Source organism: Hesperophylax consimilis, chromosome 15 (genome assembly GCF_061612785.1).
Source record: "Hesperophylax consimilis isolate HC1 chromosome 15, BYU_Hcon_1.0, whole genome shotgun sequence".
Lineage (NCBI taxonomy): Eukaryota > Metazoa > Arthropoda > Insecta > Trichoptera > Limnephilidae > Hesperophylax > Hesperophylax consimilis.
In genome coordinates, this window is record NC_142850.1 from 16,896,029 (window position 1) to 17,040,207 (window position 144,179).

General features: G+C 34.3%; 5 protein-coding genes across 6 annotated transcripts; 4 read left to right on the plus strand and 1 right to left on the minus strand.

Moving 5' to 3' along the window:
* Positions 1–3,866: 3,866 nt before the first annotated feature.
* shd (cytochrome P450 family 24 subfamily A member shade) lies at positions 3,867–85,616 on the plus strand. Of its 2 annotated transcripts, none has more exons than XM_089640274.1 (9): positions 3,867–4,123; positions 66,207–66,476; positions 75,843–76,041; positions 76,123–76,313; positions 82,285–82,474; positions 83,182–83,341; positions 84,042–84,287; positions 84,370–84,585; positions 85,323–85,616. In XM_089640274.1, exons 2-9 carry the CDS (start codon positions 66,242–66,244, stop codon positions 85,428–85,430), a joined length of 1,545 nt encoding a protein of 514 aa, XP_089496400.1. In that variant the 5' UTR covers positions 3,867–4,123; positions 66,207–66,241; the 3' UTR covers positions 85,431–85,616. The 2 variants fall into 2 exon arrangements, with proteins under 2 accessions (XP_089496400.1, XP_089496401.1); XM_089640275.1 differs by lacking the exon at positions 3,867–4,123 and adding an exon at positions 60,385–60,523.
* A 4,474-nt stretch (positions 85,617–90,090) lies between these two features.
* Positions 90,091–92,678, plus strand: Gip (hydroxypyruvate isomerase-like protein Gip). Its single transcript, XM_089640277.1, has 4 exons — positions 90,091–90,586; positions 91,310–91,597; positions 92,127–92,257; positions 92,337–92,678. Exons 1-4 carry the CDS (start codon positions 90,355–90,357, stop codon positions 92,514–92,516), a joined length of 831 nt encoding a protein of 276 aa, XP_089496403.1. The 5' UTR covers positions 90,091–90,354; the 3' UTR covers positions 92,517–92,678.
* A 278-nt stretch (positions 92,679–92,956) lies between these two features.
* aurB (aurora kinase B) lies at positions 92,957–98,533 on the minus strand. The gene is made up of 6 exons (XM_089640276.1): positions 98,328–98,533; positions 98,053–98,204; positions 96,366–96,557; positions 94,965–95,121; positions 94,504–94,872; positions 92,957–94,424 (listed from the first exon to the last, which is right to left on the minus strand). Exons 2-6 carry the CDS (start codon positions 98,175–98,177, stop codon positions 94,326–94,328), a joined length of 942 nt encoding a protein of 313 aa, XP_089496402.1. The 5' UTR covers positions 98,178–98,204; positions 98,328–98,533; the 3' UTR covers positions 92,957–94,325.
* A 577-nt stretch (positions 98,534–99,110) lies between these two features.
* LOC149417393 (RNA-binding protein pno1-like) lies at positions 99,111–104,657 on the plus strand. The gene is made up of 3 exons (XM_089640002.1): positions 99,111–99,495; positions 102,580–102,742; positions 104,298–104,657. Exons 1-3 carry the CDS (start codon positions 99,251–99,253, stop codon positions 104,640–104,642), a joined length of 753 nt encoding a protein of 250 aa, XP_089496128.1. The 5' UTR covers positions 99,111–99,250; the 3' UTR covers positions 104,643–104,657.
* A 12,043-nt stretch (positions 104,658–116,700) lies between these two features.
* On the plus strand, positions 116,701–123,828 carry LOC149417394 (uncharacterized). Its single transcript, XM_089640582.1, has 3 exons — positions 116,701–116,733; positions 120,450–120,496; positions 123,505–123,828. The coding sequence occupies exons 1-3, from the start codon at positions 116,718–116,720 to the stop codon at positions 123,826–123,828; spliced, it is 387 nt and encodes a 128-aa protein (XP_089496708.1). The 5' UTR covers positions 116,701–116,717.
* Positions 123,829–144,179: the final 20,351 nt, after the last annotated feature.

Genomic DNA, 144,179 nt, shown 5'->3' on the forward strand with positions numbered 1-144,179 from the left:
AGTCATTGGAGATCAATCATCTTTGGTACTAGTCATATTACAAAAAAAAATACATTGAAAACGTAAGTTAATTATAAAAATATGTTCTTGGTCTTCCATGGGACACATATGTGAAGGACATCTACTCAATTTCCGGTATCCTTCCAATCACAGTCCTTTCCAAACGTGAAATCACGAGCATCATCCTACATATTACCCAACAATCAACCCACACTAACATCAAGCTACTCTACAATCAAGACATTCACAACCACAATACTCGGAATAACAATAAAATCTGTATTCCTCTAACACACACTAAAAAATATGGGAAAAAAATATATTGCCTACACACTCTATAACTCTCTTCCAGATATGTATAAAAACAGCCAGCGTATAAAAAAATTCAAAATAATGATATTGTAATCTAATAATCAATGTATTAGTGGGTAAGTACCTTTAAGTAAGTAACCTGTAAGTAAGTACCTTTTTGTAAATTCCCACTTTGGCTTTGTGCTTATATGTATATTGTTTGTTCTACTTAACCTCCCTTTTTCTATTTTTGTACTGTTTCGTATTTGAAATTCTTAATTTTTATATCAAAATACCAATGTAAAATTGTACCTATTAACTTCCACCTATGTATTGTAAGTTCCTCCAGTCCTACAATAAGTTTTGTAACTCATCGGGATTGCTCTAGTAAGAAATAAAAATAATTAATAAATAAATAAACTTAAGAAGACTTTGGCAAATAAAAAAACTTGTGCACTGCAGTCAGCACCGGAAAACGCTATATCTGCTTCCACACTAGTTGATAGGCCTGTTAACAAGAACGTCTGTGCATATTGAAGGTATCTCCTTCTGATACCTTCGATCTCAAAAAGGGGAATCTTTTTCTTCAAACCAAAAACTTCAAAGTTTCCACACCATTTCAGCACGTTTTCGGTGTAAATTCAGTTTTTTTAATCCCGTAATCACGCAAATCAGCGGGTTCAAATATTGCTGAAATTGATTGATTGAAATTGAAATTGATTATTGCGGGATGCTGGATCGCAAACCCTACTAACAACGGTAAATTCCGCATCCTGAAAGAATGTCATTTTCCGTAAAAATGAATAATTTTTTTTCCGTATTGATAAATCTTTTACTACGAGTATCGATTTATAAATTTCTTACTTCATAAAAGTAACTTAACTGATCTGGTTTAAATAAACAGTTACCAATAATACGGGATTTTTTTTAAATACTCAATTTATCAATTCTCATTTATTTTAATGGGCCTTTCTAATCGTATCGGTAAATATTCTGTGTTTGACTTCAATATTTTTTCAGATGATAACTTTACTGATATAATTATTGTTTTTATAACACTCGCGACTCTACTATTATTATAGTACTCCCAATGAGCTTAGAAAGCTGACGACTAAAAGATTAATTTCATCAAAACTATTTTTTTAAATGCTAACATTTTTTAAAAGTAGACCAAAGATAAAATACCAGACTTGTATTATAACAGAACGACGAATAAATTGCCGTAAATACGTATTTTGTTATGTTTTGAGAACACTGCGCCAAGACTAATATTCCCGTGTTACGAGTAACCTGCCTATATGCTAATAAGTGGAACACTTATTTGTGTAGTGATGGAGGACTTAGCCAGTCGAAAAAACGAACTCACGATGCCTGGGTGGGACCTAGACGCAATGCCAACTCAGCCATTGACCAATCAATGGGAAAAAAAACTGCAAAAGTCATTAATACATTATCCAGTATTTCTTATGAATCCGCAAACTCGCGAATTAAGAACCAATTCATTGGACACATTAATAGGAAACTGCACGAACCGCTTTATACACGGTGTCCGGAAGCTGGAAACCAACTGGGAAACTGGTTAATCTACATCATATTAATAGTTGATTTCGTGGTAAGTATATCTTTTTGATTTAAACTTTCGTTTACGATTAAATCGATTCCGAATTTAAAATTTAAAAAAAAGAATCGGTTTCTAGGGGGTTGTTATTGGTGTTATCGGTTACTATCGTTTGTTTAATGTCTTTTATAAAGCGCCGACCTGTATCCAATTTTTCTTTAACCCTGTAGTTGCCGAAAAATTTGAAAAAAAAAAGTTTTAAAAAATTATCGAAATGCACAGATCGAAATTTTTTTTAATGTATTTTATAAGTCTTACTTACTTGTCCGAGTATTATTCAGTTTAAATAAATTAAACGAAAATCCCAGATTTAAGTCATACTTAAAACCAAGTATTTTCGTTTTATATATTTAAAATGTCAAGTCTCAATGTGTCTGCTTCTTTTGAAAAATTATTCAGTTTGTTTGTAAAAAAACTAGATAAGTTAGGGTAATAAAATCATCAATATGTAACTTTTCAACGCTAAGAAATATTTAGAGATTTACTTGCATTGTTAACTTATTCACCATATATTGAATGGATACATATACTCGTACCTAAGAAGACAGCTCAACGCTAAGAGTTTTAAAAACACAGCCTTGGAAAGGGCCATGCTATGAAGGAATCTCCTTGCGAGATAGAATAGGTGGATTTAGAGCAAGTCTAAGGATACGGACGTAAGGTACCATTACGGCTATTCTGAGCACGTACCAATACCAACAGATGACCGTCGAATCCAAATATCTTTATTTAATGACGTCCTTGGCCGGAAAAAAAGGCAGAGGTCACCCGTAGAAGAGACAAGTTGAAGACATAAAAAAAGCCGCCAATAATCGACAAAACTGGATTTATTTGAAGGCAGACTTCAGAAGACTTATGCAAAATATGTTTAGAAACGCCTTCAATACTTAATGGCAAGACTGAGGAATGGAATTCAAGAGATCTTGGTGAAATGATGCAGTATCAGTTTCCGATGGCAATATGCAGAAATTGACAGAAAAGTGAACAAATGTATAAGTATTTACTTCAATCAATGAAAACTTTGTAATGGAAGTAAAACAAATGTATAACTATTTACTTCAATTAATGAAAACTCTGTAATGGAAGTAAAACAAATGTAAAACTATTAACTTCAATTAATGAAAATTCGGGAGATGTTCTGTAAGAGAATCAAAATAAAATTTACGTGCGAAAATAAAAGAGATATATATTTTTTAAATCAGTATAACATTAAGCTATCGTTTTCGGACCCACAAAAATACAATCTATATAAATAAATCAATATCCTTGTGTTACAGACAACAGACTCAAAAGCTACTGGACAATTTTGCTGAAAATGTTCAAAGTTTGTTCCTATTAGTGCCAGGAGTGTTTAGAAAGTGGTTTGAATGATAGTATAAGTCGGTGACGACTTAAAGCATTATCTCTGCACTGAGATGAGAAACGGAGTCTAATTTAAAGTCGATATAATGAAGTTTTTTAACAGTAACAATGTGTATTTCTTGATACTACGTGAAGTGAATTGTAGAAAAAGTCAATGATGCCCGAGGAATATACGAATCAAAGAAATATTTGTGGTATAAAGAAGCGTATGTTATGAACGAAGCGGTGTAAGGAAATGTATGACATGGAAGTAAATGGCATAAGAAGTTGGGAACGCCTGAAGGAAGACATGGCATGATAAAAAAACTTTTTCAATTCTTCAAAATAATATAATAATCCCGAGCAACGCTGGGTTAGTGTAACGCCCATCAGTTAGTGATAAATAAAATAAAGCGACAGAAATTAAGCAAAAAAATATTAACACATTAAATTAATGTCATCTGTCTCATTTGGCTGGGAGTAGTGTAGAACGTGACTGCATCCTGCATCGCGTGCATATAGTGCAAAATGAGTGGCAGTATAAACAAATGTAGTAAAGTCCTTAGGATATTCATATTCAGAAAAGTTAACGTTTCATTCACCATCTGACCGGACAGATGAGCGGGTGTTCGTTCTGCACGCGGTCTCTCGTACTGATCTTTACTTGATCGGAATATATTTTGTTCCTTATCAAGTTATCATAATACGACATAATTCAAGTTCAATATTATTGTTAGATATAAAGTTGACTCTATTCTTTTGTTGTCATTGTAACATATTGCGAAGTGTTATATATTATAAGCTTTTGAGCTGATGTTTTGTGTATTTTGGACATCTTCTGGTGAATGTTTTTAAGTGCCGTTTTATACTCTGGTAAGTTATATATTTGTATTATTTAAAAAATTGAGATGCTCGTGTTATTTTTTTATAATGATAAGCTAATGTTTATAAGACAAGGTTTTTATATGCATAGAACAAACGATGACAAATTATTGTGAGCAATAATAAATAAAGTTGGTTGTTAACAGGTGAAAAATATAATAAGCAGTAATTGTCGATTGAAGTACTAGTACATATTGAATTATTTGGCGTGTTATAGCTCAGTGGTCCAGGTGCGGGTTCAATTCCCGTCCGCGGCATTTATTTTTACTCGGGAGATATTTTCAATTTGTTGCTTATAAAAATTTGGTCATTGCGCTGTTTTCCCTCAGGCAGATATGTTGGATCGCAACACATCTCTGTCTTCGCACACAATTCTTGCGTCATTCACATTCATGCATCATCTCAGACTCTTGACCTGACCCAAATGAATTACTTTTTTAATGCACTTGGTCATGCAATGTCATCTTCTGGCGTCCACGATTTCATCTACCGTAGTAAAAATATTTATTGACTGTAAATTTGTTTGTATATTCCGTTATCGGTTCAAGACGGTGGCCGTTTTAATGGCTTAGATTATTTAATAATAATAATACGATTTCACACTATAATTAGTGTGATATCGTATTGCTTATTCTCATTAACTTTCTAATTCGTGTTTTTAAATATTATGGTACCTACACCTACCTGCCTGAAGAATTTTGAAAAAATAATTGTTATTGAGATAGTGACGTTTCTTTGGACGTAAAAAGGCATTGTTTATAGAGAAGGTATTTAAATGCCTACTTACAAATATTATGATTTCAGATGTAATTTTGGTTTTGATTTATTTAATTTTTCAAATATGTTGGTCCAAAATAAAAATGTAAGCCATGTAAAATATATTATTGGATGTTAGTTTTTCGCTTGTCTGGAAATGAAGATTTATTTTAATACTGATTTTATAATTTTCTCATCACATGTGTTCCAATTTTGAAAAATTAAAAATTTTCTCATCACATATGTTCCAATTTAGAACAAGTAAAATATATTATTGGTTGTTAGTTTTTCGCTTGTCTGGAAATGAAGATTTATTTTAATACTAATTTTATAATTTTCTCATCACATATGTTCCAATTTTGAACAATTAAAAAAAGCAGGATCAAAGAAAGTACTTCGTGCCTGCCTACCAAATGAGTATTCCTTCATTACTTTTGCATTGGGGTAGTTTGTATCTGTCCCGTCAACATTTTATGTGTTAAGGGAGATAGGGAGATGAAGGTCAAAAGGGCAGGAGGGTGCCGGAGAGATAGGGGAAGAATTTGAAGGTTAAAAGTGCTTTTAGCGGGTGAAGTTTATATGACTCACATCTCACGTCGAATATTTTGAAATGCCCTTTACAATTATAATTGTATGCATCTTACAATTTTCTCTGTTTTTCGCACGTAATTCTTTGAAAACGCACGTAATTTTTTGTCTTAACGTTTCGATAACATTATTATTATTTAATTAAAAGAATTCATGGTTTGCTCTTTCACAGATGACGCCGATTTAATTATTTAAAATGATAAACACTTTATAATTTATCATTTTTTATTTTTATTGAATAAATAGTTAATACATATCAACAAACAAGTCCTGCTAAGCCAATTGAATTGGCTTGTCAACAGGTGCTTAAAGTTTAGTTACATATACATTTTTATAAGTTATTATTTACATCTTATATCTACAGAATCAACAATTTTTTATACAATTTTTCATACATATTAAAGTAAATTTTTTTTTTCCGATAGCCAATTTTTCACCATATATTTAACCTTATTCATAGACTTACATTGCTTTATAGTGTCAGGTAATAAATTAAATATCTTTGGTATGTTGTATTCAAACGTTCTCTGTCCGTATTTATTATTAAATTTCGGAACTATTAACCCGTCATTGCGCGTGAATCTAGTACTGTATTTATGTTCTAATTTTTCTTTATGCTGCGGGGTAAATATATACTGAATTATGATTTCTTGCCATAGAATAGCCTTAACAGGTAAAATTTTGGCACTTTGAGACAGCAACGGTGTATTATGTCTCTGTTAATATTAGGGACGACTAGTAATTTTACAATTGCGTTTTGTACAACTTGGACGAAGAAGATAATACTAATAAATCTAAACGAAACATGAAATAGAACAAGACACAGAAAAATTAAAAAAAAACGATAACGTTCACAACTAGGAATCGAACCCAGGATCTTTTGTCTTAACGGAACAGGCGTCTTAACCATCTTGACGATTAGGACCTGTTTATTAAACGTCATATTTGTCGATCTGATATTTCAAATTCAGAATTAACAATGTCATCTTGCAATTAATTTTTCCCAAATATAATACTAGTTACATATATAATACAGGGTTTTCCAATAAGAGGTGTTATTTTGAATAGCCCGCTATTTCGGTAGATGTTACTTTTGAAGCTGTCATTTTTTGATATTTGACAAGTAGAAACTACGCCATTAATAAAAATGGAACGATACACGCTTCAATAACGCATTGAAATTATTAAAATACAAATCGTCTTGAGTGATGAGGCTCATTTCCACCTCTTGGTGGCTTCGTCAACAAGCAAAATTGTCGCATCTGGGGCTCGGAAAACCCAAGAGTTATTGTTGAAAAGCCTCTCTATCCTCAACGTGTGACTGTTTAGTGCGGTTTATGGTCCGGCGGAGTCATTGGACCTTACTTTTTTGAAAACGAGGCTGGAGCAACAGTTACGGTGAATGGATTGCGCTATCGAGAGATGATTCATTATTTTTTATGGCCGGAATTGGATGGTATTGATCTGGACAACGTTTACATTCAACGAGACGGCGCTACGTGCCACAAAAGCAACGAAACCATTGATCTTTTACGATTGAATATCAAAATAGCACCTCTTATTGGAAAACCCTGTAGTTAATGTTGGTCTCTTCAAGAGTTGTCTGTAGTGTGTTGTACATTTTAGGGGCAATAAAATTAATATTCTTGTTTTGCAATGGGGTACTTCATATACACAAGTGCCATGTCTTTGGCTAGAAGGGTGAGATTTTTATGTGAAGTTGTTTGGACGCGTGTAAATACATTTTAGACATTGGATGATTTAGGGTTGTCTTAAGTCCATTATATCACTCTTTTGGAACAATTGTTAGGAGGGGTCAGTGAGTAAGTAACCGTGTCTTTTCCAATGCAGATAAGTATTAAACTAACCGCAACAAATATATTTGAGTAGCTATGAGGTAAGAATATAATATTCAAAGGCCATTAATAATTCGTTCTGTGTATTTTTTTGATAAATTGGTATCATATTAACTGTAGTAGGCAATGAAAATGTAGATTTATAAGGACATGAACCATCTCGATGGTCGGGGGTTCCCAAAGAAGTCTAAAGTCAGAAAAATATAGATTATGTAATCTATCCATTTTTCCTATTTGTAGGCATAGCGAATGGAGCGCCACACATCTCAGTCTTGTACACTCTGATTCAGTTACATTCATACATCATCTCATCTGCTATTCTAACTCTTGACTCGTTTCAAAATTCCCGAAGACCCTGCATTCTGAATTTCTGCCACACATTCCCTTGAACACTTGAAGTTTTTTAAGCTTTTAACAGATATATATGTTATTTTTTAAGATAATCTCCTCTACATTTGCGTGTAACCTAAAATCAATCACCATCTAATTCTGATACTCAACATTTTATCGTTATGAAAAAAGTGTTTCTTTATGCTACTGAATTCATTTGCCGAGATATTTTTCTCTATTTTAAATAAGTCATGCTTAAATACTTTCGCTTACGCCTATTAATTATAGCTAGATGATAAAAACCAACTACAGAGGTTTGAAAACTTCAACTGTTCTTTTAGAAAATAACAAAGGGCGCCAACAATCTAAAACTGTGCAGTCATTAAGATAATTATATCAGATAGTTTTTTATACTAGCGCGCTTCCTCTAACATTCGTATTTACATAAAACTCCCTTTAAAACATCTTCTTCTTCTTTTATTGTTCTTTGAGGTTCTTTTTGATATACTTTTATACGATGAACAAAAAAATTTGTATTGCAAAATATTTACATACCTATTTGCATTTCGTGATAAATATGTGCATAATAGTACATTAATAGTACATTGCATTTTCATAATAAATGAAAATGACAGGTAACCAAAATTCATTACGCAATAAACATGTAAATTGCATTCATGTGCTAAAATTCTTGTTTAATTGCATGTTTTTAATAAATTTTGTTTTAGAAATGATCGCACAAATTTTTGCAAATCCAACTTTTTTTTCCACGATAATTTCCCCGAGCTAATGGGACACTACAGCGTACATTCTATTCCGTGGCAGGGGGTAAAGTCCTCTAACTTCTGGATGTGATTTTACAAATATGATAGAAGTAAAACAATTAGATACATTTACGTAGAATTTATTTCTTTTTTATAAATTATTTTAACTACCTTAAAATGTTGGAATTTCTAAAAAAGTTTCTGAAGTTAGTACACTTTTTAGGGTATTTTTTTCCACGGACGTCTTTTTCACTCTGAAAAATTGAATAAAAAAAGAATATAATTCTGGGCGGCATATTTAATAATGGTAATCATGGTCGAGCAGGTTCTAATTAACCCATACAGTGCTGGTGGCTACATTTGCAGCCCAGTAAAATAATAACTACATTGAGGTGCACTGCACTGTGCAGTGTGTAGGTCTGAGCAAAGTTTTAGAATGATTGAACGTATAAAGTTATTCTGTTATTGTAGAAGTGCGTCCATTATTAGAAATAAATAAAAATTTCATTTTTTTATTTGGCTTTGACATACTTAATAAATTTTACCCGTTCTACAGGGGTTTTAAAGACGTTTACGGAGTTTTTTCTTCAACTTTCTTCATGTTTTGTTTTATAGTGACGACTCAGATTATACATTACATTGCTACGCCATTATATTCCCTTTTTTAAGAATATGCGAATAATCAATTATTGTCGTTCCACTGTTTTTTAATGTTCCGGTTTTGGATTTTCTCCTGAATTACCGCAAACTTATTTGATTCAATATTGGTCTTAAAATAAAGTTTTATGAATGCCAGCTGCATTCGTAGATTTGTGAAAGCGACCCTATTCGCGGAACCCACTTAGAGAACTGCTGATATAATGTATGGTCCAGGTGGGTCTGTTAGGGTACGTATACATTTGTGAACCGAAACGCGAACCGTATCACGAATTACGGGAAAGGAACGAATCAACTGCAAGCGCCATTTGGAGTTGCTTCGTTAGGTTCAGTTCGGCTCGCGGATGTATACGTAGCATTAATTTGCTGGTCAGGCAGAGCATAAACAAAAGAGGTCCAATTCGATACTCGAGTTCCTTTTCGCGCCCTTTCCTATTTTTAGACTCGCAGCCCATTCCTAATTCCCATTGAATCGCATTATATCAACAAGTCGTTCGCAAAAAACTAGTTTGCCGGACTCGCCATGTTTGTGTTATGCGGTGTTTTGGTTGTTTCATAATACTCGCGTGGTTTGTTATTATTTATTAGTATTATTACGTGCGATTATTGAATACGTAAAGATACAATCGTGTAATTTAGACGTACCTATGTGAGATGACTGCGTATATTAACTACAAGCTTCCAGGAAGTTTATTTATTATAACGTTTTTTGTTAGGTTACCCATCTCCATGCTCCGTAGAATACAGCAGAAAACTAGAAAAGCCTTCCATACAAATTTTAATAGAAACAAATGTTAATGGGGTAAATTATATTTACCCCATTAGCCAACTCTCCCTTAAACTCGCCTAACATTTTAGATCTCCATCCCATTTGATTTGTCTGAATACAGTTTTGTATTGGAAATTTAAGCCTCGATTACACACCCACAGGGCACTTCTAGTATTTATTATTTATTCTACGCGTGCGTCTAATTACAGCGGGGTATCAAGAAATCGAAATGAATTCAATAACATCGTATTTTATATGTAATTTATTTGACTGCTTGGAGTTACTATATCAGACCAGCTCAAGTATCGGGGATCCATAGAAGCCCGAGTAAATCAGGCCTCCAAAAAGTTGGGCGTCTTGTACAAGGCTAGGAGATTCTTCAACAGTGACCAGCTGCTGACCCTGTATAAGTCTCAAGTCCGCCCAACTATTGAATTTGGGAGCCACCTTTGGGCTGGTGCCCCAAAATACTTGATAAACCTGCTTGAATCTGTGCAAAGGAGAGCGATCCGTCTGATTGACAATCCGTTGTTAACAGACCGATTGCCTTCTCTAATGCATAGACGCAATGTAGGCATGCTGTGTCTGTTCTGCAGGTATTTCAATGGAGCCTGCTCCAAAGAGCTAGCAGCATTGATTCCTGATGCACCGGTGCACGTGCGCGAAACTCGACGGACACGAACTGAACACCCGTTCACGGTTGACGTTGGCTTCATGAGAACGGACCGTTTTTACGACTCGTTTTTGTGTAAGTCGTGTAAGTATGTGGAACGAGCTACCGGCATTTGTTTTTCCTCCCTCCTATAATCCGAGCCTCTTCAAGGCCCGCATTAACAAATCCCTTCCTACAGCTCCTACCTTATTCCGCCTCACAACGCCGCCCAACCGGGTGGTGACATAGTTCCCCTGTCTGTACACTGCACAGGCAGGGACACTCTTGTGAGGTGTCACATAAAAAAAAAATTACTTTGTTTTAAAAAATTATTACGTACTTGAGAGTGTAGGCCTCACTGAGCTTTACCCAGTTGAGGCCACCCACTCTTTGAACTGTTTTACAAACTTTTCGGACCTCGCAACTTCTGTAAATTCTTTTTAAATTTATTATAATATTTGTCATATATAATAGCGCATAAGATTCTCACCTTCCCAGTGGTATAATGGCACCCCCAATTAATGCTATGTATTTTGACGGCCTACGTGGTCAAGGATTAAGATTATCTACTAGCAACCCGAAGGTCGTGGGTTCAAATCGTGGCGTGCGCAAGAAAATTTTATTTGATGAATATTTGTTATTTCCCAATTTATTAATTTGAAATAATTTAAAAGTATAATTGCGGCACGTTCCAGAGTAGAAGATACTCTCAGTATCGCCCTGGTGTAAGACCACCATTCAGAATTGAAACGTTGCTTGAAACGGCATTAGCCGTGTTTGGTGACCAGATCTGAATAGCCAGGTACTCCCTCTCCCCCACTTTGATCTTCTCCATCTCCTTCTCCTACCCACTACCATCAGCCCCACAACATACACCAATTGGTGATGTTATAGTCTCACTGGCTCCACACGGTTGGGACTCTTGAGCGATATTACATAATAATTTATTTTTAAATAAATTTTGTGAGGCTGAAGGATGTGGGAACGGTAAAAGGTGTAAGGATAGAGGAAGGATGAGAATTGTTTAGCTAAATTTTGAGCACTGGCACTCCTAGCACTATACTAGAAGTCAGCTGCAGTGGTGCTAATAGAAACAAATATACACACAACAAAAGCGCGCGGATAAACTTCAGACCATCGATACACATAATATAAGTGGTCGATGCTTCAGACAGATAAATCATTGGCGTCTTTTTGCTCCTACCTCGCTCGACCAGAACTGAGAATATACAACTAACGTATGTCAGTGGCGTGCGGTGACCGAATTTAGATATTTTAAAGAAAAAATGTATTAAATCCACAAAATCAATTCGATATTAGTACTTTGTGGGCTGTGGGTCTAGCACGATCAAATATATAACTTAACGATATATAGACTTAACTTAACAATTTTATATCAATATCCCGAGCACGGTTGCGCCGTCGGTAACCGAACCGATATTGAATTTAAATGAAGTCTAATAGGAAATCGTTATACGATGGCAATATTGGCGCGTCTGCCTGTGAATTGATATTCCCGAATTCAGATAGCTACGTAAAAGTTAAAAATACTAATAAATTGTCAATGTCGAATTGAAATATTAATTTTAATATAGATTGGCAGTCCGTATGTATTTTTTTTAAACTAATGAGAGAGTTAATTACTTCATGAGGTCATAACCATAGCGAACAACTTTTAATTAACTATTATATATATTAACTTAAGGCGATGCACTACGTCGTGTAATATTTTAAATTGAGCCGCTATCAATAACAAACCTTACGTAGATGGCGATAAGGTTTAAATTCCCGCTTAACACCATCCGCCTGTTTTGATTTATGCAAGAAAAAAACATGGCCAAAAAGTGCCTTTTATTTTATTTTGTGGATGTTCAGGCATAAATATTTAAATTTTTTCCGATCATTTTATAAATAACTTACTTTTCCACACTATACAATAAAATTATAACTGAAAATGGGTTCGTCAGTAGGAGATTTTGAACTTTAAAGCAGTTTTCAAAGGCGTTATACGTTATTTTTTTCTGGACTTATAAAAAGACTTATCTAAACAATACTCGATTATTTCAAAGGCCAACATGTATTATAATCGCAGTATTTAATTAAAGCATCTGAAACATTTCTAGGCGACCAAATTTTCAAACCAAAAACACATGATTTTGCATTACTACGTATGGCATCGCCTTAAATGTAAACTTATTTGAGCACACACCGCTCTGTCCAGCTGATCAACGCTCATATATTAATCTTATTATTATTATTAATTCTCCAAGCTGGAAGGGAACCAATTGATCGCATCATGTATCGTGTATACATACGATTTCTTTCATTGTGAGATTCGTTAGTTCACATCCAGTCATTTATTTTCAAAAAGTTGTCCATATTGTCAGCTTATCTGACATCTTTTTTTCTAACGGATTTTTTTCTACCGTCATATTCTCACCGTGCTCGCAAATATTGTCAACTGACCATAGATGACGGATATCATCAATATCGTATTGATGATATTGTGTTTTATCGATCATATAACTGATGTAAGCAAAATTTCACTTACTTCGAAAGAAGAAATGTGAAAAAACATCTATTTCTTGAACAGATAATCAATTTCATTGTCAGTCCGAGTAAGAGGTTGAATGGTCTTACGTGAAATGATGACATCTGTTATATTATTTTTGAACGCATTGGACAGAAGAGATTGGGGCTCCTGGTTGGTGTGGTACAATAGTATTATTTTATATCTGCGAAAACCGGAAAAAGGTCACCTTCTTTCTGAAAGATTAAATTTCTGAACCGGGGTGATTCTATATGATTTTAGAATTAAAGATATATAATATATATATCTTTTTACGGAATTTCAATGTTTTAAGCAAATAGTTTGAGGTTAAAAAGTTGAATTGTTTGTACAGGAAAATAAACATTCTTCTAAGAAAAATATTTTTATTTTACAAACAATAATTATTCGCCTGAAACACTCATCCACATTGAAAAATCTCCTGATAAAAGATACATGACACCAACGGGACTCGAACCCGTGTCCCTTCGGTTTCCGGTCGACAGCTCTGACCACTGAGCTATGGCTTAAACAATAGTTTACCAAAAAAAATAATAAAAATATTTTTGTATGGGAAAAAAACTTATCGAATATGAATTTATGATACCCTGTATAAAAAAAACGTTCAGCCTTATTCTAAATACTAAAAGCAGGGATATAACGTGATGGCTGTAAAATTCCACACAAAATAACTAAAATTCACAGCACGCCAATGAATTATCCTACACCAGTCTAGAAACTAGAGCAGTCCATACACCTGTTGACCTGTCGTTCAACATAGTGTCAGTAGTGTGAAGGAGTATCGCTAAATTTGTGTTGACGTGATTATCCAGTAATTCAATAAGAACAATACGTACTTGATGTGTTTCAGAGAATAACGTGAATATACTTAACATATTTACGTTAGTCATAGAATAAAGAATAACACAAGAAGTGCCTCGTGGGTGTTTTTCGTGGTCCAAAAATAAGCCCAATTTAGGCGTACATTTCCATCCAAAACTGTGCTACACCATCATTACAAAATTCAAATGGGATGGCGATGTACAATTTCAGGTAAGTGCAAGAGAGATATAGTCTAGAACTAAAAAGTACTACTAAGTTATTGGCACATTTATTTTCATTCAAATTTATTTGGAAGGCACTTCTAGTTATCTTCTTTATTCTATGACGTTAGTCATGGTTTCGTGGCCAGTCGTCGCCATGGTCACCACGCCACTTCTTACCTTAATGGTCTTAACTCTCATTGAAAATTTAGTTTACTCATTTCTTCTTCTTATTTCTATTTTAGACAGCTGTCAATACATGTCGAATTATAAATATATTATATGAAATGATAAATTCAGCAGAATTTATTTTCACATCCTAATAGAATCTTTAACTCCCCGCCCAAAAGCCAGATGTAAAGACATCCACACTTTTACTCTTTTAAAAATGATTACCTACTGACTTAGAATTATGTCACAAAAATAATAACTAAGAATAATTCTGTAAACTGGGTCAAATTCAAATAATATAACCCATTTTGTATTACCGCCTTGTTGTTAAGCGCATTTGAGATGATTTTTCTCAAAATAATGCTAGATAAAAAGCTCATAGCTGCATAATTATTTTGATAAATATACCTTTTTGAACACAGACGATAATATCAATCGACTCCAATGTACGTACATATACATGGAATGATTATTAGTTTACCAGTGTTCTAGGTGTATGGTTAGTTTTACTATGGCGCACATGTGCGGAACATCTTCCTATCTATTGTAAAAAATTAACCCATTACGGTGAGTTGGTGCAGAAGGGCGACTAGAATTTTACAATAAAAAATCTTTGATGTTTCTAGTTCCCACTGCAGTTGATTTTAACACTTTCAAAGTCACGGAAAATTTTTCATCGAGTATAAGATAATTTTTCAGAACTTCAATCAATAGGATCATTAGACCAACAATATTAAATACTGCATGAACATACCTTGAAAAATATGGATAGCGGGTTACAATTATTTCTTCGTCTGTAGTATCACGGGTTATTGTTAAGATAATTAAAACGTCTCAATTGCCCTTCCATCCACAAGGAAATGCTTTTAATGGAAGAGTAGTATAAATAGAAAACAGAAGCTACGTAAAACATGAATTGTAATATAATGTTCAAAGGTTTAATTAATAAAAAAAAAATAAATAAAAAAATAAAAAAAAATAAAAAAAATTAAATAAAGTACTAATCAAGGTGAAAAGGAAGCAACAATTCTTATACATGTATGTTTGCATGCCCCACTCGAAAACAACCGATATTATTTTATTTATTTTTGTACTGGAAAATATTACTAAAAATGAGATTGGTGCAAATAAGTAATTCATTCTTTTTCTTTTTTTTCTTTTTTTTAAAAAGAAAGACAAACATTCCCGGGCTACGAATAACCCAACAATGTTTGAAAATCTCCTACTACCACCACAGAAAGCCGAAAATGTTGTGTTGTGATGGAGGACTTAGCCAGCCGAGGAATCGAACACGCGACGCTCGGGTGAGACCCAAGCGCTATGCCCACTCAACCACTGACCACTAACCACTGAATACAATAATCAATTAACTGCATTAACAAAAGTAGTTATTTTTCGTTTATGAGGGTGTTAGTGATCGGTATCTGAAACGCGCATCCTGCAATATAGGTAGGTATTCCTGGCTCACTACGTTTTTCACACACTCCGTATGTGAGCGTTTTAAATTTAGAAGTTTGTCGAGCACGCTTTCAACACATTCATTCATATTATGGATGTTAAAGTTGATGTTTGTAGCAAAAAGGTCAAAAGATTGCACGAAATGATTTGTGATTCTGATAAAATATTAGTTTTGATTTTTTTATAAGAGAGTATGTTATATTTTATTATGAATAAAATTCGTAGTCCAGCTTTTTTTATTTTTATAGTGAATACCTCACAAGAGTCCCAACTGCTCCCGTCTGGAGCCAGTGAGACTATGGCATCCCCAATTGGGAGATGTTGTGAGGCTGAAGGTAAGTGGGGAAGGGAAATAGGAAGGTGAGGAAGTACCTGGCTATTCAGATCTAGTCACTAAACACGGCTAAAGCCATTTGGAGCAACATTTCAATTCTGAATCGTGGTCTTACACCAGGGCGATACTGATAGTATCTTCCACTCTGGAACGTGCCGCAAATATACTATATATTATTTTAATTAATTAATTGTGAAATAACACAAATCAATCAAATAAAATTTATTTGCGCACGCCGGGTTCGAACCCGCGACCTTCGGAAGCTATGTACCTAGTCAGATATCTTAAGCTGCGTTTACACCAAAGCCTTCCACTAAGTTTTCCACAAGTTTGTTGCTTTTTCTACAAAATACAGCAACTTTTTCTGTCTTCCACTGCTTTCCTGTAGTTTGTGTCACGTTTCTTGATTTTATATCCGATCATTGAAATCAAATACTCAAAGTCACTACTGGTCATTCTCAGAAAGTTTTTGACACTCCCGTCGCACCTCAGCTCACCACTCAACGGATCGACGTCACCTTCTCGGAGATCAGCTACACTACTGCCTAATTCTTGACACTACTGCCTTTCGCGCCAATTCTTTGACAACAAGTTTTCCATTTGTTGTTTTAAATGTGAGAAGAGCAACTTTTAGTTTTCAACAAAAAGTTGAAAACAATGTTTTGTCAACTTTGGTGTAAACGCGGCTATACGGTACGTATACATTTGCGAACCTAAACGCGAACCGAGCCATGAATTACGGGACAGGAACGAAACAACTGCAAGCGGCGTTTCGCGCCATTTGAGGTTGCTTTGTTATACTTAGCATCAGATATTGCACGTGCAGTCAGCGGTTTGAACTCAAGAAATGGATAATAATAATAATTTTGTACAACACAGTTTCGTGTTAAAACAGTGACGCATGCGCTTGGTAGTTATGATATTTTTCACAAATATTTGCTAGGTACTTTGCTAGGTACTATGGCAGAGGTGTTGGTCATCCAATAAATAGGTCCCGGGGCGGCGGTACCCAAAAAAGCACACCCCAATTGGGGAAACCGTAGTCTCACTGGCTCCAGACGGCTCGGGCAGTTGGGACTCTCTAACTAACTAACCAACCGTCAGTTTCCCCGCAGTGGCAGGCATAGATGACAGATTATAATATATCATTAATCCATGATAATTATCACTCGACTTTGTTGCGGGACACGCATCTTGCTTTATTCACATTCATACATCTTATGTCGTTAGTTTAGTTTGGTTCAGGAGTCCATCTGTTATGTGCCTTACTTTTATTCCTATTGTTACATGGTTATTATTTTGTACTCCTTTGTTGTAACTTTTGATGGTTTCAATATAATTTCTATTAAGAATTTACTCGTATTATTTCTGATCACCCAACTTACTTGACAGGAAATTAATCCCACAATCATGAGATTGAGGTCTTTGCTCTACCGTTTTTGTATACATTGGAATGTACCTACATTACATTTTACACCCCAACAAACTCTACTGTTACATTTGGCTCTCATATGTCCGACTTTTGACGTGACCCGATTCAAATATTTGATTCACTTGATCGTGCCATATCTTCTTGGGGCGTCTGCGACTTTCTACCCTTCAGTGTCAATAATATTAATGTTACTTGCAAACGTATACCTACATGATTTATTTATATTTATTCCGTATAAGGGTCCGTATAAACAGGACAAAATTTCGGTGAACGGCGTTTCGCGTTATTTGCGGTTGCTTCCTTTCTTTCCTTTCCTGTGATGGTTCTATTCAAGTTATGTTATCATTTCAGCTATGTGAAATAAATGACAGAATATCAGAATTGGCTATCAGAAAAAAATATTTACTTTAATATGTGTGAAAAATTGTATGAAAAAATTGTTGATTCTGTAGATATAAGATGTAAATTATAACTTATAAAAATGTATATGTAACTAAACTTTAAGCACCTGTTGACAAGCCAATTCAATTGGCTTAGCAGGACTTGTTTGTTGATGTGTATTAACTATTTATTCAATAAAAAAATAAAATAAAACTTGAATGGAATCTTTACAGATATTTAGGACGGGTTGTTTCGGAGAACTTGAACAATTCTTCAAATTTCATTGTTAATTTTCAAGTTCTGTGAAAGATATTTTTAAGTTCTGTTTTTATTTCAGTTCTGTCAAGCAACTAGCCTATAATGATATAATAACAGAATTTGAATAGGACTTTCACAGAACCCGTAAATGAACGTTGAAATTTGATGAATTGTTCAAATTTGATGAATTGTTCAAATTTGATGAATTGTTCAAATTTGATGAATTGTTCAAATTTGATGAATTGTTCAAATTCTCCAAAACAACCCGTCCTAACTATTGAAATATGATGAACTGTTCAAATTCTGAGGAACATTCCGTTTAAACAATTCATCAAATTTCAAGGTTAATATACAAGTAACGTTATTATTTCACTATGGGCAACGCGGTACTTAAATATGAAAGAACTGAATAGGACTTTCACAAAACTTGAATATAAACTATTAAATTTGATGGATTGTTCAAATTCTGTGATACATCACGTCCTAATAGTATCTTCCACTATATAGTTAACAAAGTACAAATAAAACAAAATTAAAATTAATATAGAACAATAAATGTACTCAATGCCAAGAAGGATTCGAACCCCCGACCTTACTCCCATCTCTTATCTAACAACTCTACCAAGAGGTCCAAATATCTTATTATATTAATCTCTACTTTAAATTGAATAATCCCATTTCTGTATTGTATAATTTTTTCTCTTGACGTCCATGAAATAAAATAATTAACCATATACAAATCTCAAATAACCAAAACATAAAGCACAATACTCGGTTATATCATAACATAACCAGTATACCAATTAATGGACGTAGCAAATTTATAATGCTAATCTTATAATCTCACAAAAAACCAACCAGCCCAACCATCAATATCAATCAATTTAACTGAGATTTAGATGCTTACATTGATGTTAGTAGCTTCAAGGCCAAATTAAAAAAAAACTCCATAAAGGAATCCCTGTTTTTTTGCTAACGTAATATCTCGTTCTGGACATTCGAAAAGATTAACGACATCTGATGTTATCCTTGAAGTGAAAAAATGCCTAGTTGTTTAATATTTATTGTGTGATTTTAATTAAAGAATTATTTGTACCCGCGTAACGTAATTGCATTACCTATATTTAGATTTTTTTCGTGGTAATTTTTTAAAGCCTATACATGTATGGCTTTGTAGATATAATATTGTGATAATAATTATGTTACTTATTGGCCTGACTATCAACTAGTGAAGAATGAAATCGAGAAATATTTTGAAAAGTTGAACTCACGGAATTTTGTTTAAATTTTTCGTTGTCGGAGAGATTTCAAAAGCTGACGGCCTATAAAATTACCGTCGGGGGGTAAGGCCTCTCGACTAAGGTCGTGGGTTCAAATCCCGGCGGACGCAAATAAATTTTATTTAAGGTGATGCCATACGTAGTAATGCAAAATCATGTGTTTTTGGTTTGAAAATTTGGTCGCCTAGAAATGTTTCACATGCTTTAATTAAATACTGCGAGTAGAATACATCTCGGCCTTTGAAATAATCGAGAATTTTTTAGATAAGTCTTTTTATAAGCCCAGAAAAAAATAATGTATAAGGCCTATGAAAACTGGTTTAAAGTTCAAAATCTCCTACTTACGAACCCATTTTCGGTTATGATGTTATTGTATAATGTGGAAAATTCAGTTATTTATAAAATGATCGAAAAAAAATTAAATATTTATGCCTGAACATCCCCAAAATAAAATAAAAAGCACTTTTTGGCCAGGTTTTTTTCTTGCATAAATCAAATCAGGCGGATGGTGTTAAGCGGGAATTTTAAGCCTTATGGCCATCTACGTAAGGGTTGTTATTGATAGCGGCTCAATTTAAAATATTACACGACGTAGTGCATCGCCTTAATTTATTTGGATAGCGTAGCGTGTAACAAGTGTGTTTCAGATGCATCCATTTTCATAGAAAATGTATGGATTGTAAGTTGTCCAGGAGGCCTAGCACGGAAGATCGATAAAGCCATATTTCAATACAATATTGACCAAATTTTTCAACTGTGGTTAGTTAGCGATATTTGCGAGCACGGTCAACGATTGATAAGAAATGTTCCGACGGCCGATAGACAAATTTTAGCGCGCAGAAATCGGAATAAAATCATCGGTAGTCGATAATATCAGCCGTCTGTCGATTCGATATTGTAGAGTTATTGATTTCACAGGGCTACACTCCCAGATGTATCCATCAATGCGTTGTGTTCGTGGGCCCAGTGTGTTCTTACCTTTATTCTCACGTCACATAAAAAATTATCTATCCATAGCATGAATTAATCAAATAATTAAGTTCATTAACCTGAAACACCAAGCATTTTTAAAATTTAAATATATCAAACAATTGAGAGATAAAACTTATTTTTAGGTGTGGGTAGATAGGTACCTACTTCAGCAAAACATACAATCTCTGTCTTACATAACTTAATTCAACTAGCCTGGCTAATGTCGACATTGCCGATGAAAACAGTGTTTATAAATATAATAAATATTGTAAGAATATACCGGGTTAGGTAAAGAATTTATTTAAACGCTACCTTGGCAATTGGGAATACAGGTTGGTTTGATGGCGGAAATCAGTTAATTACGAACATGTTATAAGAAAGTCCGAACACGCGTTCTTCAAAATAATAATATTGTCGCATATCTTCCATTATATTTATTCAGACAAGGACACCTGCGTAAACACGTGTGCAGATATATTCGATTCCATCGAAAACAGCTAGCGATTTTTCGTAGTGGACATTATGGAAACAGGGTTTTTATGCAATGATATACACGGTGTCCGAAAACGCGATTTTTAAATTTATGTTTACATTAACTCCACACAGGAGGAAATTAATTTCTCTCAGGGCCTATGTAATCTTTGGAGATACTTTGTGGAGTATGGAGAGTCTTTTTGAGGAGAGGAAGAAGTGAACACGGGTCTCTTAGAGACGTTGTTGTAGAGGGAGGAAACACATTTGTTTCACAGTCGAGCTGTTGAACTCAAGAACAAGTCGTAAAAACGAGCCGTTCTCATCCGACAAATGTCGAAAATCCGGCGCGCTTTTGGCATGTTGTTCGGGGCTTCTAGAACAAGCGGAAACTGGTGAATCTACATCTCATTTGGACTTGATTTTGTGATTTAACTCCTGATTCTGATAAATTTATCGTTTGCTGAGTAAATGGAGTCTGAATTCGTTTTTTTTTTAATACAAATTTGAAAATAATCGGTCGCTAGTGGTTAATATCGGGTGCTTAATTAATATCTCTTAAAATGTGTCGATGTGTAGTCTGGCTACAAATGTTTTAATTAATTTCTTTTAAAATGTCTATACCGGATCCAAAAGTTTAAACCTTTTAGTTTCCAAAAAAAACCGAAGAAGATAAAAAAAATATCGAAATGCTCAGATCGAAAAAATAAGTTTTTTTGTGTTCTCAATACGACTTTTTCAATACGACAGTTTCCCGCTTTTACTACGAGTTTCCGGACAACATATACATCGGTAACGCGAGAGATTCCAAGTTTGAGTTTTGATCAATGATCGCTCGCAAATCTTTGTCTTTTCTAATTCATATTGTTTCAATAATAAATTAAAATTAATTTACCATACAACACATTTTTAACACTTATATGTCTTGTTGACCCTTTCAACGCAATGCATCAAATTCTGAAATCTACAAGGCAAGCACAATTTTTTCTTTGTATTATAATATGTTAATTCATTATATACATAGACTAACATCAATGATTCTACTGTAATACTATATAATCGTAATTTTCTTTAATTTATAAATACATTTCAGAAGAAACTAATAATTTGTTATCTCATAACACACATAATATGAAACATTTACACAGAAATCTTGATTTAGAACACGTGATATTACCTTTTTACAGAAATAAAATTATCCACGCGATTTCTTTGATTGTAATTATTATAGACAATTTATTTAATATTTTGGGGTAGCAATATGGATATATTTTTGTGTACAGACATAACAAGGTGAAAAGATCATATAAGTAGGTGAGTAAACAACATAGATGGCGTTTCGTTCACATGTCACCACTCATCCGTATAACCGCCCACCCCCCGCCCTACACCTACCGTACATATCCAATTCTGTGTTTGTACGAATCATGGGAAAGGAGAGAATCAATTTTATCACCATCTTGGATTTCGAAACCACAATCTCGGAGTCCGAAGTCAAGACAGTTATCATAGTTATACCTATCTTTCTTTTTTATATTGAACCCATTTGTTTATCTGAATGTATGATCTGGCACACAATCACAAGAAGATAAGAGTTGAGAAAATTCATTCAAGGTTTTATTACGAAGACAAGAATTTGCACTTTATATTATATTCTAGGATCTTATCATAGATTCATTTATAGTAAAGGAGAAATTACTAATTCAGTCGACGAATCCAGTAAATTTGTGAATATCTTGGAATTTATAACGTTCCATTTTACGCTATTAAATTTGAATTTTTATCCCATCAAAACCGTAGTTTCAACAACTCCCCCATTTTTCCAAAAAATAAATTCCCTTACTTAATCGATAGAGAATTGGAATTGTTGAATGTTTAGAATTAACTCCTTACAATACATTGCGCAGAAGCAATATAACGCATGACCTAGTAATCTAAAACTTCCGGCAAAGAACAAAAAAACATTTGCAAAAGCTCTTAAAAGCTATTTCCTCAGCAGTTTTATTAATGACTGAAACATTCTTTCTTTAGAACTCCAAAATAACTTCTGCGTTTATTTATTTTAATGAATATTAGAAGAGTTGTCTGAATGTGGAATCTAGGAATTTGTAACGTTCCATTTTTCGTTATTAAATTTGAATTTTTATCCCATCAAAACCGTAGTTTCAACAATTCCCCTATTTTTACAAAAAATAAATTCCCTCACCTAATCAATAGAGAATTGGAATTGTTGAATTAAATTCGAATTGTTACGTACATTCTAACCTTTTTAAAATTCAACTGCTTTACTCTCCAGATTGTACTTTCTTTGGTGTAGAAGTCGAAATCTTAGATCACATATTTTTTGGCTGTCCCTCTCTAAACAATGATCTTCTCTTTTATCAAGCCTTATCTAAAATGAGCTCCCTTCCGTTCAACATCTCAACTCTTTTAAGTCTGAACTCAACTCCAATCTTTTAAATAATTAAATTAAATTAATTTATAAATTCACCTTCCTTCTACATAATTTTAAATGATGGCCGAGAACACCCTTGAAGAGTGAAAGCCAGAACACTTTGAAAGAAAATTTAATTTGTAATTTAAATAAGGTAAAAAAGTATAAATATAAAAAAAGGCGAATACACGAACGCACTCTGAAATGATCCCACGAATTAATGAATCTAGGTTTGTGTGTCAATATAATCATAGGTAAACAGCGATACAAATTGTTTAAATATTGGATTGGCACAAGGACTTTTTGAGGCATAAAGGAAAGGGATTATATATTATTATGTATACCTATACGTATTACATTACTTACATAGTATGTATTATGTCAGTGGCGTAGCGATTGCCCGGACGGCCTTGGTACCTTCCCGGAGCCCCGATCCAGGAAGGCTTCTTTACCAGGAAATTAAATTAAAAATTATGAAAACATACGAAAAACTTCCATTTACCAGGAAAAGTAAACCTAAAATAGTGACGCATTTTTGCACAAGTGTGAGAAAACCTGTTAAGCCCAAGCTCAAAAACAACGAATGTTTCCCCGTATTATATATTTTTTGTGATGTAATAAAGAGTATTTCATTTAAATGGATCTTTTGTATTTCCTTGATAACGTACCTATAGCGATCATTGAAGAATAGCGTATACATATGTGAGCCGAACTGCCGAGCTGAACCTCAACTTATGGGGAAGGAATAAATCAATCGCAAATGGCGCGAAACGCCGCTTACAGTTGCTTCGTTCCTTACCCGCAATTCGTGGCTCGGCTCTCAAATATATACATACCATTACATAACGACGAATAAAGAAAGGCTAAAAGTAAACAAATTTACTAATTAAATTTATGTCCTCTATTTCATTGTTCATTTTATTTAACACTAACTTTAAAGAATCCTTACAAGATTAACAATAAAAAACGACTAGTTTCGGGGTATGGGTATAATCATAGACCCACAAATTGATAGGTTTGACCTAACATTGAAACCTGTGTCCATATTTTATGCACCAGGGGGGTTATAGAATGCTTTGAATGAACTACGACATCAGTCTACATTAACCGCCGAAGAGTGCACATTGAACTAACCAGACCCTGCGCAGAAAAGTAAAGTTCCCTAAAGTAACGCAAAGGTTTGCAGAGCAGCACATTGTGGATTTTTTCAACGCAGGATCTGAATGTTCGTTTTTCAACAAACCGCCTGGCGTAGCGACACTAAAAATGAATGACATGGGTAAATTACTAACACATTTGTAAAAATGTCTAACTAAATATTATAACAGAAAGATTCAATTTTAGAATCAAGCCCAACCTTTTGTTTACCCGATTTGGGATTTGTAGTTACATTTTTTACGCAGACAGTAATCTGCGCGTCATTGTAAAAAGAACCAGTAATTGGTAAGCAGTATTTATTTTCAAGGGCTAAAAGTGATATTAAAATGCGAGTTGCCTGTATAATGTCAGATTCATTTATTAAAAAATCACAGAAAGGGAGTTGGTTTGTCCCCTTTCCCTGATTGGGTGTTTTATCAATTTGTATGTCTACGGGTATAATATTTTTATAAACATTTTAAATAACTTTCGTTTTTTTTCGGAAATTCGGTTTCTAATCTATTTTTGGTGGCTCACTACAAATAATACAGACATCAAATATTCCTAGATAAAAGTGCGTACAGTTTGTTTCTACGCCACTACTGCGTGCTATGATTAGAATAAGTAAACACGCAACTTATCAGTATCACAGATAACTGCGGCAACAACAAACTTAGACCTTACAAAACCGCGTTATTAAACACACCGGATTTTTTTTTAAACTTACAAATGTTTCCCGGGTTACGAATAACCTGACAATATTTGAAAATCTCCTACTATAACCACTGTACGCGGAAAATGTTGCTTATGTCGAGTAGGAGGACTTATCCAGCCGAGGAATTAAACTCATGACGCCTGGGTGGGATCCAAACGGGATGCCAACTCAGCCACTGGCCGGTCGTTATATTGATTGAAGTACCCGGCGTTACCCGAGCTTTACACAGACTTAAGATAGTGACCTTGCTCTTGTTTTGAAGGTCAAGTGTGTAATATTTCCTCAATCTCAAATCATACAAACGCTGCTCGTTCAGATATTATTCTTTATATGAATAGGTTGACTAGCTGAAATCCCCGTTGCCCGGGATTTACACAGCTAGTCTACCTATTCTTTATATGAATAGGTTGACTAGCTGAAATCCCCGTTGCCCGGGATTTACACAGCTAGTCTACCTATTCTTTATATGAATAGGTTGACTAGCTGAAATCCCCGTTGCCCGGGATTTACACAGCTAGTCTACCTATTCTTTATATGAATAGGTTGACTAGCTGAAATCCCCGTTGCCCGGGATTTACACAGCTAGTCTACCTATTCTTTATATGAATAGGTTGACTAGCTGAAATCCCCGTTGCCCGGGATTTACACAGCTAGTCTACCTATTCTTTATATGAATAGGTTGACTAGCTGAAATCCCCGTTGCCCGGGATTTACACAGCTAGTCTACCTATTCTTTATATGAATCGGTTGACTAGCTGAAATCCCCGTTGCCCGGGATTTACACAGCTAGTCTACCTATTCTTTATATGAATAGGTAGAATAGCTGAAATCTCCGTTGCCCGGGATTTACACAGCTAGTCTACCAATTCTTTAAATGAATAGGTAGACTAGCTGAAATCCCTGTTGCCCGGGATTTACACAGCTAGTCTACCAATTCTTTATATGAATAGGTAGACTAGTTGAAATCCCCGTTGCCCGGGATTTACACAGAGTTTTTAGAAGTCTTCTTCTGCCTTTAAAGGCCAAGTGTGCAAAATGACATCAATTTCGGAATAAAACTTGTTAAAAAGATTTGTACAAAAATCAAATCAACGCCGCCAGCCCGGTGTCCATGGACATTCTTCTTTATATAAATAGAAAGATAGATGATACCGCACACCGGTTTCGGAGCCCGTGCGGGATTATATGGCATACTAGTTTTTAGAATTCAGCTAGGTTGAAGAAGGTGTGGTATTTATAATTTCTAGTAAGTTTTTAGATATAAAAATAAATACATATCTATTTCGTAGTTTAGTAGAAATATATTTTTTTAAACTATTTAATTTACAGTTGAATTCGGGTTTAGGGCTTAAACACTTGAGTTGGGTCATGTCAGAATATTAGAAGAGTTCTCTGAATGTGGAGGAAGCAAAGAGTGTGCTTGGAATAAAAAAAACAGTTTATTTTGAACTTCGTGCGAAGCCGGGAACGGACCGATAAATAAATTCCATAATTCAATATACAATGCAGTATTCATTACATTTTCGAATCGTTAAATAAGTTTTATGGAGAAAACTTACTGATATTAAATATTTGCTACAGATTTCCTAGTGAAATATCAGTAAAACGATTTCGGAACACATGTTAATAAAAATTCAAATATTTTCACATTTCGTCATTACATAATAACAAGATAAACGCAGCTGTATGAACACGTATTCCGATATACTATGAAAGTACCTACAATTCACGGTAACAGGATTTTGATAAATCAGCAATACTATTTTTTCTCCGGTTAAAGAGAACTTACGCGAAAACATTCTTATAAAAGGCCAATAGCAATAGTGTAAAACGTGAAACGTCTTTTTAACCGGCTTATTTTCGGTAGTGGCAATTTTATAATTGTACAATATTTATTGTACTGAAGGTACATCAGCACTATCACAAGTAAAATTCCTTCACCAAAAGTAAGTGAAGTCGTAAATATTGTATGCGAATTAATTTACGGTTTTATTGTGGATTGAACAGAACTATTGGGGTAGTTGTGGTGAACAGTTAGAATTCGAAAGGGGTTCTGACTTGCCTTTGGTTTTTGGTATACGTCTTGTTCTAAATCGATAGTATGGCCTTGAGGGACACTTCGGATGATCACTTCACAACATTCCGTAATAAGCACAATTTAAGGCACTGAGAAAAATGCATACTTATTGTTTCAGTGCAACCATACATTTATCAGGGCGAACAATCTCAGGTGCTATTTTAAATATGCCATTCTTTTAAAAGCGTTATAATTAAAGTTATTTTTTAAATATTTGGGTAGGTACTTTTTTATCAAATATTATTGTTATATTATTGGACATTTTTTTACTAAAAAATTTTACGCCAAGAACGCTAAAAAAGTTTTTGATTAATTTTCCGGTTTTTTATCGTACAGTTTATTTAATTTACCACAAACACCAAATCTTTTCAAAATGTTAGTGATCTGTGTTTTTTTATATTGTAAAAGAGAAGATAATTCTTTTGGCAATAGTGGCAGTTAACATTCTCGTACCAGCAACCAGCAATATCATCTTATAGGAAGTTTTTAGAAGACGGTACTGAGAAGTGAGGGTACTGAGAAGTGACGGTACTGAGAAGTGACGGTACTGAGAAGTGACGGAACTGAGAAGTAACGGTACTTAGAAGTGACGGTACTGAGAAGTGACGGTACTGAGAAGTGACGGTCCTAAGAAATGAGGGAACTTGTACACGGTACATACGAGTAGTACGCGGGATCGTGTTTGGGAAGTGAGCCACCCTAGGTAAAAAAAGGTATATACTCGCATATATATATATATGTATATATCCGACCCACCCACCCTAAAAGGCAATGAAGGAATCACGATCACGATGTCGAAACAAGTGTTCATAAAAACCCTAATATTTTGGCATTTCGTCATTATATATTATCAAGGCAAATGCAGGTACATGAACACGTGTTCTGATATAATAGAAATTAGCTAAAACTTTATCAGGAAACGGCTAGCATTCTCGTTTTTAACTGGATTACCAATAGTTTGAAGAGATTCTTAATAAATTTGCAGCGATATTCCTTTTGCGAGTTGGTTTATTTGAAAAACAGCGATGAAACATTTTATTGAAATATTATTAACATTTTTTTAAACTGTGCAAAATTAGAAACTACGAACATAATCTTTAAAGTTTCGGCGAATCGCCGCCCCCAAAATATTGTCGCCCTAGGCAGTTGCCTAGGCCAGGGGTGTCCAAACTAGATGGGACCCAGGGCCAATAAAAAAGACTAAATACATTGGTGGGCCGCAAAATATTTATACAAATAAAATACTGGTAATAATACGTAATATCGTTATTTTATTATCTACTTTTTCATTAATTTGTCTTTTACAATTCTGTCAACATCAACCTCAATACTAGTGGTAGCTAGGCGCAGTGCATGTTTAAGTGAAGTATCTGTCAATGAAGACCTGTATTTCGATTTAATAAACTTCATTGTTGAATATGCACTTTCACAAAGGTAGGTACTGCCCATCATCGAGCCCATTTTTTGCCCGAAATTCGTCAGTTTCGGGAAACGTTCAGCGAGGAGCTTAAAAAAATCAATTCCTGTTTCCGGACTTTTTTTTGAAGTCGGTTAAAAAAAGGTTCAATGGGCCGCAATAATCTAAACCGCGGGCCGCATGCGGTGGTTTGGACAGCCCTGGCCTAGGCCAATGTACGTAATTGGTGATACCTAGTGGTAGAGCATTGCCTGGCCAAATGGCGCCTTGTGCTGGTAAAAACCTCAATGGCGGAGGGTCGGGTGTCCTTTGCACCTTGGCGCCCTGGCAAGTCCGGGCCCGAAGCGGACTGCTCCATTTGCGCCTGCACAGGGCCGGCCCTGGGTAGAGGGTAGAGGCCGACTGACAGCGAGATTAAAAAAACCAGCTCTGCCGGTATATGGACTAGACGTGTTACCACTGCCTCCCCGGTAGAGACGAGATGATTAGAGAGGACAGGACAGGATTATATAACAGCGACGTTCTCAGCAAGGGGACGAAATAGTCAGTTAATAATTACGGATCACTTGAGTAATCTTGAATTTGTGAATTAAGTGGGTAAGTAATTTCATTATTTTGTGGTCATTCGCCGAAGAACTTGAATATCAGTTACCCTATCTGCACATGGTTTTATAGATTTACTTAATTTTAAATTGGCATTTGTACCGGGCCAATTAGGCTTCCGATGTTTCAAGACGGTGATTTATAATTGTTTGTTATTTTTAGAAATAGAAGTTTTTTATGGAAAAATATTACACACCAAATTATGAAAATTTTGTCGGATAAATTGATTCGGTCTTCTTTTTTTCAATTTGTTCACACACGTTCGTAGTGTCGTACGAAGTTACTCGTATGTTACATATGAATGCGATCGTATGATTATTTCATTTGTTTATGGTTGTATTATAATATAATATTGTTGTATTATAAGATAATACTGCTCTATTTCTCTGTAAGAACTAGCACTGACTAAATCTTTAACAAACTTAACATCATGTCAGTTCCACAATTCTATTCTAAAAAATACTGCTTTACATTCATAAATACAAAACACAAGAAATAACAACATCCATTAGAAACACTAGATCTCGGGGTTAAAAACATATCCAACAAGCAACTACAAATACAACATTTGGGCAAAAAAGCTTCCTATATTATGATACTAAAAACTACAATAAAATCCCACTTTCATTAAAAACTCACAAAATTATTCTAATATTTAAATCTCAAATAAAAAGCTGGAATCAAAACATAGGGACATCAGAAATAGATAATATTCTGACACCAATACAGACGAAAACTGAACAATAACAAAAAACACCATGAAATATATTTTTAATTATTTCAGATAAAACACTATTTTATATATTTTTAATTACTTCCGTACTAATTTTTTTATAATATGTAAATAAAATCCTCAGCACGGGAGATCCCAGTGAGGATATCACTATCCGACTATCATCAGACTACCCAACCTCAAAACTTTTCCAAGACTTTCAAGTCCCACCACTAAAAAATACATACACAAAAAATACGCTGCTTCAAATCCACAAAGATCTGTATAAGAAGTCACACCATGCCATGGTTCGTGTTGAGAGCAATAGACAAAATACAATGGGTCGCTTATGCACTCCATTAATGCACACCAGTTTTGCACAACACTATTACACGTACACTGGAGTGGTGTGGTTTAATCAACTAACGACAGAAATAAGGTTTGAATCGGACTATAATAAATTCAAAAATAAAATAAACTTAACTACCTTAAATAATTTAGCGAATTAGAATGACGATGACATCTCACTATATTACTTTATATATTATTTTATGAAAAAAAAAACAAAAATCTCTTCACCTTATATGTTTTTATCATTTTTTTTCTTCTATTATTATTCTATTCTTATGTATGTTAAGTTTTTATTTTTTTCCCTTTACACACGAATTTTTGACTCTTGTAAAGGAAAACATGTTAACTTTTATTTGAAATATGTTCTATTGAAACTACGTTACAAAAGAAAGATAATAAAACGTGTTAATGTCGTTTACGAGTTAATAGCCTATTTTAAAAAGTAAGCAGAAGAGAGAACTGAAATATCCTTTATAGTTCTTTCGTCATACCGGACCGTGTGAAGTATTCAGTGATATTATTTGTATAATGTTGTTGCCGATTTGCATGTTGAGTGTTGATTGGCTTATCAAAAAAACCAGTCCTTCGATCAAAAGTTAATATTACGTAGTACCTATATTAGCAGTGATATTTATTTATTTTACATTATTTAATATTTGTATTTTTTATCATAAATATACAATGTAGAACAAAAATAGTTTTTTAAAAAATCACCAAGTGTTGGTTGAGGAAATTATAGCTCAAATATAAAAAAAATCATATAAGTAATCTCTAAATAGTATAAAATAAAGTCACTGTCCGCGTCTGTCTGTTTGGATTGTGATAGGGTTTTAAGTATAATTTAGAAAATTTCTTTCTTCTATATATATAATACATGCATATTATATTTATAGAAAGAAATGCATGTATTATATTTATAAACCTTACGGAAGAAATTCTCTAAATGATAGTAAAAACCGTGTTATAATCCGTTGCGTAGTTTAGAAGAACTAAGCGCATAAACAGATAGAAGCGGATAGTGACTTTATTTAATACTATTTAGAGATTAGAGATAACAAAAAATAAGTAAGAAAAACGCTTAAGGTTAAACGCAACGCTCGTTGCATTCTACGTGTTCACAGATGGCGTTAATTAATTAATTTTGTTTAAATACGCTTTTGCAAGGTATTGCTTTACAGTATTAAGACAAATTATTTGTTTGCGCCCTCATATACGCAATATGAATATGAATAAATAGTTTTGTCCATATGAAAACTCAATTCTATCGAGAAAGGCATACAAATACAATATTGGATTGAATCATCGGTAAAATATTGTATTTGTGTGCCTTTCTCGAAAGAATTAAGTCTTTAAACGAACAAAACTATTGATTCATATTCATATTGCGTATATACGGGCGCAAAAAAATGATTTGTCTTAATTTTGTAAGGCAATACCTTAGAAAAGCGTATTTAAACAAAATTAATTAATTAACGCCATCTGTGAACACGTAGAATACAACGAGCGTTGCGTTTAACCTTAAAAGATTTATCAATAATTGATTCGAAGATTTAAAAAAAAATAATAACAGATCTGTGGACTCTTATAGTAGTCTACGATAATTTTTTAAAACATGTTAATATAAAAATGGCGATATTTCAATAAAAATCTTATAAATCCCGCGTGATCCCGCGGGATTTCTAAATTCTAACCCTCAATCACGCGGGATTTGAAAAAGTGCGGGATTTGCAAACCATATTTGCTTTGAACGAGGTGATCGAAATTGCAAATGTTTTTATAATGCATTCTTAAAGTTGGGATGTTTGATTGATAATCAAATTGTCGTCCATAGTCATTTTTAATATTTTCACTGTTTCCATTAACCTCGTTTCAGTTTTTTATAAAAACGTCAACATCAGTCGTCAAGCAAAACGTCACGTTATGATGATCATGATTGTAATCGATCAAACTCCGGGAAAGGGGCGAGAATCAGCTTTTAACCGGAACCCTTCGAATATGTCAAAAATTAAAACTAGCGATAATCGTTGATAAAATGTCACTGGGTTAAAGGAACCCAAAGCTAGAGTGGTCGGACTGGTTAAATTTTTACCAGCTTGATTCTAGTTTAATCAGGCGCGGGGGTCGCAAGGCGCAAGGGTCGTGGGTCGCGGGTCGAGGGTTACGGGTCGCGGGTCGTGGGTTACGGGTCGCGGGTTCTGCTAGCTAATCATTGTACTAATTACGGTAGAAGGAGGAATTCAAATTTTGTCGGGATATTTGTAACGGTTCCATGATATCTCAACACAGTGACAATTCAACACACTTTTAAAAAGTGATATAAAGTCATTAGAAATGATGAAATAGAAATTAAACCTAACCTAACCTTATCTACTTAAAGCAGTTAATAAAGTTTTTGTTTCATCACTTTCCATGACTTTATATAACTTTTTTAAAATGTGATGAATTATCATTTTGATGATTTATCCGGTCACCATTTGTATCATAAAGAAGGTTGTGGCCTCCGGAGGAAAGGTTTGGATTAGAAATGATCTATACATGGTGTCTGGAAAGTAGTAGTATAAGCGGGAAGTGAATCTACATCACATTTGGGGTCAATTTTGTGTTATATGTTTTGTGAATTTTGATTTGAGCTTTCATTTTCGAATAAATCGTTGGATCTTTTTAACCTATCATGTACAATTTTTTTACCTTTTAATTTAATAAGGACAAAAGATTAGAATAAAAATAGAAATGCTCAGATTTTTTTTTCACTCCTGTACCAGTAGTTTCGGACACCGTGTATAAGGAAGAATTCAATTCCTTGACCTTCGATGCCGATTCTGAACGCGTAAAACTGCAAGGAAATAGTAATCCTTGTTTAAATGACCCGATGTAATGCTGAACCAGGAAGCTGCGGTGAAGCAGACAACCTTATTAGTATAGAAATATAGAGAGACGAGAGACTGGACAAGGGAAATGGTCATCTCTGTCTTCCTGCGGACATTCTTAGAACAAGAAGGAAGGGAACCGGTAGATATGGAGGATAAATTAGATAATACAGTGCAGTGGCGGCGCGAGCACTTCTTCGATGGTAGGGGCCGAATGTTTTTGTGTGTTGAAAACTACACGAAGAATTCATAAAATGTTCACGGACAAGTCATTTACCTAATCAGCTATCTAAAGACAAAATAATAATTAATTTGAATTTGAAGAGGATATTAAAGTCTGTCCCCAAACTAATGCGCGGTAGGGCGGAATTCTTAAGCTCCGCATTCCCATTTTATACCGATTTATAACATTTTTCTCTTTAACTCTTTAAGTTTAAAAAAAAAATTATTTTTGAAGACAATATCTATACATTTGTTATGCCGAAACGGAAATTATATGAAATTTCTACGATAAAAAAAAATCGCAAGGTAAGCTCCGAAATTTTTTAAAAACACGTGTTATTTATTTATTTATTTAACGCCCAGAGGGCTTTTACATGTAGGTGGTAGAATTTTAATGACAGACAGTTTTGAAACATGAGAAAGAAATAATAAAAATAAAATTACATTAAAAAATAATATACGTGTTGTTCAGTTATTTAATATGTTATAGGTATGAAAAAAAATCACAGTTTATTTTTAAATGCAACTAAAGTATTTTTCGATGAGTCGAGTTATATTCAATATTTTCACAAGTATCGCTTAATTATTATCGTTTTTTAATCTTAGCGCGCTCCCTCTAACATTCGTATTTGCATATCTCCCTTTCAAACCATCTTTTAACGCTTCCTACGGGGCCTTAAGGAACCAATCCAAATGCACTAAATAATTTCAAGCCAAAAAGCTCGGTGACACACCCTCTGACTGCGAGGAGCCCACTGCTAATTATTTCCAAGCTCAAGTAGTGTTTTATTGTGAATGTATCCTTTAGTACTTTCAAGCCAAAAAGCTCGGTGACACACCCTCTGACTGCGCGGAGCCCACTGCTAATTATTTCCAAGCTCAAGTAGTGTTTTATTGTGAATGTATCCTTTAGTACTTTCAAGCCAAAAAGCTCGGTAACACACCCTCTGACTGCGCGGAGCCCACTGCTAATTATTTCCAAGCTCAAGTAGTGTTTTATTGTGAATGTATCCTTTAGTACTTTCAAGCCAAAAAGCTCGGTAACACACCCTCTGACTGCGCGGAGCCCACTGCTAATTATTTCCAAGCTCAAGTAGTGTTTTATTGTGAATGTATCCTTTAGTACTTTCAAGCCAAAAAGCTCGGTGACACACCCTCTGACTGCGCGGAGCCCACTGCTAATTATTTCCAAGCTCAAGTAGTGTTTTATTGTGAATGTATCCTTTAGTACTTTCAAGCCAAAAAGCTCGGTAACACACCCTCTGACTGCGCGGAGCCCACTGCTAATTATTTCCAAGCTCAAGTAGTGTTTTATTGTGAATGTATCCTTTAGTACTTTCAAGCCAAAAAGCTCGGTAACACACCCTCTGACTGCGAGGAGCCCACTGCTAATTATTTCCAAGCTCAAGTAGTGTTTTATTGTGAATGTATCCTTTAGTACTTTCAAGCCAAAAAGCTCGGTGACACACCCTCTGACTGCGCGGAGCCCACTGCTAATTATTTCCAAGCTCAAGTAGTGTTTTATTGTGAATGTATCCTTTAGTACTTTCAAGCCAAAAAGCTCGGTGACACACCCTCTGACTGCGAGGAGCCCACTGCTAATTATTGCCAAGCTCAAGTAGTGTTTTATTGTGAATGTATCCTTTAGTACTTTCAAGCCAAAAAGCTCGGTGACACACCCTCTGACTGCGCGGAGCCCACTGCTAATTATTTCCAAGCTCAAGTAGTGTTTTATTGTGAATGTATCCTTTAGTACTTTCAAGCCAAAAAGCTCGGTGACACACCCTCTGACTGCGCGGAGCCCACTGCTAATTATTTCCAAGCTCAAGTAGTGTTTTATTGTGAATGTATCCTTTAGTACTTTCAAGCCAAAAAGCTCGGTGACACACCCTCTGACTGCGAGGAGCCCACTGCTAATTATTGCCAAGCTCAAGTAGTGTTTTATTGTGAATGTATCCTTTAGTACTTTCAAGCCAAAAAGCTCGGTGACACACCCTCTGACTGCGCGGAGCCCACTGCTAATTATTTCCAAGCTCAAGTAGTGTTTTATTGTGAATGTATCCTTTAGTACTTTCAAGCCAAAAAGCTCGGTGACACACCCTCTGACTGCGAGGAGCCCACTGCTAATTATTGCCAAGCTCAAGTTGTGTTTTATTGTGAATGTATCCTTTAGTACGCTGGAAGGAAAGGAGCAGAGCTTGAAAAAAGACAGAATAATTTTTGAATTATATATATATTATTTTAAATGTGAATACCGCACAAGAGTTCGAACTGCTCCCCATCGTCTGGAGCCAGAGAGACTATGGCATTAAAAATTGGAGTATGTTGTGAGGCTGAAGATAGTGGGGAAGAGAAGGATATGGGGAGGAGGAAGGTGGGGGATACCTGGCTACATAGATCTGGTCACCAAACACGGCCAAAACCATTTTCAAGCAACGTTTCAATTTTCAATGGTGGTCTTATACCCGGTTGATACTAAGAGTATCTTACACTTTGGAACGTTTTGCGAATATATTATACAGGATGTCCGGGGTAAAGTGCACTAACTTTAGGAGGTATTCTTGATGATTGTAGAAGTAAAAAAAGAAAAAAATTTTTTTTCGAAAATTCCAATTTTTTTTCCCATAAGTACTAAAATATTTTTTCATAGAAAAATATTTATTTTCCCATACAAACAATTTGCTTTGTTGGAATTTTTTAAAATAAGTTATTTAACTTTTCTACTTCAAAAATCATGTATTACCACGTATCATGTAGTAATCACCCCCCAAAGTTAGTGGACTTTACCCCCCGGACATCCCGTATATTATATTATTTTTAATTAGTAAATAGTGAAATAACACAAATTAATAAAATAAAGTTTACTTGCGCACACCAGGATTTGAAACCGCAACCTCCAGCGTGCTAGTCGAGAGCCTTACCCCTCGACCACGAAGGCCGTCGAATATATCTGCAAATGTTAATGAAGTCATTCTAATGAAGACAATGTGTCCACTATTTTTCTCTTTAATGAGGTTTCGGAAATATCTGGGGGGGATAGACCTATAAAGAAGCGTCACTTCCACGTTGTCATTTCAGGAAGAAAGAATTTCGAAGGAAGTTCCTTTGTAGAAGGAACGGCAAGAAGTGTCGGACTACGAAGACACCGGTTATCTAAAGTCGATTGATCGGATTATACAGGATTTTCCAATAAGAGGTGTTATTTTGATTTTCAATCGTAAAAAAACAATGATTTCGTTGCTTGTGTGGCACGTAGCGCCGTCTTGTTGAAAGTAAACGTTGTCCAGATCAATACCATCCAATTCCGGCCATAAAATATCATTAATCATCTCTCGAAGCGCAATCCATTCACCGTAACTGTTGCTCCAGCCTCATTTTCAAAAAGTAAGGTCCAATGACTCCGCTAGACCATAAACCGCACCAAACAGTCACACGTTGAAGCTAGAGAGGCTTTTAAACAATAACTCTTGGGTTTTCCGAGCCCCAGATGCGACAATTTTGCTTGTTGACGAAGCCATCGAGGTGGAAATGGGCCTCATCATTCAAGATGATTTGCATTTGATTCACATTTGGTTGAAGCATGTATCGGTCTATTTTTATTAATGGCTTAGTTTTTACTTGTCAAATGTTAAAAAATAACAGCTTCAAAAGTAACATCTACCGAAATAGCGGGCTATTCAAAATTACACCTCTTATTGGAAAATCCTGTATTATGAAATATTATCATGTTTTTCTCTGGGGACGATTTAATTCATAAAACAAATATTATTTATTTTGAAACTTACAAATTTACAACTTGCACGTCACGTAGAAGACATTACTGTCGAAAGTAATTTACTAATTTTGTTCCTCCAATCTTAGAATTTATTGATCTCATTTATAAATATTTATCATCGCATTTATAAACCAAGAACAAAGTATAGTTTGCACCCCGGTCTCATTTGATCGACGATTATTTGAAAGGTTCCCTTTAATCACTGATTATTCAACTGTTTCAGTGTTTAATCTCACTGTTTCAGTGTTTAATCTCATTTTTACCACCCGTAGGGCTTGATGGTCATGCTGCTATCTGCTATCCGTAACTGAATGAAGCAAGTAGTAGGTAAATGCTAAGTTGTTGTTCATTTGTGGCTTAGTCCTCTCTGTTTTCCGTGATCACGTAAAAATTATGTTGTTGATTCTGTGATAGCTGTGTTCAAATGTCTACTTGCGGTTCTTGATTGAATATATCACTTCAAACCACAATAAATCAGGTATTGTTTTTGTTTTTTTTTTCAATCTTAATTAAGATTTTTAGCAGTCTGTGGACTGTCGCTCAATAGCTTTGTTGTTGAATGATGCTTTGTATTTGTTTCATGCACGGATCTCTCAGAGAGAAAAAAATCTGAATAAAAAAAAAAAATGACCACCAGTTTCAGGAAACAAGGTTTCTTTAGTTCAGGGTTAAATCAATTGATTTGTACTTGGAAAGTACATCATCGAAAAAGGTTAAATTACGTCGTGTAATATTTTAAATTGAGCCGCTATTAATAACAACCCTTACGTAGATGGCATCCGCCTGTTTTGATTTATGCAAGAAAAAAACATGGCCAAAAAGTGCCTTTTATTTTATTTTGTGGATGTTCAGGCATAAATATTTAAATTTTTTCCGATCATTTTATAAATAACTGAATTTTCCACATTATACAATAAAATCATAACCGAAAATGGGTTCGTAAGTAGGAGATTTTGAACTTTAAACCAGTTTTCATAGGCCTTATACATTATTTTTTTCTGGGCTTATAAAAAGACTTATCTAAAAAATTCTCGATTATTTCAAAGGCCGAGATGTATTCTACTCGCAGTATTTAATTAAAGCATGTGAAACATTTCTAGGCGACCAAATTTTCAAACCAAAAACACATGATTTTGTATTACTACGTATGGCATCGCCTTAAATAAAGAAGTCGTTTTAAACCACAGAATTAAATCTGGAAGAAGCCTTTCTTCACCAGGACAACAATAAAAATGATTATTTTTCTCCTTCCGCATGGTGGGGGTTTAGAGGTGGACATCTAAGTCTGCGAGCTAGTCTGTGGACCTCATCAATCCCGCCGGGAATGAATGAAGCGGGAATTCTTTGACTTTCGCTACCCACAAGTCCTAACGACACATATTTTTTTATTTCGTATTTTTGAAGTTGTCGTAAAAAGAAATACCACTCTGGAAACTAAATAAAATTATCTTTGAGATGTTTGTATTCTAAATAAACATTAATATTTCCAAATAATAAAATTTGATATCAAACATGAAAATTTTAACAAAACAACTTTGATATTTATATGTGAATGAAGTATAAATATTTGAGACAAACTGAGAAGAATAATTATTATTTAACGACGGTCAACTCCCATATCTTCACTAAGTCTTTATAAATTTGACAATAAAACATTATTTTCCTACAATAGGAATATATTTATATGCAAAAATACAGAAATTGCATATTAAAAATATATGCATTTATACAATGCGGTTAAGTTGTATCTTAAATGAATATTTTTTTAATAAACAGCTTTATCAATAAAATATTGATGATTGTAGTGAAAATGTTGATATTGAACACAACACTGCACAATAACAAACTTTACTTTGGAATGAAGAAAAAATCTTTGAGATTAGCTCCAGGACAACTAAACACTCTGCAAGGTTTACTCTTCGATGAGCCTTACCCGTACAGAGTTTTGGCGGCCGGAGGGAAAGAGCCGACGGGTCACGAGACTGGCCGAGTTAAGCTTCATTCAGTGAAAAGGCGACTTGTTTATAATGTATGGACGCTCCAGTCAGATCTGTACATCAAAGGCTGTAATGGAATATGATATTTACGGCTAGTAATGTCCATCCGACGCTTGAGGGGTTAAGGCCCCACCTGTGCCTCATGTTGGCCCGCCGGCGGTAGGAATACCCTATTGATGAAGGACAAGACTGGGTTATCAGACGAGGCAGTGATTACCCAGGCTGTCTCTCAGTGGGGTAGTGTACGAGATGGGCACTTCCCACGTCGTTCGATTGCCACTCAAGTTTTCACCTATCTTCTGGAGTGAGAGGAGGAACCGGAGGAGCCTCCCTCCTTCCATTCAGAAGGGTTTTCGGGGCTTCAGGCGACACGCAGGGTGAGAGACGACAACATCGTGCAAAGGTCTTGGGCTACTTTGCAGCGACTTCTCGTATTCCCTCAGTCTTACAATCTTTCGCCTAATATTTGGAAGAGTTATTTTTTCATAGAGAACCAAAGGAGAGGAGTAGATTTCAAACTACACCACTAACCTAACTTTAATATAATAATACCGATTATGTCATGAATTTAAATAAACATATAATATGTACTTTGTAAATAGCTTGAAGTTCCTCGAACCATTTACCAATCAACAAAAAATACGCAGCTAGCTTTACTGATGATATATGCAAGATATGTAAATCCATTCATAATTTATATGGACTAGTTTAGTTATATTACCCATATCTGATTTTATATATAAGATTTTACGAAATTATTAATTAGCTTCTAGCCAGGTAAGTTTTTTCTAGCAAGCTAACAAGTGGTTATTTATTACCACTATGTTCGATTAATGATCATGGTACCATATATATTCTTTAAATGTTTTATTGAGTAATTTTAACGAAGGCACAATTTGTTTATTTAATTTTAATTGATCAGTAAAAAGTAGATGGGTATCTACGATATGAATAGTAAAGACTTTTGTATTTATTTTCTTACAGATTGCTTATAATTAAAGCTCGAGTGGAAGATATCATATCATATAAGATAGTCAGTGCCATACAAATTTTTCTTAAAAAAATGATAACTCCTTCATTTGTACACGAAATTGCTTTGTACGAAATTTTATAGCATAGTAATGATCAGCAGAATCCATTTCTAGCCAAAAAAAATACCCTTGAAAATTCAAGTCTCTATGTCTATGAAAGGCGATTTTCAGCCCACTGTGCGACACGATATTCTAGTACGGGCCGCCCGCATTACAGCCATACATGTAGAAGTTCAAATCACGTCGGGGTCACGAATTCCATAGGTGAGTAATACTGGAGTTCACATTTGGAGCAGGCTAGCTGCCCGAGAGTTCTAGAAGCTGTGGGAAAGCCGGCGGGTTCTCGTCGCAAATCTTAATGTTTACAGGCTGTAGTGCGCGCGACCCGTACTAGAAAAGCTTTAATCGTGTTTCGTGGCCAGATATAAATAGTACTTCCCTATCTTACATTTTACATCCCCACTCACTTCAACCTCACAACAAGATATCCTAAATATCGGGGATGCCATAGTCCCACTGGCTCCGGACAGTTTGGAGCACTAGCGACTCTTTTTTATATATTTTTTAGTTTATTTAGGAAACATACAGTTTTACAAAAAAATAATTGAATATTAAATATAGAACATGATTTAAACCAGTTAAGTTCCATTTATAAAAGCTAGAAATAATTAAAAGTAATAAAGTACATAGTGTGTGTGAAAAATGATTAAAAAGAGAATACTAAACAATACAGAAGTAATATTTTTAACTAAGGTACATAGTAAGGTTAATTTGATGTGGAAAATGTCAATATCGTTTAAGGCATTATAAGATTTGCAGATACGCCCGAGCAAGGAGTTTTGTGCGTATTTCGATTTGAAATGTTATAGGTATATAAAATAAGGTATTTGATCTGGTATTGCGTTCAGGACAATGAAATGCAATCCTTTCTAACAGGACTGGGGAGTCAATAAGGCATGCATGCATCTTGTGCATATTCATATAAAAATAAAGTCACTGAGTTTAATAATATCTTGTTATCACAGAAAGCTATCACTTTGTGTTGTGACATATTATTTAATGTTAAAAATACAATGTTTTGAACTACGTACCATTTTTTGCCCATTGCTGTTGCCATGGAGGTGCCGTTGCCGTGGGAATTTTAAAAGCGCCCTATCAATTAAATTAAGGCCATTATTTTAATGACAGCATTCACGTTCTTGACATATGTTATCTGGACAATCGATAGCCAACTAATAAGCTAGTTTGGTCTGATGTCGGTTGTAGGTTATAGGGACAATAAACATGAAAAAGCTCTTATGAATCGTTTAGGCTATTTTATTTTAGCAACCACTGTGCGTTTTGTTTTTTAAATTTTGATGTAATTTAAGATAAGACATGGGATCATTTTAATTTACTAATATCCGAAAAAATAATACATGAATATCGTGCTACCCGCACAGAACAGACACTGCCTAGTCAGGGGAGTAATGTCGATATTGTCGATGGCCCAGCGCACACATCTTAAGCCAGGGCCGGACCTGAGCCAAACGGCGCATGGGGCGAAAAAAATTTTTGACGCCCCTTGTCAAAACCATTAGAAGCCTTTAGGTAGGTAATTAGTGACTGATCTCTGTAGTCAATAATATGCGGATGAATTTTATTTTTGTGAAAAATACTCTTAAGGCAATGCACTACGTAGTGTAATATTTTAAATTGAGCCGCTATCAATAACAATCCTTACGTAGACGGCGATAAGGTTTAAATTCCCGCTCAACACCATCCTCCTGTTTTGATTTATGCAAGAAAAAATCATGGCCAAAAAGTGTCTTTTATTTTATTTGGTGGATGTTTAGGCATAAATATTTTTTTTTTTTCGATCATTTTATAAATAACTTAATTTGCCACATTACACAATAAATCATAACCGAAAAGGGGTTCGTAAGTAGGAGATTTTGAACTTTAAAGCAGTTCTCATAGGCCTTATACATTATTTTTTTCCGGGCTTATAAAAAGATTTATCTGAAAAATACTTCATTATTTCAAAGGCCATGATGTATTCTACTCGCAGTATTTAATTAAAGCATCTGAAACATTTCTAGGCGACCAAATTTTCAAACCAAAAACACATGATTTTGCATTACTACGTATGGCATCGCCTTAAGAGCGATGTGTTAGGGCTGTTACGTGCCAGGTGTTAACAACGCCTTGGTGCCTTGACAATTCGGCGCCCGGAGGTGTGCTCCGATTGCGCCGGCATAGGGCGGGCCCTGTGTTTTACGTGAAAAACGTATTTTGAAAAGCATTTATCTAGAAGATTACTTACTGTAAATAAATGTTTCATAGGAAATTTGAAAGGAAAAAAAGAAAATATTTACATTCATTTTGTTGCTGATTAAACGCGATGTTTGTTAAAATCTGCACGTTCATAGATGGCGGTAATTTAATTATTTTTACTAAAATAAGCTTTTTGCAAGTTATTGGTTTACAACATTTAGAAAAATTATTTGTTTGCGCCAGTGCGTACGCAATATAAAATTGAATAAATAGTTTAGTCCGTTTAAAACTCAATTCTTTCAAGAAAGGCATACAAGTACAATATTGTACCGATGATTCGATCCAATATTATATTTGTATGCCTTTATTGAAACAATTGAGTTTTTAATAATAACAATAATAAGTACGAGTTGTTTCGGAGAATTTGAACAATTCATCAAATTTCAACGTTCATTTTCAAGTTCTGTGAAAGTCCTATTCAAGTTCTTTTATTATATCATTATAGGCTAGTTGCTTGACAGAACTGAACTAAAAACAGAACTTGAAAAAGTCTTTCACAGAGCTTGAAAGTGGATGTTGAAAAAAGATAATTAAACACTTAGGACGGGTTGTTTCGGAGAACTTGAACAATTCTTCAAATTTCAAAGTTAATTTTCAAGTTCTGTGAAAGATATTTTTAAGTTCTGTTTTTATTTCAGTTCTGCCAAGCAACTAGCCTATAATGATATAATAACAGAATTTGAATAGGACTTTCACAGAACCCGTAAATGAACGTTGAAATTTGATGAATTGTTCAAATTCTCCGAAACAACCCGTCCTAAGTGTTTAATTATCTTTTTTTGTAACGAATGGATGTAATGATAACTCACAGGGATCTCCTGTGCTGAGGATTTAATGTACATATTATTAAAATTTAGTAGTATGAATGATATAAAGTAATTATAGATATATTCGAAGGTGTTTTTTTTTCTAAAATAATTATAAATATATTACAAGGTGTTTTTTTGTTCAGTTGAGTGGTTTCAGTTTCAGTCTGTATTTGGTGTCATTATATTGTCTATTTCTGATCTCCCTATGTTTTGTATCCAGCTTTATATTATAAACTATTGTTTTGAGTTGAATGAGAGTGGGGTTTTTTGCCGAAATATTGTGTTTGTAATTGCTTTTTGGATATGTTTTTAACCCCAAGATTCTAGTGTTTCGAATATATACGAGTAGGTTAGTTGTTGTTTCTTGTGTTTTGTATTTATGAATGTATAGAAGTATTGTTTTAGAAGAGTTTTTATGGTGACACAACTGTTTATTGATATTGATCTTGTGTAAGCACGGGCGCAAATTAATTAATTGACTAAGCGGGAAGTGTAAAGGGGTGAGTGAAAGTTTATAGACGAATCTGAAGCTGTTGTAGACTTAGCGAAACCTGCTAATCTAGAAATTAGCAATAAGCTATTCACTGACATGATATAGCACATTATCACCGGACCACGGGAGTATCTTAAAATAATTTAGTAAACACCGATTGGAGTAATCTCCAGACAGCTTTATCATTAAAAATATATTAAGACAAAAGGAAAAACAAAACAAATAGCCACGCAAAAACACCAAGGACAATAATGTAAAAAATACTTTGATATTATACGGAATTAGCCCAATATCTTATTCGAAAACGATGAATCCTTATTAACTCCTTTTGGGAGATATTCTTCACAGACCACAAGCAACCGTAGTCTTTTTGAGATATATCTTCCAGCCTGACACGGTCTCACAAAAGTAATGCTATCTCATCTTGTATTAACGTGGGAATTATAATTTAACCAGTGATAGAAAGAAAGAATACCTCGCTTTCAGTTTGCATTAAAAAATTACCAAAAACACTCCTGAAAATTAAAAAAAATATTTCTATGTAACAACATTTAGCAATTGAAAAATGTTTGCAAGTTTTTATGTTTTTAATAAATATTTTCATATTAAACCAAAATAAGCGAAGTGACAAAAACTTTTGTAATACCTTTGTCTAATTAAATATGTTTTTAGTTTCGTGTAAAGTAATAATTACAATTTACACGATAAAAACCATCTGTAAGTGACTTTAAGGCGATGCACTACGTCGTTTAATATTTTAAATCGAGCCGTTATCAATAACACTCCTTGGGTAGATGGAGATAAGGTTTAAATTCCCGCTTAACACCATCCACCTGTTTTGATTTATGCAAGAAAAAAACATGGCCAAAAAGCGCCTTTTATTTTATTTTGTTAATGTTCAGGCATAAATATTTATTTTTGTCCGATCATTTTATAAATAACTTAATTTGCCACATTATACAATAAAATCATAACCAAAAATGGGTTAGTAAGTAGGAGATTTTGAACTTAAAAGCAGTTTTCATAGGCCTTATACATTATTTTTTTCTGGGCTTATAAAAAGACTTATCTAAAAAATACTCGATTATTTTGCAGTATTTAATTAAAACATCTGAAAAATTTCTAGGCGACCAAATTTTCAAACCAAAAACACATGATTTTGCATTACTACGTAGAGCATCGCCTTAATGACTTTATCTTTGTTTGCGTTTAATATTTTATATTGCAATCTCGATTTGTAACACTAAAATCTGAGACTTTAATCTGCTTTCAAGAACAGTATTTTGAAACAGAATCAAACATAATGCGAAAATGTTTTCTGCGGAATCTGACAGTTCTCCCAAGCGCAAGTAGGTACATTGCAAAATGCCAGAGGCTATATGGGATAGTTAATTATCTCTAATACATACGAAATCGAACAAGAAAAACGGCACAGAGCGTTTCGTTTTATACAAGCTAGACGGTGAAAGTTCTAACACACCAATCAACCACCTGTATCCCACCTGTGGGTGTATTTAACCCTAATATGAAGAAAATTTGTGAAAAACGACAGTTTAAAAATTTGTCATAAACGACAATTTAAAAAATTATGATAAACGACAGTTTAAAAAATTATTACAAACGACAGTTTAAAACCTTGTGAAAAACGACAATTTAAAATTTTGTGAAAAGCAATTGTTGTTATACATTCCCTGGAGCCTTTCTTCGGAAAACTCATCCATGTCACAAACAATTCCTGCCTGGAAATCTCGTATGTGGTGCCTGTACAATAACAAACTGATTTGAATAGATAATTAGTTGGTCTATTAAAAAAAATATATATATATCGTTTGATTTTGATATACTCTCCGTAATAAATTCTCGGTAAGGCAAAACTATATTATTTTTTAGACAACGTAAAAACATGCTAGTTATTTTTAAAATAAACAGAAATGATTTATATAAGACCTTGAAAGAAGAAAGAAGGGTAATTGCAGGTAACTTCATTAATGGAGGACTGAACGCAGTGGGCGCCAGCAAAAAAATGTCCAAAGAAGCGAAGCTAGCAGTCCACATTGGAGTGCTGTTACCTACCCTAATGTATGGCAGTGAGGCATGGAACTGGTAGAGGAAGGATGAAAGTAGACCGAATGCTTTAGAAATGAGTTCCCTGAGGCGTATTTGTGGTAAAACCATGTATGAAAGTGTGAGAAATGTGGAGATCCGCAAAGAATGCAAGCCTGATGTAAGCGTAGTGAGTAAGATTAAGAAAGGAACTTTTAGATGGTTTGGGATTTTTTTCAGAACCAAAATACCTTACCTAACCTCAATGAACAGCCTAAAACATTGCGCCGCAAGAAGCGAATAAATTCATCGGACGATTTCATAAACTAAGCTCTTTCGTACTTTGGTATTAGTCAACCTGTGCAATAATTACTCCAATTAAGAATCCAATTGTCACACTGTCTATCTGGTAATATTCTCATGACGTTATCTTTCAAAAAGTGATTTATTCATAGACATATGAATATTAGTAGACCTGCTCTAAGTGATTAAAAGCGTATTATTCCCCACTCCCCATACCGGTTCCATTGGAGCCGGCTGGGCTCGCGTATGGCTTCCCGTGAATCTTGAGAATGTGACGTCATCATTCTTGTTCGAACTAGCGTCGAGCTATGGTCGAGGCATTTTATGAAATAACACGGCAAAATAGTGGCTTGTGATATGAAAACTTGTAAAAATAGATGTGAAAAAGAGAATAAACCCAATTGTCGTATTACATTCCATATGTAAGCATCATTTTAAGCTTATTCACGTCGTATAATATGAATCAGTTGTAGAAACATATACTATCACATCGAGCCAACATTGGTCGAATGTAGCGATTCTCAAGTGTGCGCATCGTGTTTACTGGGAAGTAAATTATGAACACTTATAAAAGTGTCTTAACTAAATACGTAAACAAAATATTCGACTCTGAAAATAGAAGAAATTTTTTTTGCCGAATTTGGACTTCGCGAATTTGTTCATAACGTGGCGAGTAATTTGCGCTCCCATGTAAAAATGTCTATTCATTCAAAAGCAGATTTTACTTTTAAGAACTAAATGGTGATATTATAATGCGAGATGCCTATATACTGTCAGATTGATTTATTGACGAATAACAGTCAGCTTTACCCCCTTCGTTCTTCAACAGTTGATTTTACCCCTCACCTTTAATTTCTAGTCTATATATTCATATGTCTGTGAGATTTATAAAACTTCTGGCTTGTATGGTGCGAATCACAGTGCGACGCGGGTATCTGCCGCTAGAGGGAAATTCTATACAGGGTGTCCGGGGTCAAAGTGCAGTAACTTCGGGAGGTGATTCTACATGATGGTAGGAGCAAAAAAGAAAAATAACTTCTGGTCTGGCATATCACGCAGCTGGTGGTCAAGAGCATCCTGAACACACCTCGTCTGATGAACCCGGGCACCCCTGCTAAATCACCAAACGTCGGTTATACAATAAATGGTTCCCAGGGTGGCGGTACCCAAATCCTCCTCCCAAATAGAAAAAATACGAATATTTTTTTGGAAATACAATTTGATTACTATAAAAGACAACTATTAGGGTTCGGGCAAATTTGCAAATTTGTATGGGATGACCGACATTTTGTAATATCAGTATTCCTGATATTTCGTATTAAATATAAAAAATCGTTTTGAGACAAGTTTTGCTTATATCAAAAAAATATTTGTAACGTAATTGTTCGAACTAGTTGTTGGGTTTCACTCAGCATGGAAAAGATGTTTGTCTGATTTTTTTAATGTATATATAGGTAGATACCTACAAAAGAGATTTTTATTAACGTCTTCATAAAAATATAATAAAAAATAAAATAATATTTTATAAATAAAAATAAAAAATTTAATTAAAAAATATATATATATGCATAAGTTTAGCATAAAAAAACGTAAAAGGTGAGTTACCATTTATCCAGTCCAATACCGAACTGTCAAAATTGAGTCAATCATAACGTCGCATTTAGGACGGGTTGGTTTGGAGAATTTAAACAACTCATCAAATTTCAACCCTCATTTACAGGTTCTGAGAAAGTTCTGTTATTATATCACTATATGCTAGCTACTTGACAGAACTGAAATAATAACAGAATTTGAAAAAATCTTTCACAGAAAAATAATTTTGAAATTTGAAGAATTGTTCAAATTCTCCGAAACAACCCAGTAAAAATCAGTGTTGCCAATGTAATGATAAATTTGAGTGCAATTTTATTAAATTTTTCGATAACCATAACAACTTTCCCATGTCAGTGGAATGGGAAAGTTGGTTAGTAATGTGAAATATTCCAGCATAATGCCTAACATTATTCAAGTTCAATGAACTTTTAATTCAAAATTGGAACTATTTATCAAATTAGACAAGCGATAAAGTTGGTACGAAAATAATTTTATCAACAAATAATTCTTTTTTCGAAATGCGTATTTCTTTTTTATGTTTGACAGATGCTTTAAAGAATAACCCGACAAACATAACAACTTTCCCATGTCACCGACATGGGAAAGTTGGTTAGTAATGTGAAATATTCCAGCATAATGCGTAATATTAAAATAATTTTATTAATAAATAATTCTTTAATAAAAATAAAACAGTTATTTTGTTTAAAAAAGACCGACCGGTTTCGTTTGCATCATCATTACTTTAGAGTTTACTTATATATCACGTCATTTCAGATACATTATTTGTTCATGGGAACAGCTCAAAATTTTACAAACGCCAAAATATTATAAAAGCATAATTTTTTGGATATTGTGAATTTTGTCGTAATTTAAAAAAAAAATCTTTTTGAAAAAATGAAAAATTTTGCTCCGAAATTATCGGAAAATGGTAGTGAATTTTTTATAAAAACCTTAATCTTTTTGATTTTGTTACGTTAGTTTTGAATTTTTTAAATTGGAAAATTGTACAAAATTGCTCGGAAAACGGGTCGGGAAATTGTATAAACCTTGTAACTGAGAAATACAAAGTTTTGTATATTTTCCATTTGACATTCTCTCATCGGGGAAAAAAACTTCGACAGTTCTTTTAGAAAATAACAGAGGGCACCACTTCCGTTTACAACAATCCCAAACTGTACAGTCAACATAATTTAATAATACTATCAAATTATGTTTACAAGACAATATATAATATATCTAGATGCCACCGGTAGGAAATTTAGAATTTAACAATACCTTTCCTGTATAAATAACGTTGGTTGTTTTCAGTTGAAAAAAAAAAAGCAATAATTGTTGAATAAAATATATACTAGTATTTATTGAATTATTTGTCGGTTAAAATTAAAAATAATTAGATTTTTTCAATTTATACTTTGTACTGTGTTTCAGGCTAATAATTATTGCTTATAATAATATGTTATTTATAATGTTTTTCGGAAATATCTCATCGAATGAACCACCTAAAGGACTAATTAAGTAAATATTTTTTTCGTCCGCTTTACAAGCGCGAAAACAACATGTCCGATAATATGTAATACGTACCTACTGATAGCCCATAGCTCGATATTGTTTTTATCAATATCGTTTGCCTTGACATTCAAAGATAAGAAAATAACTTTATATATCAAATAAAGTGGTACATATTTATATTTTTATAACGGAATGCTCGAGCAAGTAAAATAATGATATTTGATTTATTGATCTCATGGTCTTCGTCCATACAAATTTAGAACCTAGTAGATAAGAGAAATAGGGCAAAATGTTGAGGAAACACAAAATAACGTCTTTCTCTTTTTTGACCGAGCGTAACAAAGCCTTGTTTTAACACGGCTGTTTGGCATTTCGTCTGTCTGTAAATGTCTTTGTAAGTTTCTGTTTCGAGATGGTAGCGGTTTTAATGGTTCAGTTTCAGTAAAGATTCGTTTCTCAGTTGTGTAAATTTGGACTTTATTATTTGCATTTTTTCAATATGATGGTACCTGCCTGAATAATGTTTGAAAAAAGAATTGTCATTGAGATTGTAATAATTATCATAGAAATTTTTAGGCAGGTACCTACCATAGTCAACCAAATTGATATACAACTAACATGAAATCCTGGTACATTTTGTCGAGCTGGAGGCAAACCACGTAACCATATTTTGGTCACCTAATTTAATTATTTTGTTCGAAAATGCTTTTAGTAATCTACGACATCAGTCGTACGTTGAACGCCGAGGAGCGCACATTAAAATAACCAGAACCTGCGCAGAATAAATAGTAAGGTACGCTAAAGTAAGTAAATTTTCTGAGCAAAAATGAACTGCCTTTAAATACGGTTGCGTATCGATGCTGAAATGTGTGAGATGGGTAAATTATAACACATTTGTAAAAGTAGGTACCCAACAAAATATTAAGTTTTCGAAAAAAGCCCTAACTTTTATTCACCCGTTTTGGGATTTGTAGTTAAGTTTTTCACACAGTCAGCAATTTGCGCACCGTTGTGAAAAGGACTAGTAATTCGTAAGTAGATGTCATTTTCGCGGACTAATTGGTGATATTATAATGCGAGTTGCCTCTGATTATTGACAAATTACATAAAGTAATTTGTCAATAATCAGATGCAGTCACGTCCCCTCAGCGCTCCGCGTAACGTGGATTGTTCCCCTTTCTCTGAAGAGCTAATCTATCAATTTGAATGTCTATGGTAGGTACATGCAACTAAGGGCACATAAAATTTATAAAATATTGTACTTATCTATCTTGAAAAAATGCAAGTTGGGTAAGTCACCGCGGGAATTATAAAGGCGCCCTTAAAAATAATTATTTATTTATTTATACGTCCATTGGGATTTTACATACATAGTTCATAAAAAAATGATATTCTGAAGATTGTAAGTTCACAATACTAACAGTAAAAATACATATAGCCGTATCCATTTAACATATTATAACAGCAAGTAAATAGTAAATGCATACAATAATTATCTGTAGGTATAAACCTCTTGTACAAAAATAAGAATATGCCTACTCCTAAGTTATACAAACTTAAATTAGTGAAAAAGAAATGTAAAGTTTATATGTAAATGCTAGGTAGTGGCAGCAGTAACATGATACCGTATGACACATAGTGTATGAGGCCTTTGAATTAGAAAGTTAACGAAATAATTATTGGCAGTATTGTTAACAAATATAGAGCGTTTGACAGGTTGGCGTGGCTTGTTAAATAAGAAAAAAAGTAATAAATTCAACTAAGGAAAAGGGCAAGCAACCAAACTAAGCAACAAAGATTACATTGAAATGATTACGTTGTGTGTATTTAGCATAAATGCTTCGGAATAGGAGCGAACATAAAAAAGTAATAAATTAAACTAAGGAAAAGGGAAAGCAACCAAACTAAGTAACAAAGATTACGTTGAAATGATTACGTTGTGTGTATTTATCATAAAGGCTTCGTAAAAGGAGTGAACATAAAAATATTACGATGTAATCATATTATTTTTCTTATTGACGGATGTTTAAAGTGCATTTTTTCGTGTGAATGTCATTTAAGTGTTCACTTTCTCAAAAGAGATAACTCGGATAACCTATGAACATCGGTTGACCATAAAGGGAAATATTATAACAAAATAACTCTTATCTGAGACTGTCGGTCATTTTTTTTTTAGAGATTTTTGATTACATTTCATAGTTAAATAATAAAAAATATAACTTTGAATCCTAGGGAAACTATTCATGGTAGATTTTTTATCATTACCATAAATATATAAACAATTGGTAAGACAGATATGATTCGAGATTTTCACGGCCAAATGTATTATGGTGATTTATTTTGGGGTATTATGCCGTGTTACACTACTCCTTTTTGGCCAACATTTCGGACAGCATTACCGTGTCCATAATCCACACATCTGCCCTGATGATGGACACTGTAATGCTGTCCATTAAAAGTTAGCATTAAATAATCATTATAAATCTGGTAAGACAGTACAATTTACGAAAAGATCATTTTACAAAAAAAACAAGTAAGTCATTGCGAAAATAGAATCATAGACAGATTTGCAGTCAGTGATGATGATTTATTTTTGTATCTCTCTTCCTTGGCGCAATATATTTCGATAACAGAAGCGACATGTTGAGTGGAAATATTTATACTACTATAAAGGCAGAAAATCTACTGGCAAAAATAATTAATTTTTATTATTATTTTAAAAACATTACAAAATTTCCATTTTTACGCTTTTTAAATAATTACCACACAGAACAGTATATTGCTGTCGGTGACGGAGATAACTACCGGCAACAAAGAAATAAATGCTCTCAAATATTGATTTGGAACCATTCATGAATCAGTTTGAAGAAATGTGCAGCAATATAATATGGATTGATTTCTTTTTAATTTTTAGAATTTCAAAATCACTACATGATCAATGAATGTCCCTGTAATACATTTTATTGACCTGCGATAACATTTTCATCTCAAATTTACAAAATCCCTAAATGTTTAATGAATGACCCTGTACTAAATTTTATTGACCTGCGATAACATCTTCATCTTAAATTTACAAAATCCCTACATGATTAATGAATGACCCTGTAATACATTTTACTGACCTGCGATGACATTTTCATCTCAAATTTACAAAATCCCTAAATGTTTAATGAATGACCCTGTACTACATTTTATTGACCTGCGATAACATCTTCATCTTAAATTTACAAAATCTCTACATATTTAATGAATGACCGTATACTACATTTTATTGACCTGCAATATGATATAATATAAATAATATAATATAACTTTTTTATGTAAAAACTGTTTTTTGAATGAAATAAATAAATAAATAAAAATAAATAAATGACATTTTCATCTTAGATTTTAAAAATCCCTACACCTTTAATGAATGACCCTGTACTACATTTTATGGACCGGCGATGACATTTTTATCTTAAATTTATAAAATCCCTACATGTTTAATGAATGACCCTACACTACATTTTATTGACCTGCGATAACATCTTCATCTTAAATTTACTAAATCCCTACATGTTTAATGTATGACCCTGGACTACGTTTTATTGACCTGCGATGACATTTTCATCTTAAATTTACAGAATCCCTACATGTTTAATGAATGACCCTGTACTACATTATATTGATCTGCGATGATATTTTCATCTCAAATTTATAAAATCCCTACATGTTTAATGAGCGACCCTATACTATATTTTATAGACCCGCGATGACATATTCATTCTTAATTTACAAAAACACTATTACTATATGAAAAAATCTATTAGTTATGTTACTAGAGCTTCGTACAAAGCACTATTTAAGTATCTTTTATTATTGTTAATATTATTTATTTATTTTTAATTCCTTGGCTGGCTAAGTCCTCCATCACAACACAAGCAACATTTTCAGCTTACTGTGGTGGTAGTAGGAGATTTTCAAATATTGTCAGGTTATTCGTAACCCGGGAATGATTGTCTTTCTTTTAAAAAAAAAAAAAGAAGTTATTTAAGGGTGCTGAAGTATTTTTTTAACAGTGCTACTGGTGTGAAGCAGTGTCATTATAGTGTTACGGTTAATTCAAGTGCATAATTTAATAATATAATGTAAATGCGACATAAATTTTATAACAGTTGACTTAGATAACAGTTAAATGATATATTATTGTAAATACAATATGAAGGCATACATGTAACAATGTTTCAGTAAATTGTACAACAATGTTTCAATAAATTGTACAATGAAAGATAATAAAAAATTTTAGAGGATGTGTTTTATTTTCAATTTTATGTAAATATAATTATGATCAATGTGATGTAATTTCATTATAATAAATCATAATCTAAATCCAAAGACTTTATAAGCATTTTTAATTGTTCATACTCAATTTGTTATTTACGTTTAAGTTTGTGGGAATCTTAACGACATAAGTGATGAAGTCGTGTAAAATAATATTCGGCACGCGGCCAGGCGTAACAGACGGACCTACAGTCGATTTTGCTCTGGCAGGCCTAGAAAATTGATTATTATTATTATTTTATTTATTTCTGATGAACGTATTCCTAAAATCTCAGACGTTTCTAGAATAATCCCTCGAAAAGTTACTAATTGATCGTCTAGTAAAATCTGGTACTTACCGCTAATTTTATAGTTGAAAAACGTTTTACAAAATTTTGAAAACCGTTTTACTTGTACTGTTACTGTTTAGGTACTGTTTTTATTAATCATAAATATAGAGTGTACGGTGGTAAAGTGCGCTAACTTCGGGAGGTGATTCTACATTATGGTAAAAATACAGAAGATAAATAACTTTTTTCGAAATTCCTACTTTTTTTCCGATATTAAAATATTTTTCAACAATTCAACTTTTTATATTTAAACTACCTTAAAGCATCGGAATTTCTAAAAAAGTAATTTTGATTTTCTACTTCTAAAATCATGTAGAATCACCCCTCGAAGTTAGTGCACTTTTCCTCCGGACACCCTGTATAATAACATCCGTAGGGATCGTTCTAAAAAAATAAAATATACATATGTTTTTAAAATAATGTTAATAAATCGTTCTGCGTACCTTAATGACTCTCATTTCTTTTCAGTCTTATCCCACCATTTCATCAACTTCTAAATACATTATAGAAAATTTTCTACATTTTTTTAATAAAGTTCTTTAAAAAATTTCGGGGGTGGACCCTATTTTACCGGTGGTTACGGATTACCCCCCCCCCCAGACCTAACAGGAGACAACCTAGTAGTCTGCAGCAGCGGCGCACCAATTTATTCAATAAACATAAAAATAGGTTCTATACACAGACATAGGAATTAATAGACGAGAAGATAATGGCGAGGGGTAAAATCAACTGTTGAAGAACGAAGGGAGTGAAGCTGACTGTGATTCGTCAATAAATCAATCTGACAGTAAATAGGCATCTCGCATTATAATATCACCATTTACTTCTTAAAAGTAAAATCTGCTTTTGAATGAATAGACATTTTTACATGGGAGCGCAAATTACTCGCCACGTTATGAACAAATTTGCGAATTCCAAATTCGGCAAAAAAATTCGGTTCTATTTTCAGAGTCGAATATTTCGTTTAAGTATTTAGTTAAGACACTTTTATAAATGTTCATAATTTACTTCCCAGCAACCAACCAGCTTTGTGTTTCGCGTCCAGACGTTTCTCGATGTGATAGTAACAACTGATTCATATTATACGATGTGAATATGCTTAAAATAAAGTAAAATAATGCTTATATATGGAATGTAATACGACAATTGGGTTTGTTCTCTTTTTCACATCTATTTTTACAAGTTTTCATAGTACAAGTCAACATTTTGCCGTGTTATTTCGTAAAATGAACCGATGATGCCTCGACCATAGTTCGCACAAGAATGATGACGTCACGTTTTCAAATTTCACTTGAGGCCATACGCGAGCACAGCCGGCTCCAATGGAACCGGTATGGGGAGTGGGGATAATACGCTTTTAATCACTTAGGGCAGGTCTACTAATATTCATATGTCTATGGTTCTATACATGTTCTTATGTACGCGTGAACAAGCCAATTTAAAAAGGTAGGATACACAAGGGAACTGAATATTTCGTATTTTTTTTAAATACATACCTCACAAGAGTCCCAAATGGCTTTGTTGGAATCATCTTTTTCTTTCTCGATATATAATTTGTTGGAATCATCTTTTTCTCTCTCGATATATAATTTGTTGGAATCATCTTTTTCTCTCTCGATATAAATTTGTTGGAATTATCTTTTTCTCTCTCGATATATAATTTGTTGGAATCATCTTTTTCTCTCTCAATATATAATTTTGGTGATGTTTTTTCAGACATAATTTGATTTTAATGAAAAATATTTGCATAGAAGGAAATTCTTTTATCCTCGCATCGCGAAGTCCGTTTCTGAAAAATTTCCATCGTGAATTACAGTAGAGTTACTGGTGATAAAATACAAGTCCTGAATACCTACCACACCACACAGGAGTATCAATTGCCATATTGACACTAATATTATTTAAATCATCTTTTTCTTTCTCTCACTAAATCACTTTTGGCACGTTTTTTCAGTTATAATTTGATTAACTCTGGTGAAAAACATTAGCATAGACAAATTCTTTGGTTCTCGCAAGAAGCAGTCCGTTTCTGTAATTTTCGTTCTAATTATGAGAAAAGATTACTGTTGAATTACCTAGTGCTTGACCTAGTACCTACTAGTAAATAACTGCAAGCATTACGCATGCATAAAATGCTACACATCGTCATAGAAAAACGCGAGGCGGGATACGCCACTGGTCTACAGTTCCTAAATACTGCCCTGAGAAGGATTATTTTATTCCACGAAGAAGCTGGCGTGAGTAATTAAAGACGAGTCCCGTTACATTTGTCCGTTGTTTTGGGTACCGATCTGAACACAGAGTATAAAATATTCGACGCTGTGTAGGTCTTTTGCCTGTGCGTGGCCACCGGCCGCCATCTTTACGAGGACACCTTTATGACCATAGATAAAATGCCGAATTGATGCTTTTATGAGAACGAGAAACAGGGTTGTATCAACTTCGTAGCTGGCAGAATGTAGTTTGTTAAAGATTAACATAAAATAATGTGACACTTATATAAGTAATATTTTTTAACCAAATATGATAAAAAATACATTTTTTTATTAAGTTATTGTTGCTGTTAAAGAGTGATTCTTCAGGTCTATTTTTTCGCACTTTTCACGGTGAAATATTTTTAGAAATGTTGATAATTTTAAAACTCGTTGCGGGCGGATTCAATGATGTCAGTGTAGCCGGAGTGTATGGATTTAGTCGATTCTATTTTTGAAGATCGATTTATTAATTGTACGAATAGTCATGTACAATATTATAACAATGATACTGATTACAGTTCGAATCGACTCCTGTAATTTATTCACCAATCCGTTTTTTTTTAGATATTCTTCACAGACAACAAACAATCTAAGAGTCTTTTTGGGAGATGTACGTATATCCCTGTCTGACACGTCTCATAAAAGTTATGCTATCTCATCTTGTAATCCTTCCATTATATCTAAAAAATATTGAAGATATTCAGGAATTTAAAATAAAATTTAAAAATTACCTAAAACTACTATAAAAGTCCATATCTTACTCTTATTATTATTTCCTTCAAATCTTGAAACTGTATTATTGATAAATCTTGCCTATTTCTTACTTATCCCTTTGGTTTTGCAAATATATTATTTACTTACTTACATGATTCCATATAATTGAGCTAGGATTCACTCACCAAACACAAGAGCCTCGTCTCTTTATGGTGAGGAAAAGCTATTATTATTTACCTTGATAACACTGTATAATATGTATAATTGTATATTTATTGTAAAAAACATACAAATATTAAATAAAAAATAAAAATAAAAATAAAAAAATAACGCTGAAAAATATTATTTAAACAGTGTTTAAATTTTTTGCCGTAATCGCTCCAGAAAATTTCAAAATAATTATATTTTTTCGCATTTAACATTTGTTCGCAAATCATTAAAAAATTGTTTATACAACACGAAAAAAGTGAAGTAAAATAACTTTGTATAACACCTTTTATCTAATTAAATATGGTTTTTTATTTCTTGTAAAGTTGTAATTACAGTTTAAATGATAAAAACCATCAAACTTTATCTTTGTTTGCCTTCAAAATTTTAATATTTATAATTGCTAATGCGTCGATTTGTAATAATACAATTTAAAAGTGTCTTTTATTTGCTTTCAAGAACAGTATTTAATTTTGAAATAGTTCGAAAACAGCGAACTTATCTGAAATCGTGCAATCCTCATTCTGACAGTTGGTAGATGAATGGAGAGTGATTACAATCCATCTGCCAGTTGACAACATTAAACAAGCAATATTTTATGCTCGTAATTTTTACACGGAGAAAACTTACGATATTAAATATTGCTAATTTATTGAAAATCTGGTCAAATATTTCGTATTCCTGTTGAAAACGGGACTGCAGGCCTCGAATGAATTGACAGGTTTCCTAACAAACTGCCGGTAAATTACGAATATGTTATTAGGATGTCGGAACACGTGTTCATAAAAATAATCACATAATATTTTTGCATTTCGTCTTTATATTTACTACGCTATCTCATGCGCACCCGCAAACATAAAAACATCCTATATCACAAGGCCGGGACACTGAATCAAATCAGACTCCTAACTTGTATGGAACCCTATAAAAAATGTTTTATTTTTTTATTTTTAGTTAACATAAAACATATTAAGATGTTTTAACAAATAAGAAAAAAATACAAAAAAAAATAAAACTATTTTTTTTTGCAAAATCCCATACAAGTTAGGAGGCTGCTTTGAATGAGTGTTCCGGTCTTGTGATCTAGGAGGTTTCGCAAGAACACGTGTTCCGATATATTCTGAATTTACTGATATTTCGTTGTGAAATGACGTGCAATCTTTTAATAAATCGACATTATTAATTTTTCTCCACATAGTTTTTAAATATTGTCAGATTATGATATATTTATTTTTCTTGACTGACTAATAAATATGACTATTTATTTACTTACGTATAACGTGTATAGTGGTAATAAATTTTACTTAAATTAAATTTTTTCTTACTTTAATTAGATTATGGAATATTTATTTTTCTTGACTTACTAATAAATATGACTATTTATTTACTTACGTATAACGTGCATAGTGGTAATAAATTTTACTTAAATTAAATTCTTTCCTGCAAAAAAGCAATCGCTTCGATAAGGCATTTCGAACATGACTAACGTAGTTACGTGATGAGAAAGTGAGCCAGTTGAATAACACCCCCTCTAGCTAGCGCTGTCGGCCCAATAATGGGACAACAACAACTAATCATTGGATAATTTAAGTTTTTTCTCTGAAAGTTCCTTAGGCGATAGCGTCCCCGTGCAAACATTTTGTTCGTAAAAGTAATCACTTTTTGCTGTGATGACATTTTCGCAATGATTTGCAAATTGTTCTTATTGTAGATAAGGTTTCTTATCTTGAAAGAATTTAAAAAGCCTTGAACCTAAACGTGAATTCAAAGATATAACATTTTGTATAAATTTCTACCTGATCTGAGTCACATCTACATATTAATGTCAGTTTACCTTGAGAACTCATCTTAAAGAGTTTACAATATTTTTCACGGAGCTACATTTGCCAATTTGTCGAATTTCTCCAAAAAATCGACAAATTGGGAAATGTAGCTCCATGAATTGGGAAATGTAAGAACAATTGTAAACTCATCTTACATTTCTTACATTTCCCAATTCATGAAATTTAAATTTGATTAATTGTTCAAATTTTTTGAGAAAATTTGAACAATTCATTTTTTCAAACAACCAATTTTTCCAGTGTTCTACTAAGATAAGAAAATTGCCCAATAGAAGCACCCATCAAGACTTCTAATTCCCCAAGAAAATATGCATTTTCCCGAAAAGAGTGTTAATAAATGGCTACAAATGTTCACTAGTAAGGTCACCTGTTTATGTCTTTATTATTTTCGAAACAAATAGTTTATTTTAATAAATTAATGTTACTATAATAAATTATTTTATAAATAATTACTAGGGTTGGTACTAATGATATGCCTCCAAGTGATATATCTGAAGTGATACATTTTATTTTATTTTTCCTCAAGAGCATTCCTTCGAGAGTTATTTTTCCTAAAAGTAGCATTTTTACAAATTTAGCGTTCCATAGTAATTAGAGCCCTAATATTCTATGAATTGGTTAAAAAGCATTTCATCAATGATCTATGCATTTACGCAAAAGCAACATTACCCAAAAATTCCATTTCTAGTTGATTTCATTTCTAGTTAATTGGTGGTTAAAGTGATCAATGCACGAGCAACTGAATCCGTGACATTAAGGACGGGTTGTTTCAGATAATTTGAACAATTCATCAAATTTCACAGTTAATTTTCAAGGACTGTGATAGTTCTATTATTATTTCAGTTCTGTGAAGCAATTGGCCCGTGTTGATATAATATCAGAACTTAAATAGGACTTTCACAGAACTTTAAAATTAACTTTGAAATTTGATGAATTGTTAAAATTTTCTGAAACTACCCGTTCTTAGAATACACTAAATAAATTCCACGGCGTTACCCGGTATTACACAGAGTTTTGAAATTTCTTGTAGATAATGACTTTTCTACTGTTTTGAAGGTCAATTTTTCAAATTTTCATCAACCTCGGAATAAAACTGTAGATTTGTATAGATATCAAATAAACGCTGCCTGTCCGCTGTATCTACCACATACTTTCTTCTTTATATATTAAAGTTCAAAAGCTCGTAAAAATTAATTATGTTAAATAAAAGGCTGCACAGAAATGCGGTCCTATCGAGAATCGACTCGAATAACGAGTAACGACGAACCCCCGTACGAGGTCAAGTTCACTCTTAATACAAGCGGACTCCTTTACGGTCAATAATAAATAAAACGGTTGTCTTGAATGGAGAGTGGTGGAAAAGAACGATAATAAAAAGGTACCTACACAATCAAAGCAACCTCTTCGTTGATTCCGTACTCTGTCCGTAGCCGTCAGCCGTAGTCCATCTCAAATCCCGAGCGGATCTAACGCGACTCGAGAGCTGAACCGCGCGGACGCTCTTTAGCAACACGTTTCTTATTTACGATCAATTTGTATCTGTGATTCATATTTTAAGCGTTTTAGTGAATTTTGAAATTGAAAATATTAAAAAATATGTAAGTAGAAAAAAATATGCATTATGACGTTTTAGGAGAAATTCGTTTATTTGATTTTCGCGCGTTGATGTTTAGTGGAACATAATAATTTGCATTATTTAAAAAAAACCTAATATTCTCACGAACTACCTATTTGTTATAAATAAGGCCTGTCTTAATAAAGTACCTCCCGTGTTACAATCGATCTTAAATCTACTTTTATCAGTGTCTGAAATAAAATTCTTTCAGCAAGAAGAAAAAATTCTGTTGCAATCCGAAAATATTAAAAATTTGTTAAAATTGTAGAATGTTTAAATGTGAAAAGATTGACGCAATATTATCATTGTAGAAGCTAAGCTAGAAAATAAACATTTATTAGTAGATATTATATTATCTTTGTTGATCATTTTCTTCATATTTTTATTTTATTTTTAAGCATTGCCAACGTTCTAAAATTTCATTATTTTTGTCGGCAATTTATTTTATTTTTATTTTCATTAATTGACTTTTGTGATTTTCTCAACTACCATACTAGGATGATTTCCGTATTATGATATTCGTACATGATTTCAATTATAATGCAAGAACTAGAAAAAAAAAATTTTAACATAAGAAATAAATTTGTTTAAGGAAAAAAATCAACCCGCTAAAACAATTTTTTTTCGTGTTTCATAAGTTAAAGAAACGAGTGGATAGTCTGAATTCTTCACAAATCATTGCCAATTTTGAAAATAACATACTTTATCGCTTGTCTGAATTCTTCACACAATTTTGAAATTTATCCTTAAATTCAAAACACATTTGAGTTCATTCATCCAGATTTCATGTAGATCTAACTAACGCACAGGACAGACAGCCGAAATTATTACGTTTGATGATAATTATTATTGATTGAAAGAAAACTAATTTGTCGTATTTTTAAAATCTTAAAAAATTATTTAAGTGTGTTTCAAAATATATTACTTTCAATAATTAATTCAATAATGTTTCGTATAAGTAAGTAAGGCCAATCAGTACGTAATTATTATCTCTGGGTTTGATATATTTCCCGAGTCATCAAGTTCTTTCACAAATGTCTAAAACTATATACTTAATGTATATAAATGTATAATTTGAAATAACTAATATGGAAATGATTTAGTTTTCCGTGTTCACGCCAGGTTTCGAACCAGCGACCTTTGCCGTTGTAAATTCGCTTAATTTGTATATATTGTATATTTAAATATACATATATATAATATATACTTATATAAACCTAGGCAATATGTATACGATTATTGGTACGGTTGTGTATAATATCCAAATAAATTAAATATTTCTGAATGTATCTGAAAACTGAAAATTATATTGGAAAGGTGATGAAATATGCTTTCAAATGTTATTATTAGAACTAAACCTATGTATTTTTAAATATTAATACCAACAAAAAGATTACTCACTTTACGTGTTGTGTAATAAAAAATTACTGCCAGCAAAAACCTTTTTTTAATAGATAAATATATGACGAAGGTTAATGTCACTTCCTTTTTTGACGTTTGATATAAAAATAATTAGTAAAAATATTTAAAAGTCTCAAAAGTTTTTTTCTCAAAATTGCGGTCAGAACCTATGGTTTCATAATTGTGCATATTTTGATATTTCTGTGGTTTAATTCTAGATTTATAAAGCGTGGTGATTTCTCTTTAAAACACCGTTTAAATCATATTTTTCACCACAACAGTAAAAGAGACACAACTATATATGTGAGACCATATGAGTTGTTCTCAAAAGCGAACAAATTAGCTCGAAGGGTTAAGATATATTTTTTAGTAAAATCGCCTTTTAGGTTCTTTAATCCATATCTTAATTTTGTTTGTGAAATGTTTTTTGTTTCTCTCATTTTTCGTATCGAGTGCAAGATTGTTGAATGCTTTTATTTTGGGTCAACCTGTGGTACTCCTGTCGTGTATTAATATAATATGAGAACATGTTAGTTGTATTGAATTCTGTTCGCGGAAAAGATGTTAAAAGTTTAAGGTTAATGACCGATGAAACGAAAATCTGCACCAGTCGGTGCATTGAGAGCTTAAAGCTTCTTTTTTACTGCCCATAAAGTCCATCATATTTTGGGAAGGATTTTTTAGAGCATTTTATGTGTCGTATACAAATTCTCAATATTGGAAAAAATAATAATTTTTGTCCCGAATTTTAAATATTTCAGAATTTTAGTGGTAGCGAAACCCAATTAGAAATGTACAAAAATTAAAGTGATTTAAAACAACGAAATTGTTTTTTTTAATGCTTAAACTGCCCAGCTTAGCATAATAATACTATATTTTATATATCTACATAATAACCGTGTTTTGGTAAGACCTTTCAAGCCACATTTTTAAGGAATGTTCCTTTACCGGTTTCATATAGAATAGTATTTAAAGTACAATAAGCATGTTTCCTGATTGAGAACTTTTTAATACTATAAACTAAATGTCATAATTATAAATAGAATTATTTTATTTTACACCAAATTTTTAAAAATAAATAACCACTTATTACCCTGCATAGTTGTCCTTATTTTTTAATTTATTATATCTATTATACAACAAAAAAATGTATATCTATATGGGACGTGTGGGATTGCTCTAACCTCCCCACATTCTGGATTGTTATTATTATTATCTGATAATATTATTACGCTAGCGTCTGGACGATCTAGGCCCTCCAATAGGTCGTATTCAAATAGTATGTTTCGGGTAAATCCCGAATTGGGGGTCTGCATGCAGAATTCGACCACTCTGCCCCTCTGGCGGTATAAGAGCGAACCAAATGACTGGCGCGAATATTTAAATATGCAGCTAACAATACGCAAAATTACTTGACCATTAACAAGCGTTTAATAAGAAGATTTCTTCTGGAAGCTTATCACTTTATGATGGCATTATTTATTTTATTAAAACGTAAATAAGTTTGTTTACATCACTTAATTACATACAACCTCTACATGTTACATGAACGAAGTTCATTAGCGCCGCTTTTGTGAGATATCACCTCAGGGGCGCTATATTGTAATAATCTATTTACAATATATACTCACCCTCTCTCTGTGATCGACCTTATATGTACCTATTAAATTTAACTTTTGTTAGTATCACTTAAACTAAACTGCTAGTTATTATTATTACGAATTTATAAATATTCGTTTTTGTCATCTCCTGTAAAGTTTTAACTATGGATGCATATTAAACCTAATACAATTTAAATTCAAGTGAAATATCAGCTGTTGATAGATTAATTTATTAATTTTATTTTAGTAATTTGTACATTTAATGTTACAAATTACTAATTAATTGTTACATGCATATATGCTATATTTTCTCCTGCTTGATGTGGCTCCTACACAACATCTTGAACCTTCCAATTGGACTTGGACTTTTCATCCCTTCATATAGTATACTATTCTTAGTATTCGCCTTGTCCTTTTTTGGTAGCCTGATTTCATTGCACGTCCTTGTTTTATGTTTAAGATGATAATCAATAGCATAAATAAACCAATCACATCAATAGTAAATCAATGATTAATAGCAAGCATCCAAGCACGAATGATTAATATTATGAATGGACTATTAGTAACGTACATACTTATTTAAAAAATGCTATTTAATTATTGAAATTTATTAAATACCTACATGACATTATTAAATTGCAATACTACGCCTCTTGTGTATAGAGAAGCGGATTTGTCTTAAGTTAGTTTATGACTAATACAATTGAATTGTCCAGAATGCAAAATTATATCTATAAGTAGATTACAAACAATAATACGAGAGGTTCATTGCGTGTAGCATATTATTATGCTCACTGAATTTCAAAGGTCTCTCATATCAGTGAATAAATTGTGTGACGAATGAATAAATAAAATATTTGAGTACACATTCGTTAATGCTCAACACAGAATGAAAAGGAAATAAGAAAATGAAACGTCGAAGGTGTTTTTAAATTCAAGTCAATTTAAACTGCAATCGAAAAGCCCGTTGTGAATTCTATCGCAATAAAAACTGCATAAAAATTGATCGATTTTGTTGGGAATAAAATTGGGCTGAACAAAAAACAGAGGAACGTGTACATACATAAATGAATAGGCTGAAAAAAATAGGCTGTACTATCGTATTATTTATTCCATTTTCGTCTGTACAGCTAAAAAATCACAAAAACTCAAACCACATAGTGAACCGCAGTAGTTGGTAGGTACAGCTTGACATATTTATACATGTAGGCGGCCAAAAATGGGATATAACTTATTTCATAATCCATACATTTTATTGACACACTTATACATGCAGGCGGCCAAAGGGGGGAAATAACTTATTTCATAATCCATACATTTTATTGACACAATTATACATGCAGGCGGCCAAAGGGGGGAAATAACTTATTTCATAATCCATACATTTTATAGACACAATTATACATGCAGGCGGCCAAAAGGGGGAAATAACTTGTTTCATAATCCATACATTTTGTTGACACACTTATGCATGCAGGCGGCCAAAGGGGGGAAATAACTTATTTCATAATCCGTATATTTTATTAACACACTTATACATGCAGGCGGCCAAAGGGGGGAAATAACTTATTTCATAATCCATACATTTTATTCCATCTATTAACCCTTGGAAAGCCAAGCTACCGCGACCTAATATCCCTACACCGAGAAATCTTACTGATATAAAATATTGCAAATTTTTTTTAAATCATTCAAATAATTCTCTTTTATGTTAAAACGGGACTGCGTGCCCTTACGAATGAATTGACAAGTTTCATGTTAAAACTTTTATTACAAAAAAATTATATTAACGCGACGTCGAACACGTGTTCATAAAAATCGATACATTTTCGCATTTCGTCATTATATGGCGAAGCTTAATGCTAAATCACTATTTTGATTAATCTTTAAAACGAATTGGTGTACATTATGAATACCAAAAAATATGCTTTAGATAAGAAGGTTTTTCTATCGTTTCGCTTGAGTAGAATTCAAATAAAATAATAAATTACTCAATAAAAAATATAAATGTAAACTACAAAAAAAAAAATTTCACTAGAAATGTATGAACGCGTAAAGGAAACAACTTTAAAAAACAGTATTATAGCTAAGATTATCTGTGATAGTTTCACTTGATTAACATTTTTGCTTTCTTTTAAAATTATTTACAAAATAAATAAAAAACAGTTTTGTGCTTGAAATCGAACGTTTCTAGACTCCGTTTATCAAGTGATTTTAAAAAATGAAAAAATGTATACATTTATTTTATGTACTTTTCCACGATAACTTTTTTCTCTTGTTAATGTTATAAAAAAAATCTGTTTTTCCGCATTCGTATCATCCGCGGCTCTTCAAGGCAGGCATTAATAAATCCCTTCATGTTGCCTCTACCTTAACCCGCCTCACAACGCTGCCCAACAGGGTGGTGACATTGTTCTGTCTACACTGTAGTCTGTACAGACAGGGGTGGTCTTGTGAAGTGTCACATTTTTTTTAACCTAAATAATAAATAAATACGTAAATATTCTTAAGTTTTATTATGGCTTATTCCGTAAAGCCACGGGCCCACGTTATCAAATAATGTTTTAAAACATGTAAAGTTATTAAAACAAATAAAATAAAATTGGTCGATGCGGCATTAGCAAAATATTAATTGATAAAATATATTTATTTTTGATTTGTCAGAGATCATCGGAACAAACGTTTAGAAGAAGGCCAACATGCTGCTGACCGGATATATCGATAACTTCGTGGTGTGGATGATGCTGGCCGTCGTCACCTTCCTGGTACAGGTGTACCGGAAGCAGCTGGGGGAGGAGAAGGAAAAGGGGAAGGTCAAGGGCACCAGGGACGACCTGCACAGGATCCCCGGACCGCTGAGTTTGCCCTTCATTGGCACTACATGGATCTACATCGTCAAATACAAGGCGAACAAAGTTCACGAAGCGTACACAGGTATTTATATTTGTGGTCAACACTCATCACACTCTCTCATTTTTATCAAAAAGTAGACTCTATTGTTTCAAAAGTAATGTATAATCATAGAGCTATTAGTATACTAATATCTCGTCGAAACCTGTTCCACTATTAAAACGCAATAAGCGGTGCAAGTAGACCGGAATCGGTAGTTTTAATTAGTTTTTAGTTAAGAGTTGGGAGAATTGGAGGTCAGTTGAAGGATGATCCCTAGAAGTATTATCTACACCGATTTGAAGTTTTCAAAACTATTTCACAGTGAAATTATTAAAATAGTTTTAAAGCATTCGCAAAAAATTCGACCTTACTTCGGGCACATTAGATGCCGGCATTCGCAAACAAATCTACCTTACTTCGGGCACACCAGACGCCGGCATTCGCAAACAATTCTACCTTACTTCGGGCACACCAGACGCCGGCATTCGCAAACAATTCTACCTTACTTTGAGCACACCAGACGCCGGCATTCGCAAACAATTCTACCTTACTTCGAGCACACAAGACGCTGGCATTCGCAAACAATTCTACCTTACTTCGAGCACACCAGACGCCGGCATTCGCAAACAATTCTACCTCACTTCGAGCACACCAGACGCCGGCATTCGCAAACAATTCTACCTCACTTCGAGCACACAAGACGCCGGCATTCGCAAACAATTCTACCTTACTTCGAGCACACCAGACGCCGGCATTCGCAAACAATTCTACCTCACTTCGAGCACACAAGACGCCGGCATTCGCAAACAATTCTACCTTACTTCGAGCACACCAGACGCCGGCATTCGCAAACAATTCTACCTCACTTCGAGCACACAAGACGCCGGCATTCGCAAACAATTCTACCTTACTTCGAGCACACAAGACGCCAGCATTCGCAAACAATTTTACCTTACTTCGAGCATACCAGACGCCGGCATTCGCAAACAATTCAAACAGAATTTGAGGTAATTACATATAACAAAGTATTTTTTACCATACCATCAAAATTTCTGTAATACAGTTAACATAATAGTTTTCGGGGTACCTATCTACAGTCTTTTGAGTAAATTATTTCAGAAGGATGGTCGTGATCAATAATTAATTCACATTTAATCATAGTAACTAAATTGCAATTTACATGTTACGCAAAATAGAGCTTGTTCAGTGGTCAGGTAAAGATATAGTTTTCACCTTCCCAGCAATGGGTGGGTATACTGTACCTTACAACTTACAGGCCCAACTAAACCTTACGGGAATTTCTATTCCTCACACTAATAAAAAATCTGCTTCTAAGTCAACGAAGATCACGCATGATAAATTTATGCCCCTGAATGAATTGAACAGATAAAATTTACTGGTTCTGACTAACAGAACGGAATTTAAACCGTTACACAATGACACGCACATCGTATTCATAATGCATGAACATTACATTTATGTATGGTTTGAATTTAAAATTCGGATTTCCTTATGAAATCAAAGTCAACGATGTATATTTTCTGTGTAAAAATAAATTTTAAAAATCTGTATACTCAGAGATAGTTTCATATAGAGAGAGAACCCAAAAAAACTGTTTTCCATCTGATAATTTCTATTTTCTTTTTAAACTTTTTCCCTTTCTTTCGGCAACTAAGGGGTTAATTTTTTTGGAGTCTGGTTAAAAATTCACATTCAACTCAACACATTTTACAAGACATTAATAAGCTGATATAAACCCCTAGCGACCGATTTTTTTTCTTAACATTTGACCAATAATTTTTAACATGGGATTCGATTTACTCGAAAACGAAAGCTCAATCCAAAAAAGTTATTCTACGAAATCGTCTGCAAAGTAACGCTGATTCGCCAGTTTGCCGCTTTTACTATGGGTTTCCTGACAGTCAAAATACTTAATTTTAAGGCGATGCCATACGTAGTAATGCAACAATCATGTGTTTTTGGTTTGAAAATTTGGTCGCCTACAAATGTTTCAGATGCTTTAATTAAATACTGCGAGTAGAATACATCCTGTCCTTTGAAATAATAGATTATTTTTTAGATAAGTCTTTTTATAAGCCCAGAAAAAAATAATGTATAGGCCTATGAAAACTGCTTTAAAGTTCAAAATCTCCTACTTACGAACCCATTTTCGGTTATGGTTTTATTGTATAATGTGGAAAATTAACTTATTTATAAAATGATCGAAAAACATTTAAATATTTATGCCTGAACATCCACAAAATAAAATAAAAGGCACTTTTTGGCCATGTTTTTATCTTGCATAAATCAAAACAGGTGGATGGTGTGAAGCGGGAATTTAAACCTTATCGCCATCTACGTAAGGTGTGTTATTGATATCGGCTCGATTCAAAATATTACACGACGTGGTGTATCGCCTTAACACATGTTAATCGTGGTACGTACTTATCTAAAAATATACATATTTACGGTCATATTTGTATTTGGCGATATAAAAAATAAATGATAGAGTGATATTATGATGAATTTTCGCACGTAGTAAGATTTGTAACTATTTCAGATTTTCTGTACTTATTCCTTGTTTGTGGTGCCCGTGCATCAGGCAGCAGTCAGTCATCGATTTGCAACCAGTGATATATTTGTTAACATGTCCAACAAGTCACTTTCTGTAGAATTAAATTAATATTCCAGAGTAGTACAGTCAACACAATTATCTTCACTGTCAACTAAATCAACCCTAAATGTTCTTAATGTTGAAGTATTGGCGACGTAGCAACTAGATGCACATGTTTTGATCACATCCGTAAACAAACACACCACAATGTATAAATAAGATAAGAGTAACTTATCATTTATTGTTAATTATTGTTAGTACAACGCATACAATTTTAACTGTCCAAATATAAACTAGATGCACGTGTAATGAACTCATTAATTCAGGACATAAACATAAGTAAGATTATTAAAAAGCAGTTATTATTAATTATTGTTTTATTCGGAACTAGCTGATTATAACCGGAGTTGCTGGGGGTTATCCTTAGGAGTTAGACATACCATCGCGGACATTGCTGTAGGCCCTTTAAATACAGGGTTTTCCAATAAGAGGTGTTATTTTGATATTCAATCGTAAAATATCAATGGTTTCGTTGCTTGTGTGGCACGTAGCGCCGTCTTGTTGAAAGTAAACGTTGTCTAGATCAATACCATCCAATTTCGGCCATAAAAAAATCATCTCTCGATAGCGCAATCCATTCACCGTAACTGTTGCTCCAGCCTCATTTTCGAAAAAGTAAGGTACAATGATTCTTCCGGGCCATAAACCGCACCAAACAGTCACACGTTGAGGATATAGAGGCTTTTCAACAATAACTCTTAAGTTTTCCTAGCCCCAGATGCGACAATTTTGCTTGTTGACGAAGCCACCGAGGTGGAAATGGGCCTCATCACTCAAGATGATTTGCATTTGATTCACTCAAGTGAATTTTAATAATTTCAATGCGTTGTTGAAGCGTTTATCGTTCCATTTTTATTAATGGCGTAGTTTTTAATTGTAAAATGTCAAAAAATGACAGCTTCAAAAGTAATATCTTCCGAAATAGCGGGCTATTCAAAATAACACCTCTTATTGGAAAACCCTATACATACAATTCCGTAGTACATTATTTTAATGTATCTCATGAGGTTTAGCCAGCGTTAGCAATGTAGTTTAACATCGACATATGTAAACCTAAGTCACTGTCCGCGTCTGTCTTGATATCTGATAGGGTTTTAAGTATAATGTAGAAAATTTCTTTCTTCTATATATATATATAATAATACACGCATATTATATTTATAGAAAGAAATGCATGTATTATATTTATAAACCTTCCGGAAGAAATTCTCTAAATGATAGTGAAAACCCTATCAAAACCCGTTGCATAGTTTAGAAGAACTAAGCGCACAAACAGAGAGACGCGGATAGCGACTTTATTTTATACTATTTAGAGAAGAGGCACCAAACGCATTGCTCTCAAAATTTCTCACAGGGATTAATTATACTCGTAGAATTAACAGAACTTCGCAAACCAAGCACGAAAGACACTATGCGTTGTATTATTAATATATAATTTTATTTATTTGTTTGATCCTCGGAAATTCAAACTTTCTGAAATACATTAAATAAAACTGAGTTTTAAAATCAAAACTTTCAGACAATAGCTAATAATGATTCGCCCCAAAACAATTTTCAGAAATTAGAATGACGGTTTTTCTGTGAATTAGGATACTGAGTCCCAAGGACATATATAAGGAGGAGGGGTTTAGGGAGTTCACGCGTTATCGCGCGTCTAAAATTAAACGATATTGATAAACATCGCTACGAATCCAGTATTTTTGAGAATGTACGGGGTAAGAGGGGACTGCGGGCGGGCATTCCTAACTAGTTCTAAAATTTCCTAGAATTCCTCTCCAATATTATATTAGGAATATTATAATTATAATTCTCCACACAGGTAAATTCACTTCCCTCGTGGCCTACGTCATCTTTGGGAATGCTGTGTGATTAGATACTATTGATATAAGAATCGAATTCGCGATATTTTTTTCTCAATAATAATTTGGTAGATGTATTGCATCTTCAGCGTAACGTAATGGGCATGTCTAGCCGAAAAAGTGTTCGCGTTCAAAACTGTACTTTCCCATTAACAAATTTGTTTACAGCTATTTCCATTCAATAACCTTAGCGGATAAGAAAGGTGAGGTGAGGCAGTTTTTATGACGCTATTGTCGGAACAACTTTTATTCGACTAACCGTTATATGCAATAAACAAGATCACAAAATCATTAAACACGATCACAAAATCAAATACACTTACACGACCAAATTTGGAATTAACTCCTTACAATTCATTGCACAGAAGCAATACAACGCATTACCTAGTAATCTAAAACTTCCGGCAACGAACAAAAAACATTGGCAAAAGCTCTTAAAAGCTATTTCCTCGGCAGTTTTATTAATGACTGATACATTCTTTCTTTGGAACTCCAAAATAACTTCTGCGTTTTTTTTTTTATTTTAATGCATTTATGTTGTCTTGTCTTTAATCTAATGTTTTCTTTCTCGAAATGAGTTTTGTAAACTCACTGGGAATAATGCATTATAAATTTGTTATCATTTTGTAATGTATTATCTTGTAATAAATAAAAAAAATTGTGGTATCAAGTTCTATAATTCCATACAGGAATCAATTTTGACGACTCGGCTCATTCATAACAAATCGATTCATTTTGATTCCACCGGTAGAAATTCAAATCCATTATGTAACAAATTTGTCGTCTCCTCTGAATACTTGTGTTAGATTTATTCCATTCTAAACGAGCGTTTGAAAAAACAACGAAAATGTTGTACTTCCTCGATTAAATATTCGTTTAAATATGTGATTTCGATAAAATCCGAGTGTAGGACATATTAATTCAAAAGTAACGAATCATTCAATATCGAACATCACTAAAAATAGAAAGTTTTTGCATATTTATTTTATTTATGATGCAAGCAGTCGTACATAGTAATTATTTATATGTTCTAGAGCAAGGCTGCCCAACCTTTTTAACAGTTGGGCGAAATTGACAATTTTGAATCACTGGCGGGCCACTGAATACCTGACAGTTCCTATTTCCATGGAGGTGGGGGGGGGGTTGTTAGAGAATTTCTATAAAACATAATTCCCCACAAAAAAAAATCAAAATGAGTGCTCCCCACAAAATATTTGAAATCCATGGGGGGGGTTGTTACGGAACTTCGCTGAGAAAAAATTCCGCGCACCCAAAAACATCATATGTGATTCCCCACAACAATTTTTCGAATTCCATGGGGGGGGAGTGGCTACAGGATTCCATTTCAGCGATAAATCGCCTTCGTTGGCAACACTGGTGACCGCGCGCAAGCTGCATTGTTTGTTTTACCGCGGGCCCACGACACTTTTTCAAATTGGCGGGTTTTTTGAAAATGGTTCACGCGGGCCACTTATAATTCGTTCGCGGGCCACAATGTGGCCCGCGGGCCTGGGGTTGGGCAGCCTTGTTCTAGAGCAATAAAGTAACATTAAGTTTAGTTGTTGATTTGGTATATGTAACTACACAAAATATTTATAAATGACAAAGAACTATAAAAATAAATAAACATTATAATGAATTACAAAATGTTATAAAACAAGTTAGTATTAATACAGTTTTCGGATGATTATTCTAAAAATAAATAAACTAAGATGATAGAATTATTTCACAAAATATAAAAATTAAGTTGTCAGTTTAGTAAGTTGCATATTAAATGTTTTTAAGTTACAGTTGAAAATATCAACATCTCTAGAGGCATTGTGAGTTTTACAGATATGTCCTATTAAAGAGTTTTGCGCATATTTGGATTTCCAGTGTGGTGTTCGAAATAAGTCGTTCGATCTGGTGTTGTGTTCAGGGCAACGAAATGCAATCTTTTCTAACAGAATCAACAAGACTGTTCACGATTTTGTATGAGAATAGGGCATCAGAAATTTTTCTGCGTTTATATAAAGCGGTAGGGTCAAACCGATGATGACGAAAGAGATACCATAGGTGTTTAATAAATTTGTATTGGATATTTTCAATACGATCAACTTATGTTTAATATTGAGGAATCCATAGTTGTGACCTTACATATGACATATATATATTAGAATTAGTGTGTGTGCTACAGTGAAAGGCTTTGTAATGCGTATAATAAAGCCCAATTGTTTATAAGCTTCTTCTAAAATATTTTAAATATGGTCCTTAAATAACATTTTAGAATATAGCAGTACTCCAAGATCTCTGATTGATTCTACTCGCTGTAGGGGTACATGGTGTAATTTGTAAGTATAATTAATCGGCTGTTTTTTACGTGTAAATGTAATAACGTTACACTTTTCTGTATTTAGAGAAAGTTGATTGTTATTGCAATATTGCTTAATTTTGGTAACATCTTCTTGTAACAGGTTACAGTCATCTGTGGAGTCAATAAATTTATTTCATTTCATGTCATCTGCGTAAAATAGGAAAGAAGAATGACTAATAACACGTTTCATGTCGTTTATATATAAAATAAACAACAGAGGCTCTAAATGGGAGCCTTGAGGTACCCCTGAGGGAATAGTTATAATTTGTGGCATGTAACCTTTTAAGGCAACAGCTTGACTTCTATACATGAATGCTATAACTACGCCTTTGATATTCTTACCCACTTGCCATCTTTTAACGACTGTAAAATATTCAACTACAGATTGTTGGACATGAAAAAACATAAATTTTTAAGAACATTTACCACGTAATACGTAAATTAATAATTGATTCATATATGACCCGACTGCATAAAAATTCGTTAAGGCACGGCCCAATCAAGTGGTTAAGTATATAATTGATTAAGGCACGGCACGATCGAGTGAATAAGTATAAAATTCGTTAAGGCACGACACAATCAAGTGATTAAGTATAAAATTCATTAAGGCACGGCACGATCGAGTGAATAAGTATCACAATCGACTAAATAAGCATATAATATTTTTTTTATTGCAATAACTTTTATTTTAATTACTTTTGAAGGTTATACTCACCAATATAATATATCATTGAAGAAGAAGATAATACTAATAAATCTATACGAAACATGAAACAGAACAGGAAAAACCAAAATAAAAATGTAATGGTCTCAACTGGGAATCGAACCCAGGAGCTCTGTCTTTCTGGAACAACGCCTCTAACAACGAATAATGGGAAAAACATAGTTGTAAGATAATAATGTTGTTTTTGAATTTGAATACGAGATCGGCAAAAATTACCTGTAATAATTAGATCCCAATTCACTCGATCGTGCCGCGTTTTATTGAATTTTTGCATACGTTTGCTTAATTTTTATTTTACTCCCGTAATATTATTTTTTCCGAGGTAAAGATGCAAAATGAATAAGTTTAATGATTAATAATAATTTCACCTGACCTGGAAGTTCAGCGGTATATTATCATAGTATTTAATCATTTCGGCAGATAACGTTAGATTAATTAGACAAATTGATAGCATCAATACATAATTCTGATAATATAAATGAATTGATGGGATTTCCATAACTAGTTTTAAGCGTAAGTTGTACCGGGTAAAAGGTTAATGCTCTGTGATTTTGGTGTATTTGAAAAATAATTCAATTTAGAAATCCACAGAGGAAACGTTGATGTGATCATGAACAGATGTGGGACCCGAGTTTTTTTTTGATCTAACGTTTTTTTACTCAAAATATGCCGAGGCGGAATGTTAATAAGTATGAGTATATTTTTATTCATACACATTCCGAACAGTGTGTTGTTTTACCTGTATTTTAATGGAAGATGTTCCGAGGAACTCGAGTTATTGATCCCTTCGGCACCGGTGTACAGTCGGGAAACACCCCAAACGCACACTCAACATTTGCACACGGTCGACATTTTTTGGTAGATGAGAACGGTTCGTTTAAACACCATATTGTTTTGGAGTTTTTCAGAAAGTCAACAAATAACACTAACTATATAACTATAACTACAACATACGAACTGACTGCAGTCATCTGCAGCGGCGAACGCAAGATGTTAGCGGTGACGACGAACTGACTGCAGTCATCTGCAGCGGCGAACGCAAGATGTTAGCGGTGACGACTAAAGGTGGAAACACATTATTAAAACCCGACGCGACCCGATGAAACGCGATGCGTGTTGAGTCGAATCAAATGTATTGTTTTCTTATGACCAGAATCACACTATGAACATCCGACGCGACGCCATGTCGCGTCGGGTTTTAATAATGTGTTTCCACCTTAATGATTGCAGTCATCTGCAGCGGCGAACGCAGGATGTTAGCGGTGACGACGAACTGACTGCAGTCATCTGCAGCGGCGAACGCAAGATGTTAGCGGTGACGACGTCACAGAGCTATTCGTCACTAAAATATCGTTTTGAGGGCATTTTATTTTAAATCGTTGTAGAAAATTTATTCGCCATCACAAAAATAAAATAAAAATTCTGGTATATAAAAAAAACTGTGAAAATAACTTATTCTTTTCATTCTCATCTCATCATTTCATTAACTTCTAATTGTGCTTACCATTTTCTATAATAATAATAAACTTTTGATGTTTGTTTTTACGTTTTTAGTTAGATAATTGCGCTGAAATGCGATTTTCGTAGGTTAATTTAAAAAAAAAAACCAATAGAACACGGCCCCCCCGTTTTGCTCGGTGTTATGAATTACCCTCCAAGATGCCCAGGTAGGGCCCGCATCCCAGTTTTAGCCTCAAGGTCTACAGATTCTAAGTAGGGCCCTGATGGGCAGGCTTGAGGATTGGATGCGAATGACGAGGGATCTAAACTGATTATGAATATTTATGTATATTTGCAGACATGCTGCACAGATACGGCGGGATAGTGCGCGAAGTGTCCACCAAGGGACATGTCATCGTCAACATCTCGCTTCGGGAGGACATTGAGAAGGTGCTCCGTTACCCCAGCCGCTACCCATTCCGTCCGCCCTCCAAAGCCATTATGAACTACAGGAACCTGCACCCGGACAAGTACTCCAGCGCCGGGATGGCAAACGAGTAAGATTATTTTAATTCCTACTAAATGCGATACGATTGTGCCGAGGGAATCAATGACGCTAGTTCTTCACCTTTCCTCAGGCAGGGAGAGTTGTGGCACAGCCTCCGTACCAAGCTGACCCCGGAGCTGTCCAGTAAGAGGACGATGCTGGGCTTCCTGCCGGAACTGAATCAGATTTCCGACGACTTCGTGCAGCTGCTGAGGTCCAACCGGGACCAAGACGACAACGTTCACAATTTTTATGAACTGACAGGCAGATTAGTACTGGAATGTGAGTGGATTACAACCTTTTCTGCATTAGGGCCAGTTCATTCGACTTTCAATCATTTCATATGAAAATTTTTTCATTCTTGTAAAAAATAACGATTTTAACGACAACTTTATTTAATTTTAGGATGGGATTTTACGGTTCTATGATAACTCAACACATCTGTAAACTAGTTTTTGTTGTCATGACTTAATAAAACTTTTTAAAGGTATGTTGAATTTAAAGGTATGTATGTCATTTTGTTGAGTTATCCGGTCACCAAATTTTACATACCCACTTCTAGAATTATTCCAACTACGCATATTTCAAAATACCTGTTATATCTCTGCCTTTACTTGCAGCTTTAGTGTGTTGGGAACTCTTGATAAAGTAAAAGGTTCTTTAAAATAATTGCGTGTATTTACGCTACAATAAATAAGTATGAATTTAGCTACACTGTTCATTACCCGAGGGTTGGTAATTCTCTGTTTCTAGAAGCTTGAAGTCTGACAAAGATACCCCACAGGCAATTGCTACACTCTAGCGACATCTGTCGGACTTTGGAGTAAGCTTTCTGACTAGTGCCATCTATCGCTTGAATACCCAACTTATTACCATACATCACAATACCTAAAAACTATATGTTCACACTGACTGGGCTAATACGCGTCCCAGATGCGATTTTACTGACTGTTACCTAGATAGTTAAATATCTTCCGATCAAATTCTTCAAAGTACTAAAAATCCTACTTCAAGGACGGGTTGTTTCGCAGAGTTTTAACAATTCATCAAATTTCAAAGTTGATTTTCAAGTTCTGTAAAGGTTCTATTCAAGTTCTATTATACTTTCAGTATTGTGAAACAACTGGCCAATAATGATATAATAATAAAACTTGAAAATCAACTTTGAAATTTGATGAGTTGTTCAAATTCTGTGAAACATCTCGTCCTAAGAGTAGATTTCATTGTTGTGTTAAGTTAGTTTTTAAAGCTATTGAATGAAACTTTTTTTAACCATTTTTATTATGACGACCAGATAAGAAAAATAAACTAGAAATTATCCACACACTTTAACATTATTTCTCATTCGTATGCCCTGCTTTGTAGGAAATTGTAGGCCACAATGGGCAAATTGCTTCGCAGAACTCGTGTCAAACATTCTGGGAAAACCAACACTAATGTTACTAATATACATATGTACCTCATTGTAGACGTAATTTGGAACCCGCACACGTAGTTTCAATCCATCGCTAAAAGATGACATCTCCGAGATCCCACGTTTTCTTTGGCCCTTTTTTTGTGTGGTTTGGTAAAATTGATATCATCCGCCTGAGCGAGACCATGATCCAGATGTTTCGGACACTATCGACATACAACAATACCTATAATCGAGTGACAGCTGTGTTTTGATCTGCTCCCCAAATAAATAGTTAACAATCTGGTACAGCGAGTAAATTTCCCCGTGGATGTGTCAAATCCGATGAGAATTGTTAGTTTTACTAAGTCAGTGTTTGATTTGTCAGTGATTGACCAGTGAATAAATAATTATCAATAGTTTAAAATCGAAAAATTATCAGTACATCGCAAGTCAACCAAAAGGGTAATAGAGGCAGTGTTTGACCCACAGAGTCAACCAAAATGGCAAATTCAGAAAAAAATCTGAGAAGCAAAGGACAATCGACAGCTGCTAACCTTTCATCTGAGCCCTACGTTTTAAACTTCGATAATCTCCTGGAGAAAATGGAGATGAAAATGGAAAAAAAAATTGGAAGTATTTAAACAAGCAATAATAAAGAAAATAGATGACGAAAATCAAGAAACCAGAAACACAAGGGACTTCATCAGCTGTCAGTACGATGACATTCATCTTAAGATGGAGACCATTATCAAACTGGTTTCGGAAGTTGAATTAATGAGAAAGGAGCTAACGGAAAAAGACAGAATAATAAAGAGCCTGGAAGTCAGACTGGCAGTAGTGGAGCAAGAAACTCATGAAGACACCCTTGAATTTACTGGGATCGAAGAAAAAGAGGGTGAGCAGCCTGCAGAAATTATTAAACGGGTGGCCGCAGTCTCAGGAATCGAATTAAAAAGCGATGACATCCTCGACATCAAGAAAATTCCGAACCGACGACCTGGAGTCCCCCCAAAACTCCACGTCAGATTTACTAACCCCCAAAAAAGACGACAAATTCTACTGAACAAAAGGCAACTTAATACAATTACAACACAAGGAAACGGATTCCAGAAGATTTTTGTTGGTGAAATCCTTGGTCCCTATTTCAAAGATCTTCTGTGGAGGTCTAAAACAAAGGCAAAAGAAATGGGCTTCAAATATGTCTGGTACAAAGACTGTAAAATAATGATTAGGAAAAATGACGGCGACAGGCAAATACACTACATCAAACATTCGGATGATCTTAAAAAAATTGATTAGTTTCTTTGATTGAGAGTCCAACTTTTACCGGTCATTCACTGGGTCGTTTCCCCCAATATTGGTGAGTCATATCTTTTATGCTTATTTTCGCACTGTAACAATAATGAACTCCTGCACTAGCAATAAAAGGTTGAAACCCCCAGTGATGGCCAGGGATTAGTGGAGCTCTCATTCAAGGGAACTAAACAATTCTTTTTTTTGTTTATTATAAATTTTATAATGGCTATTAACTTTAATCGCGTTCATGCAGAACATGGTGATCAAATCAACCCTTTTACTACTTCAGATGCCAAAATTTGCAAATACCTTATAGCAGAGGTAAAAAACACTACAATTATGCACCAAAATATTAGGTCAATTAATAAAAACTTCAATGAACTCCAGATACAGCTTAACCACCTTAATATAGACTTCGATATAATTATTCTCACGGAATGTTGGTTGTCAAACATTTATACTCCAAAATTAATAAATCACTACTCTTCCTTCAATTCGACAAAACATGATAGCCAGAACGATGGAGTCGTCGTATACACAAAAAATGATCTTAACCCCATTGTAACGGAAATAGACATTATTGGCGCGAACTGTTTGCAAATAACATACAATAATGACACTTGCATTCTAGCAATTTACCGCTCTCCTTCGAATCGTAATATCACACCATTTCTAAACAGTCTTAATAGCATATTATCCAATCTTTCCCATACTAAAAATTTGATAATTATGGGAGATTTAAATATCAACATACTCCCAAATAATCCACATCACCAATGTCACGACTACCTGAACATGTTAGAATTCCATGGATTAATTAGTACCATCAATACACCAACAAGAATAGTCAATGAATCAAGTTCATGTATTGATCACATAATGGTCAAAACTAATAAACAAAACAAAAGCATCGTTTACAAATCAACAATTACAGATCATTACACAACAATCTTCACTTTGCAATCCGACACCACACAAAATAGACGAGATCAGTCTCTTATATACAATAATATTAACTTTGAAAATTTAAAAACCTCAATTAAAAATAAATCTTGGCAAGAGCTTTTCCAAATAAAAAACTCAGATGATGCATGGAGATATTTTGTTGACTTTTTGAAAAATGAATTAAGTAATAATACCACAACTTTGTCAAAAAAAATTCCAAACAAAATTAAACCCTTGAAATCATGGATAAGTCATTCAATCATCAACTGCATTCACAGAAGAAATGCACTACACAAAAAAGTGAAAGACAATCCTTACGACGTAATCTCATTAAACATCTATAAAAGATACAGAAATACGTGCGGGGAAGTCATTAGAAAGGCAAAAGAAATCTACTATGGAGACAAAATCAAAGGAAGCAATAACGATCCCAAAAAAATATGGCAAATTCTAAGAGAAGCCACAAATACTCAAAATGCCAAAGACAAACAGGACATACAAAAACTCTGCATTGATGGAAAAATTATTGACACATCAAAAAATCCAAAGGTCGTTGCGGATTACATCAATAATTTCTTTATTAATATTGGTTCAAATCTTGCTTCTCGTCTACCAAATTATGGGAATGTTCAACCTACTGAAACAAGACGTCAATACTCCAACAGAAGACTCAATTTCCAAACGGTGTCAGAAGAAGAGATTCTAAAAATTATCAATTCCCTAAAAATCACTTCTTCAGCCGGGGTTGATGGCATAACAACCAAGATCTTGAAAACGCTGTCTACGGAAATTGCATTGCCCCTAGAACATTTAATAAACCTTAGTATCACTCAGGGCCACTTCCCCTCAAATCTTAAACAAGGTATCGTTATTCCTATACATAAAACAGGAAACAAGACTGATATAAATAATTACCGACCAATAACCCTACTAACAAGCCTATCAAAAGTATTTGAAAAAGTCATCAACTCACAGCTGGTAAGATTCCTCGTGAGCCATAAACTGATCTCAGAAAATCAATACGGGTTTCAAGAAAACAAGAGCACCTCGGACGCTATTGCCGCTGTCACAGACTTCATTGTAAAACACCTTGATAAAAGGAAAAAATGTATTTCAATCTTCTTAGATCTTTCCAAAGCCTTTGATACAATATCACACAATAAATTAATAAACAAACTTGAACAAATCGGTATTACGGGAAACGAACTTAACTTTTTTAAAAGTTACCTTAATGAGCGCAAGCAACAAGTTAAAATAAATAACATACTTAGCAACACTTGTTCATCTAACTACGGTATACCACAAGGTAGTATATTAGGTCCGTCTTTGTTCCTGTTGTATATTAACGACTTATGCAACATTAATATTCAGGGGAAAATCGTTAGTTTTGCCGATGACACCGTCTTACTGTTTGAAGCTGACACTTGGCTAGCTGTCTACAAAAAAGCTGAAACGGACATAAGCATGGTAAAAAAATGGTTGGATATAAACACGCTCACACTGAACACAGAGAAAACTAAATATGTCACACCTAGTATTAATATTACTGGTCAACCTCCTGATGATGCCTCCATCAGAATACACTCGTGTTTGAACTCCGATGAATGTTGCCAGTGCCCCTACATTGAGCGCTCTACTCAGATGAAGTACCTCGGCCTCACCATTGATCCATATCTCAAATGGAACCTTCATACCCAAATAATTGCAAACAAAATTAGAAAAACCATGCACTTTTTTAGAATCATACGAAACTTTCTCGGCTTTCAAGACCTGAAAATGATTTATTTTGCAGTCTGCCAATCTATTATTGAGTATGGTATCATAGCATGGGGAGGCGGCACTTCATCTGCACTAGACCCAATCATAAAGGCTCAGAAAACAATTTTAAAAATAATTCTAAGGCTACCTATAATTACAGACTCGAATCTAATTTTTAATATTATGAATGTATTCGATGTTCGGCAGCTATATGCAAAAACTATCCTAACTCATCTATACTCAAATATAAATAATTACTACATAAAAAGTTCAAATACACGATGTACTCGAAGCAATAACAAAATCTTATTACAAATTCCGAAAACACATACTACGTTTGGTCAACGAAATTTTAAATACTTTGCGACAAGACTCTACAACATTCTTCCAGACAGCATAAAACAATGTGATTCACAAAATAATTTCAAAGATAATGTAAAAATTTGGATTAAAAATAAAAATAGGGCCTTTACCGGTGCATTCACCCAAATTTGCAGTTATTGAAGTCACCACATTACCACCACATTATTGAGCGAATACTTCTTAATACAAGTATAGGTATGTTCAATGGTATTAGGAACTAACACAAATAATTCTGCCTCAACACAGGCTAGCCTAGTGAGGCGGTATTTGAGAAACCACAACTGTGCTTTTATTTTCTATTTACCTTCAAAATATTATGTTTGTATTAATAGTTCTTCATTTTGGTTAAATTTATAACCTTAAATATAAAAGTTACAAATTAATGTACACCATAATATGTATGTATAGTTGTAATGTGTAAACTTTCCTAAATAAAGATATTATTATTATTATTATTATTATTATTGTGTTATTCCCATAATTTTATCCTTGCAGCTAGCTGCACCATGGTACTGGGACAGAGGATGTCCTACATGGACAACGTGATCTCGGAGCCGGCTATCCGGCTGAAAGAAGCTATGTACCAGAGGTTCCAAACTGAGCGTGACGAAATGTACCTGTGGTTTGATTACACCAAGACCGAGGGCTATTCAAAATTTCTCAAGAGCGAGGATGAGATGTATAGGTAAATATAAATTGTAAATAAATTTACTTCTCACATTTGTTTTAAGCAATAACGAAATAAATTTATTTACTTACATTATTAATTGATGGTTGTGATTTAAAATGCGAAGTATTATATTTAGTAGTAGTGTTCTGAGCTAAACAACAAAAATACCACATAATGGCAACAATACATTACCCTCAAGTAGGTGGATGGAGAAGAACCTACGGATTTTTAACCTTTGTTAAAAATCTTTGCAAATAGTTATCTATTTTATTTAATCTGGACTGTTCTAGAAACATCCAGCCCTTATATCTTCAAGAGCATGCCCTTAGGTAAAAACGAGAACCTTCTTCATGGATGGGGAATAGAGGGCTACCACACCATATATCTCGCTTGATTGTACCGGGACTCGTTTCTGAGTTTTAATAGCACGCACATTATACACTTACTTTTGTAATATATATAATGATTATTTTGTTTAACTTAAAGTACCTACCTATTTATTTTGATTTGAATTATGAAAAATTATAAAAGACACCGTGATAATATACTAATTTTAACAGATTGACAATGATAACTTACCAGTCGGTTGTGTCGCCTCTGTATATATTAGGGATGTCATTGCAGAATAGTTCCCTAGTCCTAAGACTAAGCTAAATTTTGAACAATTATTTTCTGCATGTGGAGATAAAAAAAATGAAAATGAATAAATGTGTTTTTTGAAGAATCATCTCGGAAATAGTAGAAAAAGCTCAATCCTCCATGGAGAATATTGCCACAGATGAGGTTAAAAGCATCCTCAGATCCATTGTTGAAAGGCACGATGTTGACGAAAAGGAAAAGAAGTCAACTTTAATTGACTTTGTTGCTGCTGGCATTTTACCGGTTAGTATACTAATAAATGAATCTAATTTTGTTATTCAAATTATTTCAATGGAGGAATATGGCAGGACTCAAAGTGAAGCGGTAGCGCAATGGTTTTAGGTGATTTTTCCAAGTACATGTAGCTACCCGTGTACTATGAAATTCATTTCATTAGCCAAAAATGCCTAAATTACACCTGCTGAGTGCTCGGCTGATGTGATCAGAACAGTCAGTACTCGGCCTAGAAGCGGGCGAATGATCCTGGCGAGTCAATGGATAGAAGCAAGGCCCAATGACTCGGTCGAGTAAGAACCCCCTCCACTGACTTACTCAACTCGGCACTTAACTTGCTCGACATTCAGTCAGTGCGATCAGTCAAGTCTGTCAGTAAAAGAAAAAAAATTGAATGTTTTAGGAGAGTGAGACATTTGTTGTTGAAAAACTCTCTTCATTTTTCTCTTTTTTTCCAACGCGAAACCATATTAACAGCACTTTAAACTAATCTCAATGAACTCAATCGCCCACTGTCTCTTCTACATGTAATCACCTCTACTCTCGAATAAATTGCTCGGCCGAGCACTCGACAGGTGTAATTTGGCCATTAAGGATGCCCCATTTCACTAGTTACATATCTAAAGCACAAATAAATCCCTGCAGACATTTGCAGTACGATTCAGTATTATGAATTGCGACCGAATAAATGAAATCGTTATATTTCCAGCTAAGCAACAGTCTCAACTTCCTACTGTACCTGGTGGCCAAGCATCCCGAGGTGCAGCAGAAGGTTTTGGAAGAACTGGAGGAGATAGCGCCCAACTACAACCACATAACGGGAAACGACATGGCGCATATGGTCTACACCAAGGCCTGTATCAACGAGTCCATGCGCGTAATTCCCGTGGCCTTTGCCGTCGGCCGAGTGCTCGAGGAGGAGACAGTTCTGAGTGGCTACCATCTCCAGCCTGGTGTGAGTACACTGCCATATCCATGTAGATAGCCAACCAAGAGAGCACTGGATAGGGAATAATAATGTTTTATTTGTTTTGCAGACGTATGTTCTGTCCCACACCATGGTGGCCTGCAATGACAAGAGAAACTTCACGCGGGCGGGGGAGTTCCTGCCAGAGAGGTGGCTGGAGGGAAACCCCCTATATAAGGAGTCTCAGGCGGCGGCCACCTGCATCTTCTGCCCCTTTGGGATCGGCAAGCGCATGTGCCCGGGCAAGAGATTCGTGGAACAGCTGATGCTAGTTGTATTTGCAAAGGTAATTAGCAAAACAACCTAAAGCGGGTTTTCATTTTTAAAAGGAAAGACAATCTTTCCCGGATTATAAATAACCATACAATATTTGAATTCTTCCTACATACATTATAATGATCGTTAAAATGGTGCTTCGGCAATGGATGGAGACGTCTGAGTTGGGAAATGCAGGGCTTATATCATCTTTGGGGATGGTGTGTGAAGAGTATTTTTGAGGAGAGGAAATATGGTGAGTGAATAAATTGTAGGAGGGAGGAAACACAGAGGTCCGCAAATCATTCCACTGCCGAGCTCTTGAACTCAAGAACAGTCCATACCGGTGACAAATGTCAACCATGCGCAAATGTTGGGCGTGCGTTGGTGAGTTTCACAATTGCCAAAGGGATTAATAATGGTAGTTCATCAGAACATCTTCCATTGAAATACCGGTAGAGCAAGGACAGCATTCCCACCTGACGCCTGTGCTCTAAAGATTGCAATCTGTTTGTTAAGGTAGGGGAATTTATCAAAGGGACGTCCTTCTCTACATTGAGTCAAAGCCATTTTGGGGTTCCAGACCAGAGGTGGCTGCCAAATTCACCAGTCAATCAGGCTGACTTTTATATGTACCAGACTGTCTGTCATTACAATTATTATTGTGGAATGAGGGCCATTTGCTTGGGTTTTCATTTACGATGATGAATGGAACCAACGAATCGTTCTCAAGATCGATGGTGTACTAATTATATTTTTGTTTTCCAGTTGATACGGGAATTCCACATAGAGCACGATGGAGAACTGGAGGTCCAATTCGAGTTTGTTTTATGCCCAAAGACACCCGTGAAGTTAAGATTAAGAGAACGCTGCTAGTTATGTAGTACTTCCTATTATTACCGGTGATGCATATTCCTCCTAAACTTTATTTTCTCATATTCCACCCGTCAAAACCAAGTTCCATCCTTTTGTTGGGTTAACTTTAAGAATGCAACATATTTTACCTACCATGATGAAATCTCAACCAAACTCAATTATTATTTAAAGCTCAAGAGTGCAATCTTTATAGTCAATTATTCAAAATTCATCAAGTATCAAAAATCTGCCTCTGTAGAAAGGGAATGGGGATGGTTTTGCATACTTGACCTTTCTCTCGTTTTGAAATCAAATCTACGCCACCCGCCACAGGTGATTGATAATCTGTTTACAACAATATCAAATAAATACTGAAGGGATTCTCGCTAGAATAAACCAATCTGCGCATGTCATGTTTAAAACAGGAAAATATTCTATTTGACTGACCGAAAAGTATCCAGTAATATCAATGGACTACAAATGAATTTCAACAATATTTAAACGTTTAGGTGAAGCACTACGAATTAATGCAAAATCAGGTGTTTTGTTAAAACCACATTGTGGCCTTTGAAATAATCAAGTCTTTTTACAAGCCCAGAAAAAAATAAAGCATATAAAAACTCCTTTAGAGTTCAAAATCTCCTACTTAAGAACCCCTTTTCGGTTATGGTTTTAATGTATAATGTGGCAAATTAAGTTCTATAGAAAATGATCGTAAAACATTTTAATATTTGAGTCTGAACTTCGCAAAATAAATTTAAACACAAGGTTTGGCAATGTTTTTTTTTTGCATAAATCAAAACAGGCGGATAATGTTAAGCAGAAATTTAAACCTTATCGCCACCTACGTAAGGCGTGTTATTGATAGCGGCCCGATTCCAAATGTTACACAAAGTACAAAGCAACTCGATTTTATTAATAAGATTTAGAAAAGAAGTAATTTATAAATCTTCTTTACAAAACATATCTTCATTTTTACCCCTGCAACAAATTTTGTTCATTAAATTGTTTTCCACAATATAAAGAAAGGAAGAGTTTCGAGGTTAACGGGTGAAAAGAAAATATGTATTATGTTACTTAAGTATTTTAATCTTGATTCTCTTGTTATGATGTTGTATAGTTAATAATAAATTATGTTATTTTGTCGTTTTTGCTATTATTGTTAAACTGTAACAGCCTTACTAATAATCGTTTTTAAAATTTGTATTGTAAATGGTTATTTATCAGTTGTTTAAAATTTTAAACACTTTATTAGTAAGGCCCTTAATATTTATTGTAAATAAAATAATTTGAAGTAATTCCAGAAGACGGGTTTCATTTAGAATTTACGTTAGTCTTTGAAATGTCCTCTTTGAAAAGTCAACATGCCGATGGGAGCCGATAGTAATACATAACATGATAGGAACAGAAGCTTCCATGGATTGATGAACAACAAAAGGATACTATGTAGTTGGCCAATAAGAGTAAATTAAGAGTTACAAAAGTCTAGAATATTTAAAAAATAGAAAGGAAAACAAAACTAAAAAAAAATGCTTTAAACCACTTAACCTTTCCTTATCTGTGGTGTGTATTTACTGCACATTGCTTCTAATAACTCTATAAATATAATAAATTCTGGGTTCAGATTTTAGGTATTCCTCCGTTATACATTTATGCTCAGAATTAAAAAATAATATATTACATAGTTTTCAAATTCAATTAAAAATCAGAGTTTTTTGTTAAAAATCGGGAACAAATACACCAATACAATCAAACGTGTGATACTAGTACGGGAAGAGTGTGCGAGGAAATGACACGCTATTGATGTCCCGCTTTAATTCGCTATGCGGGAACATGAGACATCCACACTTCTGCAGTTGTAGTTTTTGATTTAGACCATCGATACCTACGACCGCACAGCTGTGTTTGTGCCAGCCGCCAGCCGCTAGCCAGTTGGCCGCGAATCGTCGTTAGATGTGGACCCCTCGCACGTTTCTTTAGCATCTGCCGATGGTTTTTTCATGTTTTCAGCAATTAAATTACAGTTATTATCACTTTTGATATAAAATATAATAAACATAATCGATTAGCTATAAATATTCATATTTTTCCGATATTAAATCGCTTATTTTGAGATGTGTATTGAATACACAGCACCGGAACGCGTGTATTTTTTTAACACAGTAAGGGAAAGGTTAAGAACATAGGATAAATCCAATTAAGTGTTTATATTTTAATTATGGCAAGCTACAAAGTAAATGCTTTTTATGAATAAGAAGAATTTAGAAAGGTAATTGTAAGAGTAATATAAATAACACAATCGACAGTGTAAAACTTTTAGATCTGACAATCTCTTTTAGAGAGACGTTCTCGAATTGCATTGGTGATAAATGAGGCTCGTTCGGGGAGTCATTTGTCGTGTTTTCAGTTTGTTGATGGTCGACATGGAGAATCACTGCTCCACAAGGTTTGGGAAATGAAAGGATGGGTACATAAAATACAGGAATAATTATAAATAAAACAATGCTTTCGTGAAGACACCCACATTGTAGAAAATGATTCTACTCCTAGGAAAAGCTTTAATCTCACTGTAGAAGGATCTGGAAGTTAATTTACTGATTTGTAACAAGGAATAAATTAATGTTACCCATCGCATTGTTACATCATAGCCTGAGCAAGGGATGTCGAAAACCACTAAATTGATTTGTTAGGCAACTTTGATTCTATTTTAAAACATACTATCAGAATACCAGTTAAAATATGATTTGAATTAAAAATTCAAAGACACGCATCGGCTATGATCCACCTCCTTAACGCTGAAAACCAGATAGATCCGTCGAAGGGCTCATGAGTGCTCAACCGACCGTTGCAACACCCTCCCTCAAAACTCTCGATCAATGAAAATGCATGTCAGTGTTGGTACTTACTTGATGTGAAAGATCTTACGGGGTTGAATGTTAAACTATCGGGAAATTAATTTCATGGCACCTTTTGAATCGTATACACTTGTTGTCCCTTTCTTGCAGGTAACAATAAGTAGGCATAAGCAAGACAAAAGGTTGTTTCTCAGCGACATTCGGCAAGGACATCACTGCCGGAAGCTTATACATATGCACCAATGTACACAATACTAAGTTTGTGTTGTTTGAGTCTAATTACATGGCCCACAAGTCCTGCTGCTTCGTAATCCGAGAATGTATGGCTTTTAAAAAATGAATAGATAATAATAATAATCAACCCGTAATACAGCATCCGCAGTACTCATTTATCACCAATCCAATGGTTTGCATTCACAATTTTTTGTTCTTGCTATCAAATGATGGAACCAAACAGAAATCTCACTCCAACTACAGATTCTTTCAATCCTCTTCTCTCTTCTTAGAAATCTTTTTGTAGATTTTTATTACTGGCTGTGCCCCGCCACACGTTGCTGTGGCTCAGTCTGTCTGTGCAGATAGAGAAACAACAGCGCGTGTTGCTTTTACATCCAACAGATGCCGCTAAAAAAAAACATGTTTTTACTTGTCACAGATGACTTCTATATAATATAGGTATATAAAAACACACATATTCGATTGCAACGTTGTGTCAAAATTTCAAAGAAGTTGGTGAAGAACTTTTGGAGATTTAAGATTTTTAACAAACGAACATTTACATTTTTATTTATAAACATAGATAGATTTATTGAATTAGTTTATATTACATTTTACGTACATAAACTAATATGTACACGGTTAAATTTTATCGATTATAAAATAATATTTTTATACTTAAGAATAACAACTTTTTTTAAATAGATTCATTCTTCAGACTTTCAGGCATTTCGTGTCTGAGTCTGTTTTTCTCATATTATTCAAACAAATTAATTCTACTTATATTTCTGGTTTCATAATCATTTGTACTTTTAATTGTGTGTTATCTAAATGAGTTTAATTTAGTTTTGTGTCATCTAAAGAAAGGTATAAGAGAGAAGGACGTACACTATTCTGCTGATTCGGAGACACAGAATGCATATCTGCTGGTATATTTGGGAATATGAAAAAATCACCATTTTAACCCTAAATAATTCACTATACTGGTAATGAAATTTTTCAAACTGTCATAATATATCCACTCGAGCTACCCAAATTTAGGTATGTGATTTTTATAAATGAAAATGAAATTACATATTCAACGATTTAAAACCAAAAAATATGGGATAAGCGATGAAATCTACGTGGATTTATCAGTTCATTTTTCCCTATTAATATTAGGGATATTAACTAAATCGAATGGTTGAATCGAAAACAGAACACCCGTGAATTTCCATTGCGCAAGTGGATATGGTAAAAAGCTACCAGTAAAATTGGCCATGACTGATTTAAACTATACAAGGTGTTCTGGGGTAAAGAGCAGTAACTTTGGGAGGTACCTACCTGGAATTTTCATTACCATAATTAGAATTGCCTATCAAAGACTACAAAATATTATTAAAATTCAAATTCAGATGTTTTAATGTTAAGTTTCGCTTGCAGTATGTTGCTGATCTCGTATATATATTACAAACTAACAATAATAATATAAAAGCATAAAAGGTACCTATTCTTTTCCTTGAATTATTTCAACTTGCCACTCATGTATTTTGCCAACTTGACAATAACTAATCTAACCACCTTATAAGATAAGACAAGTCAGTGCCAACCTAAGAAAGTGACAGCTTCTATCAGATTCCAACAGGTGACAGGTGTAAATAGGTTAAATCTTGGTGGAGAATATTTTTATTTAATGTTATTTATTTGATTACATAACATCTACACAAATAAATAAATATTCTGGAAAAAGAGTAAGGTCTTATCTTAGTAAGATATGCACTACAACTGACGTAAGCTGTACATATTATTTTTCAAGTGTTGGTGGTTAACCAGATAAACAAGTTTTATCTATCTGGAGTACTTTCATAAGAGATGTCTTTATAAAAACAATATTCATGCGAGTCAGTAGTATTCAGTCAACAGCGAGAGGACTCACCATGAAGTTCTGTGCCAATCTGAGTTTTATGTTTGTGGAAAACGCATCTCTTCCAGAGAGATATCAGCTGGCAAAGGCAGCGGGATTCAAAGTTGTGGAGTCAGGGTTCCCCGTGGGATGTACTATTGATGAGGTGAAGGATGCTAAAGAAAAGGCAGGGGTGCAGCAAATTCTGATAAACCTTTACACAGGTAAGACTAAATAAATAAACATACTATTTGTCCCTGTTCAGACAAAAGTCACCAAACCACAACATAAACTTTTAAGATACTGCAAATTTGAAAACAAAAATACTTGAAAACGTAAGAGAAAGTTATATATACATGCATTATAATAGAAAAAAATAAAAATCATTCAAGCAAGTTTATACTTCCCCAACATTCAAATTTAGATATCTTAAAATCTGTGCATCGGTTGGTGAATTTTGCCTGAAACGTGGATGAATATACCTAATGTGTAAAATTAGGAAATGGTAACTTTATACCACTTTTGATTCTAGATTTCACCAGCTTAGGCTTGCTCTATAAATATATTACATATATCAATGTTTATAATTAATTTAGTAAGTATAACGAAGCTAAGAAACAATGAGAAAATAAAGGTGCTGGTAAACAATCAAGATAAATTGCTTATTGCCGAACCAACAGCCTTGCTGGACAAGGTGTTAGCCGCCAATTTCGCCGTGTCCCGTCAAGATTTCCGTAATGTATAAGACAAATTCACAACACAATCACGAAATTATTTACATATCAATATTATGACAGTTTTGATAGCAGGTAGGAGATGCACATAATATGTAACAGAGCGAGAAGGAAATAGATTTGGCCAAGCAATAATGTCATAATATCGACCAAGGTCGAGAACTCGACGTATTATATATAAAGCTTGATAAATTGAATGTTGTTTATAAACAGGTAATACAGCGAAAGGAGAGTTAGGCGTAACCTTCAAGCCAGGAAAAGAGGCAGAGTTCCGGAAGAATTTGGCCACAACTATCGATTACGCTAAGGCTTTAAAATGCACAAAGCTTCACGTCATGGCAGGAAATACAGACGAGGAAAGAAGCAATGAACATTGGACGACATACGAAGCTAACCTCAAGTATGCAGCAGAACAACTGAAAGATGCGGGACTTGTGGGACTCATAGAGCCAATCAATAAGTATTCTGTTCCAAAATACTTTATGAACTCTTTTGATAAAGGTAAGGCGGCAATATGGCTATCCCAAAGACTAATCATTCCGCTATTTAATTGAGCGGCCATACCATTCCATCCTTGTTTCTCATCTTGCATCACATTCATACATACTTATGTTATTGTTATAAACTAACTCAATTTACTCGTTGGTGGTATATCTTCGTTGGCTATCGTGAATTATTCTCGTGATATGTACTTGCCAGTTCCTTCTTCTGCCAGTTCTGCGTCTTACCGCCATATACTAGTGTTTAGAGCAGAACTCCATTGTGGACTTATAGCTTGACTTACTTCGACATCTGGTTGGCCAAATGATATGAGGTGCTGCTTGTTTACGTATTTAGATTCACAATTGCAAGGGTGGTGAGGGGTGAGCCCTTTTTAATCTCTCTTGAACGATGAATTGGGAGTGGCAACAGCTGAATGGCATATTGTTTATCAATTATTGGTATTGAGATAATCATTTCTGCACTATAGAAAATAGCACAAAATAATGAATGAAGTGTTTACAATTTAAATGTATGGTATGATTTCCAGCACTAGAAATCATTAAGAGGATCGACAGCCCCAATCTACGTTTGATGCTCGATGTGTTCCACTTACAGCAAATAAGAGGCGACATCGCTCACAGCATTCAGGAATTTATGCCTTACGTCGGGCACGTACAGGTAACTTACACAAGCGTAGCATTACTAGAATAATTATTAAATTAACATGATAAATAATAATCACACTTATCAATTTCAGATTGCACAAGTACCTAAGCGAAATGAACCCAATACCCCTGGAGAGATTGACTATAGATTTGTATTAGAATGTCTCAAGGAGAATGGATACACTGATTACATTGGTTTGGAATACACGCCTTTGAAAGGTTCCAAAGAAGGCCTCGGATGGATTCAGGAATTTGGCTATACCCTCCAATGAAAATATATTCCCTTTTGAGTTTCTTGCTAGATTTTACAACTTATGCATATTGCATATTCTGCGTCTCCTGCAGGATTATAATACTGCTTTATATTTTATTACTAAAATTGTGACATGTTTTATATTTGTGTAACTAGGTTGTATATGGTGGTTGTTTTCGAAATTTAAAATATATTTATTTACAAAATTTTTTGGTAATAAAATGCTCATATTATAACCACTCAAGCGGTAGCTACCCAAATTTGGTTAGCATCGCTAATTCCCTTGAATGCAGTCACACGCATGAACCTGACATAGTCTGAGTAAAATATATGTTTGGTTGAAATTATTTATTAAAATAAACTTTATACATTGACATCAGAATTAGGATTATGTCACTCGATGCATGAGGGTTAAATTATATTTTTTTTACAATAACAATTATAAAATAAAAATGATTATGATGATAATTTCGAATGAAAAATTGAAATTGAATAGTCGCACCTTAACATGCAAATCAAGTGATATTTTTACTATTGATAAATGTACAAAATATTTTTTTATCTTCAAAATTAATTTTGTTACAAGTTAGAACGCAATTAATAGTATTAAAGGTGTAATGGAAAACAGGATATTGGATACAAAAGCATGTAAAATAAAATTAATTAAACTATATTTTTCACAAGAAACACAATAAGAGAAAAGGTATTGAAGTATTCTGATCTAACCTGACTTAATCTATTTGAATTAAAGTAAGGAGACAACACAACATAACAAGTAAAAAAAAAATAATAATAAATACCTAATAATAAATATCTTACAAAAATAATAAGTTCAGTACTGTCTCATTAATCTACCGCTCGATTATCCAACAACTTCTATAATCTGCTGTTATTTTTACTAGTTGAAAGCACAATATCAAGCTCAATTGAATGTAGTTATGCAGAAAGCAGCCAGTCCACAATTTTGGCAAAAAATAAGACATTGTTGTCATCCGACAGAGTAAGGTCAATTCTAAGTTTTACTAAAACCAGCCAGGCTGCTTTCGTGCAAAAATTCATAGTATGTAATCGCCTTCCGGAATATTTGTTGATCGCTAAAAATAAACTATTTAAAAATGCTCTTTAAACATTTTTAAAGTGGCTTTTTTTATAAAACATATTTTCCAGAAAACAATCAGAATCACTGGTCGATTTCAGGAATATAGCAATATACCTAACATTTAGTTAATCAGCAGAAAACGTTCACGAGTTTGTAGTTACATAATTAAAAACTTGATTTATTACCATGGTGTTCTTTTGGTTAAAACGGTCTTAAATCAGGTTCGTGACCTGTTTTATAAAAAACCAACGTTGAACGGGTGTGTGAGAATCTAATTAGTAGGACAGTCAGTATAGTGATTCTAGTTTGCGTTCACCAGGGATAATTGTTGTTTAAGGACATTTCAGTTAGTCCTAGCGTATTTGTTAGCTAGAGTATTCTAGCAACTGTCGCATGTATTTCTATAAGTTTTTTTACTAGAATAAGGTAACATGATATCTTAACTTTAAACAAAAAAAACTGAATTTTTACAAAAGATTGGTAGCGGTATTTATTCATTTTTACAAAATACCTCTTGCCCGGTTTTTGGAGTGGAAAATTAGTGAGAGAGTACTGTATTTTTAAAAACGCTGTCGCTCGAGTGGTTAATATCACAACTTCTCAACAAATTAAAATAAACCCTAAGAATAAGGAGAACATTATTATTTTTTTTTTAATTCAGTTTTCTCTGATATCATTAGGCCACGAGAGCAAAAATATGGGGTCATCTGAAAAAACAGATTAAGACTCTTACTGAGGAACTTTCTTCTTCATGATGTGCTCCAAAATCCAAGGATGTTTCATGGCGTCATTTAGAGACATCCTCTCAGAGCTACGAAGCTTCAACAGCTGAAAAGATAACACAACATGATGGATTCCATTCATTATATAATATATTATGTTCAGTATTTGTCCAATGATGATATACCTTGGAAATGAAATCCTTGGCGCCGCGAGATACCCACTTGGGGTAGTTGATGTCGACACTGACAATGCGTTTATAGGTGGCGGACTGGTTTTCCGTCTCGAAGGGGGGCGATCCCACGAGGAACTCATAGCACAACACCCCGAGGCACCACTGGTCCACGCTGACGGTGTACATCTCTCCATTCACCATCTCGGGGCACAGGTAATCCAGGGTGCCGCACATGGTCTTTCGCAGTTTGGACGGAGCGTGCACGGACCACCCAAAGTCCGCTAACTTCAACGTCCCATCAGAGGCCACCAGGATATTCTCAGGTTTCAGGTCTCTGTGGATGACATTGTTCTGGTGGCAGTATTCTAGGGCGCGGGCAATCTGCAAATAAACACAAGTAATTACTATCTCCTTTCATGATGCCAACAATACACACAACTAGCAACACTTGAAGCAGAAGGCGTTGTATTTACCTGGTAAGTGTAATATGCAGCTTTCCTTTCTGAAAACCTGCCATTCTCAGCTTTCTTCAAGTATTTGTACAACTCTCCGCCATCGGCAAATTCTAGCACAAGGTATATTTTCTTATCATCGTGAAACCAAGTAAACAATCTTAGTATGTTTGGATGCCTGAAAACACCAACAAAATAATATAAATATTAAAGTTACATATAGTATATACATATAGTTATAATAGTTAGGGTCTTAGTAAGTACAGACTATATATTTTTCCAAAATAGCAGGGAGATGCCAACAAAAACATCACAGGACAACATATAACATTAAGTGAGAATTAATAAAATTTAAAAAAATAATAATTTATGCAATAAAAATAAATAAACTAATAAAATACAACAAGATTTAAAAAAAACTAATAACATTTTTTTAAATATGTAAGAAGGTATCTAATCATTTCTTTCATTTTATAAAATTTTAACAAAGTTCTTATGTTCATATGTCTTCTAAGAAAATGAATGCACATAATTATGTTGCATGCATTGTGCTGAGATCACAGTTTATTTGCACACATACGTATGCGCTTAGCGGCGTAAAGGTTAAATTAATATTGCACTTATTATTAAAACACATAATTTGTTTAAGTACCTACATATTAATGCATAAACCGACATTTTGTATTTTTTAATAAACGCATGTAAATTAAAAATAAAGTCTTCGCTTGACTTTTACTAATGCAGCGAAAGTAGATTAAAACAAATTTGTCTATTGACATTTCTCCTCTGTGTGTTAACATGAAACAAAGCAACATGGAAAAAATACAAACCAAAACATAGCAATAACTTCACGCAGAATGAAAACATGAATATTGTGGAGTTTACAACATCATCCAGAATTCAAATGGCATTTCGAATACGGTTAAAGAAATCTTTGTCTTTCAATATTTGGCGGTCGCCGCTTGTGTAACTCAATATTATCATCCATTACCCTATATCTATTATAAATATTTTCATTAGTATCTTCATCTTTGCTGTCTATATTAATTTGATACTAAAAATAATAATAAATTGGCAATATGCAATACGAAAAACAGTGAGTGAACGGAATGAAGTTCGACGTCATGTTTCACTCTGTTGACACTTTTTATAACTAACACTTTTACTGAGCCAGAGGTTAATCCAGTTGTTTGGTTCCTTTAGCTGCTCTTCCCAACACAAGCTTGATCGGAGAGTTGCTTTGGGAAGAGCCTAGTTGTGCATTTGAGGAATGTTGAGCCAAAATTTTGGCTGAACAGTTGATCAGTAGGATTGGGAACAACGGCTGTTAGTGTTACTAAATAATAACTTTTAACGTTAAGACAGAGTGCATTAATTTTACGTACATTGTATACAAATGTATTTAACTTTGAAATAACTTACTTTAAACGGGATTGTATCTCAATCTCCCGGAGAACCTGCCTCTCCACATTGCATTTGACCAGTTCGGACTTGAAGAGGGTTTTAATAGCTACCAAGTGTCCGGTCCTCTTTTCACGGGCGCAGTAAACTCTGCCAAACTTCCCCTTCCCCATACCACAGCCCAGCTCAAAGTCACTGGGGCCCCACTGGTAACTGAAACACAAGCAAACAAAATAACTATCGGTTCTTCCTTTAGGTTAGTTGGTGTTTGACCCCCCCAAAATTTTAAGAGAACAATAATAATAAATTATATGCATCAAACAACTGGTCTTATTCTTAATTTATTTGTAATGTACAGCGAAACAGCAGAACTGCGAGCGGCGGTGGCTAGTGACGATCAGTGACATCTGTTGTCTCTAATAGAAGCTTTCATTCACAAGTCCACACGATTCGCTGTGTCAATTTAAAGAATGTCCCCAGCTGGCATATTCTGTCCTATGCGCGCAATAGAATAAACGAGATGGCCTAGAACTACCACGCCTGGATCCCTAAAGACGCCTTGGTTCGAAAGTATCTTTTAGGTAAGAACCATCATGCTGACCAAAATGATATACTTTGTTCTTGACACATTATCAATGTGACTGTATGTGAGAATGCTCCCTTTAAACGAGTGATGTTTCGATGCTAGGCTTCTATGAAAATGGTCATTAGTTCAACAAAGTTACAACTGATATCATATACACATCCCATCTAACGACTGTTTGACATAGACCATAAATTTATAGAGTTTTGAACATAAGAGAGAAAACTTCAAAACATCGCACCGACTACTTGTGGCAATGGCTAGTAGGCCAGGTTTTCGAAAACTTTAAATTTTGATAACATTTCTAAGTTCTAACAATAAAATGTATTTTTTGGCTTATCAAAAAATTACAAAAAATTATTATAATATACATGATATAATGTATATACATATAATTATTATATTATAATATCTAAATAAAAATGTATTGTGACTAAATTTTACAACAGAGTTAAAAATATTTGTTAGGGTTCCATGCTAACTCAACACAGTGACTATTCAACACACTTTTAAAAAGTGATATAAATTTAAATTTAAATTTTTTTTTTAACCTAACCTACTTAACACAGTTAATAAAGTTTTTGTTTCATCACTTTCCATGACTTTATAAAGATGTGATGAGTTATCATTTTGATGATTTATCGGGTCACTATTTGTTAGATACAAATTTAATTGATTCCAGGGCCACCCCTGACCCAAACAGCGCCTGGCGCTGCTGAAAACCTCAAGGGCACTGTATTAGGTATTATCAGCTCTTTGGCTTCTTGATGCCGTAGCAAGTCGCCGTCCCTGGCTGAAGTTAACAGCCTGGGCTTACAGATTGGGCTGGTATACCAGTTGCTTCTTATGCTTGGTAAGAGAGATATTAACATCGGACAAGTTGCACTCTGGTAGGAGCCCTGGCAGATAAATTACTAAAAATTATTGAAATACCATGCCTATGCGTGAAAGAGAACCATGAAGATAAGCAGGTATTGTTTAAAAATGCAATATGAGGGTAATTCAAAACTACATTACAGATGAAGTTTGTCAACACTTTATAATATATTATATGAATTCTGCTTCATAAGAACCATGTACAAGTCTAGCACTCCAGCTGAAATAAATATAATGCTTGTTACATACGGTTTTCCATAAGCTTCGTGGGTCATTATTTTGCTCGTAAGAGCAGCTACTTCCTCCTTTTCTTCATGTGGAACATCTTTCAAGTGCCCTTCAATATCTTCACGTCTCACTTGTGACAGCGCCATACCCAAAACCTTTAAGTGAAGGTTGTCCTACAAAATAATAACTTTGTTTGACTATCCACGGGGAAAAAAACACCAATAAACTGAAACCACGATCGTGATGATGACAATAAATTACGGCAAAAAATAACAAAATTTGTTCAACGGCCGTACCTCAAATTTGTAAAACCGACAAAGAATATTTTGAATGTATCAAGAGTACGTAGGTTTAAAAAATAATACATTCATAAGAGGATAGATTTTTTTCATTCAACTTCAACTAAACCATAACAAAACTAACAGACTTTGAAAAAGACAAAAATAACCGGTCGTTGAAAGTTGAAATTATTCGAAAACTTAAATTCTGTTGTGGTTCGGTGTTGCCGTCGTTTGGTTGGTGGGTTCGTTGTGGTTGTGTTGCCAGTTGTGAAAGAAAATTAACATTTTATTTATATTTATCATTGTAAATTTTATACCAGCAAATGTGAATATTATTATGTAAAACGATTAAATTCCAACTGCGTTTAGTGATAATAAGGTAATAACAAATCATAGGTAATTGTTAGTCCTATACATACAGATGATAAAACATTCATATTCAATTTATTTATTGTTATTAAGTTTAATTTGTAGAACGCCATTTTAATTTTTTTATATATTAAAATAAGCTGTTTTTATAAACCCAATAACAATATTATTGATTAAATAAAAAAATCATATTCAATTTAAAGTATCAACAATATATTTGCACCACGGTTTGTAGAAAATATATTTTCTATGAATCTTGAACTAGCACTTTTTTTCAGTAGTTGTCAATGCTAAAATTTATTTTTTAGATGGTGTGAATCAAGTACCTACTGGAATTTTTAGTTTAATATTTTTCGTTGCATAAAATGTAAGGAAAATATATTACAGAATGGCAATCTAAAATATTTCCCAACATTTTTCCGATTTTTCCTTTTGTTTTGGCACGTGTTGTCATTTGTGACAGATTGCTTCTCTCACGAATAAAAACTTTGTTTTACTTATTATAAACAGTGCTTTTACAGCGGGAAAAGGTAGAATAACTCACACTAAGTTATTATTATCATTTCAAAATGGAGTTAGACAAGGTTGAGATAAATGTCGACGACTTTTTGCCTGCCAAAAATCCGGTGAGGTTACCCAAAGGCAAACGGCGGGCAGTATCGGAATCTGGAGATGCGATGGTCGTGGAGGAACACAATGGAATCGAAGGCAAACCCAAAAATACACGACGAAAGGCCAAAATGGCCAGAAAAGGCGCTGCAGGTGATGACGAAGCTTCCAAAGATATGCGAAAAATTGCCGTACCAGCTCACAGGTAAGTTATATTCCTATTTGTGGTGCTTTGATAAACCTATAATGATAATACACTTTATTACATGAGGCTGGACAGTTGAAAGTATTAGTTATCCATTGAAATCTTGGTGTAACCTTAAGTTACTAGCTCAGGCACGGGGGCTCCATCGAAGCCAAAGTTAAGTTAGCCTTTCAGAAGTTGAGTGTACTGTTTGTACAGGGCCCGCAGATACAAATAGAACACAACTGCCGACTATACAATCACAAGTTGAATTTGACAGCCACCTCTCGTCTTGATCCCCAATACATGAAAAAAAACACTTTGCAATATTATTGGTAAAATTCTAGCTAAACTTGTCGAATTCCGCTGCATGTCAACTTAAGGGTATTCACACATTATGCTTTTGAATGTTGAGATCATTGGTTCGCCCGTACATGAGATATATTAATTAATCTGTATAAATTGTTTTTTCTACCTATAAAGCTCAGGTCTTAGAGAACGGCATAAAAACACCCAATTTTATCGCAAAAATAACACGTAAAAAATATATTTGCCAAAACTCGCGCCTGTGTTTGTATTTATAAAAAAATATTACCCAATCAAAACATATTTGCGAATAAGAGTGCATCTCAAAGCTCTAACGGTATAACGCCTAAGTTGAAAAGAAATGCGACACTAGAGGATTGTTGAAGTCGGTAATTTAAATCAATGCCTGGGGAGATTGAATGGTTTATAAAAAACGCGGGCCGGGTGATGAAGGCTGATGGCGCTCGAACTGGCGTTAATTAGATCCTTTTTTATCCCGCCTGCATAACGTCTCTTGCTGGAGTTAACTAGATACTTTTTTATCATGTGCACGGACGAGAATTTTACACAAGAATTAAGCTTTTATTACACGATTCCCAATACACGAACCATTATTTTTTACTAGTGATTTATATTTTTTATACGAAAAGTTTCAAGTTTTTCAAGAAATTTCCATAAATATTCTCTGTTGCTGTCTACACTTTATCAATCGTGAATTTTTTATAATTCTTGTGTAAAATTCGGCAAAGCAAGCAAGTAAAATTGGTGAATTTTTCGACGTACATATCGCTGCTTTATTAAAATCATCATTTTTTTTTCTTGTGGAAGTTGTTTTTCCTTCAAAATAATGCACCACCTCTCATAGTTTTTTATGTCTTTCCTTCACATAAAATCGAGATCCTGGTAACTGATACACCAGTAGTCTCACTTGCTGAATGAAGAACATTGAAATCCAAATTATATTTTTTAGAAATTTTAATTTTTAGTGCATGCGACATTCGACATGGACTTGTCTATATAAACGTCTTCCAGAACGGCCGGAACGAAATGTGGTTGAATTAACAATTTCAACACAAAATATGTTACTGAATGAAAAGGGCTTCGTTTTTTCACAAAGATCCAATATTTACCACTAAGGTACATCCGTAATAACTGATGATCCATATCCTTTCTCAGTTTTTTTTCTTGTAATATATTATTTGTAAGTCAAAAAGTAACACATAATCGTTTATTTCTGTGCGGCACATTTTTTTAATTATAAATGATTTCTCGGGTTGTCAATCCAGGGTACTTTCCAGCATTTCATAATACGTAATAAATAGTAACATGTTTGCTAATATAATAATATTATTATAAAAAGATGTTTATGACACAAAGTGAAGGGTAGAAGAAGTTGGAGACGCCCGAGGAAGACATGGCACAATCAAGTAAACCAAATTATAACTAGCTGTCTTTATTATCTTAGGAATAATGATTAATAAGTACTTATTGTTCAAATATTGTTAATGTCAAATTATCCATCTGATAACTCATGTAATACATATTTTTTCTTTCTTTTTGAAATATTTTTACTACAACTTGAAGACTTTGGTTGTTTTCGGGTGTTAGTTGTTCGGTGATTGGTTTGAACTGCTTGAACATCGATTCTGGCCCTGTATTTATAGGGCCAACGCGGGTCGGGCGTTCATCGATGAGAAACTCCCCGTTCATTGAGTGTTAGTTTGGTTAGGTATTTTCCCCGGCTGCTATATACTGCATGCAGGGTTGCAAAAATTGTATGCAATAGTTCTATCCAAGTCATTTTAACCCACCTTAACCGTCACCTTACATCTCTTTTATTTATTACATAATAAAATATACATTTACATAGTTTTACATATTAGGTTTGATACTCAACAATTTCGAAGTGTAGAAAATACAGGTAGGTTTCAGTTTTCAGGGGTTATTATTTTGGCATATCATTGGTGTTGATATTTATTTACTGGTTAAAATTACGATCAGTTTCCCATAATGTAGTTTGACGTTATCGGAAATGGTAATTTGAAATCGTAATTAAGCTCGTTTTGGGATCTTTACGGAGGTTTACTGTGATTGGAGTTCGTATTTTCGTTTGGTGGGTAGTGGTGGGGGAACAATGTAAATATTGAGGCAGTTCCTTAGTCGTGGTCATTTCCTCGTCTGGTAGCTCCGGGTGAATAGTTAGATGGGTTTTTAGAAGTGATTCAGAATTTGTTATCGTTGTTATGGAATTTTTCATTTTTATTTTAAAATATATTTCTTTTAAATTTTCTTGTCACCAAAAGTAAGCAAAGCTTTTACCCCCCCCCCTCCTATGCTTACGTAAAAATTGGTACCTATATGCATTTTTCTGTTAATGTATTCTGTTTTTTTATTGATTTATAAGCAGCACTTATAAAATAGACCTAGGATAGAGGACTTTAATGCACATAATATTCATTTAAACAAACTTTATTGACACAGTGGGAATCCCCGAATATGTATTCGGTTTTCAAACATAGACAATGTGTAAAAAAAAAAATAACTACTGCTGAGCAGTGCTGACGTAATCACTATCTCGACCCCCCCACCCCCCCATTTCATCAAAAATAAGCAAAGCAAAGACCCCCCTGCCCCCCTATAGTGCTTACATAATACTTGAACGGCCCCTAAAAACATAAATATGTTATACTAAAAAAACCAATTAAAATAAAAATGTTTTCTTTTTAACGTAATTACTCTTTCGTTCTTCTCATTCTTTGTAGGATAAATATATTAATATTTTTTGTTATTTCATTTCAGATATACACCATTGAAAGAAAAATGGGCACAGATTTTCAGCCCCATAGTGGAACATTTACTGCTTCGCGTCAGATTCAACCTGAAGACAAGGAATGTAGAAATCAAGATTGGACCCGAGACTACGGATATTTCAAACTTGCAGAAGGCTGCTGATTTTGTCAAGGTCAATATTGTTTCATTCTATTAATTATTTATTCCAAGAACCAGGCCTAAGAAACTCCACCAGGTTTCTTACCAGTTAATTTTGCCCAAATGCTGTGTTTACCTTCACACACTGATACTTTAATAGTACACAACTGTTAACCCTGTACAAATGCGCCCCACGGTTGAATTTGGCAGCCACCTCTGGTCTGGAGCCCCAAACTACCTGAAAAAACCCTCGACTCTGCATAATCGGGCTGGCCATTTGGTAGGTTTTCCTATCTTAACAAACGGATTGCAATCTTTACAGCACAGGTGTTGGGTGGAAATGCTGTTTTTGTTCTACTGGTATTTCAATGGAAGATGCTCCGAGGAACTAGCATCATTGATTCCTTCAGCACCGGCGCACAGTTGGGAAACACGCCAACCGCGCCCAACATTTGTACATAGTTAATATTTGTCACATGAGAACTGGTCACTTCTGCGACTCGTTGTGGAACGATTTGCAGGCCTCTGTGTTTCCTCCCTCCTACAACATAGGTCTCTTCAAGGCCCAGATTCACTCCTTCCTTTCCACAAAATACCCTTCACACAGCATCCCTAAATATGACGTTGGCCCCGAGGTAAATAATTTTGGAGTTAATGTAAAAAAAAAAAAGAACCATTCAGCTCCCCCGGCACTCTTGCCCCTGACTCTTGGCCTCTTTCTTCCATCCTTGTTCCATGATGCCCCGCAGCGAAGCCATTCCAGTTTTATGAATCTTGTTATTAATGATTTTACTGTACATTACCTGCCAGACACTATTTTCTTTTACTTTTACTAGATTATTAATCTTCTCAAAAAAAATTCAATACCTTTTCACTATTCTATTTATGACGGATCACTCTAAGCAGTAGATTTATTTTTAAAACATCGCACAAGTGTCCCAACTGCGCGGAGCCCACTGGCTATGGCTTGGCCCAGAAGAAGTATTGAAACAAATAATAGTTTCTGATTTATATGAACTAAATTGGTTACCAAATTAATCCTAAGAATATGTGTGTCCATCATCCTAATGAACTGAGTGAACCGGTGACCCAGTTTGACACATTTTGACTTATGGTAGTTCAGTAGTGTATTATGTCTTATAAGCAATAATTATTAGCCTGAAACACTCATCCACATTGAAAAATCTCCTGATAAAAGATACATGACGCCAGCGGGACTTGAACCCGTGTCCTTTCGATTTCCGGTCGACAGCTCTGACCACTGAGCTATGGCGGCATATATTGAATTATTTCGCGGATAAGAGATAAGCCGCCATAGCTCAGTGGTCAGAGCTGTCGACCGGAAATCGAAAGGACATGGGTTCAAGTCCCGTTGGCGTCATGTATCTTTTATCAGGAGATTTTTCAATGTGGATGAGTGTTTCAGGCTAATAATTATTGCTTATAAAATAATTGTTACCTTTGCTATGCATAAAAAATCTTGTCTTAAAACATTAGTTTACCAAAAAAATAATTAGTGTATTATGTCGATTGCATCCATCGCTAGTTTCGTTTACATCATTTAATAATATTTATCTCTTCTTTTTCAGGCCTTCATATATGGCTTTGAAGTAGAAGATGCATTAGCCCTTCTGCGATTGGATGATCTTTTCGTTGAGAGCTTCGAAGTAAAAGATGTCAAAACCCTGAGAGGCGATCACATGAGCCGCGCCATTGGCCGTTTGGCCGGAAAAGGAGGCAGAACTAAATTCACCATAGAAAATGTCACCAAAACCAGAATCATTCTCGCTGATTCCAAAATTCACATCCTGGGCAGCTACCAGAATATTCAGCTGGCTAGGAGAGCGGTTTGCAATCTTATTCTGGGGTCGCCACCTTCCAAAGTTTATGGTCAATTAAGAAATGTTGCCAATAGAGTATCGCAGAGAATATAAAAAATAAAAACACTTTTACCTATTGTTTTTTTTTAATAATTCTTATTAATTTGGGGTATGTTGTGAGGCTGCAGAGAGTGGGAAGGGATGAAGAAGGTTGGGAACTACCTGGATAAGTATTTGGCTGTTCATATCTGGTCATTAAACATGGCTAACGTCATTTCAAGCAACCCTTCACCAGAACTATCCGCAAATATACACACTAGGATTTCAAAATAATAGTTTTCTGGTTATTTTGTCAATCAACATATGTTTATTATTACGTATCGTATTTATTTTGTTAAATAAATTGAAAACATCATTTTGAATTTTAATAAAAAAAGCATTAAATAATAATATTAATTATAATCGGCAAAACAGTGTAAGGTCATTTGTGATAATTTCTGTCTTTTTCGTGTCTGGCTTTTAATGTATAAACTTATTTATATGCTCATCCTAACACGGTAACTGACATTATTTAACAGCGCTTACGACAATCTGGTCGGCGACATTCTCATGCCAAACTCTTACAAGTTTTTGTGGTTTAGGCTGGCCGCATACATACGTTTTCCGTATTCGATTTCCGAATTCGTTTTCCGTATTCGGAATTCCGTATTCGGAATTCCGTATTCGGAATTCCGTGAGACTAGCGCAAACGTTCGTTTTTCTTCATTCGGAATGTATAAACGTCAGTACCAGTGTTGCCAACAAGGGCGATATATCGCCATTTAGGCTACTCAGAGCGAGAATCGGCGCCGAAAAAATCTAAAAGGCGACTGGTCGCCAATTAAGCTACTTCAAAAACATGTCCCGAAATTCTCTAGCCACCCCCCCCCCCCATGAAATTAATTTTTCTGGGGACAAATTTAATATTTTCTTGAAATTCTCTAGCCACCCCCTCCCATGAATTTTTTTTATTTTCTGGGGACAAATTTTATTTCTTTTAAATTCTTTAGCCACCCCCTCCCCCACGAAATTTTTATTTTCACGTGAAAACATCAATTTTAAACATGTCCCACCTAACAACAAATTCGGCTACTTTACTCTACCTTATGTATGAGAAACGGCGATATTAGGTCAAGATCCGTTGGCAACACTGAATAACTGAACGGAAATTTCCGAACGTTTGCGTCGGCACAAGCAAAATGTATGCAAGAGCTGCGTTCCACATGACGTCATTAGGTTTTTTCCATTCGGTTTCTCCGAACGCGCCGGTTTGCATTCGGAACGTGCGTAAGGAATTTGTTCCGTTCGGAACTAAATCGAACGTGTGCGGCAGTTAATGTATTTTCTACTGATTATGTGCATTCGGATGTCCGAATACGGAAAACGAATTCGGAAATCGAATACGGAAAACGTATGTATGCGGCCAGCCTTATTCAGTAAGTATCTAAGGATCTGACAGATTCTGTTTGGTGACTAGTAGGGCTAAAGATTCCTACAGATGGCTCGACAAGCTCCAATACCCTACCTGGTGGAGATTGCATTCAATTCTTAAGCCAGTCCCTTTCTTTGCGTTCACTGATTATACCATTACCACTTGAAAGTTGATTGCCTCATGTAATGACTTGCTAGTCTAGTAGATTACTCTAGTAATATGTAAGTCATTCTGGTAATCCCTGAACTTAATAATATTAAAGAAAATGTATTGACGAAGAGCCCCATAAGTAAGAAAAATAATCTTCGAGTCGAATTGATCAAGGCTTTGATAGTGAATCCTGTTTTATTCTTTGAAGCCTGATTCCGATCAACAAGATGCGGAAATCAGCGATGAACACCTGCCTCAGATCAGACCTGATCCTTCCTCCCAAGAACTGGAGTCAACACTGCTAACATCTAAATCAAATCTTAATTGGATAGTACCATATTTAGTACAACATTTATTTCATATATTAACTGTTGTAAATTTTTAAATGTAATGTCTTCCAATTTCAGATAAATGTGCCACCAAAAGTTTATAGAAAGCATTGTCATCGACAATGAGTCTATCTGTCGAGTTTCAGCTCGATCAAATGTCGGGAAGTGATGTAAATAACTTTGTTAAATTGTTTGCATAAGCTGGTGCTAGATTCAAATTTTTCATATCTAATGGTTACTTTTTGGAAGTTATAGTAGAATTCCATTTCTTTATACATTCAGTCTTATTCAGTAAGTTTTAGGTATTAAAAATTAGATTTTTTTTACGGAAATCGTTTTTGAAAATGTGTTTATGTTATGAAATGTTTAAACAATAATGGAGCCGCTTTTTCGTTTTTTTTTCATTGAATTATCAACCCCTCCATAAAAACTCTAAATCATATTAGAATTTTTAGTGCCTTTTAATGTACTGTGAAACATAAATATATGTATTTTTCTTATAACATTTTATTCAGTATTATTTAAATAATCTAAAATAATTCATGCAAAGAAAATCTCAAATAAAAATATTATTGAACCATAAACAATGTTGTAAAACCAATGTTTTGGTTTATGGACCCATTGCTAGTATGTTTTTTGTTGTTGGAAATGGTAATAAAAAATAATGCTTTCTTGAAAGTATTAAAAAAAACAATCTCATAAATAATGATGCATCTTTTAATAAATGCGAAACCTTAAAGATGATTTTTTTTTAAATTTGTATTCCCCCTTATTTATTTATTACACGTCCTAGTGGGCTTTTACATAATAATTTACGAGCTATTTGTATTGGCGATGCCATACGTAGTAATGCAAAATCATGTGTTTTTGGTTTGAAAATTTGGTCGCCCAGAAATGTTTCAGATGCTTTAATTAAATACTGCGAGTAGAATACATCTTGGCCTTTGAAATAATCGAGTATTTTTTAGATAAGTCTTTTTATAAGCCCAGAAAAAAATAATGTATAAGGCCTATGAAAACTGCTTTAAAGTTCAAAATCTCCTACTTACAATCCCATTTTCGGTTATAATTTTATTGTATAATGTGGCAAATTAAGTTATTTATAAAATGATCGGGATAAAATTAAATATTTATCCCTGAACATCCACAAAATAAAATTAAAGGCACTTTTTGGGCATGTTTTTTTCTTGCATAAATCAAAACAGGCGGATGGTGTTAGGCGGGAATTTAAACTTTATCGCCATCTACGTAAGGGTTGTTATTGATAGCGGCTCAATTTAAAATATTACACGACGTAGTGCATCGCCTTAAGGTAAATAATATAATAAATAATAATACTTAAACATTAAAACAATCTATCTATATATAAATAAAAATGTAAATGTTCGTTTGTTCAAACTCTTAAATGTCCGAAAGTTCTTCAATGATTGCTTTGAAATTTTGATACAACGTAGCTTTCGAATACATGTGTGTTTTTATGTACCTGTATTATTATATAGATGTCACATGTAACAGGTAAAATCATGTTTTTCTTTTTTAAACCGCGTCATGTGTTGGACGTAAAAGCAACATACGCTATTGTTTCTCTATCTGCACAGACAGACTCAGCCACGGCAAGGCGTGGCGGGGTACAACTAGTAAAGAAAATATAAAGATGATGAGAAAAAAAAAGTTTCAACAAAATACATAGGTAATAATTTTAACCGAAAATAGTACTCAATGATTGGACAAACTTCCACAACATGTCCTCTATGCTACAAATAATCAATTTTAAGCTCGATTGGATTTTTATTTGGAGAGATGAAAGAATTAACTTATTTTTTTACTATAAATCAATTCAATTATTGTTAAACTTATTGTGAAATTAGATATGAGCACATCAGCAGAATGCTGCCTGCTTATTAAATAAATCCAATATTTATATATTATATAAAGAAAGCAATGTTTTCCTACATGCCTAATTTTCTTCATAACCAGCAGAGATGTGCAAAATGGGTACCCAAAACCATTTGAAATGCAAAATGGAAATGGGTCAAAACTTTTCCATTTGAAAATGCAAAATGTAAAATGGTTTTTAGAAAAGCATTTCAAATGCTAAATACCTATTTTCAAAATGCATTGAAAATGCAAAATGGTTTCTCAGGTCAAACAATTAAAATAATTATAGAATTTTTAAACAATTTTGTCATTTAATAATGGACATCAATGTAGAACAAACATATTACATGATGGTAAATCCAAAAACACCACGACTACGGATTATGAAACCACAAAAAAATTGCGCAGGACTAATGTTGCCAACGTAAAAACATAGAAACTGCTATCTAACATTTAATATTACAGTGTCATGGCCCCATGTTCAGTATTTTTTGTAATGGTATCACTCAATTGCCAGGGCTCCTACCAGGGAGCAACTTGACAAATGTAAATTATCTCTCGTAGCGAGGTTGAGGACTGACTGATATTTGGGGCTTATGAAAAAAAGATGAGTGGAGATAATAGGAAGAATGTTGCAAAAAAGCATTTAAAATGGAAAATGCATTGAGAAAAGCATTTAAAATGTAAAATGGAAAATACCCATTTTTCATTTCCATTTGAAATGGATTTATTTGAAATAAAGCACATCTCTGGAAATTAGATATGAGCACATCAGCAGAATGCTGCCTGCTTAAATATAAATACAATATTTTAATATATATTATAAAAAGAAACCAATGTTTTCCTACATGCCTAATTTTCTTCATAACCAGCCACTGCAACCCACCATGAACCCACCGGTGGTTATTGTGGTAGATAGCTCTTCGTGTCACATCGAAAGTAAGTTAGTTAGGTTGGAGTGGGTGACGATAATATGCTCTGTTATGGGAAGGCCACGAATGCTTTAGATTATTTCAGAATGGGCCTGCCGACTGTGTCAGTGAGTATGGAAGTTCCAGAAAGTTCATGAAGGTTCTTGAATGCTCTAGAAGGAGAAAGTTCAAGAAGGTTCTATAAGGTTCCAAACTGAGTGTGTCGGTGAGTCTACAAAGTTCGAGAATGCTCTTAAAAGTTCTGGATGTAGCCACAGTGGCGTGATACAGCTAGTAATATATATATATTTTTTATGAATTAGTTGTGGAACAATGCAAATTAATTAAATAAAATTTTCTTGCGCACACCTGGATTTGAACCCGCGATCTCCTGATTCATGATTGAGAGCATTCCCCCACGACCACAAAGGTTGACATAGTGGTAATCATACTTATGATGTAACTCAATGCTGTGTCATCTTTGGTGTTGCTGTTTGGCAGGTCTTTTTGAGGAAAGGAATGGGTGAACCTGGCTCTTAGAACAGATCCATGTAGAAGAGAGGAATCATTCCACACCTGAACTGTCGTCGAAACAGAAATATAATATAGTTACGGGATCGCCAATATCTAATTCCCCTACAAATGAGCTGAGTGGTCATGTTGTAGCTGACTGTAATTTCGGATCTGTCTTTCCAATAATTCAATAGCTAATAATTGATTACCCTACAAATGCGCTGGGTGTCGATATTTTAACTGGCTCTAATTTCGTCCCTGTCTTCAACAATTCATTAGTTGTCTAATAAAATTGCCTTTGTTGTAATAGGTATATAATACATTCCTGTAATAATTTCTTGAAACTGTGCGAGTTAACAATGCAAAAAACAATATTATTGCCCAATAAATTTAATAATATTGCTCTTTGTGGGAAGTTGAAGGGTAAATCCAATACCAATATAAACATTGATTGACTTGCAATCTGTCGTTTAACATGTTTCGAGAAATACCTACTAGACAGATCAGTGTGGCAAGGCAATTAACAGAAAACAATGGATACTCAATTAGTTCTGAAGCATTCAAAACTTATAAGCAGTCATAACTCCTCAAAATGACAATTCAACACACCTTTAAAAGGTGATAAACAGTCATTAAAAGTGATGTAACAAAAACTAGGTTAAATAGTTTCATATGTAACCTATTTAAGCTAGTTTTTGTTTCATCACTTTTCATACATTTATAACACTTTTTACGGGTGTGTTGAAATGTCATTTTGATGAGTTGTCCCGTCACCATTCAAACCACAGGTTGTAAGAATATTGAAGGTTGTTTTCAATAGCCCGGCCTTTTAATTTATGCATGTGATACCCAGGGTCGGCACTAAACCAAACGGCGCCCCTGTTCAAATCCAGTAGACGCCTTGGTAAGTGATCTCTGAAATCAACAATATTCCGTTGATTTTTATTTTTCTGTAGCGCCGTTTTGTGAAAAATAATCTCAAGGGTTATGTGTTAGTACCTACCTACTGTTAGGTGTTAGGAATTTTCAGCGCTTTGGCACCTTGGCAATTCAGCGCCCGGAGCGGACTGCTCCAATTGCGTCTGCGTAGGGCCGACCCTGGACTGATACCAGATACCACACGGAGCAAGTTGGACTCTGGCATCCTCAATTGGTAGGGGGGGATGAAGTTTGAGAAGTATCTGGCTATGTGTACGAACACAAAGAACGCGTGTTTCGGCTTTCAGATTACCAGCACTCAGTGCCTGAGTCCTCCGTAGAAGATAGGCGCCGAGTTGTGGACACATAGAACGCCGGTTAAATCCGCGCCATTTGCGCGGTAGCCTTATAGCAGCTGTCAGTTTTAACAAAATGTCAAGCTCGTCGGAAGAAGATTTTTTACTTTTGTAGAATTCTTTCTTGAAATTGAAATAAAACAATTGGTATTCATCCAATTAATAGTAGTAGAAAAAGTCATGGTGAATTTTTGAATTTTATTTATTAATGAAAGATTTTTTAAATATACCAATTTTTTAAATATATATTTTTACAATCTAATGCTAATTTACTTATTTCTCCTTTCTAATTTCTATCTTCTACTTTTTATTACAATTTTTCCAAAATTTTAGCTTCATCTACAGTTACTTATTTCATATGTTTACACTAGATTTCATATTTCATACAAAGTAATTACACTCAATTGGTCACCATGAAACAGGCAGCCGCCTAGTATGGTGATTCATTATATCTACTTTATGTAAATTTCGAAACAATGTAACATGTATTAAATAAATAAATAAATAAATAAATACCTTATTTCACTCGTGACATTTGAGGTTATTATGAAATTTTCTTAGTTTGTACCGTTTTCATTCATATCCTTACTGACAACATCCTTGACGACAACATTTTTGTTGCTATGTAAACTTCTTTTATCCCAGATCGGCGATTTGTTAAAAACAGCAGTAATTAGTAAGTCGCTCATTTTGACAGGACTTGTTTATTTATGTTTTGACACTAGCTTCCAAAACAAGCTTCACTAACCGGTGCTAACCGGCCACACCGGCGAGTAGGAATTAAGAATTCATTCCGGTAAAGCTTCTCGGCGCGCCAGCGCGCGGACACAAATCTGAACCTGCCTTCACTATGTGCGTTCTCACACGTTTAGATACAAACATTCTTGTCGGCTCGCCTGCGACAGTCGGCCGCTTACTCGCCGGCTAATCTGAAAGCCGAAACACGCGTTCTTTGTGTTCGTACACTATTGGGGCAGAATTTCCTTCCTGTCTACAGCCTTCAGTACACAGTAGCCAACCTCCATTAAAGTGTGCACCAGAAGAAGAAGTTGCAGTTTAATATACTTACCTAACCATTATTTTATTTATTACTAGCTGACGTGTACCGGGCGTTGCTCGACTTTCTCTGCTTTCAATAAATATAATATACATGTATTTTATACACGGTGTCCGGAAACTCGTAGTACAAGCGGGAAACTGGAGAATCTACACCACATGGGGAACCCAAAAAAACATAAAGTTTTTTGATTTGAGCATTTTCAAAAAAAAAAAAAAACCAAAAAAAATTATTTTTCGGCTATTTTAGTGTTTATAGGTGAGAAAAAACAATGATTACATAGCCGAAAATCATTTTTAAAAAAAACGTATTCCACACGAATGACACAGCAGAATAACGAGGCATACCAAAAATATTACATCTCATAAATATTTTTTTCCTTGATCCATCTTATTGATCATAAATCATTATAATGTACAACGTCTATATTAATAAATCCAATGTAATATACTTGTACTTGTAAATTATAATAATAATAAGAATATTATAAAATTTGATTTTGATAATATCAGCACCATAACCATTATACCTCTAAAACACGTACCGACATCTAAATTGTACGGGGTTCTCTTCACATCTGTCAAAAATTCAAACCAAATGAAAAGTTCGCAGAGAACAAACAATAAATCTAGTGAACGAATTCAAAAATTCTTAGATAAATTAAATTTTCAAAGTTGTTTACTCCGCCCGTCAAATTTTGTGACACATTACATTCAAAGCACGATTTACTAATAGCGGGGGGTGCAGGAGGGGGTGCGGGGGACAGTTTACCAGCTGACCGACTGAATTCGGGTGCCGGGGGTAGCGGGGATTAGTTACCGGGGGGGGGGGCGGGATGTAGATTTGGCAACGACGAAAAAAATAATGCCGTCTAGGCACGTCGGAGAAATTTTTCGTTATTAGCTTAAAAGTACATCTAAAATTTGGAATTTCGGAAAAAGTTATTTATCTTTTTTACTCCTACGATCACGTAGAATCACCTCCCGAAGTTACTGCACTTTACCACCGGACACCCTGTATATAAACCTTCTGGAAGAAATTCTCTAAATGATACTGAAAACCCTACCAAACTCTGTTGCATAGTTTAGAAGAAATATGCACACAAACGGACAGACGCGGATAGTGACTTTGATTATACTACAGGGTTTTCCAATTAGAGGTGTTATTTTGGTATTCAATCGTAAAAGATCAATGGTTTCGTTGCTTGTGTGGCACGTAGCGCCTTCTTGTTGAAAGTAAACGTTGTCCAGATCAATACCATCCAATTCCGGCCATAAAAAATCATTAATCATCTCTCGATAGCGCAATCCATTCACCGTAATTGTAACTCCAGCCTCATTTTCGAAAAAGTAAGGTCCAATGACTCCGCCGGACCATAAACCGCAACAAACAGTCACACGTTGAGGATAGAGAGGCTTTTCAATAATAACTCTTGGGTTTTCCGAGCCCCAGATGCGACAATTTTGCTTGTTGATGAAGCTACCGAGGTGGAAATGGGCCTCATCACTCAAGATGATTTGCATTCGATTCACTCGAGTGAATTTTAATAATTTCAATGCGTTGTTGAAGCGTGTATCGTTCCATTTTTATTAATAGCGTAGTTTCTACTTGTCAAATTGCAAAAAATGACAGCTTCAAAAGTAACATCTACCGAAATAGCGGGCTATTCAAAATAACACCTCTTATTGGAAAACCCTGTATATATATTGATTTATTCATCATCTTCAAGGGAAAAACATTAATTATTTATTTGCCTACCCTTTGTTATGACACCTTTGGGTATAAGACGTGAAGTAAATACGTAGTAGGTAAAACTATTCTTTTATTATTTTAGCTCATTGTATTAAATTATTTTATTTTATTTAATAAAAATAATATATAAATAATATGATTCAAAATAAATTTGGTTCATATGTACAAGCTATAAATATAAAATGGAAAAATTAAATGAATAGAAAATTTATTTGAATTTCGATATTGACATAAAAATATATTGTTTAAACAATAAAAATAAATACGATAATAAAATAAATAGATTCCTTGGTCGAAGTCAGGGCATTTAAACCAAATGTATGTGTGGATTTCTGTCCCAAGATTTTGGTGAATTATTGAAATTTTTTGAAAATTATATGCTTTTTAATACGTGATTTTAATTTTAAATGTGATTTTTATTAAAAAAAAATTCACATGTCATAAATAGTATGGTATGAAAATATATTTTGCATTTGGAAAGGTGAAATAATAATTTAATATTTTTATGTAGCTATTTACCTACAGAGATATAAACAGACGTCCCAGTTCCTCAATAATCTCGGAGCTTGTGGAACTATGGCATCCCCAACTGGAATAGGTAAGTGACGAGAGCGAAGGGAGTCGATAATTTGTTGGAGCGCAGCAGGCAACCTTTTTTCTAGGTCAGGGTGCAAACCAATAAATGCTTTCGATTTTGTTTTTCAGAAAGTCAGGATCCCAACAACATTTAGACGGAAGTCTTTCAGTATTTTCTGAAAGCATATCTTTTAGTATTATTTAAAGGGGAACCCTTTAAAACATATCTGCTTAACCGGCTAGTACATTAGTGGACAAATGCGTCGGATACCCATCCAGGCGTCACGAGTTCAATCTAATACTGGCTAATTGCCCCATCATTGCACAAGGAACATTTCTGACATTCAGAACAAGTTCTGTCATGTTTTGACACCTGACGTGGCCCCCTCTGAAAGTTTGATACACATATTATTTTCGGTTACCGGATAAATCATCAAAATGATAATTCATCACATCTTTAAAAAGTTATATAAAGTCATGAAAAGTGATGAAACAAAAACATTATTAACTGGGTTAAGTAGGCTAGGTTAGGTTTAAAATTTTTTTTCACCGTTTCTAATGACTTTCGGGCAAAGAAATTTTAAATACATAGCTTGCAAACTATTCAATATACTACCAGACACTATTAGACGAACAGAGTCAATGACCAAATTCAAACATGAAATAAAGAAATGGATAACAAGTATTGGGCGTCCCACTATCACAAACATATGTAAACCAAATTACACGTAAAGAGTAACAACAATTCACTTACAAAATAAAATAGTAGATTCAATAATTTTATAATAGTCTCTTTGTAAGTAATCTTTTAGTACCTGAATACGTCTGTCTCGACACAGGTGTACCCTAGTGAGACAGATGTCGAAAATTTTATATAATAAAACTTTATATTGATAAATAAATAATAAAAAATAAATAAACATTATATCACTTTTAAAGGTGTGTTGAATTGTCACTGTGTTGAGTTATCATGGAACCATTATTTTCATGGTCCTGTGTCCTCAATGTGCACCATTTTCACAGCATCCCCAAAGCTAATATATTATGCCTCAAGGAAGTTATTTCATGTCTGGGCCTCCTACGTACAGTTAACGATAAAACAAAAAAAATAATCGATCTAATTTATTTTTAGATTTTAATATTACAAACGGACATTAAATGTAATAAGTATTAAAATTCTGATTAAAAAAATATAGGAAAAAGAGAGGTCGCTTACCGATTGTTTTTTTCTTTGTAAATTGTAGATAATACCACTTTATATGAAGCTTAAAACATATTAAATTACACAAATAAAATATAAAAATTGTTGTCACTTCACTTTGTTTCGTTTCATAAGTAATAAAAAATTCTCAAAATTTGACAAATCTTTCGCACACATGCAACATTTTAGGGTTATTGACTTTTTGGAATATATTACAAACCCTTGTAAGAATTAGGTAATCTTTTGGATGCATATATAAAGCGTGGTGTTGTCTCTTCCGAATACTGCAATACAAAAAGGAGATAGAACGACTTTTATGAGTCGGTTTCAGTTTGAGCTGTAAAGTATACAAAAATTAGAGATCAAAATTAATCGACTGCGGCATATCTGTAACTTTACATATTGGTACAATTCAATAACAATAGAGACGAGATGTCAACATTTTATTTTAATGTGTTCTTCGATTAAATGCGGTTTATTTTATGAATAAAAAAGTCTCAGTACTGAATAATAACACATATATAGTTATTAAATTTACCCTGTCGAAAATAAAAGTAAGCGCTTTGTGAATTGTGACGTCATACTGACACTCCTTGGATTGGTGCGTTTCGTTGAGAATCGAAAAATTAAAGCTTTGAAAATTATTTCAACTATAGAAGCTAGAAGGTAATATAAAAATAATAATTGAAATGGACTGGGGTTCCTTAGCCTAATCATTTTTCTAAATCGGTTTTTATTTATTTTGTTACATCGTATTTTTCAATCGAATTCTTCATCGGTCCATTAGTTTTGAGAATTGAATACCCGCTCAAAAGTCAGCCACGTAGAATTCCTATAAAACAAGTGCATGTCGCCCTCCATAGTCAGTAGTCAGTAGTCCGTATTCAACACTACCGAAGTGGAATAACGAACGACATTCCCCGTAACACTTGGCCATTCTCCGGACGGGGTTTTCTCGCGACTTCGGGAAACGCGTTCCGAAGTTGAAATCTTTGTTCAGTGCAGATTTGTGAGAAAATCTTTTTCAAAATGAACATTTCTCTTTTGGCGGCGTTTTTGTTCTTTGCTTTTTTGGGAATGATGCATGCACAAGGTAATTTATTATTTATATTTAATTGGAATAACTTTTTGAATAAACTTTTGAAGGTTATACCCATCAATAGAATATTAATCATTGAAGAAGAAGATAATACAAAATTAGTAACAAATTAGTTTAAGTTAATATTTCTGAATTTAAAATAAGAGATCTAAAAAAATGATGCAAAAAAATTAGGCTGAGTTGATTGTGGCGTTGTCTTGGTAAAACAGAGAATTAGTTTTGTTTTTACCATGATTATTGTTCTGATTTGAGTTTTATTGGCGAAGATTTGTGAAAAAAACATTATTTAAAAAAAAAATTGGGAATAATAATTGTGATGTGCTTTGTGTCTAATTTTTCACTCTATTTTAACACTTCAGCCCAAATAAAAAGTTAAATAAAATAAAGTATCCTTGTGTTCCGCGCGTAATTTTAAAATTGGTGTTGCATACTCAAATGGTGTAATATTCGCAAGAAAATCCAGCGTGAAATATTCGTGTTCCGAATTATCGGTGGATGAGAATTCATATACATATATGCTGCCAGCTCCAACCCTCTAAGAGCTAACATTAACGTAAAAATTTTAAGTGGTTTTTTGCGTTTATTTACCACGAAAACGACTGCAATGCTGTCCGAAACGTTGGCTAAAGAAAGAGATAGCGCAACACGGCATAATACCCCAAAAACAAATCACTATTATACTTTTGGCCGTGTCAGGCTGAGAGATACATCTCCCTTTTTTAGTATGGTTTTACAAGGTCTCTAAGTCTATAAAAGCCAGGTATTATTTGAAACACCCTTATGAGGTAAAAATTGTGAGGTGCATATGACGCCGTTCTATTTGTATAAAGAACATTAACTTTAAATTCAGTAAATTTAAATGATTCACCACTTCATGGAATATAAGAATCTAGAAAATGAAAAAAAAAATGATATATCTCCCAAAAAACTACGTTTTTCGTTTTTTTTTTAAATTGAAATTATTAAGCAAAGATACAAATTGATAATATGTTACACAACCTTTTTAATTAACTGATTTAATTACTCATTTGGTAGAGAAATATCTATTCTCGGGTATCAATACTATTACAAATAATAATGATACAATATAATTGCTTTAAAATAGAAGGTGCAGTAATATATAAAAAAATTCCAGTAAGAATATATAGAAATATGGGACAGTAAATGATTAAATGTAAATACATAACCCTTACTTATAAATGCGGTGTTAGTATTACGCGGCGCGTAAGGACAGAACAATGGAAAATTTGACTAATTACCATGGCGTTTGTTTGGTTAAAACTGTCTTAAACCAGGCTCAACATATATATAGCAAAATAATGTATCTGAAAATTATCGGTGAAATATCAATCATCCGTTGGTTTTGGGTAAAAATTGATTTTAGATTTATTGTCTGTAAAGGCGTCAAATCAAAATCTCTCCATCAACTGAAGATAAAAGGAGTAAAACCAACATATTTGTAAAATGAGATCCATAATCATAGTAACATAAATTAGGACTTCTCTTTACTAATCTTCATAGATTATAAATTTGATAATGAACTTATACATAAACACACAAATTTTAATAAAAACTAGAGAATTTTACAATATTACAACTAAAACTTACTACCTACCTACCCCAGGTCTCTCAGACCTGTGAAGAATGTTTTTAAGCACTGGAGCGATTGGTGTCATGCATATACATTTACCATATTATTTAATTAATACAATTCCTCAAAATATTAATATCAAAACATATAAAACTGCTTACTGCGGTTTAAAGCCAATGAATCCACCCATAGTTCGCCGTTTATCCCATATTTTTAGGTTCTTTATACATGGCACATTATGACAAGCGATCTCTAAAAATGTTTTTTCAGAGAAAAAATCACTCCAGTGCCATCAATCATTATATATCCTGAATTCTGAAATGAAAATTGTATTGATCCTTTAAAAATACACGTGAAACAAACTGCAAAAGGTCAATTGAACGTACGTTACCACCTCCACTTTATTAATGCAAGCCGTATTATTATCTTATAAAATTATTTACAAAATAAATAAAAACCGGTTTTGTGCTTGAAATCGAACGTTTCTAGACTCCGTTTGTCAAGTGATTTAAATGCCTATTACCTACAATAAAAGGTATACCAAAAATATACACATTTTTGGCTTGTAGATTCCTCTTAAAGAGACCTGTTATCGGACTTTTGCACTGAGTTAAGCAGGGTGTAGTACTAATCCCTGCTACTAACCCATACTAACTAAACTACCAAATATACGTACTAATACAGTGCAAAAGCCAGAACACAATATGTATTTTTAACTGTCAGTTCATTTTCTACAGCACGGCCTGCATAAATAAAGGGTGACCGGATAAATCATCACAATGATAATTCATCATATCTTTAAAAAGTTATATAAAGTCATAGAAAGTGATGAAACAAAATCTTTATTAACGGGGTTAAGTAGGTTAGGTTAGGTTAAAAAAAATTTTCATCGTTTCTAATGACTTTATATCACTTTTTAAGTGAGTGCTGAATTGTCACTGTGTTGAGTTATCATGGAACCTAAATACAGATGGCGGTGACATTACGCATTAAAATAATTTTTGTTATAATTATTTGTGAATTAAGTATATACTTTATTACACAAAAAACAAGGTATTTTTACAAGTTATGGATATAGTCTAAGATCCCGCAAAAACCCTACGCCATTGGGTAGACAGATGAAACTACTTTGTAGTGAAAATGGACATTATTTAGCCTTTAAAAAGTTGGTCCGCCGGTACGCCTCTTGGAGGGTTCCGCGCACTCTGGAAATGGTGAACGATTTTTTTCGTAAAAAATCACGTCACGAGGTACGTGAACGGGAATGGGTTCTTACGAAAGGGATCATTTGGTAGATGAGAGAAAAATAGGACTGCCACCCGGCAGCCTGGAACTTTCGCAGGATTTTTCGCAGGAACAGCATAAAGATTGCAAAATTTTACGTCATCGAGTACATGAATATAACCAGCAAATAACTCTTGTCTAAATCTTCCCAATGAAGAATGTCTCGGTCTGCCGAACAGCAGCCTGGTAGTTCTTTGTGGACGATTTCTTATGACGTAATTTTTACAAATTTTTTTTTTTACTATTTCTATGACGCGCAGAACCTCCAAGCGGCGCACTAAAAGTCCATCCTTATTACAAAGTAGGGTACCGATGACGTATGGTTTGTTGTAGCGGAATTCTAGGATAATACTAAAAAAATCTTGGTTTTTCAATTTCTGTATTTTTTGATTCACTTTCTAGAAAACCGACACTTTCATAACGAGGATGATATTTTTTAAAACTTTTTCTTCACATATGTTATTTTTAGTGCAGTTTGGTGGTTAAATTTGTGAATTTGACTTATTAGCCCAATAGCCCAGCGTTCTGTCTCACTTTCACTGACATTGTAGATCTCCATCCTATTAGTATTTCGTAAACACAGTTTTGTGTCAGAAATTTAAAAATCAATTACATACCTATAGAACCCCGTTACAGAATTTTTTGATTTACTACAGTAGTGAATTCAGTGGGCAATTTAGTACTTGCTATTTGGGGGCGGCTTAGTAAATTGTGCTGCCGTTTTGTTGACGTAGCTAATGTTTTACTGTACATTAAAATGTGCGCTACTGACTGGTAATCTTTGTGTTTTCTTATCGTTAGGTTGGAACTAACTTGTTCATCTTTTTCTTTTCAGCTCAAGCTGACGTAGGCGCCTCGTTAGCTACTTACAATCTGCCGGAGGTATGTCAAATAAGTTAAATAACAATTACATATATTTAAGTTTTTTAATGTTACTTTAACTAATTTTACACTAACTTTTTACTGGGTTGTGGCTGCCTGGTGGCGTTAAGGAATTCCAATAGGTACCTACCTCCTAACATCCTTCTTTCATAACTCCGTACCCTCCACATGTAGACACTTTCTTCAACCTCATAACATATCTACCCTCAATTGAGGATGTCTTAGTCCTAATGGCTTCGAACAGTTGAAACTCTAGTGCGGTAATCGCGTACAAAAAACTCTTTTGAACTCTCCTTTATGCACGTTGACAGTAAGTTGACATCCGTCGATGAAACGGATGAAACATTAAATAGGTATACATTATACAGGGTTTTCTAATAAGAGGTGTTATTTTGATATTCAATCGTAAAAGATCAATGGTTTAGTTGCTTGTGTGGCACGTAGAGCCGTTTTTTTGAAAGTAAACGTTGTTCAGATCAATACCATCCAATTCCGGTCATAAAAAATAATTAATCATCTCTCGATAGCGCAATCCATTCACCGTAACTGTTGCTCCAGCCTCATTTTCGAAAAAGTAAGGTCCAATGACTCCGCCGGACCACAAACCGCACCAAACAGTCACACGTTGAGGATAGAGAGGCTTTTCAACAATAACTCTTGGGTTTTCCGAGCCCCAGATGCGACAATTTTGCTTGTTGACGAAGCCACCGAGGTGGAAATGGGCCTCATCACTCAAGATGATTTGCATTTGATTCACTCAAGTGAATTTTAATAATTTCAATGCGTTGTTGAAGCGTGTATCGTTCCATTTCTATTAATGGCGTAGTTTCTACTTGTCAAATGTCAAAAAATGACAGCTTCAAAAGTAACATCTACCGAAATAGCGGGCTATTCAAAATAACACCTCTTATTGGAAAACCCTGTATTATTTCCTCCATGGTATCTAGCACGGTAGATCGATAAAGCCCCTGTATCAATATGATATTGATAAAATCTGTCAACAATGTCAGAATATGATTCCGACCACTTATATCTTTGATTCCGACAGTATATACACAAAATCCGATGCTTTCAACGCGGTCTCCAAGGTGTCAGACAAGCTATCATAGATAATATCGTTCGTTATGCAAAATAACTGGCTTGATCTGAATGGAGGTGAACTAACTGAGCTCTTAGAATTGAAATAAATCGTATATACGATACATATACTTAATTAATTCACGTAAGACGCGATAAATTGATTCCATTCCAGCTTGGAGAAACAAAAGTTGTTAGTTATGTTATGACTTATGACTAAATACCTCATGAATTAATTAACTCCCTTTTCAGAGTCAAAAGTACATGCGGACTGCCAATGTATATGAAAGTTGATGTTTCAATTATTAGTAGGTACTTATAACTTTTACGTAGCTGTCTGACGTTTAGAAATGTCAATTCATACACAGATGCGCCAATGTTGCCATCATATAACATATTCCTATTATTTTTCTTGTCAATATCGGTTCGGATATCGATGGCGCAACCGTGCTCGATATATTGATATAAATTCATCGGAAATTAAGTCTATCGATCCGGCATTGTTATGTTTTCAATTTGATCGTACTAGACCCCCCATGACCTCGGCTCGTGTCAACATGCCATTATTAGCTACAAGATTTACGAGTATCAAATCATTGTTTTTAAAACTGATGTTATGATCCGTCCTTAATTTTTTACTAACCATTTGTTCTATGTGGATAGTCCTCTTTTCGTGGTTTTGGTGCTTCAAATATAAAAAGATGGCTGCTATCTTTTAAAAAAAAAGTAAGTAATATAACACTTTAAATAACATTTTATATTTTTTGAACCTAAGTCAGATAAGAGTAATAAGGCATCTCGGAGTCTTTTATCTCTAATCTAAACTGTCATGAAAGAATGGTGACATCTTTTCTGGCTGTGGAAAGACAAAGAGCACTTTTTTACTCCCCTCAGAATGCGATTCAACTAAAAAAAATCATGTAACTCATGCTTTTTATATTGCTTCAAAAATTAATTTAAGCGCACATAATATTATAATTTAGTAAGCATTGTTCGTACTGTATCTTAATAATCATACCATTTTTATAATAATCATATTTCCAATTAAAGCAATTCCCAAATAAAGCAATTGTTTTAAACTGTACCTACGATGATTAAAAAATTGTCCCAAAAGTTTTTTTTTTATGAGGAACCAATTAAATCCCACACATTGGACCCCGAGCCCAACAATTTTTTGTTTATTTTAATTTTTTATACAATACAATGGCACTTGCCTTATTTTTAATAAATAACTGAAATTTCCAAAGTTTGTGATTTAAATTCCGCGCTGAAAATAGTTTCCATGGCCTAAAAAATAAGTAAAAATGAAAGAGTTTTTAATTACTTATTCATTCTTTTATATTGTTAGAAATAATGGATTTTTTTAATAAGATAAAATATCATTCAGGAAAACAGACGTATTGTATAGGAAGCCAAAATAGTTTCAAAATAATACATACCTAAGTTTAATGTGGCAACTAGTTTTGAAATATTATTTTAGAAAATCATAATAAAAAAAAACATTTGTGAACAGCGGATACTAGATGCAAACTCGAATCACTCTGTATAAAATATTGGTACATATTGGTAGTTACTCTCAGTAGCGCCCTGGTGAAAGACCATTCCATTCAGAATCGAAACCTTGCTTAAACTGGCTGTAGACGTGTTTGGTGACCAGATCTGAAAAGCCAGGCACTTCCCCACCCCTGTCTTCGATACGCTGTCTTCGATTACGCCATACTTCCGATGGCTCCGAACGGTTGGGGGCAGTTGAGAATTTTTTGCGGAGCTCACATACAAACTTGTTCACTCTCAAACTCTCCATACAATACTTAGCACCAAACATTTGTGAAAGTACCCACCTACCGCAAGATTTCAAATATTATTATGTAAGCAGTATTAAATAATACCGAAGATGGTAATGTAGAATTCTTTGCTTGATCTTGTTCTAGGTTCGAGGCCTTAGATTCATGAAGAAGAAGAAGAGGTGTGAACCAGGACAGCGATTCTGGCTAGACTGCAATACTTGCACTTGTACGCAAGAAGGAAACGACTTTCTCTGCAGTGGAAAAATCTGCCCCGGATCAAACATCTCTCCTTCAGACCTCGTATGCGCTCCTGGTTTATCCTTCCATTACGATGAAAATATTTGTTTTTGCGATCCATGGGGTTCTGACTATTGGTGTACATCAAACACAGGTAGCAGTATTGGCGGTTCTTTGTCTGGAGATGGCGGTGCATTGACCGGAAATGGTCATGCTTTGTATGGAAGATAGAGGTGTGTTGACCGAAGGTGATGATTCCTAACCAAATCTTTATCCTTTTAATATTTATAAAGAGGTAAATCAATTTATTTAAGTATATAAACTATATATAAAAAAAGTTTTCCGAACTAGTTTGGAACACCTGCCCGCCATCCCCTCTTAACCCGCAAATGCTTAAAGATACTGGGTGCGTACCTAGCGACGTTTATCAATTACGTCTAAATTTAGACTATCGATTCAGTTCTTCCTGTCAGTTGGAAAAAAAATTGGCAGCTGCCCTTCCATCATTCCCGGATGACTGTAGTACAATCTATATAGAACCAAAGGTACGTCAATCCTTATACATATATTACTAGGACGAATAAGGATGAGATTTAAGGATCATCTCGATACTTAGGTCGAATGCAGCGGCGGAAACTGAAATCTGTCCTTAAAACCTGTAAAGAAGAACTTGCCGGCCACCTAACCCAACTTGTCAATGTTTCCATATATAATTTAGGTATAAGTATTTCCAAACCAATTGAAGCCAATCAGATTACATATCTGCCCTGATGATGGATACTGCAATGCTGTCCGAAACGTTGGCTAAAGAATGAGGTAGCACATCACGGCAAAATACCGCAAAAACAAATCACTATAATTCTTTTGGCCGTGAAAATCTCCAAAAATACCCAATTGAAGCTAGCGAAAATTATACCGATTTATAAAGAATTCGATTTTATCAGTATTTTCAAAGGTTTTCGAGACAATTATCAAAAATAGACTGATAAAATACATTTCTAGTAACGATATCTTTACCCGGCAGCAATATGGCTTTCAGAAAAACTCCAGTACCCAATATGCCACCTTCGATTTCATCTCTAACATTCAGCAGTACCTAGACCAGGGCGAATATGTGGCAGCAAATTTATAAATCTGAAAAAAGCCTTTGATACTGAAGATCATGAAATACTTCTACAAAAAATTGAACATTTGGGCAATGTCCGGAAATATTTAAGCCTGCTCTGAAGTTACCTAGCTGATAAATTTTGCCTTTGTCGATATCGGAGGGAACCTAACCGGCTTTGGAAAAATCACATGTGGAGTACCACAAGGCTCGATCCTTGGACCTCTACTTTTCTTACTATACATCAATTATATAACTATATGTGGCATCTCGGGAAAACTTCAACTTTTCGCTAATGATACTGTGATTTATTATCATTGTAGAAATCTGAAGGAACTTGAAGCTCTAATGAATAAAGATCTCGCAAAGCTTTTTAAATGGCTGCGATTAAACAAAATAAGCCTCAATGTTAAAATAACCATAACCTTACTTTCGAGAAAAAAAATAACATGAGCATGAATATTATTATTGGAAATGAAAAGCTCCAACGTGTACGAAATATTGGGGGTTACTCATAGACTATAACCTCCCGTGGAACTCCCATGTTGAGAATGTAAAATCCAAAATTTCTCCGATAACGAGTGTACTATATCGACTTTAAGGTGTGCTCCCCACATCTCTACTACGTGCCAAATATTATGCTATGATCCACTAACCTGAGTTATCTAGTTAGTATCCGTCACCATTACCAAAAAATAAATATTTATTTTTACGATTCCGCCAAAATATAACATCACAACTGACATTCTACAAATAATTTAACACTCCTCACACACCAACACTAAACCAGTCTTTAGTTCTGACATACACCAGCACAAAATCAAATACACTAATCGTCATCTACTTACACGACTAAATTTGGAATTAACTCCTTACAATACATCGCATATAAGCAATACAACGCATAACCTAAAACTTCCAGCAACGAACAAAAAACATCTCTTAAAAGCTATTTGCTCAGCAGTTTTATTTATGAATGACACATTCTTTCTTTGGAACTCTAAAATAACTTCTTTGTTTATTTCTTTTAATTTATTTATGAAATATTTTCCATTTAACTGTGTCTGTGTAGTCTGTCAAGTCTGATTTAAAATCTATGTACATTATTCATTCAACTCCCTTTTAAATTCGTTTTCTTCTGTAAAGATAAGTCTCTTTTATTTTATAATTTTAATTAATATTTTCTTTCCCGAAATGAGTTTTTTCTTTAAAACTCGTTTAAAACTGTTGTTTCTTTAAACTCACTGGGAATAATATTTATATTATAAATATTGTTGTAATTATTTTGTAATGTATTATCACTAAATAAATAAAATAAACGACACTATTATTTTTCTTATTTCATTCTTCAGATTCCTAACAAAAACAAAATTATTAGTAAATAAACATTTTTTTTGATCCATCGAGTTCACCACTACACAAGAAAGGGTCTCTTTAAAATGATTTACCTCGACATACCTTGTATACTTTTATTGTTTTCTGCGATTGTAGTATTGTAGTATGAAATGAGTTTAGTTTCACCTTTTTTGTCGCGTTGCTCTTCTTCATCCACTTTGTTGTCACGTTGCTCTTCTTCCTCCCCTTTGTTGTCGCGTTGCTCTTCTTCCTCCCCTTTGTTGTCACGTTGCTCTTCTTTCTCACCTTTTTTGTCACATTGCTCTTCTTCCTCCCCTTTGTTATCGCGTTGCTCTTCTTCCTTCCCTTTTTTGTCGCGTTACTCTTCTTCCTCCCCTTTGTTGTCACGTTGATCTTCTTCTTTGCCTTTGTTGTCACGTTGCTCTTCTTCCTCCCCTTTGTTGTCACGTTGCTCTTCTTCTTCGCCTTTGTTGTCACGTTGCTCTGCTTCCTCCCCTTTGTTGTCACGTTGCTCGTCTTCCTCCCCTTTGTTGTCACGTTTCTCTTCTTCCTCCCATTTGTTGTCACGTTGCTCTCCTTTCTCCCCTTTGAAAAACTTTAAAATTAAAAAAGAAATACATATATTTTTATAAAAATATAGACATAATTGATAACAGAGTAAAAATTCTTACGTGTAATATATAGTAACATTTTATTTTCATAGTTACGTACCTATAATTTACTGGAAGGATGTATCAGCCATGCTAGTGTGTGTGTGGGTATTATTTATTTAGTTATTAAGAAGATTTTTATTACTGTTGATATTTTCTAGTTAGTACACGGAGAAAAATGAGTACGCTTTTTTTTATCAAGATACTGTTAAAAATGTTCATGACCATTTCCTTATAAAATATTAGTCATTCAGAATCTGAACACGTGGCCTTGTCTGAATAAATATAACGGACGAGATGCGATAATATTATTATTTTGAAGAACACGTGTTATCACTATACTAATAGTTTGTCATGAAATTTTGTCAAATCATTCGTTATAGGAATCCAGTCCCATTTTTAACAGGAAAACAAATAATGTGCCCAGATTTTTAATACAAATTTAATTTTGCACAATCCGTGCATTAATAATTTTATGAAATAATTGTTTTACTACAGTAGTTTTGGAATCAATGTGAATTTTATTAATGTTTGTATTCTAAAAAAAATAATAAAGGAGTTTGTAAGCAATCGCCATTAATTTATTTCTTTTTAAGATTGTATAGTGAAGGATTAAATCAAAAATCTATACAGACGTATCCAATAAGAAGTTAGCGAGATATTTCCAATCAGAGGTAGCGCGGCCAGCGGTCCATAATGGAATTCTCCTACCACTCTGTTGTGTGGCAGTGAGGCAGAGGAAAGTCTAAAATAGATCAGCTCTGGAAGAAAAGAGATTCGTGAGGCGTTCGTGTGGAAAAACCACGTATGAACAAATTATGAATGAGTAGATATACCTAGGCATAAATAAGCAAGAAATGGACGTTTAGGACATTTAGACATCTAGAGCGGACGGATACAGAAAGGAGTATACAGGAGAACATCATACTACGCGCAAGTGCTTACAAATAAGAAGTCAGGTAAGTAAAACAGAAGAGTACGGAGTGTATGTCAAATAGTTACTGTCTCTTTGTACAAAAATTTCCTTTAATCCAGGGTATCGATTCTCCAATCCAGGCCGCTCGCAATCGCCGTCGAAAGTACATACATTAGTCGACGTTCTTATTCTAAAGTCTCGTCGAAGGTACACACTTTCATATGCCAAACGTCAAAAGTCATTCCACTCGAACAACGAGTGGGTCGTTGTTCGAGTGGTCCTCGTTGTTCGAGTGGAATGACTTCGTCGAGAATCGAAGCCCAGTCTGAGGGTCGTTGTTCGAGTGGTCCTCGTTGTTCAAGTGGAATGACTTCGTCGAGAATCGAAGCCCAGTCTGAGGAAGTTCATACTAAATATGGACTTATACATTTTATAATTTAAAGATCTCTGGGTCAAAAAAGTTAGCGAAATAATTATAAAATAATAAAACTTTTTATTATATTATTGACTCACTAGGTAACATGAGTTTTAAACAGATGTAAAATGTAATATAATATGTATTAATTAACACTTAATTAGTTAGACATAAATATAGACATATATTTATTTTTATTTTAGTTTATTGGGGAAACATATAATTACACATATTTAATATTAAAAACATATATGTTTCATTGTTGCATGAACCTGTGAATTTTCCGCATGAGATTAATATTAAAAAAAACATAAATTTTTAAGGACAAAAATAAAATTGATAAAAAAAGAAAATATATTTATATATTAAAAGTAGGTATATATAATAATTTTAATAAAGTGATCTAAGATAAATAAAAAAGAGACAAACAACATTATAAAGAAGAGAAAAAATAATTAAAAGATCTTACACACAGTAGGGGTAGAGGGTTGGTAATTAACTTATTTTTTTTTCTTCTAATATACATTTAGAATCAAAATTGACCCGAGGTAAAATAGAAAATATCAGCGTCTGAAAAGATATAATTGTACTTTGTGCACGTTCTTCTGAAAAATTGTGTGTAGTCGTATTATATTTAGATGAGACATGAAAATAAAACAGATTTTTTACCTCCAACGCTCTAACTAAAATTACTGGAACTAATAGTGGAGCACGTTTCGATGAGATATTAGTACGTAGTAGCACCTCTAATTGTATAACTCTTTGTTTTTTTATTATTTTTTTTATTAACGACAATTATAATTACATGTGTTTAGTTAGTTTGTGAGTGTGGGATGTGGGAGGTGAGTTTGTGTACCGCAGCTCCGGGAACCATCCATTGGATAACCCACACCTCGTAGGTCAACACATGTGGTTAATTAACTACTTTTGGTGACTTAGCAGGTGTGCCCGGGTTCGTGGGTGAGGTTTGTCTAGGTCTTGGCGGTGAATTCGTTTGGCCACATCATGTTTAAAATCATGTGCAATATACAACCGAAAATAAAACCGCAAATTTTAGTGCGGCTGTAGGTATTGACATGCCCACGGTCGCATTGTGTATATCAACAGCGTGTATCATTGTGTATATCAAATGGGGAAAAAAGAAGAGGAACGCTGTTGGGTTGGGAAGAAGGAGCATACACAATGACATAGCGAAAATATCCATATAGTTACTGAATATGGACTATATTTGTGAGGATTCGTGGTGTGGATTATTATATTATTAGACCTCCCAACTGATCATCTAGGGCAGGGGTTCCCAACCCCGTGCCCGCGGGCACCATGGCGCCCGTGGAATGATTCGTATGTGCCCGCCACTATTCGACAGTGAAATAATTTTTTCATAAACATGAATTAAAAATGTGAATTATTTTTATTTATTTGTTAGAGTTTTAATTTTTTTGAGTGCGTGGGGTTTATTAAATACGTTCGTATTTTCGCAATATTGTATGTATGAGTGGTTCCTTTGTTGACAGGACTTTTGTCGCAACCTGTCTAGCGGTGAGCCAGACTGCACTCTTCACGCTAGTTCTATTTACACATCACTCCTTGTACACGCAGAAAACCCGAAGTGAACGAACGCCACGAACTGAGCCGATGAACGCCGAAGGCGCCAAAACACATGGCACATGACTCTGCCAGCTCTGTCTGTCAGTGAAAGCAATAAGCATGGCCCTGACAGCCAAACTGACAGTGGTCACGTGCTCGTACCGTCCTGATCGGTTCGGCGATCATCGGCTCACTTCGGGTTTTCGACATGTACAAGGAGTGATGTGCAAATAGCATACCCCGCCTGGAACCGCGTTGTTGTCATTTTGATTGCGATGTCTGCCCCGAGTTTGTCGATTAAAAATAGGAGGTGCCCGCCACCCTACCGATATTTTAGAATGTGCTCTAGAGTACAACAAGGTTGGGAACCCCTGATATAGGGCATAGGTTCCCAAAGTGGGCCTCCTGGCCACTTAAGGGGCCCTGGAGGGAGCTGCGGGGGTAATTCTGGCCCTGGGAGAGCCCATGAGGTCCTAAAATTTATAACCTTATAGAATTTTAAAATTTAATAATACACGATGTACATACGTATCTAATTTGTTATGTACTCACTGTACCTAGTAACGAAAAGTACCCACAGAACTCACCTCTAATATGCAATACTCGGCAGCCACAAGTCGCTGAGAAGTGTGATCCTCAAACCCAAATACGCATAACCCGCAAAGAAAAGCACAAGAGGACACGAAAAAATATGTGGTGAATTTTTCGGTAGGGAATTTTCTAGCTACCCCCCTTCCCCATGGATTGGAAAAATTACTGTGGGGAATCATACATCGGAATTTTTGGGGGGAATTACCTTTCACAGATTTTAATCCCACCCTCCGATGTGGGGATTCGTTGTGGGCAGAAATTATACAGTTACAAAAAAATACACTCGTAGTTGAATATATTTTTTGAAGATTTTACATTAGGTTCGTAATTGACATACATCAGGTTTGTCTTTTACATTAGGATTATTAGTTTTAAAAAGGTAAATTTCCAGGGGGGCCTTCAGTAATTTTGTGTCTGAAAGGGGGGCCATGGGTCAAATAAGTTTGGGAACCTATAATCTACGGCCTTGACACTTCTGATTGGTACAAGTGCAGTTCTGCTGAGTTCCCCGGAGTGAAGATTGTCTTCTTAGTGGAGATAGGAGATGGAGATATTCGCGAAAATCGCCATTTTTAGTTAAAAATGCAGAAATATCCGTGAATTCACCTTCGTTGTGTAAAAAGACTACATCTGTTATTAATATTTTTTATAATTGTTTTTTAATTGCAGAAAAATACATTGGTAAATTGCAGTTGTTTATTTTTGTTTTTTGACAAATATTTGAAGATTCGTCAAATAATATTTATCACACCGTTTTTTTTCCAAAAATTAGAAAAGCAGATACGTTTCTTTTGAATTACATTAATCTATTTATGCGTGGCTTTCTTTCCCACTCATCCACTCAAATTATTTCCAAAAAAAGTAGAAACGTAATTTCTGCAAGTGTGATCTATACTGCTCTCAAAAAAATCTGATGTCTCCAATATCTTTCTTTTTTTTATTTATTGGCTCGCCAACAGAATACATCACATAATTTAAACAGTAATTTACATGTATACATGGTTATAATGATGTTTCTAATTATAGGAGAGCACAACATTCATCTCAATATTATTTGTGTAATAGTAATTGCTAAGTTACAGTAATAATAAATTTAATTACAAGAGTGTATATAAAAACAAGGAGGATCGAAATCAATTATTAGGAAGAAACTTACATACTTATTCATATATTATACATATATATATACATGCATACATCTAAATACACATATATATACACATCCATACATATATACACACATACATAGATGCGTACATACACATTTAAATACAAACACACTCATAAGTGTGTACACTGTACGCATATTGTATGCAAACATATATATACATATGCACGCATGAATCATATATAGTGGAGCTAATGCATAAGTAGGTGATTGGTAAAGAAAATGAAATAGTAAAATGGCTCTAAGTGAGGAGATCATCAGATATAAGTATATGTAAGTTCTTTCTGAAGGTATTAATTGAGTTTGAAAATATATCCAAATCTAGAAGATTGCAGTATCTATTATACAATCGAGTCATTCTCGATGTTGGTTTGAAAAAACTTGTATTACTACGACAAGCATCTATCCAAAAGGTTACAGGGTTTCTTGTGGATTTCGGTCTTATATTAAGGTTAATTTGATTAATTAAAGATGATTTTAAACAGAGAGATTATATCTGATATGTTTTTTCTTTTGGCGAGTGAGACTTATTTAAAAAGAGTAAGTCTTTCAGCATAGTTACTGAGATTACGATGTACTCCAGATTTGTAAGCTAGTATTCTTAAGTATTTTTTTTGAACGGACTCCATTTTCCTGCTATGAATTGCATAATGTGGTGACCAAATCACAGAGCCGTACTCTAAGATGCTTCTTACATATGAGTAGTACAAGATTCTGAAGCTACTGATGTTCTTAAATGATTTAGTGACTCTGGTGATGAAACCGAGCATTTTATTAGCCTGATTGACAATGTTTTGGTAATGGTTTCTGAAGGTTAACTTCGAGTCAAGTAAGATTCCCAGATCTCTAATGGAATCTACTCGTTTTAGGATTTCATCACAGATCGTGTAAGGGAAATCAATTTTACGGACATTCCATGTTATTATCTATACACCATTGAGACAATGTGAGGAGGTCTTTTTGCAAAGTTTTGCAGTCTTCTTGTGAATTCACGGGATGAAAATTTTTTAAGTCATCCGCATATAGTAAACATTTACAAAAAAGTTTTCCCGTTAGATCATTTATGAATATAATAAAGAGTAGTGGTCCTAAATGGGATCCTTGAGGGACACCAGATGTGACAAGTTTGGTAGAGGACTCATAACTATTAACTTGTACATATTGACTCCCGTTAGAGATATAAGATATAATCCATCTCAGGAGGTTGCCATGGAAACCTGTTCTTTTTAGTTTTTGGATCAGAAGAGGATGACTGACTTTATCGAAAGCCTTTCGGAAATCAGTATAGACTGCATCTACTTGTGTTCTTTTGTCAAAATTGGTACATAAAAAATCTACATATTCGATTAAATTTGTGGTAGTGGATCTTTTGCATCCGAATCCATGCTGAACAGAACTTAAAATATGTTTAAAATGTGTAAAAATGCTTTCGACTCCTGAAATTGTATAAATGTCATGAAACAAAGGTTTTTGAAATGCGGCAAATAGAGTTTAATTTGGGCACACAACGGTGTTTCTTCTATCATATGTCCCTTTAGTGCTCGAAATAATGTCTACTGATTGTGAGTTCTGACAATAACCTCACTTCTTATATTACCGTATATTACATTTTAATTTCATTACATGTTCCATTAAATGACGAGTGTGGATAGTGTTAACAAGTAATCATGTATATTTTTTTAATTTGTTAAAGCAAAGAAAGCACTTAAAATATGAATAATCATCGTGATATGAAATTCGTATGGTGGGGCAAAGTTAAAATACCACACAAGAATCCCAAACTGTTTCATCTGGAGCTATTGGGGAAGGAGATGATAAAGAGAAAGGTGGGGACGTAGGAATTTGGCTATTGAGATCTGATTAGTAAATACGGCTAAAAAAAGCCATTTCAAGCAAGAATCCAAAACTCTGAATGGTGATACGAGCTGCTAATGAAACCATTTTTTACTCTGATGTTATGTTTGCACCATTTTTCAATCATTGCAGTATACTGATAAAAAAATCATTTCATTTGTGATTTGTTAATATATCTACCGAAAAATATTTTTAGGTACACATTTTTTTAAAGTTAATCACTGGAACTATGCTCAATCAACCTATGTTGAAAATGGTTAACTTACGTGTGCCTAAGTTGTGGGGATCCCATGTATTTATGGTCCGAAAGCGAGGACTTTTGCCTAGAAGATTTTCAGAACGCGCCAATCAACAGAGCGACTCAACTGATTAAGAGGAAGCTACAAGCCAAAAATGTGAATATTCTTGGTATACCTTATATTGTAGGTAATATGCATTAAAATCGCTTGACAAATGGAGTCTAGAAACGTTCGATTTCAAGTTGTTTCCTTTATGCGTTCATACATTTCCATTGAAAAAAAAAAAAATTTTGTAGTTTTCATTTAAATTTTTTATAAATTTTTTATTGAGTAATTTTTTTATTTTATTTGTATTCTACTACAGCAAAACGATAGGAAAACCTTCAATGTATCTAAAGCATATTTTTTGGTATTCATAATGTACACCAATTCCTTATAAAGATTACTCAAAATAGTGATTTGACATTAAGCTCCCCCTTAACGATTCTGCATTGACCATCGACATTTTTAACGTCACTATCTTTTGACGCATGCCAAAAATATAAATCTGCCCAAATGACGTTTTATATTTACATGTACTTCAAATTTGAAATCTTCTTAATATATTGGTGCATAAGCGTTTTAAGGAGAGCAAGACTAAATAAATAAATGCAACTAAGTAGATATAACAGCTTAACTAAATTTGTTTTTTTCAGGATGACCTACGGCGGCGCTTAAGAAAATGTAGTCCAGGCGAGGAAATCCGGCTGGGCTGCAACAACTGCGTCTGTTCCAGCGACGGGACGGAATTGTCTTGCACCAAGAACGTTTGCGAACCAAAATCCACCCACACGGGTAAGCTATCCGACCAATTAGGTACAACAGGTGGAGGGGATGGTATTATATCGCAGCGTGTTTTACCTGCCATATTACAGGTTTTTTGTGGAGTGGGGCAAAGATTGATTCGTGTGAAGGCACTTCTAATTTCAAAGGTGAATTATTTAGTCATGGCACTGTATGCACAGTCGCAGGCGATTCTTTCACCAGATAATGCGATTAAAAATAATGTTGATCCAAGTATATATGTATATATATACGGTGTCCGAAAACTCGTAGTACAAGAAGGAAACTGGTGAATCTATATCACATTTGGAATCGATTTTGTATTTTATCTTTTTTTAATTTTTAATTCGAAGTTGTTTTTAGGTCGAAATTGAAATTAATCGGTCCCTAAGGGGTTAATATCAGCTATTAAACGTCTTTTAAAAGCATTAAGACGCTGCTCCCAATGTTTTTTTTAACTCTTTAGTCGCTGAAAACAAAACAAATTATTATAAGTATTAATTACTCGCCTGAAATATCCATACAAATTGAAATTATCTCCCGAGTAAAAATAAATGCCGCCGGCGGGAATTGAATCCGCATCTTCTGATGTCCGGTCAGGTGCTCTGGACCACTGAGCCACGACGGCTTATTCCCAGCCCGCCAAAATAATTCAGTGTGTACAAGTACTTCAATCGACTATTACTGCTTATTATATTTTTTCAACTGTAAACAACAAAATTTTATTTTTGTAGGAAAGGCTTTGTTAGTGCTGAATTCCCCACTAGATGGCGTCGAGATATATTATATCTACATTTATTGGTGAAATATTTTGACTTGACAAACATTATTATTTTTTAAATGATAAACTAATGTTTATAAGACAAGGTTTTTATGCATATCACAAAGGATAATAAATTTGCTATCCAAATTTACTATCCTTTGTGCTATGCATAATTAATCTTGTTATATAAAAATTAGTTTATCATTTTAAAAAATATCAGAAGTATGTTGTAAATTCACCAGTTTCCCAATTTTTGCGAGTTTCCGGACACCGAGGTTAGATTTCTTAGAAACGTAAATACGAAAGTTTCTCTGAAGCATGATAGAAAACAACTGCTTTCGGTTTAATTTCCAAGAAAAGCTAAGTGACCATACGTTATTTACATAGATTATAATCAATCGCACATTATGAATCTCTCACCCATACAATGGTGTGTACCCAATCTACATAGGTACATTATATTGGAAACATGATATCTACATAACACAGCTGCACTGATGATATAGTATAGCAGCTATAATATAGTTGGTATTTACGAAAAAAAATTTAGTAGAAAATAAGTAACTTTTGATTGAGGATGATTTGAAAAATATCGTTTTAGGATTTGAGCTAGAAAAATATAAGTGTGTTGCAGTCGGCTATTACTTGTGATTTAGTGTAAAAGTTCTGGAGGAAATTGATTATAAATTCATATGACTGTTTCCACTAATCAAACTTACACAACTAAGTTATTGAAAGGGAACAACTTTTGGCTATTTTTTACGTTCGGAAAATATCTACTTGAGCAATTGGTTGGGTTTATATATTAATTTACCATATTATTTAATTAATATCATTTCTCAAAATATTAAGGCGATGCCATACGTAGTAATGCAAAATCATGTGTTTTTAGTTTGAAAATTTGGTCGCCTAGAAATGTTCATATGCTTTAATTAAATACTGCGAGTAGAATACATCTTGGCCTTTGAAATAATCGAGTATTTTTTAGATAAGTCTTTTTATAAGCCCAGAAAAAAATAATGTATAAGGCCTATGAAAACTGCTTTAAAGTTCAAAATCTCTTACTTACGAACCCATTTTCGGTTATGATTTTATTGTATAGTGTGGCAAATTAAGTTATTTATAAAATGAAAAAATTAAATATTTATGCCTGAACATCCACAAAATAAAATAAAAGGCATTTTGGCCATGATTTTTTTTTGCATAAATCAAAACAGGAGGATGGTGTTGAGCGGGAATTTGAACCTTATCGCCGTCTACGTAAGGATTGTTATTGATAGCGGCTCAATTTAAAATATTACTCGACGTAGTGCGTCGCCTGAACATAGAAACATATGAACTGCATACTGCGGTTTAAAACCAACAAATCCTCGCAGATTTCGCCGTTTATCCCATATTTTCAGGTTCTATGTCACAAGAGATAATATGGCGCATTATGATAAGCGATCACTCAAAACATTTTTGAAAAATTGAAAAATCACCCTAGTCGAAAGGTCTTAGCCATAATTCTTAGAAAATAAACCTTCTAGGTGACCCCAAAACTGCCTAAACGTGCAACAAGCTCTCAACAACAGATTTCCTGGCCATTGTATTTGAAGGAATTGCCCTGTTTTGTGGCCGCCTAGAAGCCCCTATCCAACTCCTTTGGATTTGTTCTTGTTATGCAGAAAAAATCCAGGATGTCTGTTACATTTTAGAGAGTGACTCCTGATATATCAGATAAATTGTATTTAATTTAATAAAAAATTGTAAAGGTGCAACCATTTTTACAGATACTATTACTGATATTAATCCCGACGAACGATCTTTCAACCCAGGTACGTTCAATATAAGAATTTATTAATCATATTTTTTTAAGAAGACTTAAATAGCGCCTAGCAACTTAAATTACGCTACCTGAAAAATACTTGAGCCGTGAGGTGCAGCTTTTGCTAGAAGTCACTATTTTCCACACCCACGAGGTGAAGCCATTACCAGAGATTTTCGTCATAACCCAGAAGGTGTGACTTTTACCAGAGGTGAATATTTTTTACTATTTTCCACATAAACCCACGAGGTGAAGCTTTTACCAGAGGTAACTTTTTTCACTATTTTCCACAAAAACTCACGAGGTGAAGTTTTTTACCACAGGTGACCATTTTTAGAACTACGTACTTTTATTGGTGTCACATGAACCATCAAAAATCTATCCCGCTGATAGTTCACTTGTTATTGCTGTCACATGAACCATCAAAAATCTATCCCGCTGATAGTTCACTTGTTATTGCTGTCACATGAACCATCAAAAATCTATCCCGCTGATAGTTCACTTGTTATTGCTGTCACATGAACCATCCAAAATCTATCCCGCTGATAGTTCACTTGTTATTGCTGTCACATGAACCATCAAAAATCTATCCCGCTGATAGTTAACTTGTTATTGCTGTCACATGAACCATCAAAAATCTATCCCGCTGATAGTTAACTTGTTATTGGTGTCACATGGATTCCTTTAATAGCATATTTGTTTATCTATGTATAGTTTTCCGGTGGATTGTTTTCTTATTGACATCAATCCTTTAGCAAATCAGTTATCCCATAAAATAAACCATTTGCTCGGTAGCTATCTATCATCGAAGGTGAAATCTCACGAATATGTATTATGATCCTATACTATGACGTGTGTTCATGTAAAATATCATACCTCATCAAGATTAATTGTGTGATTACTCCTCAGACAGAACATATAAATACCACTCGTTCTCTTGCAAACCCAGCGAAATATTCCAGACTCGGTGCAACCAATGCAAGTGTTTGTGGAACGGAATAACCGCAGAATGTTTCAACACTAGATGCCTCCGAAATGGTAATTATTCATATAATCCTTGAAGAATTTAAATTTTTCGAAAGTTTCAAGGCGTTAGTCCAATTAAAATTAATGGCATGGTAACTGAGAATACATCTTTTTTTGCAAAATAAAACAAATGTATAATCTCGTCAATTACCATCTATCAACACAATGTAGGTATAGATTGATAATAATCGACTGTATAATTTATTTATCAATGCAATAGATATGTTCCCGAAAACATCTAACTTCTTTGAACATTAACAAATGTAAGACAATATTTGAGAATCACAGTATATATGATTTAAGATTTTCACGGCCAAAAGTATTTTTGTTATTTGTTTTTGGGGTATTATGCCGTGTTGCGCTAACTCCTTCTTTAGCCAACGTTTCGGACAGCATTGCAGTGTCCATCATCAGGGCAGATGTGAGCTTAAGTATGAGGTTGTGATACCGTGTTGAAACGTTGGCTAAAGAAGGAGTTAGCGCAACACGGCATAATACCCCAAAAACAAATAACAAAAATACTTTTGGCCGTGAAAATCTTAAATCATATTTGACGAACCTCTATGGGGAGGAAGTTCACACACTGGTACGACGATTGGAGAATCTGAGAAAGAAAAGAAACCATTTTTTGGGCAGCCTTGCTTTTCTCAAGAGCTGTAAAGAAGAATCGATTGTACCAGTACACATCCAAATAAAAAGACACATCACATCCCGGAAAGCAGATAGAGTATTCCAAAGAGCGGAGGCTGCACTATTAAGGGAGAGGATCCACAATGTGCGAGGCGAGCTGGATGGAGTATCTCGGGACCTTTTCGCTCTACATCTGCACCTAAGTGCAACCCTTACCGAAGAAGACTGGAGAAAAGTTGACAACATGACTTACCAACAAGCAGTAAGATCTAAGCAGTCAACAGATGCGAGACAGAAACAAAAGTTTGAAAGGCTCAACCGAGACAAAAAAGGTGATCGAAAACAACTCGATCAAAATAAAGTTGTCATCAACATTTCGACCCTTGCGTTGAGCCCAGACGCAACTTCTGTACTGGCAAAGGGGATGAATTTTGCAGTGGCCCCCAAAAAGATACCTGTGGAATCCATCGTATGTGGTGTAGAGACTGCACTACATACAATGATGAAAGTACACAAAATGTCTGAGGTGCAAGCAGAGGACATCCGGCAAGAGACTTGCCATATTTTGAAAAGGGCTGAAATACCCCGCCCCAATATCACGAAAGGAGAGTTTATGGCCCTAAAAGAATTACGCGCCAATGAGGAAATCTTGGTTCTGCCAGCCGATAAAGGAAATGCCGCTGTCGTGATTAATACGGCAGACTACACAAAGAAGATGGAAGACCTCTTGTGCGATTCAGGCACCTATAAGAAGATTAAAAACAACCCCACCAACAAGATTGACATAAAGACAAGGGAACTAGTGAAAGCTTCTAGCATCAGGAAAGAGGATTGGTCTAAGCTTTTTGTAAAAGCCTCTAGAACTCCTGCCCTGTATGGTCTCCCAAAAATACATAAAAAGGAAATCCCAATGAGACCGATTGTCAGCGCTATTGACGCTCCTACATACAAACTTTCCCAATACCTCTCAAGATTACTGCAGATGCAAACTGGTAAAACTGAATCGTGGATTAAGGATTCAACAGATCTGATAAGTAAGCTCAAGAAAGTTAAGACTGAGGAAGGAGATATTCTGGTCAGCTTTGACGTCGTGTCACTTTTCACAAATGTGCCTCTAGAAGACTCCATGACAATGCTCAGGGAGATATATGAGGAAGACATTTGCAAACTTTTTGAACACTGCCTCAAAACGGGATACTTTGCATTTCAGGGTGAACTATTTGAGCAATTGGAGGGAGTTGCGATGGGCAGTCCGTTATCGCCAGTACTAGCCAACTTTTTTATGGAGAAGTTTGAAGAAGTGGCACTCGACACAGCTTCGGCTGTCCCTAAAGTATGGTGGCGCTACGTCGACGATGTCTTCGCCATTTGGCCTCATGGAACGGAGAAACTAAACGAATTCCTGGACCATCTTAATTCTCTCCACAGCAAAATTAAATTCACAATGGAACTGGAAAACGAAGATAAAATCCTGCCCTTTCTAGATGTGGAGGTGATGCGGAAACACGATGGTAGCCTAGGGCATACTGTATATAGGAAACCAACCCATACGAATCGGTACTTACACGCTGATTCGCACCACCACCCAGCGCAGAAGAGAGGACTTATCCATACATTGGTGACCCGAGCGACCAGAATATGCGAAGAACATAAAATCGGAGCGGAACTTACGAAGCTGACCGATGCACTGGAGCGTAACGGCTACCCAGCAAGTCAGACAAGGCAAATCATAAGAGCCAAATCTGCACCAAACGAAGACAGAGTTGAACAAGAGTCGAAAGGCTGTGCCTTCCTGCCTTATGTGCACAATGTGACAGACAAAATTGCCAAGCTTTTGAGAAAGGAAAATATCAAGACTGTCTTCGGAACAACAACAAAGATACAGGACTTACTGAGGTCTGCAAAGACTAAGTTTCCTCTGGAAACAGATGGAGTGTATAAACTCAGCTGTTCCGGATGTGACAAGGTCTATGTAGGCCAGACAGAGCGGACTATCTCCAAAAGAATTTCGGAACACTTCAGAGCTTGTAAACTCGGCCACCCTGACAAATCGGCAATTGCCGAGCATTTGATTGACACCGGGCATTACTTTGGATTTGTTCCTGAAATCCTGGGGAGACCGAAAACTTATAGAGCACGGCTGATTACGGAGGCCATTGAAATTCATAAAAATCCCGTAAACATTAATAGAGACGATGGAGCTAAGCTTAATAGTTCTTGGTATCCGGTAATTGACGGATACACCAGAGCTAAACGAAGAAAACCACTTTAAATAAAAAAAATGATACGTTAATGTTAGCTCAGAGGGTTGGAGCTGGCAACACGGTATCACAACCTCATACTTAAGCTCACATTTTAACACAACCTCAAATAAGACATCTGCCCTGATGATGGACACTGCAATGCTGTCCGAAACGTTGGCTAAAGAAGGAGTTAGCGCAACACGGCATAATACCCCAAAAACAAATAACAAAAATCACAGTATATATTTAAAAAAAAAACGTTTTAATATGTACTGAATTTCTCTGCACACAATTTTGGTGCTAAGGATGCCAACTTAAATTATAATCAATCAAATGTATTCATAGCTTGGAGTTGTCAAAATGAAAATACTGATGTACTTCTAGAATAATACGAACTGTTTGCAGCGGAACCTAGAACATTTGAGACTGGCAGTACGAGGCGCGCTGCATAGTCTGGAAATATTAATAAATTTCTGGACTCGCGACAAAAGAGCGCTGATCTACATGCGACTTCTAGACTTCTCTCAGGCCGCGTCTCAGGTTAGTTTACAACTCGTCCCGAAATTTCCAGGCTATGCTGCACAGCCCGTATTGCCAGTCTCGAATGTTGTAGGTTGCGCTGCGAATGGCTTGTTTTATTCTACAGGGTTTTCCAATAAGAGGTGTTATTTTGAATATTAATTAAGGAGTTAATGATTTTTTTATGGCCGGAATTGGATGGTATTGATCTGGACAACGTTTACTTTCAACAAGACGGCGCTACGTGTCACACAAGCAACGAAAGCATTGATCTTTTACGGGAAAAGTTTCCGGAGCGTGTTATCTCTCGAAGAGGTGATCACAATTGGCCACCGAGATCTTGTGATTTAACACCTTGCGACTTCTTCCTTTGGGGCCACTCAAAAGAATAGATCTACGCCAACAGCCCAGCGTCGATTAAAGACCTCAAAGATGAAATTCGTGACGCTATTGAGGACATAAGGCAGTCACTTTGCGATTTGGTTATGGAAAATTTTTGAAAAGGATATGGTCCTGTAGGAGTGGTCGTGGTGGTCATTTGACTGATGTTATTTTTTTAATATTAACGGCATACCCTCCTCTTTATAATGAAATAAACATTTGATCATTTATATTAAAAAATGGCATTTTTCTTTGAATATCAAAATAACACATTATTGGAAAACCCTATAGTAGCGCGTCACTACAATCACAAAATACAATCGAGAGTGAGAAACTGAAAATTTTGCGGCTGTATCGACGGGTTTCACGATCGTTTTGTGCATGTCCTCAGTGCATTTTCCTCTTAACCTCACATAACCTAACCCAACCCAGCAACGTTCGTCTACTATTTTATTGTTTCCATTTTGGCCTACCCCACGTACACTATATATATAGAGAGGCAGGCGTGAGCGTGTCGGTACAGCCGCATAATTATTTTTTAATTTATAAAAAATCTTTTAGAATATTTTGCTATTTTTTTCGATTTTATTTGGCATGTTTGTAAAAAACGTGTAGGTATCATTACGCAAAAATGTGCTTAAGATTTTTCCTAATAAAAAATGATTTCTTAGGCATGCCTTTTTCCCCGTCCTTTTCTTGCGTCCCACGGGAAGTTTTCCGAACGAGTTGCCACGACACCTGTATCTGCGATGCAGACGCTAGAACTGCCAGGTGTTCCCTCAATAGGTGTCGCTTGAGGCCCACTTCCGTATCCCTTGTGGCCCACGTGGAAGGTATCTACCACCCCCACAACGAATTATTCATGTTTAACACAGATAACTTTGCAGTCGGTGTGGCATCGGCACATTGGAGATTCTTATTCATTCACCCTCTTACTTATAAACGCAGTGTAAATATGACGCGGCGCGTAAGGTCAAAACAGTGAAAAGCTTGGATTATTACCATGGAGTTTGTTTGTTTAAAACAATCTTTAAACAGGTTCAAGGACGGCTTTACCACTCCAACGTTCAACGGGCGTTTAAGAATCTAATTAGTAAGAAATTCAGTATTTTAAATTTAACAATTACAATAAAAAAAATAAAATGTGGCATAAATGAAAAACAAGCAAAAATAATGTACTCTTTTAGTGGGAATATTATTTTGGCTGACAAAACCTCATCCATGAATGAATAAATGATAGTACACGAATGTCAAACACTGAGATGTTTAGTAAGTCAATTTATTTGTGGTTTTCCCAATAGCTTGGAAACAAAAACAACAATGACGAATAACAATAACATCTAATCGTCAGTTCCATTCCTGGCTGCCTGCAAAGTTATCCGTGTCAAACTTATTCTATACGTATCATATGACATTTTTTCCGTTACTTCGGGTTTCCAAAAAAAAAATTATAATTGGGTTGTTCTCACATACGTGCGAACAATCTGTTCCGTTAGTTAATATGGAATAAACATTGTAATTTTGCTATTCGGTGACAATTCTATTATTTTTTTATTCCAAGCACGATTAAGCTCACCGCGTACGTCCAGTTTTATCCCTTATTCAATTTTTGAAATTTGATATTCAATTAATTTCATAAAAAGTCAAAATTCATCCCGATCCCCATTGAGACCCAGGAGCATTCAACTATTTAAACATTCGATTATTTTAAATAACATTGATCCTGATCCCCATTGAGACCCAGAAGTATTCAACTATTTAACTTACATTCGATTATTTTCAACAAGATTCATCCTGATCCCCATTGAGAACCAGGAGCATTCAACTATTTAACTTACGTTCGATTATTTTCAACAAGATTCATCCTGATCCCCATTGAGAACCAGGAGCATTCAACTATTTAACTTACATTCGATTATTTTCAATAAGATTCATCCTGATCCCCATTGAGAACCAGGAGCATTCAACTATTTAACTTACATTCGATTATTTTCAACAAGATTCATCCTGATCCCCATTGAGAACCAGGAGCATTCAACTATTTAACTTACATTCAATTATTTTCAACAAGACTCATCCTGATCCCCATTGAGAACCAGGAGAATTCAACTATTTAACTTACATTCGATTATTTTCAGCAAGATTCATCCTGATCCCCATTGAGACCCAGGAGCATTCAACTATTTAACTTGCTTTCGTTTATTTTCATCCATTGCCAATTGGGTATTTGAAGTCATCGTTGTTCTACAAACCAAATACGCCCTAGAAAGTTCTACCCATGAATTATTGACAAATATGTTATGTAAAATGTTTTATTATGCACCTTTTATTGCTATTAGCACTTGGGTTCCTGTGAAATGTACTCTGGCGAGCATTGTAATAATGAATGGTGTTTTCTTATCAATAATTACTGTGTGAATTTACGACAGGTCGATATAATTATTGCACTTTTGTTTGGTTCAGGTTCACTTTACTAAAAACAAAATAACTCAGTACTAACGCTATATCGC

Bases quoted from the DNA above. Each gene is read 5' to 3' on its own strand.
- aurB (XM_089640276.1), bottom strand. From the start codon at position 98,177: ATGGCGCTGTCACAAGTGAGACGTGAAGATATTGAAGGGCACTTGAAA. The intron at 95,122-96,365 runs GTAAGTTATTTC...TGGTGTTTTCAG, and splicing joins GAGATACAATCCCGTTTAAA to GCATCCAAACATACTAAGAT. The intron at 94,425-94,503 runs GTATATCATCAT...TTATCTTTTCAG, and splicing joins CCAAGGATTTCATTTCCAAG to CTGTTGAAGCTTCGTAGCTC.
- LOC149417394 (XM_089640582.1), top strand. The intron at 120,497-123,504 runs GTATGTCAAATA...ATCTTGTTCTAG, and splicing joins CTACTTACAATCTGCCGGAG to GTTCGAGGCCTTAGATTCAT.
- Gip (XM_089640277.1), top strand. From the start codon at position 90,355: ATGCGAGTCAGTAGTATTCAGTCAACAGCGAGAGGACTCACCATGAAG. The intron at 90,587-91,309 runs GTAAGACTAAAT...GTTTATAAACAG, and splicing joins TCTGATAAACCTTTACACAG to GTAATACAGCGAAAGGAGAG. The intron at 92,258-92,336 runs GTAACTTACACA...TATCAATTTCAG, and splicing joins CTTACGTCGGGCACGTACAG to ATTGCACAAGTACCTAAGCG.
- shd (XM_089640274.1), top strand. From the start codon at position 66,242: ATGCTGCTGACCGGATATATCGATAACTTCGTGGTGTGGATGATGCTG. The intron at 83,342-84,041 runs GTTAGTATACTA...TTATATTTCCAG, and splicing joins TTGCTGCTGGCATTTTACCG to CTAAGCAACAGTCTCAACTT. The intron at 84,288-84,369 runs GTGAGTACACTG...TTTGTTTTGCAG, and splicing joins GCTACCATCTCCAGCCTGGT to ACGTATGTTCTGTCCCACAC.
- LOC149417393 (XM_089640002.1), top strand. From the start codon at position 99,251: ATGGAGTTAGACAAGGTTGAGATAAATGTCGACGACTTTTTGCCTGCC. The intron at 99,496-102,579 runs GTAAGTTATATT...ATTTCATTTCAG, and splicing joins ATTGCCGTACCAGCTCACAG to ATATACACCATTGAAAGAAA. The intron at 102,743-104,297 runs GTCAATATTGTT...CTTCTTTTTCAG, and splicing joins AGGCTGCTGATTTTGTCAAG to GCCTTCATATATGGCTTTGA.